This window comes from Aquarana catesbeiana, linkage group LG07 (genome assembly GCF_042186555.1).
Source record: "Aquarana catesbeiana isolate 2022-GZ linkage group LG07, ASM4218655v1, whole genome shotgun sequence".
Taxonomy (NCBI): domain Eukaryota; kingdom Metazoa; phylum Chordata; class Amphibia; order Anura; family Ranidae; genus Aquarana; species Aquarana catesbeiana.
In genome coordinates this window covers 78,251,782-78,395,960 of record NC_133330.1, presented here as the reverse complement: position 1 = coordinate 78,395,960, position 144,179 = coordinate 78,251,782, and the positions used below count along the sequence as shown (strand labels likewise).

General features: G+C 42.2%; 1 protein-coding gene across 3 annotated transcripts; it reads left to right on the top strand.

Annotated features, from left to right (window-relative positions):
* Window positions 1-36,609: 36,609 nt before the first annotated feature.
* PPARG (peroxisome proliferator activated receptor gamma) lies at window positions 36,610-139,470 on the top strand. Of its 3 annotated transcripts, none has more exons than XM_073592357.1 (8): window positions 36,610-36,933; window positions 50,778-50,932; window positions 89,330-89,579; window positions 92,866-93,035; window positions 103,365-103,503; window positions 125,569-125,768; window positions 127,542-127,995; window positions 138,755-139,470. In XM_073592357.1, the coding sequence occupies exons 3-8, from the start codon at window positions 89,345-89,347 to the stop codon at window positions 139,000-139,002; spliced, it is 1,446 nt and encodes a 481-aa protein (XP_073448458.1). In that variant the 5' UTR covers window positions 36,610-36,933; window positions 50,778-50,932; window positions 89,330-89,344; the 3' UTR covers window positions 139,003-139,470. The 3 variants fall into 3 exon arrangements, with proteins under 3 accessions (XP_073448458.1, XP_073448459.1, XP_073448457.1); XM_073592356.1 differs by having other exon boundaries at window positions 36,611-36,933; window positions 50,778-50,936; XM_073592358.1 differs by lacking the exon at window positions 50,778-50,932.
* Window positions 139,471-144,179: the final 4,709 nt, after the last annotated feature.

Here is a 144,179-nt window from a genome sequence, read left to right as displayed (position 1 = left end):
CCCCCACATCATTTTTTTTTTTACATTTTGGTTCGGGGTTCCCCTGTGGGGAATTCCCATGCTGTTTTTATCAATGAACTTCTATGTGTATTGTCGGACCGGCAATGCATTAATAGCCGCGAGTGGTTTTAAATTACTTTTTTTCCTTTGAAATGTCATTTTGCTGTCAGACTGTTCTAAACACGGGAAATATGCGCCCCTTTACAGGCATACTATAGACACCCCCCAGGTACGAAATTTAAAGGGATATTACACTTTTATTGTTTCACTTTAAGCATTATTAAAATCACTGCTCCCGAAAAAATGGCCGTTTTTAAAACTTTTTTTTGCATTGATCCATGTCCCCTGGGGCAGGACCCAGGTCCCCAAACACTTTTTATGACAATATCATGAATATAAGCCTTTAAAATTAGCACTTTTGATTTCTCCCATAGACTTTTAAAGGGTGTTCCGCGGCATTCGAATTTGCCGCGAACACCCCAAATTGTTCGCTGTTCGGCGAACTTGCGAACAGCTGATGTTCGAGTCGAACATGAATTCGACTCGAACTCGAAGCTCATCCCTGCATATATATACGGGAGTGGTCATGTTTATAAATGTGTGTGTGTATATATATAAAGTTTTAGGCAGTTGTGAAAAATTGCTGTAAATTAAAAATACTTTCAGAGCTAGAAGTGTTAATAGTTTATTTTTATATAAAACAAGTAAAAATTCGCGCTGAACTGAAAAAAGCAAGCGGCCAGCAAAGTTCGTAGATAACAAACAAAAAGTCACATGCATAAAAATTATTGTGGCGCTGAAAAGTTCAAAAATGAAATTGAAGAGTGGGAGGAATCCAATCACCAAATATATTGTGCAGATGTAGAAAGAGTCACTCGTCACCACGTGGTAATGTAGTCTGCTTACCAGAAGGTGTTAAGGATTAGGCATAGATGATAAATTCTCAATAGCATCCAGCAAATCCAGCCACTGGAACCCCTCATTAGACCACAACATCCGTGGGATTTCCTTCACATATAAACATCTCCCAATGGTCACTTCAGAATTAGGCAATCAGGCATGTAGTCATCATATATCCGAGGACCCATAGTGAAGCTTGTAATGATAGATAAAAAAACTTTTATTGTAGTAACTTACAGTTGAAGCTTAAAACAGCATGCATCAATGATAGGAACAAACAGCTACAGCAATCAGCGTAGGCAGGCTGACATCCGTACGCTTTTCCTTTAAAGCAGCATTAGTTCTTCTAGGTAGGGATGGGCTGTCTGTTCGGATCGAACATGAGTTCGACTCGAACATTGGCTGTTCGCCCTTTCGCCAAATAGCGAACAATTAGGGGTGTTTGCGGCAAATTCGAAAGCCGCAGAACACCCTTTAAAAGTCTTTGGGAGAAAATAAAAGTGCTAATTTTAAAGGTTAATATGCAAGCTATTATCATAAAAAGTGTTTGGGGGCCTGGGTCCTGCCCCAGGGGACATGTATCAATGCAAAAAAAAGTTTTAAAAACGGCCGTTTTTTCGGGAGCAGTGATTTTAATAATGCTTAAAGTGAAACAATAAAAGTGAAATATTCCTTTAAATTTCGTAAATGGGAGGTGTCTCTAGTATGCCTGTAAAGTGGCACATGTGTTTACAACAGTCCGAGAGCAAAATTACATTTCTAAAGGAAAAAAAAGTCATTTAAAAGTACTCGCGGCTATTAATGAATTGTCGGGTCTCTGCAATACACATAAAAGTCATTGAAAAAAACGGCCTGGGATTCCCCCACAGTCCATTACCAGGCCCTTTGGGTCTGGTTTGAATATTAAGGGGAACCCAAGCCAAAATTAAAAAAAAAATGTGTAGGGGTCCCCCCAGATTCCATACCAGGCCCTTCAGGTCTAGTATGGATATTAAGGGGAACCCTGCACCAAAATTTTTTTAAAAATGGCGTGGGGTCCCCCTAAAAATCCATACCAGACCCTTATCCAAGCATGCAACCTGGCAGGCCACAGGAAAAGGGGGGGGACAAGAGAGTGCCCCCCCCTCCTGAACTGTACCAGGCCACATGCCCTCAACATGGGGAGGATGTTCCCATGTTGATGGGGACAAGGGCCTGATCCCCACAACCCTTGCCCGTTGCTTGTGGGGGTCTGCGGGCGGGGGGCTTATCGGAATCTGGAAGCCCAATCTAACAAGGGGACCCCCAGATCGTGGCCCCTCCCGTGTGAATTGGTAATGGGGTACAAATGTACCCCTACCATTTCACAAAAAAAGTGTCAAAAATGTTAAAAAAGACAATAGCTATTTTTTTGACAATTTCTTTTTTTAATGTCTTCTTCTTTCCCCGCTTCTTCTTCCATCTTCTTCTTCTTCCCCGCTTTGTCCTCCAGACGATCTGCCTCAATGGGAGGTTCTCACTGTGTGACACTTCTGTTCTGTTGACAGTTCTTATATAAGTGAGGGTGAGGGTTATTACGTAAACGGGTGACCCCACCCGCCTCTGACAACACGGGGAAAGCCATAGGGAATTCCCCATGTGTCAGAGGGGGAAGAAGCCACGGAGGATGATGCCGGACAAGAACACCGGAGGAAAAAGCAGAGGACCGCAGGAAGAAGCAGAGGAAGAAACGGGGGAAGAACAAGATGGAGGAAGAAAACCAAAGGAAGACCAGAAGAAGATGGAAGAAGAAGTGGGGAAAGAAGAAGACATTAATAAAGGAATTGTCAAAAACCAGCTATTGTCTTTTTTAACATTTTTGACACTTTTTTTGTGAAAGGGTACGGGTACATTTGTACCCCATTACCAATTCACACGGGGGTGGGATCTGGGGGTCCCCTTGTTAAAGGTGGCTTCCAGATTCCAATAAACTCCCCGCCCGCAGACCCCCACAACCACCGGGCAAGGGTTGTGGGGATGAGGCCCTTGTCCCCATCAACATCCTCCTCATGTTGAGGGCATGTGGCCTGGTACGGTTCAAGGGGGGGGCGCTCTCTCATCCCCCCCTCTTTTCCTGTGGCCTGCCAGGTTGCGTGCTCAGATAAGGGTCTGGTATGGATTTTTAGGGGGATCCCCATGCCATTTTTTTTTTATTTTGGCGCGGGGTTCCCCTTCAAATCCATACCAGACCTGAAGGGTCTGGTATGGATTTTGAGGGGGACCCCCACTCCATTTTTTAAAAAATTTTGGTGCGGGGTTCCCCTTAATATCCATACCAGACCTGAAGGGCCTGGTATGGAATTTGGGGGGATCCCCACGCATTTTTTTTTTAAATTTTGGTTCAGGGTTCCCCTTAATATTCATACCACACCCAAAGGGCCTGGTAATGGACTGGGGGGATCCCATGCCATTTTTTTAATGACTTCTTTTATCTGTATTGCCGGGACCGACAATTCATTATAGCCGCGGGTACTTTTGAATGACTTTTTTTCCTTTAGAAATGTCATTTTGTGCAGGGACTGTTCTAAACACGGGACAAGCCTGCTGTGCCTGCAAGCATGTTTAGAACTGCGCAAGATCAAGGAGAGCACTGCGCATGCGCAAGCGGCTCTTGCACTCGTTTAAATGTGTTTGTTCACTGCGCGGCCAAAATCTTAGTAAATGTCAAGCAACGTAAATGCAATTACATGGGTTGAACAGGCGCACACAGGTCATGTTAGCATGCTATGTTGCGAATATGTGACATGCACCTTGTTAAAATTATGTAAAAAGACTGTCACTCCTCTAGCTCCTCCTAAAAGTGCATTTAACCTTCCCCCAAATGATTTCCTTGGGCTACCTTTTCCTTTTAAAGGGGAATTCCACACTCCATTCTACAATGCTTTTGTCTCCCCCTTCCAATGCATATGATTTCTTTCGGCTAACTTTTGCTTTTAAAGAGGAACTCCACACTCCATTCCATTCTCCAAAGGCTGGGAGCTGCCTTCACCAATACAAACCACATCCTTTTTCAGTGCATACAACAGGGCCAGCTAGGAAAGGGGCGAGAAGAGCGATAGCCCAAACCCCTCCTGAACCATACAAGGCCACATCCACTCAGCATAGCTGGCTGCCTTGGGGGCATATTGGGCTCAGCAAGGACCCTGTACACACTAGTTTAAAGGGGCTTTCCACATTCCATAAAGCCCCCTGCCTGCAGCCCATTACAGGCAGAGTAAGCTCCCCCCCCCCCCCAAAGTTACTAGCGTTTCATCAATTTTGCATTTTTAAAGGCAATTCTCCTTGTTTTGTTTTTGGGGTTGCCCAAATTGGTGACATTGATATATGTCCCTTAGGGTGGGCCCTGGGCCCCAATACCCATTTTAAGGCCAATAACTAGATGATAAGCCAGCCAAGTGGGGACTAGCAAAATTAACAAGTCAGTTCCAATAGACTGCAATGGTATATGTTGTATACCTTTTGCCCATGTTAGGCTCTTTGTTTGCCCCCCTGGACCGGGGGGTGTTTGTCCCATCTGTAATTTTGTAGCATGCTGGATGATATGCTTAATTTTGGACAGGGGGTGGCTTATTTTGTGCTAGCTGCATTTGGGTTGGTCTGGGCATGCTCAGGGACTTTGCTTTTTTTAAAAATTCTTTTTGTGTGTGAACAGCACTTGGATGTTTCTGGGCATGCTCAAAGAGTGTGTTTTTTGGTTTAGTAATTTAAGGACATCCTTAACAGGTGTACCCACTTTGAAGTTCTGTCTCTACATTGGGTGAACTTGCATTTTGTGTGTTTCATGGACTGTGCATGTGGTTTCAATTGCCTCATTAGCACGCAAACCTTTGTTATATAAAGCTTGCAGATAGCATTCTTTACCTTGGCCTGAAAAGTGTCAAGATTGTGTGTGTGTGGGGCCGGCAAGAGAGTACATTTGGGTGTCCTTATAGAGTTTGTAACACGTGTATTTTCTATTTGTATTTTGTTTCTTATGTCTTTGCAAAACAGCTGTGTTTTAGGGCAAGTTTTTTTTACTTTGTTTTATTGTATTTTTTTGGGGGGGGGTGGGGGGGATTTAACCCAGAATTTTTTTTAGATGTTGTCAATGTGTGTCGTTTGTAGGTTGTTTCACTTTGATTTAATTGTCCGTGCTGCATTATTTTTCAAAATCTTCTTAAGATGTTGTGACAAATTAATAGATGTCCATTTGTGGTCGCACTCCTGTTAATTTCCTTTGCAAAATATTCAGACTTCAAAACCATATTCTGTTAGTGTCTCAAATTAACATACATGTGTTTTTTGCTTTCCTTGCTCTTGTCCAAGTCCTGTTTTGTTGACCAATAACATTTATAGACAATTTTTTTGTTTTATGTGTTTAAAGAAAGAAAGAAAGAAAGAAAGAAAGAAAGAAAGAAAGAAAGAAAGAAAGATGCAGATAAAGATACTCCAAACACCTGAGGTTAGCGCTTCAATCTTCCGGCACCATAGTTGTTATGGTGTCAGGGTGATTGAAGCGCATTATTTCTATTATTACATTGTAATATGAAATTAAATCATTCAACTCACCATAATGCAGAATCAGTGGAAGCCCTGAGCGTGTCACCTGCCACCAGATGCCAGCAGAGTCCGTCCTTGCATCAGGTGACTCCCCAGCAGAGTCCATCCTTGCATCAGGTGCCTCCCCAGCAGAGTCCGTCCTTGCATCAGGTGCCTCCCCAGCAGAGTCTGTCCTTGCATCAGGTGCCTCCCCAGCACTCCGTCCTTGCATCAGGTGCCTCCCCAGCAGAGTCCGTCCTTGCATCAGGTGCAACACGCACTACACTGATTACTACAATACGCACTACACTACACTGTTCACTACACCACCCATTACACTGATTACCATAACACCACCCATTACACTGATTACCACAACACCCACTACTCTGATTACCACTACGCTAATTACTACAACACGCCCTGCACTAAATTACCACAGCACCCACTACACTGATTACCACTATACAACACTGATTACTACACTACACTGATTACTACTACACTATCCACTACACAGCAATACCCAGCAGAGCCGTGTCCAGAAGATGTTAAAATATAAAAAGGACACCACGCTACGGTCAGAGAAAAATATAATAATAAAGCTTCTCCCCTAAAGTGTTATAAATAACAAACTTTGTAATGTGGGGGGGGGGTGTATGGTGATAAGAGGGCGCTATAAAGTAAAGTGCAAATGTGCAATGATCATAGAACCTGTAATGGATTAGATAACAGTAATTCAATGATATAATATTGTACCACTTTGAAAGCAATATATATAAACCATACAATTGTGCTATCAACGACCTGCAATAAAGTGCATGTGCTCAATACTGATATAAATCAGTGATACAGTAATAAGCAGTAACCACTATGCAGCAATAATGGATTACAGCACAGTGTGTATAGTCAGAGCAGACTATAGATGTACCAACATGTCACTTGTTACAAATAAAAAGGGATGGCAATCAGTGGGAGATGTTTTTGCTGTGCAGTGACCACTGTCATCTGTCCCCTTTCATATGATGAATGCAGCTCATGTCAACAAGCATTCATGGTGTGCCTTGTGCTTTCATCCATATAACTTCACATAAATAACTGGATGTAGTAGTGGCTTTGTAGCAGTAAACTGTATGGGTCCTTTTATTTGGATACATTGCCATAGCATGGTAAAATGCTTTCATTCTGAAAACCACCCCAACGCACAGGGCTCATTCACACAGGTAAAGAGCCTCATACAGCATGAAGACACTTCATTTTTTTGTACCAGTACTGAGCTTCGTGCGGGTGGCCTATTTATATGTGAATGGACAGACAGTTGTATGGACTCACCTGCACAGCCGAATTTGAAAGGTACACAGGGACAGGCACACATCCCCCAATGCGCGGGCTCTGCAATGTACTCACCCGGCAGCACATGCACCCAATGTACATAAAAAAAAATTTTGTCTGACACATGGGGCGGCAGTGACGGCGGCGGATGATCACATCCTTGTGTTCAGTGGAGAACGGGGAGGGGCCGCCAATCTCGGCAGCCAATAGGCTTCAGTGTACAATAGAATTTTCTATTTGTACACTGAAGAGAGAAGCCGATTGGCTGCCCCTCTCCTCTGCACTGAACACAAGGGGAAACAACACTTGTGGCGGCGGCGGCGGCCATGTTTGTGTTTTAGCAAAAACATTCCCGATTTTCTCGGGACAAAAGCAAAACCCCGGGAAAATTATCGGAACAAGCTTGAATCGGGACGAGGGTCCCAAATTCAGGATTGACCCGGGAAAATCGGGACTGTTGGCAACTATGCTGGTGATTTTATCATCCAATCATGTAGAAGCAAAGATGCTGTTTTTTTATTTTCCTTGCATGTCCCCCTCGGATCTCCAGCAACTGCACCTCCAAGTGCACTTGTAGTGCAAAGTGGATTTGCTTTTAGTAAATAAACCCCAAAGTCCAAGATACCTGCTAATTTGGGGTGTACAGAGCAAAATGCTAGAGTGTAATTTACCTAATGGGGAAACTATTTAGATTGACCTGTGTGTCGCCAAAGAAAGACATTGGTAGGGTTTTACCCTCACTTCCTGTTTAGCTATGTGACAGGAAGTAAATAAATTTGGAGAAAGTGGAAAAATTTGGGAGGTGTGCAGACTACCACAAAAACTGGCAAGACTTCTAATCCCTCTGCACTCTATCCCCAAGCAAAAATAAGAAAGGATTTCATTTAGTTTAACTTTGCAAAGACACATTCCTAAGTTCAACTGTGATGCATGTCAATGACCCATTTAGACCTTGTTTAATATAAAACACCAGTTGCCTTTCACTATAAACATTTGTTAGTCCAGTCATGGAAATCTGCATCTGCTCTACTATTAATTTAAATCAAAATATGGATCCCCGTAGCTAGATGCACGACCGCTGTCTATACGAGATGCACGAGTGCTGTGTGTGTGTAGGTATGTGCCCCTGGTGCATATCTGGCTCCCGGAAGCAGCGGACAGCACACAGGAATGACATCACGTCCCTACAGGAAGTTGCTTGTACCGCTGCTAATTTCTTCCCACCACCATGCCCCACTCACTGTTCTCTGAGGAAGAGATGATCCTTATTTGCAAATGAAGAAAACAATTTTTTTTTTAAACATGGGGTGGTGTTTGTGTGGGTCCCTAAAACACATTCAGACATATTAGGGCCAATTTAGACAGTATCCGATTTACCTACCAGCATGTTTTTAGAGTGTGGGAGTACCTGGAGGAAGTCCACGCAGGCACAGGGAGAACATGCAAACTCCAGGCAGATGGTGTCGCAGGATTCGAACCAGCAACCCTTTTTGCTGCTAGGTGAAAGTGCTAACCACTATACTACTGTGCTGCCCGAATATATATCTATAGATGTAGGTTCTTGTGTCCACCAGCAGAGAAAAGTTGGGTAGATGCCACACTCCCAATTCTGGAGGCATAATAATGGTCTAGCACAGGGGTCTTCAAACTACGGCCCTCCAGTTGTTCAGGCACTACAATTCCCATCATGCCTAGTCATGTCTGTGAATGTCAGAGTTTTACAATGCCTCATGGGATGTGTAGTTCCACAACAGCTGGAGAGCTGTAGTTTGAAGATTCCTGATCACTCTAGTATGTCTTGAAAAAAGGTGGTTTCTCATGTGCCTTGTATAATGCATACCAATAGGAAAATACAAGTGGGTCATGACACGTCTTCATTCCAAATTTGGCACTTAAGATGGTCATGCACTATGCAATCTGATTGGCCAATCTCTGTCCAACTCGATATTTAGGCAAAATAGGTAATAGGAAGACTTGAACAATTAATTCAAATTATAGGAAATCAACCAGGCTCTTGCACTTGATCTATTTTTTTAAGATCTAACTGATTGCAGTGTATGTCACCTTTAAAGATCAAGATCGAAAAATATTAATTTATTGGGTTTAGAAACACTTCTCTATTCTGTGTAATGTATTGAAATATTTTGGTAAAAATCGAAAAAAAACTAATTTCAAAGATATATTAGAAGTAATAGGAATGAGATTAGCATCAAAAGGGTTAATTCACTGAGAACACCTACTAATTGCCTCACAAGACACATCCAATGAGATGAAATTACCCAAATGTATTGGGCGTGCGCTATTATCAATAAGAAAACTGCAGTTACCCTAGCACCAGTTTACATATTTATTATCGTGTTGCGCGTCTGACCTCAACCCAATAGAACACCTTTGGGATGTATTAGAGTGGACACTGTGAGCCAGGCCTTCTCGTCTACATCAGTGCCTGACCTTACAAATGGGCTTCTCGAAGAATGATCAAACATTCCCATAGACACACCCCTAAACCTTCCCAAAAGTGTTGAATCTGTTATAGCTCCAAAGGGTGGGCCAACTTAATACTGAACCCTACAGAATAAGACTGGAATGCCATTAAAGTTCATGTGCATGTAAAGGCAGGTGTCCCAAAATGTTTAGTAATATAGTGTATGTGAGAACTGCACTGCTGACTAAGAGTAGACAAGGTGATTTTTTAAATCATTAAATTATGTTATTATGATACACTCTTTTTGTGTTATAACATGTGCTACTTGAAAGGTTTTCATGTGTATACCTAGCACATTGGCTTAACTGCAGCAGCTGATATCTTCCTATTTATTGCATCACGGGATTTGCCTTATTTAAAAAAAAATATATATATATTATACTCTACGGCACGAAGTAACATGTTGAGATTTATGGACAATAATACTAACAGTAGTTTGTGTGTTACTGTGTGTCACAGTGTTGGGGATAGGATCTAAAAATTTGCAACATTGATGCACAACATTTTAAGCACCTAGGAGAATAGAGAAATGAGACAGATCGCTGCTCAAGGGTAGTAATATAATCCGCTGGGTCCTAGCTCCGGCTCGCAACCGTGAACATGTAGACCAAGTGAGAAAAATTAGCTGCACACCAACATCCGACCAACAGGTTTATTGAATGACTGCCACCAGGACTAAAACAACAGACCAAGGGGTGACGATGTTTTACACATACATTGTGCTTCTTCAAAACCCCCTGTTTGACACAGGATCGGGATCTAAGGATCAGGGACAGGATCAATGGATTTTGCACCTAAGGAACTATACCCGATCAGTACAGTATACCTACTTTTGGACTTTGCGTCCTCAGTACCTGTAAAGTAGAAGAAAAAAAATGCCACGATTCGAGTAGTAATGTATACCTACTTTTGCCCCACCCTGAATATAAAATTGTCTGCCTAAGCCTATCCAATATGTATTAGAGGTAAACAAGCCAGGGTGAAAATGACTTTTCCAGCAATAAGTGCCGATTCACACAGGGGCAACACGACTTCAGCGCGTCTTTGCAAGGCGAATTCAACGCAGCTTCAGCGCGACTTCAAGTCGCCTCCAGGACAGGCGACTTTGGCTGTGGCCAATCACAGAATAATCAGCTCCCTGGGAGGGGTTTTCCTGGGTAAACTAATTTCTTTTCCTGTAAAGTCGCTTCAGTATAGATGGAGATCGGACTTGGAGGCGACTTTCATTGAATTCTATGGGTACAGGTTGCCTAGAAGTCAGATTGAAGTAGTGCAGGAACCTTTTTTGAAGCCGGAGCGACTTCAGTAGTGTACATTAAGACGCTCTCATTGACCATAATGCATTTCCCAAAGTCAAGCGACTTGGGGCGACTTGAGGGCTGACAAGTCGGATCCCAAGTCGTTGTAGTGTGTACCGACCCTTAAGCTACAATAGACTTCCTTCACAAATGTTTAGCACATCTTGGATAAGTATCTTTATTTTTGCCATGTGACTGTATTTTTTTTTCAAATCTCATTGAACTCAACTGAAAATGACTATCACTTTTTTATGAAAATAAGAAACCTTATCCTGGTATGTTAGCTCAGTGAACTGAGCCTAATGTGTGTCAAGTTTCATTAAAAAAAATGAGAGACAGAGGTAAAATTGTAATGTCCTTGCTCCCGACTGACAGAAAGATGTAGATGAGTACACTGTATCACAAGACAGGGAACATCACAAGACTGACCGGCTGGATGCATGCAATGTATAATAAACTACTGTTAGGTTAAATCATTTATCCGCTATAGAAAAATGGGATGATTTACTAAGATGGAAAGCTTGCTGGCAGTGCATGTCAGTTAGGTTTTGCTCAGCTCCACTGGCAGTACGATTCTACCTTTTGAAGTAATACAGTCCTACATTACATGTGCACGTGGAGTGGTTTTAGTGGCAACGTTTTCAGATGATGTGGATGATTAATTAAAGGCAAACTATAATCGTTTTAGGTGAGTACAGTGGAACCTTGGATTACGAGCATAATCTGTTCCACGAGAATGCTTGTAATCCAAAGTACTCGCATATCAAAGCGAGTTTCCCCATAGAAGTCAATGGAAAAGAAGATAATTCGTTCCGCATTGACTTCTATTGCATGCAATACCGCATGTGGCCAGAGGTGGGGGGCGTTGGAGAGCCTCGGAAATACTGAGGGACAGCTCTGCTGAACTCGGAAAGCCTCGGAAAGGCTCGGAAATACTTGGACGGAGTATTTCCGAGTGTTTCTGAGTATTTCCAAGTGATTCCGAGTATTTCCGAACGGCTCCGAGTGTCACTGGCGCCCCAGCACCTCTTGCCAAACGCGGTACTGCACATCTCATTAGCTTAAATTCTGCTTGTTTTGGAAGACAACACTCGCAAACTGAGTTTGCTGAAAAGTTTTATCCCTATTGTGTGGTCACCAGTACGGTACTTGTACATTGAAATCATATCCCCTCTCAAGTGTCTCTTCTCTAGAGAAAATAAGTTCAGTGCTCGTAACCTTTCCTCATAAATAAGGTCCTCCAGTCCCTCTATTAGCTTTGTTGACCTTCTCTGGACTCTGTCTAGTTCCAACACATCCTTCCTGAGGACTGGTGCCCAGAACTGGACGGCATACTCCAGGTACAGCTGGACCAGAGTCTTGTAGAGTGAGAGAATTATCGCTTTATCTCTGGAGTTAATCCCCTTTTTAATGCATGCCAACATCCTGTTGGCTTTGCTTGCAGCAGCTTGGCATTGCAATCCATTGCTGAGATCTACAAGGACCCCCAGGTCCTTTTCCATCCTAGATTCCCCCAGAGGTTCTCCCCCTAGTGAGTAGATTGCCTTCATATTTTTGCCACCCTAATGCATTATTTTACATCTTTTTACATTAAACCTCATTTGCCATGTAGTTGCCCACCCCATTCATTTTTTCAGATCTTCTTGCAAGGTTTCCACATGCTGCGGAGAAAATATTGCCCTGCTTATGTTAGTATTGTCTGCAAATACTGAGATTGAGCAGTTTACCCCATCCTCCAGGTCGTTTATTAATAAATTAAATAGGATTGGTCCCAGCACAGAACCCTGGGGGACTCTGCTTTCCACACCGGAATGTGTGAATGGACACACAGAGCAGTGGCTCGGGAGCAAGCCTGCTTGGGTGCCCCCCATTGCAAGCTGCTGGCTCTGGGGGGCACTCGACAGAAGGGAAAAAAAACCATTGCACAGAACAGGTACGTATAACATGTTTGTTATTTTTTTTTTTAATTGCCTTTAATATCACTTAAAAGCCCCTTTTACACAGGTGTCATCTGTTCAGTTTAGTTCACTTCAGTTTACATCCATTTTACAACAGGTTTTACTTCCCTCCAGTGTTCAACCATGACTCAGCCCTACTGTAAGTGGGAAATTCCCAGTGACAGCAAAATGTTAACAAAGGTACCGATATAAAAAATGCATTTACCAAAACAGAGTGCCCCCCCCCCAATCCATTCTAGGCCCTTCGACTTTTTTATACAGCTTTTGACATATTTGAAGTGCCCAATGCTGTGGAGCGTGGAGACCTGGTGGATCACTTTAGCGGAGATTTGTCAATATATGTGTGTATATGTTATATTTCTGGTGAGTGCATAAAGGGTGGAGGCTTGAACTTGTGTTCATCTTCACGTGGTGCAACATCCTATTCAACTTTAGGAGATTTTCTACTATTTGCATTTATATGGTATATTTCTAGTGAGTGCATAAAGGGTTGTGGATTAGTGTCACCTTTTTTCCTTATGTGGTGGAGTATTTTATCCAGCTTTGGAGGATCATCAAACTCATAACATTTATTGGACTTTTTGATGGATTTCTTTGTCAATGTTAAAGCACTGTATATTTTAAGCGCTGCACTTTTAGCTGTTTTATTTTCACAAGGTATGAATAGTTACCTTGAAGGCCAGCTGCTTTAATTTCTAAGCGCTCACTTTTTTTTTCTTTTTGTTTATATGCAATAAAATAAATGTTTGCTTTTGGGATTAATAACCATTGATAGACTCACCAGCATTGAATGTCTGGTAAAATGTATATTGCCTCTTACAATTATAATAAAAATGAACTCTGCGAATGGCTTAACATTTACACAGCGGTCATAAATAATCGGTGGAATGTGTCCAGTATGTGTATATCCTACTATCATCAGCTTCATCTAGTGGCACAATGCTGTATTTTACTGATTGCAGTATTTCAAGAAAAGACTGCTTTATGGCCACTAGATGGAGCTGAAAATCATAATCAATACACATATTAGACACATAACTGGGGTTATTCGCAGTGGCTGCTCCAATGCTAATTCACTCACACAGAAAATGTTTAATAAAGAGACCCCTAATGCCCTGTACACACGGTCGGATTTTCCGACAGAAAATGTGTGATAGGACCTTGTTGTCGGAAATTCCGACCGTGTGTGGGCTCCATCACACATTTTCCATCGGAATTTCCAACACACAAAGTTTGAGAGCAGGCTATAAAATTTTCCAACAACAAAATCCGTTGTTGGAAATTTTGATTGTGTGTACACAAATCCGACGCACAATGTGCCACGCATGCTCAGAATAAATTAAAAGATGAAAGCTATTGGCTACTGCCCCGTTAATAGTCCCGACGTACGTGTTTTACATCACCGCATTTAGAACGATCGGATTTTCCGACAACTTTGTGTGACCGTGTGTATGCAAGATAAGTTTGAGCCAACATCCGTCGGAAAAAATCCATGGATTTTGTTGTCAGAATGTCCGATCAATGTCTGATCGTGTGTACGGGGCATAACAGTCCCTGAGACAAAACTAGTATGTTTGTGTGCCTCCCCTTCTCCTGTACTGCACCTGGCTCTGAGTCATGCAAAAACAGATTAAAACCAGCATTCCTTGCATCATTATTCTGTTGTTGGGTTTGTAGGTGAAACCTACTTACATACTGAGGCAGATCTCATCAGGTACACTTTATTATTACTACTATATTTTATAGCATAATCATACAAATGTGGGTCAGTGGGTCTCTACCCTGAAATCCTGTACATGTGCAGTCCTCCTAAGGCACTTCTGCTCACAAGAAAAGAAGAATACATGTAAGCTTTTAAAAATTAGATCATTGTTCAGAAGTAAGGTTGAACTTCTATAACATTTTGAAAAGTGACTTGTTCTAAAAAAAACTTCTCCATTTAGCCAAAGAGAATGTGTGTAGCCAGAAGGACAAATGAGTCAAAAGCTGGCCAAATATCTCAATATTTTAACACACGATGCTATTACACCTCCATTTCCTGTCGCATCATGGCAGCATACACTTTGGGTTGTGACTCCGCCCCTCACAACCTGATAGGACCACATAGCTATAAATTGCAGAGATGGCCCCCGCCCCAGTATTCTCTTATTTTTCCTCACCTGAAGGACCGAAGATGTCAGAAGAACCCTCTTACCGAATTCGCCCCAGCCAGGTTCTAGCCTCTCCTGGGTGGAAGTCCTTGCCTGTACATCCTCTAAACGAGCTAGATGGAAGGAACCCCACTCTGGTGATCTCAGGGGTATGTGCGGCTCCAGTATAAGCCTTAAATAGGCTTAGTTGTGTGCAGCGGTCTCCATTTGCCTTTTCCATCCTGTGGTGTGGCTTGCTGGGCGTTGTGGTTAATCTGTGTCTCCCCTGGTACGTACGGGCGTCTCGGCACTTCCGTGCATGCGCAGTGCACGCTCTCAGGGCGTCCTGGCATCTTTGCCAGGTTTCAAGATGGCGCCAAGCTCGGCTCGGCGCTACTGCGCATGCGCGGGCGGGACGTGACCCCGGCGGCCATGGCGGTTCATTTAAAAAGGCTCAGACTGTCATTTTCTGGTGCCTCCTGTTACCTGAAGATATCTGACTATATTATCAGCTCTGCTTCACTCCTGGCGCTCCCCCCTCGGGGTAAGTGTTTCTCCCTCTCTACTGGTACCCTTGATTGTCTGTTTGCTTGCTTATACCTGCCTGTATCCCTCCAGGTGTATCACAGTTTTCCTTTCCATGGAGACCACTGCCCCAGCAGATCACCATCAGCCCAATAGGTAAGGGGGGGGGGATGTTCATGGTAAGTAGTGAAGATTGAAAAAGAGAGCAAGATCCTGCTAATGCTGCCTAATTGGTCAGCCCTACCAGGTCATCAAGGTCGTCAAAATCAAGGCGAAGAGAGACCTCAGGAGAAGCTGCTCCAGTCATAGGCGAAGTGGCTCACACAGCAGAAGTCGCTCAGCCCACAGGGGAAGCCGTAGGAGGAGCCGTTCCTACTCTAGGCATAGACATTCCCATTACAGAAGATCCCCTGCTCGTAGGCGTCAGTCTCCTGCACACCCTTCCTGTCCAGTGGGGAATGCTTGCTGGGTATGCGGGGCCACAGCCCTACCAGACAGATTGGCCTGCCGCAGATGTATGGATGAAGCCACCAGGGAGAAAGAGCTGGTCACTATAGAACCTACCGGAGTCCCTGCTCTGCATGTCTCAACTCCAGATGTGGAGGCTACAGCCCAAAGCGCCTCACCATCTCATCCCAGCACGTCAAGGGAACAAGAATTCCCGTCAGACGATGAAGAGCTGGAGGCGTCAGCTGGGTTTGATTTCTCGCTCATAGGACCCTTTGCAAAGTCGGTCAAAGAAGCGATTAACTGGGAGGAACCCGAGGAGGTACAGCAGAAACAGAGAAAGTATTTCCCGAACCTCAAGAAAGTGCCTGAAGCCTTTCCATTTATAGAGGAGCTAGATGGGCTTATTAAAGAGGAATGGCAGAATCCGGAGAAGAAAATTAGTCTTTCCAACAGACTTGCTAAGTTGTACCCTCTGAAAGAGCCCAAGGTGTCTCCCTTGGTTTCCCCTCCAGTGGTAGACGCTTCTTTGATGCGCCTAGCCAGGCACGTGACGCTCCCCATTGAGGACGCAGTGACGTTCAGGGATGTATTGGACAGGAAGGTGGATACAGACCTTAAGAGGGCCTACATCTTCGCAGGAGGGGCCTGCAGACCAGCAGCGGCACTGGCCGCCATCGGAAGAGCTATTTCGGGTTGGTCATCAAACACCGCAAAACTTGTTGCCGAGGGCGCAGATCAAGACCAGATCATTAAAGCCCTACAAGACACCAATTACCCAAAACAATATTTTATTCATACCTCCAAATCAAACACTTCTTTTCTACCAAAAACCCCACACTATCTTTAGATAAACCTACCCAATTCGAAATGCTATGTGCTACAGGCCCTCATGAACCCCAACTGATATCCACCATTTATAGAATACTCCATGAGGCCAACCCCCTAAAAATAGATACGCATTATTATATGAAAAAATGGTCACAGATTCTCCAACATGACATATCTCTCCTAGACTGGGACAAGATTTGGATCTCCATCTCCAAGAGCTCCAGATGTATTTCCCACAAAGAAATAGGTTACAAAGTACTTATGTTTTGGTATAAAACTCCAGAAAGACTACATGCGGCGGATCCGTCCATATCCCAAATATGCTGGAGATGTAATAAGAAAGTAGGCTCCCATTTTCATATCTTTTGGGAATGCTCTTTGGTTACGCAACTTTGGGAGCAGATCCAAAAGTTATTAGAGAAACTGGTGGGAATCCTCGTTCCCCTGGATCCCATATATTATCTACTTGGTCTTCCCTATCAAGGTCTTCACAAAACAAAACAGAAACTGATGTCATACGTATTACTAGCAGCTAAAAAAACTATCCCCAAACTTTGGCTATCCACTTCCCCTCCCACCCTACCACATACTCTAACCATCTTAATGGATATGCGTAGAATGGAACATCTAACTGCCATTGTTGAAGGTTCCATACAGAAATTTTCTATCATCTGGCAACCTTGGGACGACTATGATGACAATAGTACGACAAATGAAACAGGATGAAATGATAGACGTCTATGGCAATAAACATTTTATATCTCTTGGGCTAACACACACCTTACCCCTCTGTTTGTGCAAATTCTCCTCAACAAGATTTCCTTTTCCTATAGGACAAGTAATGTAATCACAGTAGATTCGCCTAATTAATAACCAAAGGTTCTTATCACTTGTTATTCCTAACCTTACAGTTGTAGTGTAAGATATCCTATGGTTCCTGATAAGGTCATGCACTCTCGATAGACAGTATTGAAGCCTCATGTTTTCCTTTTTTTTCTGAATGTGACAACGATGTTATTATAAATGTCATGAAAAATGTTAAATAAACAATTTAAAAAAAAAAAAAAAAAAAAGCCCTACAAGAACTCAGCCTTGCAGGGGACTTTGTGGCGGAAGCCTCCGTAGATACCATCAGGTCCGCTTCAAGATCCATGTTAGCCACTGTAATGGCCAGGAGGGCGCTATGGCTTAAGCCCTGGTCGGCCGACCCTGCCTCAAAATCCAACTGGTGCCGGATTCCATATGACGGGGTAAACCTCTTTGGTGCAAAGCTGGATACAGCGATTTCCAAAGTGACAGGCGGGAAGTCAGGTCTTATCCCTTCAGACAGGAGACCGAAACAACAAAGAGCGCCTCCCTCCCTATGGGCCTGGGAAGGAGTACAGGAGAACTTGGAAGAACCCTCCTTCCTAAAATTCCAAAAAGCCAAAACTCCTGCCTCCAATGAGCAGAAACCTTTTTGAAGGTACGCCTGCCCAACCAGCGATAGTGGGTGCCAGGCTCACAAGATTCAAGTTGGTTTGGGCGGAATTGATAAAAGACCCATGGACAGTATCCACCATCCGCGTCGGGCACAGGTGGTCATTCAAAAACCGCCCCCCAAGGGGTCACTTCTGTGCAACCAAGCTCCCTCCGTCCAGAGAAAAAAGTCTGTCCCTGGTACAGTATATACAGGATCTGCTACGGAAGCAAGCAATAGCGGAGGTCTCACCATCTCAAAGAGGGCAGGGTTTCTATTCCCCACTCTTCCTAGTAAAAAAGAAGTCAGGGGATTTTCATCCTGTCCTGGACCTAAAAAACCTCAACCGGTCAATCCAGGTAGAAACGTTCAGGATGGAAAGCCTACAATCAATCCTCCAAGCGATAAATTGGGGGGATTGAATGCTTTCGATCGATCTTCAGGACGCATACCTGCATATCCCGATCCATGCAGAGTTCCAGAGCTTCCTTCGTTTCACTATAGACAACTGGCACTTCCAGTTTCGAAGTCTCCCATTCGGGATCTCCACCGCACCCAGGACATTCACAAAGGTTCTATTGCCCGTGATAGCCCACCTGAGAGAGAGAGGATTGAGGGTCCATCATTACCTGGACGACATCCTGTCCAGGTAAGTCGCTCATCCAGCATCGAGAAATCCTGGTCTCCACCTTACAGTCCCTAGGGTGGCTGATAAACTGGGAGAAGAGCAGTATCCATCCCACTCAGAGAATGGTCTTTTTGGGGGCCGAGCTAGACACAAGGGAGAACACGGTAGAGCTTCCAAGGGAGAAGATTCCTCCCCTAATTCAGAAGGTGAAGAAGGCCATCTCGGCCAAGAGGCTACCGGTCAGAGCATGCCTCAGCATCCTGGGCTCCTTAGCATCTACCATTCCGATGGTCCAGTGGGCGCAATGGAACTCGAGGCCTTTCCAAATTTCCTTTCTGCGCCAGTGGAACGGTATCTCAATGTCCCAGTCGATCTACATCTCTCAGGAAGGGAAGCAATCATTGCTGTGGTGGACACGACCTCGCAACTTGAGAAGGTGCAAACACATAATCACTCCTCACCAGGAGACGGTGACCTCAGATGCCAGTCTGCAGGGGTGGGGAGCCCACTATCAGGACTACGCAGCTCAAGGGCGCTGGCCGTTCAGGATACAGGATTCAGTGTCGAATGTGTTGGAGATGAGAGCAGCATTTCAGGCCCTCCTGTCCTTCAGCTCCCTCTTGAGGGGGAAGCATGTCCTTCTGAGGATGGACAACAAAGTTGCGGTTGCCTATATCAACAGGCAGGGGGGCACTAGAAGCAGGTCCATGATGCAGGAGGTCCGTCCTGTCCTAGAATGGGCACAGCTGAACCTGTTAAGTTTAAGGGCAGTTTATGTACCAGGAGTCCAGAATGTGTTTGCCGGCTCGCTGAGCAGGAATTTCACCTCCAACCACGAGTGGTCTCTGAGCCCACAGGCTCTCATATCCCGGACTTGGGGTTCACCAGAGATAGACCTGGCTGCAACACCGGAGAATGCGAAATGCCAGAGATTCCTATCAAGGATACCATTCCCTTCGGCAAAGGGGACGGATTGTCTCCTGCATCCCTGGAATTTTCATCTAGGATACATCTTCCCTCCAACTCCACTCATAGCGAGGTTTCTCCTGAGACTCAAGGAGTCATCAGCACTGGTGGTGGCAGTGATTCCCTTCTGGCCAAGGAGGCCATGGTTTACCACCCTGATGCAGCTGAATACGGCAGATCCCCTGCCTCTTCCGTTGTCATCGGACCTGCTCTCCCAGGGTCATCTTCTTCACCCGAACCCAGAGAAGCTACATTTGATGGCCTGGAGACTGAAAGGGCTAGGTACCTAGAGCAAGGCTGTTCCCAGAGGGTGGTGGATACCCTACTCCAGGCCAGGAGGCCTACTACAAATAACACGTACAGGCGTGTCTGGGAGAAGTTTATCGCCTTCTCTCAACAGCAAGGTTGGGATTCATCCTCACCGTCGGTGTCACAGGTCCTGGAGTTCCTTCAACTATGCCTAGAGAAAGGCCTTAGGTCCAGTACCTTAAAGGTTCAAGTCTCGGCCCTGTCCCTAATGAGAACATATCCTTATGGGATCTGACGCTGAAAGTCTCATTTCTGATAGCCATAACATCAGCTAAGAGGGTGTCAGAGATGCAAGCTTTAATGGTCAGTGATCCATATCTGGTTGTCTTGCCAGACAGATTAGTCTTAAGACCTTCGGACCGGTTCATCCCCAAGGTATCCTCATCCTTTCACTTCAACCAGGAGATTAACCTTCCAGCACTCAGTACGGAACAGGGCGATCCTCACCCACTGGATGTCAAGGGTAATGTCCTGGAATATCTTTCAACTACTAGATCCATCAGGAAAACGGAAAGTCTCCTAATCATTCCGCATGGATTCAGGAAAGGTCAAGCGGCATCCTTACGCACCATTGCGTCATGGCTGGTGAAGACCATCAAAAAGGCCTATTCATTGAGTAGTCATCAAGTATCTGAGGGCTTAAGGGCACACTCGACCAGGGCAGTGGCAACCTCCTGGGCGGCATATTGTAGAGTCTCGGCGGAGACAATTTGCAGAGAGGCCACCTGGTCTTCCAGGAACACCTTTATGTCCCATTACAAGGTGGATTCCGCCTGCTTATCCACAGTGGATTTCGGAAGATCCGTTATCCAGGCCAATTCTTCTATTCTTTGTTAATAAACTTAGTTTGAATTCCCACCCAGTCTTTGCGAGTTACTCCCCAAAGTGTATGCTGCCATGATGCGACAGGAAAACGGAAAATTGTATACTCACCTTTCCGTAATTTTCCTTTCCTGTCGTATCTTCATGGCAGCATACAATCTCCCACCCTTCTAAGGTGATATATACGGAGAATACTGGGGCGGGGGCCATCTCTACAATTTATAGCTATGTGGTCCCATCAGGTTGTGAGGGGCGGAGTCACAACCCAAAGTGTATGCTGCCATGAAGATACGACAGGAAAGGAAAATTACGGAAAGGTGAGTATACAATTTTCCGTTTTATTTTAACACTGACCATGTGAATTTCTTTTTCTGAATCGAGATTTTTTTTTTTAATTTGTGGTATTTGTGGAATACAGAACAAAGCATACAAAGAAAAAGAAAAAGGAACAAAATAAAAGTAAAGGACAAACCATTCCATACAGAGACCATGAGTATTCAGAACAAGCTATATTAAATCTGGACAAAGCAAATAGGTTGTGATACATGACAAACTACAAGGTATAGAGTACTGGTGACCAAAGCTACACATAAACACAATTCTGGGCACAAGAAAACACAGAAACATTGTTAAATAGCTAGTGATGGATGAGACTAGAGAAGGAGAGGACAACCCCTATGCTTGTATGTAGGCTATTCTCTATCTAAAATGGCATTAACAGAGGCACAACATTGTGAAAAAGTAGGAGGACCAGGAGAAAGTCAGTGTGGTGCAACAAGCTCACAAGAAAGATAGAATAAGCGTATTATCAATAGTTTGGCTGTAGGTGGAATTGTGTCCTTGGGAAATATGCTCAAAAGGGCAGTTTTAGGGTTGAACACTAATTGCATGGAGCATAAATCTTGAATAGTTTGGAAAACTTAGAACACCTTCATAACATATGTACCAAATGTACCAACTCAGTCCCAAGAATATACATTCTGGGGAGTATAGTATACTAAAAAATTACAACTGCATTAGTCTGTGAGATGGAGATATACAGTAGATACGTCAGGTAGCATCTGTTATGGCCTGTACAGCTTGCCAAACTTTATGTACCACTGTAAAAGGAAGATGGCACTGTTTGATGTGGAAGTGTCCAGCTTGCAGTAAACTGATAATGGGATCTGGCAACATTTGAGAGAATATCCTCTGAATGGGATCATGTAGGTTTAAAGTTTACCATCCAGTAAGATGCTGGAGTTGTGAAGTTAGGAAGTATAATTATGGATTAGGGACTGCCAATCCCCCCCCCCCATCTTGAAGCACTTATAATCTAATCCTGGGCCATTGGTGAGTGTCACTATTAGAATACAATGGCCCTGTCACGATACTACTTACAGTGAGCCCACAGGCGAGCAGGTGACACGGGATCCCCCAGGGCATGGAGTCTAAGGACCAGCCAATATTCTGCCAGGGACCCCCTCACGAGGGTTTGGGCTTAGCTGTGTGCTGACCCCAGGTCACGACCCTCGGGTTCACCCCGCTCGCTAGAGAAGTACCAGAAGACACTGTCAGACAAGAATGGATGGATGAAGCAAAGGAGAGCTGGATAGCGAGCCAAGGTCAGGGCGGGCTGCAGACAATGTAACAAGAACAAGCCGAGTCGGTACACAAGTGATCAGTTCACGAGAGGTCAGGTTAAGGCAGGTTACACGAAGGAAGCTCAGAAACAAATGTTGCTCAAGCAACCAGAACTAGCCTTAGAGGGATTTAAATAGAGAAGCACATGATGTTGCTGGACAGGAAGTAGCAGGAAGGAATCATATATTAAGCAACAGGTGAGGCTGGCGACCCATAGCTGCAGAGTGTAGCAGAGCTGAACACAAGCTAGTGGAACAACAGGTGCCAGGTGGCCTACAGCAGTAAAGGTGAGACACAGATCAGCTCCGCAACTGATCTGTGACAGGCCCGATGGGGGTAATTCCTCAATCCACCTCGTTTGTGTGAATGAAGGAACCTGTCTGTATTTTTTTCCAGTCCATTAGTTAGTTTTTTCCCTCTCTCAGCTATTTAGGTAAATTTGCATTAAAAAAATCTACTCATATATTTTCTTTATTTAGAGGTTGTATTTTGCAGTTTATTTGGGATAGTTCCATTTATTTCATTCAATATTTGTTTTTGTGTCCTTTTCTATTTCTGACGGACCGCCTGGCACCCCTTTTGGTTGCTTCCCCCAAAATACAGCTCCCTCCACTCTGGAACCATTAATCTGGTATTATAGCTGAGAATTGCACCCAAGGACTAGACGACACTAGCTTAGGTGCAAACTGGAACTCTTTATTATAAACTTACATAGAATTTATACCACACAAAGTCAGATTGTCCTAAACAATGTAAATCCTAAACAGTAATATCATAAGTACATCTAATAGTAATCTAATGAACAGCTAACATAACATTAACAGTAATCTAATCAACAGCTAGCAACTAACAGCTAACGATGATCCAATTAACAGTAAGCTAATCCACGGCCAAGCACCCAAACTTTGATTAGTCTGGGAGTGCCCCCCCCCCCCCGACAATCTGGCAACAAGCCCACAGATACACAAAGTACATTACATATGCTGTCTGTCAGGTGTTTGGCTTTCACTTGTGTAATCTGTCCACTACAAAAGTCATCATAAGACAAAACTCATACAATGCTCCAGCAGTCTGAAAAAGCGGAATTAATTTATCTTCATAGATTTCTTGAGGGATATTGTTTATAAATATTTCTGTTCCAAGTGGAGGAGCTTCTCCAACCCAGTCTTAAGAGGGCAACCATATTTCCTCTGACCATTAACCTGTACAAGATTAATATTACACCCTTCTGTCCACTCCAGAAGGGAGGCTTTATTGTCTTTATTCAGAGAATTATTCCAAGCCTCGCTCTCAGCATTCATCGTCTTGTTGTCCATTATTAGAGAATGATCTGCGCTCTCCATGGGATCAGAGGCTGAACTGAGCTCTTTTCCATGCTCTGAATGGGAGAAGCAGACAATGTCCCTGGTCTCCTCCATGGGCCATAATCAATAGGTAGGAGGCTAGCTCCTAGTCCCCTCGAAAAGCCCCTGTCCCGGTTGTGTCTGTCACACTATCTAAGGGCATTTTTGGCACAAAACAGATCCACAATTGCTAAAAAGAGCTTCTGTAATCCATAAGAGCAATTTAATGCACATTGCACCATTAAAAACAACCAAAAATAATTTTCATTTCACCTTCCTCACCAACTCCAAAGCATTTTATTAGAATGGCTGGTTCAACTATGCCTGGTTGCTCTGTTTCAAATGTTGCTTCATGCAAAAGACATACATCCCCATGCAAGACCGCCATGAATATATCTATATTTTCACTATTAAAGCACAATGCTATACCTACAGTTTTCCACATTATTATTAACTAGGGATGAGCAAGTGTTCAAATTTGTCTTAAAAGTTTAGTAAAATTTCAAAACATATTGCAAAAAACACTTCAAAACCACAACCCCTCATTCCTCTTCCATCGCCATACCCAATTTTTATTCCAAAATATTCCAAATATAGACTTTAGGTATGTGTTTGGTACAAATTGGCTAGCAATAGATAGAAACAACTCTGCAGTGTGCACATGCATGAGGAAACACCTGGCTCCTCACCACATAGATGTGAGCAGCAAAAGAATCGCCCTCCTCCTTATTATTCACTTTCCTTCTTTCCCCCTTCTCCACAGCATTCTCCTGCTGCATCCACTGCAACATCTGCATTCTCTAGTGACATGGAGGAAAGGGGTATCAGAGGCTTAAGATACTCCTCATCAAGTGGAAAAGAAGATCATGAGGCAAATCTGAGGAGGGTCAAGCAAATGCTTGAACCTCTACAGAATTCCCTGATGGCTGAAGCAATGTCACCTATACCCCCTCTTCTCACTATCCTCATACTCCAACTTCTTGAAACCAATCCCCCCCCCCCATAAAGCCCCAAAGCATACACAATGTTCCAGGCTACGCAGCACAATGTTGCCACCATTACTATCTCCTGCCACCTCCCCTGGCCTATTCCTGTGCTGCAGCACTGTAAAACATGCCAAACACTGTTCTGGGGGGTAAAACCTACAGCCATAGGCTACTCACTTTTCCAGAAATCCTCCTTCAAGGTCAAACATATCAGACAGGCAGTCTGGAGCGGTTCTGGGGAGCTTTTTTTTTTTTTACCCCACTAGTAGTGAATCATGTAGGAGGCAGTGAAGTGGTTAAAAAGGCATTATGTTGCTCCTCCCTGGACCAGAGCAGCCACTTTAATTAAAGGCCTCATGCGCACAGAGCTTAAAAATGCCTTTGTTACAGCAATTTTGTCAACGTTTAGAACACCTCTATATAAGCCTATGGGGTTGATTTACTAAAGGCAAATAGACTGTGCACTTTACAAAGTCCACTTTACAAGAGCAGTTGCTCCATAGCTTAGTAAATGAGGTAAATGTTCACTTTGCAAAGAATACCCAATCACATGCAAGGAAAATTTAAAAAAAAGCGTTTTTGCTTGCACATGATTGGATGATGAACGCTATTAGTATTTCAGTAATAGTAAATCAACCCCTATGTGTCCATGCACACATAGGTGTTTACAGACATATTAGAAGAGGAGCATTTACAATCCCACCAAAGGTGGAAAAAAAATCCCACCAAAGGTGTGTTCTGGAGAAGCGCTAAAGAGCAGAAAAACGCAAAACGCATCTAACATTTGAACGTTAGTGCATTCCAATTTTCAAACCATTAGAATGCATTAACGTTCAAACATTAGACGTGCCTAAATGCACCTAAATGAGCCTAAATGCATGTGCAGTACACAACTTTTACAATGGTTTTTAAGCAGCTGTTTCCTGCCAGGAGCTCTGGCATTCAGAGGAGCTTAAACAGATTCCCTGTGTGCATAAGGCCTAAGGCAGCCCATAGGTGAGTCAGTTTTTTTCATTCGACCAACAAGCTGAACTAAAAAAAAAACGGACTCGATTTCCCCATCCACACACTTGAGGTGGATGGGAGAATCGTCCCCACTGAGCTATTGTATTCTGACATCTGGGAGACTTCCCTCACATCAGAATACGTTGATCAGCGCTGCCGGCTACAGCTAGAGCTAGAGACAGGAAACTCAAACATTTTATTAAACCTCACCTATTCCTATAAGGATAAAATAAAAAAAATGAAAAAAAAACAGGTGGGACTATCCCAGTACTCTAAAAGGATTTATACAACATGTCTTTACATTAAAAAGTATACCATTTTATTAAAGATAAATAAAACATTTTGGTCATGAACATCATAAAGCCTGAACACATTATATTCCACCCAGTATTAAAAGAGATGTATGTGAGTTTTTTTTCTTGAATCATACTTCCCTAGGTAGATGCAGCATTGGTCCGATGCTGAATCTGTCCTCCGTCAGCTCTAACACTGAGAACTGAGCGATCAAACACAGCAGACCGCTCAGTTCTCACTGCCGAAACAGATAACTGGTGACTGTCATTCACCGTTCTCTGCTCTGTCCCCCCCTCACTGGAGCACTGGGCTGCAGAGGGGGCAGGACCAGCTGGCTCAGGCTAGCCGAGTGCCTGAGTCGGGTGCGTGTCCAGGCATGTGGGCGGACCCTGACCATATGGTTCACAGGAGAAGTACAGCAAAACAAGCTTTGGCTGTACGTCTTCTTTTAACAATTTTCCTCCACCAGTCCCCAAAAGTGATGTCAGTTAACAATTGATCATTGACCATCAGGCTACATGTAGCACCCTGGTGTTTAGGCAGGGTTGCTAGTAAATTTAGTTTGTCAGGCAGTAATTGCCCTGGTTAATTGTTAGTAGATCCACTGATTCCTCGCTAGTTCTTGACTTGCTGCACCTTCTCTCTTCTGTCGCTAGGTGGCGTTATGCTGGTGACATTAGATAAACAAGGGCTTAGCAAGGTCAGGTTATGAATGGATGGGGTGTCTCAGCCAATTGCTGGGGGTTTCGTTAGCCCCTTGGCCTGCTGGGAGAGCCTATTTATTTGGGTGGAGTCAGGTGATCGGGGTTCTGTGCCACCTAGACGGCTGTCTGGGTGGATGTGTGTTATGCTGCCCCAGGCTGCTAGGCCGGAAGCCTGAGGCCTATCCCAGGGACATCTGGCTGCTAGGCTGTCTGAGGGCCTATCCAGAAGCAGGAGAAGCAGCACATGGTTGGGACTGCAGGATTGGAGTCCAACCGAGAGTAACAGTTCAGCTGAACGGGGAACCAGTTGTGGTCGGAGGTAGAGGGGAAGCTGTCGCCACTAAGGGACCATCCTCCTTGTTACCGGAGACCACTGTGAGTAAGCTAGAGCCAGTACCAGAGCGGTCTTCTCCCCAGCCGGAGACGGTGAAGAAGTGGGAAAACCAGCGGGACAGCAGAGGTGATGCTTGAGGAGCATCAGTGATTGCCAAGCTAGGAAACTAGCGGGTCAGCAGGAGTGACGCTTGAGGAGTATCTGTGAGGGCCAAGCCAGGGACCCAGTAGGGAAGCATAGGTGACGCTTGAGAAAGATACCGAGTTATGGAAGTGGAAGAGCTCCCGGGATCCAGTGGCGATTGGGTCTAAGAGTCTAGTGAGAGACTGGGAAGTCGTTGAGTGAAGACCTATAGTGAGAGACTGTAGAGTGCAAGGAGAACTATTTGTGTTACCAATAGTTAAATACAACTACCGTTAGTGACTGTTACACAAAATTTGTTGCCATAGGAGACAGCGGTCCTACCTATACAGAAGTGGTGTCCGGCTGGAGGCCTTCCACTGTATAGCTGTCTACCTATAGAAGTCTCGGAGTCTGCCAATTGTCTTTGCATCTACTTAAGGGTGTCCTGGCCCTAACCCTCTCTCCCACAGTTCTTGTTCAAGAGACAGTAAATCTCTTTGCATTCAAAAAGTGTCTAGCGACCATCACTTCAGTTTGTATTACACCCACCATGCCTTCTAACCCACTCTACAGAGAAGGATGTCAGCTCTCCCTGAATCTGGAGGTCACCATTAGGCCTCCAGAGGTCCGGAACCTTGCTACATTTGGTGCCCAACGTGGGGCAAAGGCATTGATCCTGCAGCAGTCGCCCATAGCAACCGGCTACAGCTACATCGGGATTTCACCTGGCTCTGTGGGAAAGTGGCAAGTAACATCTTTACTTCGTATAGACTGTGTTATTGTGCATTCCATCAAGAACCAACATGTCTCATTGCTCATGGGAGAGTATCAGCCTGTTTTTTTGAGATTTTACGCCAGCGATGCAAGGGTTAAAATGGACTCCATTAAAGTTGTAGCGTGCCATAAAAGGAAAAGAAAGTATGTGCACCAATCCTAAGGCGGGGGGAGGAGCATCCGCTCTGCAGAGAAGGATAAGGAAGTGCTGCCACATGTATCCGATTGTTGGGTGGAAAAGATGGTGCAGCTTGGAGATACCCTGTCGGATTGGAAGATGTATTTTCCCGGTGTTGGCCCTGGTCTGAGCGCGTCTAAGGGCATCCTGAATGACACTGGAGTGCGGTATACACCTAAGGGTAGTCTTACCCTGTATACGGCTGGAGGCTATGAAGCCTTGGGACTGATTTGCAGGAAGTGTTCCGGCTTGGCAATGCACCTGCAGCCTTAGATCATCTGTGGACGCTGCGGGGAACCCCTGCTTGAGGTAGTCTCACCAGCCCAACCTTCGCGAACACTACAAGCAGATTGGGACAAGAATGTCTCTGTACCGGCTGGGAATGGCATTGAGAGTCCCCCTGCTATCACCCGGCTTGTGCGAGAAGCTGCTCCTCTCGTCTCTGTGGCTGCTCCAGGATGCAACGCACCAGTTATCCCTCGAGGCCATGGACAGGCCCACCTGCCTTTGTCAATGATAGAACCACTGGGGCAAAAGACGCCGGAGTTAGGTAAGCCTGAAATGGTTGAAAGTAGTGCACCAGTGGGGGTGGTAATACCTGTGGCCAGTAGGGGAGACAATATTGTTGCAACAAATGCTGCTTGTTCCAAGCACAAGCTACTTCCGGCCGAAGAGTGCTCCACTATCCCTGATTTGGATGTCTGATCCGATCGGCTCCCTGAACTGTTTTCAGACAATTTGTTATGGACTAGAAAATGGGGTGATAGTGAAGAGGAGCAATTATGTGACCTGGAGGAGGATGAAATTCCTTCTGGGCCAGCTGCAAGTGTTACGATTGAACTGTCTGCCATTACAGCTCCAACTGTAGGTATCGCTAAATCCTTTGAGGAGGATCGCTGGGCAAGATGGATCCCTAAAGTTGTTCCAACCAAACCAACCCATGTGACTAAGTTTGATTGCAAACCCAATTTCATTGTTGGATATCCAGTCCAACGCGCACCGGATGCACAAGCACGGAGTTGGCCCACCCTTTGGAGCTATAACATCTTCAACTCTTCTGGGAAGGCTGTCCACCATGTTTAGGAGTGTATCTATGGGAATGTTTGACCATTCTTCCAGAAGCGCATTTGTGAGGTCAGGCACTGATGTTGGACAGGAAGGCCTGGCTCGCAGTCTCTGCTCTAATTCATCCCAAATGTGTTCTATCGGGTTTAGGTCAGGACTCTGTGCAGGCCAATCAAGTTCCTCCACCCCAAACTAGCTCATCCATGTCTTTACGGACCTTGCTTTGTGCACTGGTCCAAATCATTTGGTGGAGGGGGGATTATGTTGTAGGGTTGTTTTTCAGGGATTGGACTTGGCCCCTTAGTTCCAATGAAGGGAACTCTTATGCCCTGTACACACGGTCGGATTTTCCGACGGAAAAAGGGCGATCGGGTTGTGTTGTCGGAAATTCCGATTGTGTGTGGGCTCCATCGGACTTTTTCCGTCGGAATTTCCCACACACAAAGTTTGAGAGCAGGCTATAAAATTTTCCGACAACAAAATGCGATCGGTTAAATTCCGATCGTGTGTACACAAATCCGGCACACAAAGTGCCACACATGCTCAGAATAAATTAAGAGACGAAAGCTATTGGCTACTGCCCCGTTTATAGTCCCGACGTACGTGCTTTACGCCACCACATTCAGAACTATTGGATTTTCCGACAACTTTGTGCGACCGTGTGTATGCAAGACAAGTTTCCAACATCCGTTGAAAAAAATCCATGGATTTTAATGTCCAATCGTGTGTAGAGGGCATTAAGGTGTCAACATACCAAGACATTTTGGACAATTTCATGCTCCCAACTTTGTGGGAACAGTTTGGGGATGGCCCCTTACTGTTCCATCATTACTGCGCACCAGTGCACAAAGCAAGGTCCATAAAGACTTGTAAGAATGGTCAAACATTCCCATAGACACACTCCTAAACCTTGTGGACAGGCTTCCCAGAAGAGTTGAAGCTGTTATACTGTTATAGCTGCAAAGGGTGGGCCAACTCAATATTGAACCCTATGGACTAAGACTGGGATGCCATTAAAGTTCATATGTGTGTAAAGGCAGTCATCCCAATACTTTTGGTAATATAGTGTAGATGAAAGCATATGTAGTCAACACACCAGAGATCCATAGAATAGTCCAAGAGTACTTGAATTTACTATTATGGGATCACTTTGATACATTTTTTAACTATTATATGGATCCATGGCAACATGTGCTATCTCCATCTCTACTTTTCACTTTGGTCATCTCTTCTATCTGCCCAGTAAGGCTCGCCCACAAAGAACACATCCATTAGGAGTTCACACTGACTTCTAAAAGTTCCTAAGTATAGTGACTAGGTTAAAACTAAGACAAAAAACAGAAAGGGATTTTTGTTATGGTCGTAAAAACAGAGCTTATCAAGACAAATATGTTCATAAAAGATATTATATTGTGGTATAAAGCAGTGCAGCTAACTTCTGGATAAAACCTACACTGCCTTAACACTCTCCTTCAATAGTCAATGCATTGGAAGTAATTGCACTGGGTGAAATAAATTTCATGACCAGTGAAAGAATGCATACTGTATATTCACTTGTTTCTTAAAGTGAACATGTACTTGCAGTACCATGCTGACAAAGCCACATATACATTTAAAGAGGAGCTTCAAACTTTAAAAAACAAAATTACAATAAAACCACCTTTCAAAATGTTTAGTAATGCCAATCTACAATCAGATAGTTATAGATCGTTGCAGGCATTTTATTCTCCCTAGTCTTCTCGGGGTGGCCAGGCCATAGCTGGAACTTTTTTTTTTAGTTTAGCCCAGTGACGGCTGGTGCTCAAAGTTTTTTGGGGGGCACAAAAAATTTTTGAAAAAAAATCATCAATTGCAGCCACTGTGCCATGAAACGCTGCCATTGTGCCATCAAATGCTGCCACTGTGCCCCCAAATGCAGCCACTGTGCCATCAAACGCTGCCACTGTGCCCATCAAACCCTGCTACTGTGCCATCAAACGCTGCCACTGTGCCATCAAACGCTGCCACTGTACCAATTAAACCCTGCCACTGTGCCCATTAAATGCTGCCACTGTGCCCATTAAACGCTGCCACTGTGCCATCAAACGCTGCCACTGTGCCCAAACGCAGCCGCTGTGCCAAACGCTGCCACTGTGCCCATCAAACGCTGCCACTGTGCTCATCAAATGCTGTCGCTTTGCCATCAAATGCTGCCAGTTTGCCCATCAAATGCTGCCAGTGTGCCCATCATATGCTGCCAGTGTGCCCATTAAATGCTGCCAGTGTGCCCTTGAATGCCCCCGGTGGGACCCCCGTCCGCTCACCATCTGCCCAGCACTTACCCTGTCTTGGTGGGGCAGCGGGAGACGGCGACGAGCAGGGTCCTCCATGCGACTCCTGCCACCTCCATCTCCCTTCCTCTCCTCCTGATAGGCGTCCAATAGCGGTGCCTGTCGTTTCAGCCAATCAGGTGACAGGTAACAGACCTGAGCACCTGATGGGCTGAGAGATGGTTTAGTGTTAGGAACGCGAATAGTCATTCGCTTTTCTAACACAGCTGAGTGATCTGCGAGCGCCCAGCATGGTGCTCGCAGATCACCTTTTTTGAAGCATATTAGAGCCTATGTCTCTAATCAGGTGCTTCAAAAACACCCCCTGCCGCTGTAATTAAGGCGCCCTGTGCCCAAAAAGGGGCTGGGTGCTTGAATAGGCGGTGGCAGCGGCGGCCATAAATAGATTCATACAATGCATGAATCTATCTATTGGTGATAGAGAGGTTGCTGGAGAGAGGGGGTGGCGCCTGTGCGCCCTTAATGGACGGACCGCCACTGGTTCAGCCAGTGGGCTAAACAAAAAAATTGATAGAGATAGACAAATCCTCCCCTCTGAGCTGCCCGTTGACTGCAGCTGCTGATTGAGAAACATTTTCCATCATTCCTATTCGAATGAAGTCGATCATTAGAGCAACTTCTGTCGATCTGTTGATTGGAAGTAGACATACTTGGATCCAAATTCAGGCGGTCCCTGCTGAACTAGCTGAATTTTGATAGATCTATGGCCAGCTTTACTCACCATCCTCAGATATAGGCTTAGGCACCTTAACTCATTTTCCCACAGTTCCTTGCTTTCCTGGACATGCCCAGGGAGTAAAATTCTTCAGCTTCCCTCCCTTAGCCCGATGGGTCAGATGCAGCAGGGAAAGTGATCTGCAGCCAGGTGAGAGGTTCTCCACTGTCAGAACTGGTGTACAGCCAGGCCACAGCCCAATAGCACCCAGCTTCTGTGGGGTGGGGGGGGGGGTCTGTTGTTATAGAAGACAATGCTATGCAACCACGTATTACCCTGATTGACCCACAGAGACATTGCTGTGAAGAGTCCATGTTTGTGCAACTTTCATAATCCATTTTGTACTATTCTGCAGCGTATGTATCAGTGTTACCAACCGTCAGTATTTTTACTGGCAGCCAGTAAAAAAATGGGCACTTTTCTCCTGCCAGTAAATGCCAGTAACAGGAAGACTTTACCAGTAAAAAACATATCTGTGATGCTTGGCTCGCAACTGCGCATGCAGTACTTATGATATCGAAAATAAAATAAGAAATATGATTTTTGCCTTAATATCTAGCTTAACCACTTCAGCCCCGAAAGATTTGGCTGCTTAATGACCAGGCCTTTTTTTGCTATAAGGCACTGCGTCGCTTTAACTGACAATTGCGCGGTCGTGCGACTTTGTACCCAGACAAAATTGATGTCCTTTTTTTCCCACAAATAGAGGTTTCTTTTGGTGGTATTTGATCACCTCTGCGGTTTTTATTTTTTGCACTATAAACAAAAGAAGAGCGACAATTTTGAAAAAAACACAATTATCTTTTACTTTTTTTGCTATAATAAATATCCCAATTTAAAAAAAAAATAATAATTTTTTCCTCAGTTTAGGCCGATATGTATTCTTCTACATATTTTTGGTAAAAAAAAAAAAAAAATCGCAATAAGCGTATATTGATCGGTTTGAGCAAAAGTGTCTACAAAATAGGATATAGATTTATGGCATTTTTTATTATTATTATTTTTTTTTTTTACTAGTAATGGCGGTGATCAATGATTTTTATCGGGATTGCGGCGGACAAATTGGACACTTTTGACACATTTTTGGGACCATTGACAATTATACAGCAATCAGTGCTATAAAAATGCACTGATTATTGTATAAATGTCACTGGCAGGGAAGGGGTTAACACTAGGGGGCGATCAAGGGGTTAACTGTGTTCCCTAGGTGTGTTCTAACTGTGGGAGGGATGGGACTGACTAGGGGAGGAGAGAGATCGGTGTTCATACTTAGTATGAACACACAATCTGTCTCCTCTCCCCTGAGAGAACCAGGATCTGTTTGTTTACACACACAGATCCCGGTTCTCACTCTGTCACGAGCGATCGCGAGTGCCCGCCAGGCACTCGCATCGGCTTCGGGCACGCGCTGCGGGCGTGTGCCTCCTACATCGTCTTAAAGGGCCGATGTATAACTACGGCGGCTCGCCCAGGGGAGCCATCCTGCCACAGTATATCTGCGGCGGCCGGTTGTGAAACGGTTAAAGTGATATTAAATTCTTTTTTTTTTGTTTAAAAATAACAAACATGTTATACTTACCTGCTCTGTGTAGTGGTTTTGCACAGGGCAGCCCCAATCCTCCTCTTTTTGGGGCTCTCGCCAGCGCTCCTGGCCCCTCCCTTCTGCCAAGTGCCCCTACAGCAAGCAGCTTGCTATGGGGGCATCCAAGCCGAGCCGCTGCTCTGTGTGTCCATTCAGACACAGAGCCATGGCTCAGCCCCACCCCCTCTCTCTCCTCATTGGTTCATTGACTTTGATTGACAGCAGCGGGAGAGAATAGAATGCATTAAGATAAAAAAACCTTTTGCCTTTAGAACCATTGCTAATCCCTTTAAGTCACATTGCTAATTGCATATTGTACTTGTTTGTAGCCTAATTACTAAAATTTGCACTTAAAACTGTAATTTTGCAACTTTTGGAAATGCCAGTAAAAACTTGGCTGTGCCAACAAATTTTGGGTGTTGTGTCAGTAAATTCTAATCTGGTAGGTTGGAAACACTGGCATGCATTCAGATCCTGTTTTGCATTATTGTTTCTAACTTTTCACCTGTTTAGTACACTGCAAGTCATTTATACTACCCTGTTTCCCTGAAAATAAGACCTAGCGTGATTGTCAGTGATGGCTGCAATATAAGCCCTACCCCCCAAATAAGCCCTACCGTGTTTCCCCGAAAATGAGCCCTACCCTGAAAATAAGACCTACAATGACTTTAACTAGGGCTTATTTGGGGGGTAGGGCTTATATTGCAGCCATCACTGACAATCACGCTAGGTCTTATTTTCGGGGAATTCTAACTGTAGAGGGAGGGGACCGATCAGTGTTCCTCTGTACTGGGAACACAGATCGGTCTCCTCTCCCCTGACAGGACGTGGATCTGTGTTTACACACACAGAGCCACATCCCGGCTCTGTTACCGGCAATCTTGGGTGCACGGCGGACATTGCGGCCGCCCGGCATGTGCACGGGCTCCCGAGTGACGCGACGGGCGCGCGCCCCCTAGACGGCCAGGAAGTCCAGGACATCATATGACGCCCGCCCAGGATGGGAGATAAAGTTAAAGTGTTTCTAATTTTTTTTAATTAAAATAATACCCTGGTATACTTACCTGCTCTGTGTAGTGGTATTGCACAGAGTGACCCCCCACGTCCTCTTCTGGGTCCCTTGTTGGCGATCTTGGCTTCTCCTCTTCTCAGTGCACCTCCATAGGAAGCCACTTGTTGTGGGGCAGACATGCAGGTGCATTCCCAATCCTGGCTGTGTGCATGCATAGACACACATAGCATGCCTTGGCCTTACAACCTCTCTCTACTCACAGGGTTTGATTAATGGCAGTGGGAGCCATTGGCAGGTATTTTGTGGCCCTTAAAGAGGAAGTAAGCCCTGATGGGTTTTACTTCCTATTTTGCTCCCTGCAAAGCCTGCAAATTAAAAGCATAATGGGCTAGTATGCATCACATACTAGCCCATTATGTGACACTTACCTGCAAACAAATTCATCTCTGTCCCCTGTGCAGGCTGCGTCCATCCTTGCCCCTCTTCCTTCCTGGGGCCGCAGACTCCGGCTCTGTGACTGGCCGAAGCCACGTCATGTCACTCCGGCGCGCACGGGAGCCGTCAGTAACGGCACACGCTGGGGGAAGAAATGGCACGTAGGTCCGTTTCTTCACAGTGCATTCACCGATTACATCATGGGAGGACTACAAGTGAAATATCTCCTAAACAGTGCACGTTTAGGAGATATTTTCTCTACCTATAGGTAAGCCTTATTCTAGGCTTACCTATAGTTAAATTACAGGAGGGACGGTTTACAACCACTGTGTTTGTAAAGTCTCATTTTTTTCCTATAAAAATAGCAAACATGTATGTTATACCTACCTGCTCTGTGTAATGGATTTGCACAGATCAGCCCGGATCCTCCTCTTCGGTGTTCCTGGCCCCTCTCTCCTGTCGAGTCCCCCCCCCACCCCAAAGCAAGCTGTGAGTCTGCATGAGACTCTAGGGTCCCTTTCACACTGGGGTGGTTTGCAGGCGTTATTGCGCTAATAATAGCGCCTGCAAACCAACCTGAAAGTGCCGCTGCTTTGTCTCCAGTGTGAAAGCCCCGAGGGCTTTCACACTGGAGCGGTGCGCTAGCAGGACGGGAAAAAAAGTCCTGCTAGCAGCATCTTCGGAGCGGTGAAGGAGCGGAGTGTATACCGCTCCTTCACCGCTCCTGCCCATTGAAATCAATAGGACAGCGCGGCTATACTGCCGGCAAAGCACCTCTGTAGAGGTGCTTTGCGGTGGTTTTTAACCATTTCTCGACCTAGCGGTAGCGGCCGAAGACCGGCAGTAAAGCGCCGCTTACAATAGCGGCGCTTTACCGCCGATGCCGCCCCTGCCCCAGTGTGAAAGGGGCCTAATGCTTTTCTATGGAGTGTTTCAGCAATCACTATGCTGAGCTACAGTTGAAGGAGGGCGATCAATTTGTAGCAGAGCACAATCCAATTCTGTAGCAAATCGCAAGCGTCTCTAACAATGTAACCAATAGCAAAAAATGCCTTTTTTATCGAATTGTAGCAGCAATTATTCTCTGCAAAGAAATCGCCCATCGCTCAACATGTAAATTAATAATTCTCTTAGATTGTAAGCTCTTCTGAGCATGGCCCTCTTAATGTATTTTTTTGTATTATAACTCTATTGTCTCCCTTTTATATTGTAAAGTGCTGCGTAAACTGTTGGTGTATAATCCCTGTATAATAATAATAATAATAATTCTGTTTAATATGTATTGCCTATCTGATCTTCTACCAGCCCAGGAATCCTAGTGTCCAGCAGGTGGCAGTGTGACCCACAATCTGGTTCCATTGACAATAAATGATTGGACTCTGATTGATACATTGTATCAGTGAGAAGAGTGATCAGTGCTGCTCAGTGGGGATGATGGTGTCACGATTACTCTTTGCCACTCACACTGTGAAGGAGGAGGAGGAGGAGAGAGGGAGGATATGAGGAGGGAGAGGGCAGTGACAAGGCTCCTGACACAACATTACAGACACAGTGATGAGACACACAGAGACTTGAGTGGCCTCACTTCCATCTGACAGCTGTCACTGCAGCTTTAAAGGGACACTATCACCCCAAAGCCTGGGTCCTCCTTCCTATGGCACATCACTGAGAGCTGCAAGCCTGAACACTTCTCATCAGATTACTTCTCATCATAATACTTTTCATCAGAATACTTCTCATCAGAATACTTCTCATCAGAATACTTCTCATCAGAACACTTCTCATCATACTGTCACCCTGTACAGGTCAGTGAGAGCAGCAAGTGGGATCTCTGCAGAAACTTTCTGTCCATACTTTCTGAATACCTAAGCGGTCATGGTGATGATGTTACTAGGAGATTGCACTAAACTGGACTGTCAGATCATCCTTTACCAGCAACTGTGAGCTCTGCCAGGAATGGATTGTTTGTTATTTACTTCACCATACTGCATAGTTGTTGGTAAATAGATCTAATTTGGCAGATCAAAATCTGATTATGTGTGTCCAGCTTTAAGGTGGCAATCGATTTACATGCAAGCATTTTGTCATTGAGCGATGCACACCCGTTTTTTGCGATGGGCTGAAAATATTGATCAAAAATACGATCTTTTGGCTATACATGCAACTGATCACTTAATTGATCTGAATTGCAACTGGTTGTCCTGAAAACGCAGATATTAGGCAATCAATGAAATTCTGCCATAGCCATTCGACTTATCAGAGTTGAAATTGATTGAGGGTTTACAATTGGATGCAGCATCTTTTGGTTTACAATCTTTATTTGATTTAATCACTTTAGTCGCATTGAATGAGTGATTGTATGATCATATCAATATGTGTGTGGCCACCTTTAAACAACTGCCAAGTATGGTGTATTGAGCAGGCAGATTACTAGTCAGTATATTGCATGCAGGAAAGTTTAGACTAGTAGGCATGTATTATTTAGTATATGATGTACATCCTTAGACCGATCACTATATGATGTACATTATTAGACTGGTCAGAATATGATGTACATTTTTGGACTGGACAGTATACCTTTTTTTTTGGGCTGGAAAGTATGTGGCATACATTTTTAGACTGGTCAATATATGATGAACATTTTAAGACTGGGCAGTATATGGTACACACTTTTACCTTGGTTATTTTGTGATGTAAATTATTAGACTGGACAGTATATGACATACATTTTAAGACTGGGCAATATATGATGTACATTATAAGACTGGACAGCACATGGTACACACTTTTACACTGATTATTATATGATGTACATTATAAGACTGGACAGCACATGGTACACACTTTTACACTGATTATTATATGATGTACATTTTAACGCTGGGCAGTATATGATTTACATTTTAGGACTGGACAATATTTCATACACACTTTTACACTGGTTATTACAGTATATGATGTACATTATTAGACTGGTCAGTATATGATGTATAATTTTAGACTGGACAGTATATGACATACATTTTAAGACTGGGCAGTATATGATGTACATTATAAGACTGAACAGAATATGATATATACTTTTACACTGGTTATTGTATGATGTACATTCTTAAACTGGTCAGTATATGATGTACATTATTAGACTGGACAGTATATAATGTAAATTTTAAGACTGGACTGTATGTGATGTACATTTTAAGACTGGACTGTATGTGATGTACATTTTAAGACTGGACAGTATGTGATGTACATTTTAAGACTGGACAGTATGTGATATACTTTTTTAAACTGATCATTATATGATGTACATTTTTAGACTAGACAGTATACAAAATGTTATACTTTCTTAGACTCAAAAATATAGGAAGCACATGATGTATGATTTTAGGCTAGTCAGTCTATAACATGCCAGACATTTTAGACATGTGCAATATATTGTACAATCTCAGTATAAGATCTGCATAAGATAAGATTAGCATAGATGGCACAGGGGACTTTGGCCTGGGCTGCATGCAGTGTACAAACTAGAAATAGCAGCCCTTATGTACATTGATGCGGATGTTAGAGGTTGACTTTATGGGCCTGATTGACCAAAGCTGAGCTCTCCCTTCCAGTGCAGGTAACCAAAGTTCACTTTCACTTACCAGTAACACAAGACTTGTATGCTTTGGGGGGGAAGTCCATGCCCAGGTGAAATCTCTTGGCTCTAGCTCACCGGTTGCTGTTGATTGCACAGAATCCGAGACTGAGCTCTGTAGACAGGTTAGAACCTTGGATGGTACTCATTGGAAGATCCACTTAGATATTAACCCAAGGCAGTAGGCTAGGTTCAAACTGGACTATGTGCGAAAAATTTGGACCTGTGATATTTTAGCCTGAAACACAATCTCTAGGATACAAGAAGACTTACTATATAGCATAGCTAGACTGAAGTTCAGTGTTTGATGTAGTAGAGCCGGCAGCCAAATCAATTAAATTGGTGATGTATTAGAACCGAGGATGTAGACTAGTTACTGCGCTATGTACTATATGTAGATTAGGGTCTTCAGCTGCATAATGATATTGTATGTCAAATTTTATGGTTTACTACAAACTATTGCTTTTTTTAACTGTTGCGTAATATAATGGGTCTTATTTAAGGCATAGCAGCCCGCAAAGTGCTTTTACACATTTTAATTTATAGATCAGAATGGCGTTAACTGAAATTTTATTGTTGCACTGTGATTAGTGATTACTACTCTTTAATAAGCCTGAAAATGTATTAGTAGATATTTATGAGGCTAAATAAGGTATTAAAAAATCTAGTTTACTTATCTGTGAATAATAAATAATAATCTTAAAACTTTAATAGGATTACTGTTTTTAAATTGCATTATAATTGTAACTTTTAATTGAAATCACGATGGTAGCGCAGAATGCTGCAACTCTGTTACAAAATCTGACACAAGAATTAAAAGCCTTTTTGTGGCTGTCGTCACAGATCACACTCTTGACATGAGTCAGCAAGACTTTCTTTGCAGAGCTTTCATTTGTCAGGTCACATGATGTGCCGTGATTTGGGAAGTAAGTGGTGTTGGGGAACCCACTTTTGCATCGTATGTGCAGTGTCAGACAGTCTGCTCTCAGGACACCGTAAGGTCCCATCACGAGATGTTGCAATAAAATATCGTCGGGCAGGAAATAAACGACGCACTGGGTTCACTGACTTGTTAACCTGTAAAAATGTTGTAATATGTGAAAAGCAAGTGGTTTATTCATCCACCACAAGCTTCATGTGTAATTTGTAAAATTTGGATTAAACACAGAAGTCTGTGAAGCTTCCAATTGTCAAAGTCCATTTTGTGGAGCTTGGAGGACAGTGTGTGTTGACTTAATGCAGGGGTCGCCAAACCTTCAAAACAAAGGGCCAGTTTACTGTCCTTCAGACTTTAGGGGGGCCGGAATGTGGCCAGTGGGATTAGAACATTTTTCTGGCATCAGTGTGGGAGTACATAGTGCCCTATCTTTGGTATTAGGAGGAGGAATAGTGCCCCATTGATGGTGTCAGTGGGAGAAATGGCACCCCATTATTGATGCCAGTAGCAAGAATTTTGCCCCATTTTTGGTGTCAGAGGGCAGAATAGTGTCTCATATCAGGGGGATGAATAGTGCCCCAAGGGCCGGATAAAGGCAACCAAAGGGCCACATCTGGCCCACGGACCGCAGTTTGGAGACCCCTGGCTTAATGGATCCCAATGGGTAGACAGGGGCTGTGTAATGCAAGTGAATAGTGTTAATAGTCACCGGTGGCACCCAATACACCAGCATTCAGATAGTTACAAGTAAGATCTCAAGATCTAGTACACACAATCAGAAAATTGGACGAAAAATACCACTTTCGATGCGATCGTAACATAATCTGATTGTTAGTATACAGCTTTTGAGAGCCGATCACAACAGTTTATGCAACATTATCCAAAAAAAATTTTCTCGTACAATACCAGAATGTATGATATTCGGTAAGGCCTGGTTCACACCTATGCATTTTTTAGTGCGTTTTCAGTTTTTCAGAAAAGCACTACAGTTCATTCAACATGGTTTCGGGGTCACGTTCACATCTGTGCATTTTATGGAAAGGGCCAGGGACTTTTTTCATTTTTTTTTGGTTCCATAGACTTCAAGGGATCAAAAATGTGTATTGAAAAAAGCAAAATGGACCCGGAATATGCAAACTGCAACCTACATAGGTGTGAACCAGGCCTTAATCAGTAAAGTATTTGTGCAAAAAAATTTGGAAGACCTTCTCAGAAATGACAGAATACATTACAATACAATACAACACATTACATCACTTCCAAAGTTGTATTCTGTCGTACCAGAGTTTTCGTAATGTAAATAACCCTTTTCATTTTCGATATGAGACTAACATGCAAAAAAAGAAACACGCGATCGTACCTAATTGTTTATGTTCAGTTATTAACCCCTACACTCCTTTATGACACTACCTTAAGAATGCCTAAATCATCAGCTGATTGATCCATCAGGGAACGCATACATACAAGATTAGCAAGAGACTCGAGCAGTTCAACGATCTCATTTAATAGTTGTCTCTTGTAGGAGAGTGATAATCAGCACTTGTAAGGGGCTTTTATTATTTTTGGGATTTAAGATGTGGTGGTCTACGGAGGTCAAAGGGGTTCAACCGCAAGATGCAGCTGGATGCAGGTCCATGGGGCAACTTGTGGTGTCCACCGGAGAAGAAAGGTGGGAGGTGGGAGACTACTTATAATGTACGAAGTGACTCAACTATATTGAAAAAGAAAACAAAATGACTTGCGTCTGCTTAGGTTGCAGTAATCCTGTCCCCACACAGGATTTTAAAGGTCGTTGTCAATACCATGGGGTCCCCATCCTGGACCCTCTACGAAATTCCCAGGAAGGTGCTGAACTGGATGAGTTAGAAGAGGTCTAAAAAAGTCAGTCGGTGGCCCAAACGGCAAAGGCGCCCATTGTTGTGCGTCTAAAGATGCATAAGAGTCATCTGGTTTATCGAAAATCAAATTGCTTTATTTTCATTATTATTCATTTCTATAGCACCATCATCTGCCAAGGTGCTCTACAAAGTGTTTCAAACAAGTACACACATAACAAAAACAGATATGATGGGATTATTGTCCGAGCTGGGCTTACACTCTTATGCCCCGTACACATGATCTGACTTTTCGCCAACAAAACCGTGGATTTTTGTTCGAAGGATGTTGGCTCCAACTTGTCTTACATACACACGGTCACACAAATGTTGGCTAACAATTACAGACGTAGTGATATACAAGATGTACGTGATATCTCCATTATGTTACTAGTTTTACAAGACCGAACGCTTCCGGCTTGTACTTGATTTCGAGCATGCGTGAACTTTTGTGCAGCGAACTTGTGTACACACGATCGGAAAGTCCGACAACAACATTTTGTTGGCGGAAAATTTGAGAACCTGCTAGCCAACATTTGTTGGCGGAAAGTCCAACAACAATTGTCTGATAGAGCATACACACGGTCGGACTTTCAGCCAACAAGCTCACATCCAACAATTGTTGGCGGAAAATCCGATCGTGTGTATGGGGCATTAGGGTATATGGATAGGAAATAAGTAAGAGAACAAGGATGCATTTAAACAGTTGAAGAGTGCATGTGGAAGGGGAGAAAGCACCTAAGAAGTCCAGGGGTTGGTAAATCCCTTTGGCCACACGTTGATCATTCCCAGATTGTGTCAGTAATCCATGAACAGAACAAGGTTAAGAAAAACGTTTTAATTCCTGACGCTCAAAAATCCGCTCATGTTTGGCCACTGTTATTGTAGGAAATACTTGTTGGCAGTCATATTAACATACATGACCTATGCTGCCAAAACAAAATCATGTAAAATCAGGAGTTTTGTATATATTTCCTTTCTTTAGCTGCGGATGTCTTGAAATTGAGACGTTCTCGAGTGGTTGCAATGTCACATTCTTTTCTGTACTGAATGATTAGGATGTCGAGCAGGTTTTTTCCTTGACAGTCAGGTTCGTGTTTATTCTAGAAGTAGAGAGTGAGCAAACAGGTGCACCGGCTTAGATCCATTTATACTGGTGTCTAGGAATAGGGAGCGGGAGCACAATTAAATCATGAGAGTACACACAAGCTAAGTGCAGGTTCTTTGTGTCACTGGGGTTGACACCTTCATTTTTTGTAATATTAGAATAATGCCTTCAAATACTGTACATTAATCTAGTAATGCATCACAAGGAGTGATAAGGATAAAAGAGTAAAATACAGCAACCCATAATAATCAGATTTTACTTTAATGGATCAGCCCTCTTTAAAGATGATTGATTTATATTTGTCAATATCAGGTGACTTAATATAGATGCACATTTATTGTTTTAACATGATGCCTCAAAGATAACATGATGACATGATGAGCTGATATTAACCACTTCAGCCCCGGAAGGATTTCCCCCCTCCCTTCCTGACCACAGCACTTTTTGCGATACGGCACTGCGTCGCTTTAACTGACAATTGCGCTGTCATGCGGCGCTGCACCCAAACAAAATTGACGTCCTTTTTTTCCCACAAACAGAGCTTTCTTTTGGTGGTATTTGATCACCTCTGCGGTTTTTATTTTTTGCACTATAAACCAAAAAAAGCGTCAATTTTGAAAAAAAAAAAGCAATATTTTTTACTTTTTACTATAATAAATATCCCCAAAAAATATATAAAAAACAAATTTCTTTCTCAGTTTAGGCCGATATGTATTCTACATATTTTTGGTAAAAAAAATCGCAATAAGCGTATATTGATTGGTTTGTGCAAAAGTTATAGTGTCTACAAAATAGGGGGTAGATTTATGGCATTTTTATTATTAATTTTTTTTTATTAGTAATGGCGGCGATCTGCGATTTTTATCATGACTGTGACATTATGGCGGACACATCGGACACTTTTGACACTATTTTGGGACCATTTTCATTTATACAGCGATGCTGTATGCTATAGTGAGTGCACTGATTACTGTGTAAATGACGCTGGCAGGGAAGGGGTTAAACACTAGGGGGTGATCAAGGGGTTAACTGTGTCCTAGGGAGTGATTCTAACTGGGGGGGGGGATTGTCTCACTAGAACATGACAGAGATCACTGCTCCTGATGACAGGGAGCAGTAGATCTCTGTAATGTGGCTAGGCAGAACAGGGAAATGCCTTGTTTACATCTGCCACTCCATGACACGATCACGGGCTTCCGGCAAACATCGAGTCCGCAGAACCCGCGGGCATGCTCACGGAGTACGCGGCGTGCACGTGCCCACTATGCCACGAATTAAAGGGGACATACCTGTTTGCCCAGCCCATACCCATTTGCCCAGCCTTGCCATTGTGCCGATGTATATCGTCGTGCGCTGGTCGGCAAGGGGTTAAAGTGATTCAAAAAATATCGTTATTCTCCAAAAATAATCCATACACATCCACTACTTGATGGCCCTATAATCTATTTGTAATAAAATACTGTGTTTTCTGCCATTTTGCAATGTTCTTCATGAGCTCCTCAACCTTTATATTTCCCTCTCACTTCCATTTGTTTGGAACAAGCAAACAAACCTTTCATGTTGCCCCCCCCCCCCCCCCCCCCAGCCTGCCTAAATACTTACCTGAGCCTGAACTCAGTCCAGCATTGTATCCGAGAGCCGCTTTAGTAACGCTTTATACTAGAGATTATTGTTACTTTAAGGCCTGGTTCACACTGATGTGATTTTGGATGCGTTCCAGAACACACTGAATTACATGACAAGTAAAATAACATGCGTTTCTATGGAGGCCGTTTGCATATATGTAGTACAAATGCCCTGTGATTTGAAGTCCTGTGCATGTTTGGTCTGATGCGGTGCAATTTGGAGACCCATATAGTTTAATGGAAGCTGCATGGAAAAAGCATAGGTGTTCAAATGCAATGTGATTCCAGTGCATTTTCTAAGACTCTGTGTTGTATTTCTCAAGTCGTTTCCAGAGAGAAAGAGAGAGAGAGAGAGAAAGAGAGAATTGCATTGCATTCGCATTGAAATTGCAGCTGAACGTGCATGAAGTCACACTGCCTGTGATCCTTCAAAGCGCACTACAAAACTCACTGAAATCGTATCGCATCAGTGTGAACATAGCCTTAGGGCTACGTACAGAAAATGCAGCTTTGTAAAATTGTAATTCATTTAATTGTCAAACCTATGGGCCGTTTGAGCCCCCATGGAAGCCTTGTCAAAAAAACCCACACCCTGCCTCATTGCTAGGATGTGAAAAATATTGGACGCTCGCTCCCAGCACTTAAGGAGACTAAATGGTTTCTACGTCGTAGCAACAAGGCAGGATGCAAGGAATTTTAATCGAAAGTTTTTCCACCAGGCTTCCAAGGGGGGCCCAAATGACTTATGGGTATGACAATAAAATAATGAACATTTTACAAAGCTGCACTGTTTTTAATATCTACTGGGACCCCTTGACTGAATTTTTTTCTGTAAAAGATGAATTTAGCCTTTAAGTGCAATATGCAATGCCTTAGCAATGTTAATCTATATTTAAACAGGAACTTGTAATATGATTGGGTGCATTGCGTTTGTGCACTTTCCTAATTCCTGGCGCAATGATAAATAAGCCCAAATTTAATCTCATCTTATAGGTAGTGATGATATAGATAAAAAATATAAATTAGATTACTAATATACTAATATGCAGACTGCATGTGGGCATGCTAAACAAAAGTTTTTTTGTTGTGGATCTTGAGATGCACTGTGCACAGAACCATACTCCGTGTGGATTATAGTTTGAGTTTACCAGTTTAATGTCTATACCAGGGGTCTCCAAACTTTCTAGGCAAAGGGCCTGTTTACTGCCCTTCAGGCTTTAGGGGGGCCGGAGGGTGGCCAGTGGGAGTAGAAAATTCCCCTGGCATCAGTGCCCCATCATTGGTTTTGATGGAAGGAATAGTGCCCCATTGTTGATATCAATGAGAAGAATAGTGTCTCATTGATGGTGTTAGTAGGTGGAACAGTGCTCCATCATTGGTGAAGTAGTGCTCCAAGGGCCAGATAAAGGCAAGCAGAGGGCCACATCCGGCCCCCGGGCCGCAGTTTGGAGACCACTGGTCTATACAGACGTATGAGTGTTAATTTATTGGTGGTCCTGGGGGAAGCCATGGCTCCAGAAGATGCATATAGAGTCAGACTATCCACAAGACATCCTAGTCCAGGGATCCAAGGTACAACCTTCATTCTCCAGCAGAAAACCCACGGGAAAAAATAATTGACAAGGAATAATGCACTTGTAGACTGTTAGTGTCTGATGGGGTGAGCCACACCAGTACAGACAATGTAAATGGGGTCTTTGTGTCAACTGTAATCCTTATTAGTGTCAATCAAAGGCATGTGGGGGAATAAAGGTGCTACCTTGCAGGGGGGTCCTATACTCTCTTAACTTGACTCTGGATGAATATATGTAATGAACCCAAAGAATTTGTCAGTAGATGAGTTTGAAGGTCCATTTGTAGTAGGTCCCATTGGAGTATCAGATTTATATGTCCACGAATACCTGTAAAAACCATCATGTAGCCATCTTCATCTGGAAAAAAATCTAGAATACAAAACTTTTGTATACGTGCAGGAATGTTCCTCAAGACTGTGTTGTAATCCGAGAGGGTGTGTGGTTTGACTTCTCCACTCTATGGGAATAAGACCACCTGAACAGACCTGTCCAAAATAATCTTAACTTCAAACATCGGAATGTATACATATTTGTTTATCCTTCTTCTCTGTAGAGATTCAATGTAACACTTTATTTAGGAGTAAACATTGTTGTATTGCAAGAACAATGTGAGGTACATAATATCAAGGATTTCTGCACACCTTTTCATCCCTCTGATTCCTCCTGAATTGAATTGTATTGTAACTGTACTGTCTGCCCTCATGTTGTAAAGTGCTGCACAAACTGTTGGTGCTATATAAATCCTGTATAATAATAATAATATCCTATGGCAACTGTTTTCTGCCGAGCAATGTTTGGTGCATGTTAGTATTTGATCGTTGGACAGGGCTATGAAAAGCTATCCAGGTAGACAAATTGAGACCTCCTTGTAATGGCTGCAGAAAGTAAGGAGGTTTAACAAGATGATGTAAGAAGCTCAGGTAATATAGCTTAGGCTGGGCATACACTGAGAGGTTTTTTTTTTTTTTCGTTCAAGCTACAGATTCCAACTAAAGCTGGCCATAGACGGTAGAATTTCAAATGAAAATTCTTGGGAAAAGAATGTTCTAATGCCACGTACACACGATCGGAAATTCGGCCAGCAAAAGACCGATGAGAGCTTTTGGTTGGAAAATGCGACCGTGTGTATGCTTCATCGGACTTTTGCTGGACGAATTCCCGCCAGCAAAAGATTGAGAGCAGGTTCTCAATTTTTCGGTCGGAAAAAGTTTTGATCAGAAATTCCGATCGTGTGTACCAATTCCGACACGCAAAATTCCTACGCATGCTCGGAAACAATTTGACACATGCTCGGAAGCATTGAACTTCATTTTCTCGGCTCATCGTAGTGTTGTACGTCACCGCACTCTTGCCGGTCGAAAGTTCATCGAATTTTTGTGTGACCGTGTGTATGCAAGCCAATCTTGAGCAGAATTCCGTCGGAAAAACCATCCAAGATAAGCTTTTTTTAATTTTTAAAAATCCGCTCGCGTGTATGGGGCATCAAAGTGTGTTTGCTTTTCTAATCATTAGTGGGGTCAAATCGACATTCGTTTTCAAATGCAGTAATGAGAAAATTCGAACGAGCAGAATGGAAAATGTTTCTTAAACTCTTCTAATGACGGCTGGGCGGCGTGGCTCTCGTTCCTGGGTGGACGTCATATGACAGCCCTCCAGAACGTCCGCTCTCGCACGCCCCCGGGGGCGTGCAGCACGGCAATCACGGCCGCACCGTGTTGTTAGGACACGATGCGACCCCGATTTGTGTAAAGAGCGGCAGCCACAGCTCTTTAACCATGTGATCGGCTGTGTCCAATCACAGATCATTAGTGTCCTGATTACAATTAAGTGCCAGCAATGGCAGCAATGCCACTGCCAGAAATCAGTGCCCACAATTGGCACCAATCTGTGCCCACAAGTGCCAGCAATCAGTGCCCACAAGTGCCAGCAATCAGTGGCCATCAGTGATGCCAGTCAGTGCTGGCTCTCAGTGCTGCCCATCAATGCTCATCACTGCTGCCCATCAATGCCACGCATCAATGCCTATCAGTGCCCATCAGTGCCACCCATCAGTGCCGCCTATCCGTAAACACAGAGATGCCGGTAATCGGCACTCCTCGCCTCACACTGACAGAGAGTCAGAGAGCTCCTCCCCTCACACTCCTCGCCTCAAACTGAGAGCCGATCAGCGGCATCTCCTCACAGAGGACATCTAGTGATGTAATCAGGGCACTGATTATTAGTGCCCTGATTACAATTAAGTGCCAGCAATGCCACTGCCAGCAATCAGTGCCCACAATTGGCACCAATCAGTGCCCACAAGTGCCAGCAATCAGTGGCCATCAGTGATGCCAGTCAGTGCTGGCTCTCAGTGCTGCCCATCACTGGTGCCCATCAATGCTCATCACTGCTGCCCATCAATGCCACCCATCAATGCCCATCAGTGCCCATCAGTTCCGCCCATCAGTGCCATCTATCCGTGCCGCCTAGCTGTGCCCACCAGTGCCACCTATCTGTGTCCAGTGCCCACCAGTGCCACCCATCAGTGCCGCCTATCAGTGCTCATCAGTGCCACATATCAGTGCCCATAAGTGCAGCATATTCGTGCCTCCTCATCAGTGCCACCTAATCAGTGCCCATAAGTGCCGCCTCATCAGTGCTGCCTCATCAGCGCCCATCAGTGAAGGAGAAAAATTACTTATTTACAAAATTTACTGACAGAAACTAAGAAAAACTTTTTTTTTTTCGAAATTTTTGGTCTTTTTTTTTTCAAAGAAAAAATAAAAAACATAGGAGTGATTAAATACCACCAAAAGAAAGCTCTATTTATGTGAATAAAATGATAAAAATGTTACATGGTTACAGTGTAGCATGACCGCGCAATTGTCATTCAAAGTGTGACAGCGCTGAAAGCTGAAAAATGGCCTGGGCAGGAAGGGGAAGTGCCCTGTATTGAGGTGGTTAAATAAATACATTTCTAACAGTGTATGTGGTTTTCGATTGGTAAAGTCCATTCGTTCCAAAATCAAATGTTACAAGCAAACAAAATCTTTTGAACATCAACAAATGTTCTGAGAATGTTCTGAAAATTTTGTGCAAGTTTTCCTAAGACTTTTCCTAAGAATTTCTATCTATCTGTGGCCATCTTGACACACTATACAGTTCATACCGATGAATCCCTCTGTTGGGCTATAATATTCTTCAGAATACCTGAACAACGCATGCTTCTGCTTTAATACAGCCACTCTTCAGCTGGCAAGGTTCCTGTCTGATTTCTTCGATTTTTCAGTCCAAGGACATTGGGTGGTAGCAGGCTAGCAAGGCCATACACATAGCGTATTTTGTCTGGTTCATCAGGAAAAAGCCAAAATGAGTTAAGTGTATGGCCAGCCTAAACGTGGATTGCCTGTTGTGGATGGACTGCACCATGAAGAAAAGCTCAATATACGGCAAATGTTGGCTAAAAAATATTAGCAAAGTCCATAATAGGGAATTGTGTTCAAACTAAACTCCAGGCAGATATCAAAAGCACAAATAATTAGGTTTTGTATTCATTTTTACATCTACGGGCTTGTGCACACGGACACAATCGAGCGTACATTGCCAGAATTCAGCATATTTTGTGTCCAGAACTGCTTTTCTGTCCCTGTGTGCATATAAACACTTAGATGTGCACTTACAGGCATACAGCCATGGTATCTGTCAGCCTGTCATTCATTTGTAAAGGCTGCTGGTCAAGGCTTAACGCCAACATCTTTGAGTCCTGGGTGCAGAAATAGGCGAAATTCTTTTTTTAATGCAAATAATTACCGTATTTATCGGTGTAGAACACGCACCCCAATTTTAGGAGGGAAGTTTAAGGAAAAAACTTACTTTTTAAATAAAGAACTTTGAAGCAAAATTAGGGGCACAGCTCATCAATGCACCCTGCTCAGTGCCCATTTGCAGCCTCTAAATTGCCCACAAATGCAGTTTGTTCAGTGCCCATCTGCAGCCTATAAATTGCCCATCAATGCAGCCTGTTCAGTGCCCATCTGCAGCCTATAAATTGACCAACAATTCACCCTGCTCAATGCCCATCTGCAGCCTCTAAATTGCCCATCAATGCACCCTGCTCAGTGCCCATCTGCAGCCTCTAAATTGCCCATCAATGCACCCTGTTCAGTGCCCATCTGCAGCCTCTAAATTGCCCATCAGTGCACCCTGTTCAGTGCCCATCTGCAGCCTCTAAATTGCCCATCAATGCACCCTGCTCAGTGCCCATCTGCAGCTTCTAAATTGCCCATCAATGCACCCTGTTCAGTGCCCATCTGCAGCCTCTAAATTGCCCATCAATGCAGCCTGTTCAGTGCCCATCTGCAGCCTCACCTTTCCCATCATTGCAGCCTCGCCAGTGTTGGATTATCCCTGCTGTCTCCGAGGGAAGAGGAGTGCCGAGCGCCGCTGAATTACACAGAGCCGCGATCTCCTGTGTACCCGGCGCTCCGTCACTCACAGCCACACCTCCTGGCCCTGCTCATATTATAGACAAAACAGGAGGCGTGGCTGTGCGTGACGGAGTGCCGGGTATACAGGAGATCGCGGCTCTATGTACGGTATTTCAGCGACACTCGCTCCTCTTCCCTCAGAGACAGCAGGGATCGTGTATAACACTCTCCCATGATTTTCCCCTGATTTTAAGGGGAAAAAAGTGCGTGTTATACACCGATAAATACAGTACTTACCTAAAATTGACTTTGTATCACCCTCTTGCAGTCCCTGTATAACAGAACTCTGGCTAGGGGAAGAAGGATTGGTATAGGGGGCCAATGAGTTTTGCTGCAGTTCAAGAAATCTGCTGATAGTAGATGAGAGCAGAGTGACAAATAGATGAGCTGATCAGTCTGCTGTTTCTCTTTCTGACCATTCACAGGGTTGGGAGAAGGCCTGTTGGTGTTATTCAACTGCAACAGAGAAAAATCAGGTCCCCTTCCCCTCAAGGATCTCAAAATTGGATGGACAGAGGTAAAAACTGCCAAAGGATTTGCCTGGAGTTCAACTTTAAACTATAATACTGCGTTGGACCAGGTTGGTAAGTGTGAGATTGTTTCTTCTGGATTGCTTGGAAAAAAGAATAGGATTGTTCTTTTGTTTTATGTAGTTGGAAAGAAAACTAAACCCCATTAGTGATGCAGCGTCTGCAAGGTCCCTCTCTGATGCCCACATCTTGTCCTAGGCTTCTTCTGGGTTTGGTGTCTTTGGCCATCTTATTTGGCTGGGCCAGGATAACATTACTCTTGCGCATGCGCACAAGCGTTCATTCCCCCCAGCGGTGACGTGTGCCGAGGATGTACAATGAGCTGTGTATGTAGCCATCTTGTGAGGAGGAAGGTTAAAGAGACTTTATTGCAGAAGAGACATAGTGGGCTTGAATTACTAAAACTGGAGAGTGCAAAATCTGGTGCAGCTCTGCATAGAAACCAATCAGCTTCCAGTTTTTTTTTTTTTGTCAAAGCTTAATAGAACACGCCAAAGTTAGAAGTTGATTGGCTACTATGCACAGCTGCACCAGATTTTGCACTCCAGTTTTAATAAGTCAACCCCACAAGTACTTAAGGTACATATTTTATTCTTCTAGCTCTGCTTTCTTTAATGCAGAAAGTACACATATGCCTGTGTGAATTAGTCCTTAACCACTTCAGCTCCGGAAGGTTTTACCCCCTTCCTGACCAGGCCATTTTTGTGCACTATGGCACTGCACTTTAACTGACAATTGCGCGGTTGTGCGACACTGTACCCAAATAAAATGTATGTCCTTTTTTTCCCACAAATAGAGCTTTCTTTTGGTGGTATTTGATCACCTCTGCGGTTTTTATTTTTTTGCGCTATAAACAAAAAAAGACCGACGATTAAAAAAAAAAAAAGCAATATTTTTTACTTTTTGCTATAATATATATCCCCCAAAAATATATAAAAAAAAACAAATTTCTTCCTCAGTTTAGGCCGATATGTATTCTGGTTTTTGGTAAAAAAAAAATCCCAATAAGTGTATATTGATTGGTTTGCATAAAAGTTATAGCGTCTACAAACTATGGGATATTTTTATGGGCTTTTTAATTTTTTTTATTGTTTTTACTAGTAATATCGGCGATCAGCAATTTTTAGCGGAACTGCGACATTGTGGCGGCCAGTGACACCAATACTGTCATCAGTGCTAAAAAAAAGGTACTGCCCCTGTATAAATGACACTGGCAGAAAAGGGGTTAACATCAGGGGCGCTCAAGGGCTTAAGTGTGCTCCTAGGGAATGCTTTCTAACTGTGGGGGGACAGATACACTGGAGGAAAAGAGAGATCCGTGTTTCTGATTAGCAGAAACACAAGTTCTCTCTTTTACTCCCTTGTTTACATAGGCAGACCATTCTGCCTGTCCTCCGAACGATCAGCGAGTCCAGGCGGCCATCGCAGCTGCCAGACCCGCTGATTGGCTCCCGCTGTGTCCAATCACATAATAGCAAATTAAAAAAAAATAATATAGTATATACAATTGTTACACGAGTCATATTGTAAAGGAATAGCATTAAAATTACCTTTCCATTTCAATATGCAAAGCTGTCATTTTCTGTGAAATGCAATGCAATATGGCAACCAAGGCATTCTGTAACCCCCCCCCCCCCCAGAAATGTTATTTTGTGCTTGTGTGATTGGCTTACTGATATACCCAGAAGTCTGCATTAAGCTACAAGACAGATTTTGGGCATCCCCCGCAACAAAAATGTAATTTTGTTGCAAAACTCCCATAGGCAAATCACCTCTAATACCGCGTACAGACGAGCGGACTTTTTGACCGGACTGGTCCGACGGATTATCCGACGGACTTTCGGCAGACTTCCAACGGACTTTCCCAACAAACAGACTTGCCTACACACGATCACACCAAAGTCCGACGGATTCGTACGTGATGACGTACGAACGGACTAAAATAAGGAAGTTGATAGCCAGTAGCCAATATCTGCCCTAGCGTCGGTTTTCGTCCGTCGGACTAGCATACAGATGAGCGGACTTTTTGATAGGAACTGAGTTCGGCGGAGTTCCGATGTAAAAAGATTTGAAACATGTTCCAAATCTAAAGTCCGTCAGATTTTCGACCGAAAAAGTCAGCTGCAGGTCCGATGAAGCACACACATGGTCTAATTGTCCGCCGGACTCGGTCCATCGGACCAGTCCGGTCGAAAAGTCTGCTCGTGTGTACGCGGCATTAGGCTGGCTGGCCATAGATTATACAATTTTCTTGTTCAACTTTCCTTCAGATTTACCAAAGCCATATAATATGAGGTCAAACCTAAACACTTTCAATGTGTATGCAATCAGGCAGGCCCTTGCACTACATAGTTGAAGGTAAATCTGAAGAAAATTGAATAAGAAAATTGTATGGTGTATGGCCAGCTTAAGAGGATGCAGACCCTGCCACTTTCCTTATTAGGACCCTGCAAGTGCAGCAGCTGATTGGTAACTATAAAATCACTACCATTAGACTCACTTTGCACATGAACACAGAGAAACAAAAAGCAATTTCTTCAGAGCAGAAACAGGTAGGAATCTGCAACAAAGTTTGTTAAAATACCTGCAATGTACACAGATCACCCAAAGGGGAATGTTTTTTTCTCAACAATACTGGACTTACTCTTTAAGGGTTTCTACAAATGCATGCAGAATGCAGGAAAGCACTTAGCACTTGCGTTAACATAGGAGGAATTTTCCTATTCTCTGAATGCTCTCTCTGCAGGCAAGCAATGAATTTATATGGCCAATTGCAGCCCCGTTCAGGCCAATGCAATATAAAGCAGGCAAGTATGAGCTGGCATAGCACAAAGTTTGTATTTGGCTGTGGTCTATATCACACATGAAGGTCGCTGTTTCATGCCCGCCTGTAGGAGCCCCTTCTGTCAATAAATAATTAGCATTTAGAATATAGCTATTTTAGACAAGTCGTGGGACCACATGGTAATGGCTTGTGATTGCAATTTAGTGCGTGTTACATTCAAAGTGTGTTTTTTCCTCTTGTGTCATATTAAGGCATAGAGATTCTGGATAAAGTACAAATCAAATCTTCCTGTTACAGTCAAGCATATCTAATGAGTTTATAAAGATGCAAGAAATCAGTAGCTCACATGGGTTTAGTGGAACTTAATATCTGAAAAGATCATGTGCCAGTTCTATATCTTTGCAGAAACGATCTTATTTGAAAGAGCAATGCACCTAGAGACTACATCTGGTCAGCGGCGGCCAGTCAATAAGGGGCGCAGGGACGCCTCCCCCCCTAATCTCCATTGAGCCCAGGTGCATAGATTTCTATGAGTTTTTTTTTTAATTTTTGAAGCACATGATTGGAGCCTGAGGCTCTATTTGGCTTCAAAAAGGTTGGGCTCGGGGCACAGAACACTGCACCCAGAGTCCACCCCCTTGTGACATCAGCAAATCAACATTCACTGTTGTCTTCCTGCTTCACCTCCTGGCCAATGAGGACAGGAAGCGGGTTTTAGGACCGGATTGGCCAGGAGGGGAAGCTGCCGAAGCCGGGGAAGCCACCCGCAACCTGGATAGGGCAAGTAAGGACCTGGTGGGGTGGGGGGGTTTGTTTGCCCCCTATCAAAAAATGGAGCACCAGCCGCCAATGCATCTCGTCTTACCATATATCCACTGGTAAGCTACTTTATCTGACAGTGCAGGACGGACAAAGTAGCTTAATATGCATATCTAGTGGTGGGTGGGGCTAATAACATACAATATACATGCACACTGCATACAACATACATGCAATACATAATCAAGACTAACAAACAACAAGTACGTAATTACTTCATTTCTTCTTTAAATATAGTTGCACACCTCTTCATTTCGAATATTCACAACCAAGCATTTAGCCCCTTGGTGACACCTTCAGTTCCCTGTGCTCCTGCTCTTGCCAGCAGAAAAGCCTGGGGGTGTCAGTGACGTTTGTTTCCATAGTGGGGATAGTTCACCCTCGCCTGGTCCACTTTGCTTCTACATGGGCACAGCTCCTCTTTCTCCTCTCCACCGCTCATCCTCTCCTGGCAGCTGGTAAATGCAGGACCCAGCGTTTGTGACTCCGAAAAATGAAATTTCACAAGATGCACATTCGAGATGTAACCATTCCAGGGATGGCCTGGCAATTGGAGCAAAATTCCGGTATTGCCAGGTAAAATCCGGTCAATTCCCAGGTATGAAAATTTGGGATTCATAAACAGAGAACAATTGCATATCAATTTGTCCATCGTGTATAGGAAAAACGTTTGCACAACACAAACACTAATTCTCTCAAAATCTCATGGGAATCATACAAGGTCATGATTTGGGGCCAAAACACATGACTCAACCCCAAGACGTTCATGGACTTTTTTTTTCTTTTCAAGCGATGCTCATATATAAACTGGCACCATTGAATATATAGAAAATCTTAGTGTTGAGCGTTAAAGTACTTCAACACTTTAGATTGCTCACATGTGAACGGGGCATTTTGGAAATTGGTCAGAATAAAAAATTGAGGCAACCAATCAAATTCCATTAATCATTTCTAGGGAATGAAAGGGACTATATTTATAGTAGCAATAGGCAAATGCACTTGTCCTTGAGATGTTCAAAAATGTAACACTTATGCTGTGTGTACACGAGCGGACTTCTCGTCGGACTGAACTCCGAAGGACTTTTTCGACAGAGTTCCGACAAAATGGACTTGCTTACACACGATCCCACCAAAGTCCGATCATTTCAAACGTGATGACGTACGACCGGACTAGAAAAGGAAGTTCAATAGCCAGTAGCCAATAGCTGCCCTTGCGTTGTTTTTGGTCCATTGGACTAGCATACAGACGAACGTTTTTTTCGATAGTAATCAAGTCCGTCAGAAAAATTTGAAACATGTTCTATTTCTAAAGCCCGTCTGATTTTTCAACAGCAAAGGTCCGATGAAGCCCACACACGATCGGAATGTCCGACGGATTTGTTCCGTCTGACCTTTTCTGGTGGAAAGTCCGGTCGTGTGTACACGGCATAACTGGTCCTGAGGTGTTTTTAACTGGCCCAGCTTACAACATTACGGAATAAACAAAATGTAATTTGGAATAATGCTCTTACACAGCTCTTATCATCCACACTCATAGAATATTTTTCATTCAGTTTAAGCTAGAAAATAAAATATATATAATATTTTCACTTTTACTAGTTAGACCACTCCTTATCTTTCCAACCTCTTTCTTACAAACCAATACACCGCCCCCATTCCTTGATGATCCAGAAGTTTGAACCCATGAGTGATAGTTTCTAAAAATTGGAAGTAACAATCAACTACACAACATGAAAAAATGACATTAGAAATATATTTTTTTCAGCTTTATTAAATACTTCTGAAACTATCATGCACATTTTCGTATTTTTTTTTAAAGAAAATTCTTCTTGGACTGAAAAATCCTGTTATACTAGTTGAGAGATCGATCTATGTTTATAGTCACCGGTGAAAGCCTAACAAAAAACAAGTATCTTTATGAATTTAAAAAAAAGGTATTTTATGTGAGCTGATAGGTGCAAGATCTACAATTGTTGGGATGTTATTCTGTAAAGAGCCAGGGAAGTTAATTGTTACAGAAAACTGCGAACGTTGTGCCAAAAAAGACAAGCAAAGGGCAGAGGACTAGTCACTAGTATTGGCTGCAGTCTCTCTGCAGCTGGTCAATTTCCACATTACTGTCTTACCATGCTGTCTTCTACACTTTGTTGCTCTGTGGAGGAGGCCATCTTTGTGCTTCCTCATGTCAGAGCTGCCCCTTTGATGACTAGTAATCTGATGACTGGCAGGAAAACATTCAAGAAATATCAGTTGAGGTGTATGATGCATAGATCAACATAATGCATGAAACAGAAGCAGGGAGGTTCACTGCAGCTCCTCAGGTACAGCTTCCTCTCCAGCAAGGAGAACAGTTAGCAGTACAGTAGTGAAATAAAAAATTCTCACTCCAAATTCGGCAGTCAGAGGCATTGGTGCCTTAGATTCATGCAGCAGATATACAGTTGTGAATTTCTAGAAGAGTACCTAAGCTCAGTCACATGTCAGAAAGTGCTCTGCTGTTTTTTTAAGAGGAATTCAAGACAAAAGGTAAATTTTTCAAGGCATTGTTTAGAGACAATAACATTAAGTCATATTTTTTTACAATGGATATCATAACAGATCAGTGCCACTCCAAGCTCCAGGTTTACACTATGTATTCAGGTGCTGGCAGAGATAGAGCACATCTAGCTCCAAAATGTATTATGACATACAGGTACTGCCGCACACTGTATTCAACTCCAATGTAAGGTTAAAGGAAGACAGGCTTCAGCTCAGATCCCAGCCCATCAGTCATGCCCTTTCAACATGTTTTACCCACATTAAGCTTAATCGTAGAGGTGACTTCTACATTTAAGCTCAATGTGGGTGAAACATGTCAAAGGGGCATGACCAATGGGCTGGGATCTGAGCTGAAGCCTGTCTTTCATTAACCTTACATTGGTGTGCGGCGGCACCTGCATGTCCCTTACAATTGATGCTGCTGTAACATTTTTGTTTACTGCCAAATTAGCTGGTCTTCTGAGTGCTGGCCCTGATATCTAGTCCTAGGGTGGCACCTTCCCATTGCAGGGTCCCACGGAGCCTCACTAAAACCAACGTTTTGTGCATGCTCTTATGATTGGCATGCCTGTGGAAAAAAGCATAGAGATTACCGAGATGAGAAAAAACACAATAGAACCGCCTTTGGCCCACCTCCAGGTGACAGCAGCTATTGGTCCTCAGAACAGCAAAACCATCCAAATGATTGTGCATGCAAGTGCATTTGTACAAGGCATAATGGGACATGTAGTCCCAATTGAAATATTGTAATAAAGGGAAATTATGTTATAAGTGCCCTGGCAGAAAGTTCAGAGAAATGATGCACAAGAAGAGGGAGGATGTGGTTACAGAATGACAAAAAAGTGAGTGTTTATGAAGCCTTCATAGGAACTTTTTACTATACAGTACTATGCAAATTAACTCTGATGTGTTTGTGTTACATAAAAAAGGAGGCTGTAGTACTACTCTAGGTCTACTTTAATCAGAAGAGAACATTGTGGTCTTCAGATAATCTCTGGATTGCGTTAGCGTTTTGCTTTATTTAAATGTATTTTTAGCGTTATTATTGTACATAAAGGAATTTGTTTGCTTTGTAGCTAATAATTTGTCAAATGATACCATGTTGTATTAAAAACCACAAAAATGCTCAACTTAAAATGTCTGTACAAGAGGTTAAAAAAAAATCTAATTTAAAACCTGCAAAAAACGAGTGAAGTGTGAATGCAGCCCAAGGCAAATTTTCTCTCCTTCCTTGTAGGGTGGGGCAGTGGTGCTCCCCCTTATTGTGAATGAGTGAAGAATACCTGGCCTCCATATAGGCAGTACCATGCTTGAGAACTGATTAGTAGGAGTACGAAAACTGTGCAACTTTATTACTGGAGTTAAATCACTAAAGGAATAAATAATGTCCACTTACCTTCAAGAACAAAGTACAGTTAAACCTTGGATTGCGAGCATGATAGGTTCCGGAAACATGCTTGCAATCCAAAGCACTCGTATATAAAAGTGAATTGTCCCATAAGAAATAATGGAAACTCAGATGATTCGTTCCACAACCATTTATTCATTTAAGTCCTTCAGTTTATAGTCCATATAAAAAGATTTTAGCAATGTGATAGGTTGTGAAACCATAAAATGTCCATCCACAAATGGAGGCCTTCACAAGGGGATTAGAAGCAAACTCCAGCAGGAGCTACAGAGTATAAAAGAGAAGAGAGGTGCCGGCGAAGTTTAGCAATATGGTTACAATTAATAAAGGTACAACATTTAACAACTCACATGGTTGATGATTAAAAGAGACACATCTAAGTATGCAGGCATCTGGGGTAAAGCTGTCCACATAGACCATCCTCCACACCGCCGTCTCTCACCGCTGTCAGTCTGAAATTGTGATCGGGAAGACTACCCTGCAGTAGAGTGATCTGAAAGTGAGGCTTGAAGTGATCGTGGAGCGCAGCGTGCAAGGGATGATATTGATGGCAGTGTGGAGGATGCCTGCATACTTAGATGTGCCTGTTTTAATCATCAACCATGTGAGTTGCTAAATGTTGTACCTTCATTAAATGTAACCATATTGCTACACTTTGAGGCGCCACTCTTCTCTATTACACTCAGTTGTGACATGACGCTACTTGTATATCAAGATATCACGCATCAAATCAGAATGTATAAACAAAAATTAGCTTGTCTTGCAAAACACTCTCAAGTTACTCTCAATCCAAGGTTTTCCTGTAATGTTATGTTACCTTTAAATAAATACTCAATTATGTGCGGTGGAATTTATATTACAAAGCAGTATTGATGATTAAAGTTGACTTTTGACTGTTTTAGTAAATCGCCCAATCTTTTTCTTTTACCAAATCAACACTGTCACCTTGACCATCTTTTTGTAAAAGGAAATCCTCTGACCCCTCTACACTCCACCCTTCTTGTGTTCCCTTGCACCTCCTTGCTCCTTGGCAGCTGGCAATGAGATCAACTGTGTTGGCAACCTTGAAGAGTGGTGACGTTGCTTCCGCAGCCATGTGACCATACTTCCGAATGCTGAAGCCCCGTACACACGATCAGAATATCATACAAAAATACCACATTCGAAGTGATCAATGATAATCTGATCATTAGTGCACAGCTTTTGTCTTAAATTTTAGACATTAATGGCTGTGTGTTGAGTTATTTTGAGGGGACAGCAAATTTACACTGTTATACAAGCTGTACAATCGCTACTTTACATAGCAAAGTGTCATTTCTTCAGTGTTGTCACATGAAAAGATATAATAAAATATTTACAAAAATGTGAGGGCACACTTACTTTTGTGAGATACTGTACATGAGGTTATAATGTAAAACTTTTTAATTAAAGTGGTTGCAAACCCTTGTGTTTTTTCACCATAATGCATCCTATGCATTAAGGTGAAAAAACTTCTGTCAATGACCGGCCCCCCAGCCCCCCCATTCTACTTACCTGAGCCCCTTCATTCCCTCAGCGGAGACGCGCTCTCCCTCTCTGCACAGGGTCCTGGCTCTTGATTGGATAGATTGATAGCAGCGCAGGCATTGGCGCCCGCTGCTGTCAATCACATCCAATGACGCGGGCGCCGGGGGGGGGGGGGCGAGGCCGAGTCCGGCATTCGTGTCTATGGTCGCAAATGCCGGACTCGGGAACTCACCCGCACGGTAACCCCCAGGGAGAGTGCTTCTCCTAGGGGGTTATCTGATGCGAGGAGGAGCCGCGAGAGCCGCTGAGGTACCCCAGAAGAGGAGGATCGGGACCACTCTGTGCAAAACTAGCTGCACAGTGGAGGTATGACATGTTTGTTATTTTAAAAAAATAAAATACGAAGATTTACAATCACTTTAAATCTGTCTCTTATAAAGTTGCAGAATGCAAGCAGTTTAAGGTGGTATAAGTACCGGAAGCCGAAATATCCATTTTGCATCAATTGAAGCAATTTTTTTTTTTTTTTTAGTACATTTTGTTTTAAAGGATTGAAAAACTGATCAATCAATTTATACCAGTAGAATGCATGGGAACGAAAGAGTGATTTACAGACTGTAATATATAAATATACCACCTGAAAACTTTTCATTGCTATCTCCCTTTCCACTTCTCCTAAGCACAATTCCTTTGTACATAGCTTCAGGCACTGAAAGATTGTGCTTTATTGTATGAGGATTTTAGGATTACTGCCACCGAACCACTAGATATAGGAAAAACATACTTCTTAATTTTATAAGTATAATACCTAATTTTCTTTATATTTGTTTTTACTTACATGGACTTCTTTAAATTGTGATTACTTTCATCTTTCAAATTTGTAAGCCATAGAATTTTTTTTTTTTTTTTCCATTTTAACAAACTTCTATTCTTTTATTCCTATACTCATAATGTGGTTTTGTTTGTATAGATTGTAATACTTAAGCATTTTAATAGATAATCTCTTGCTACATCAAATTTTAAATATTTTATCTGCCACTTTGGATGAATAATTAAATATTTAATCAACATAGCTTACAGCAAGGAATACAAATTAACACAAGATTAAACCTGTTGACTGATTATGCTTATAAACCACAAAGTGAATTAGTCATTAACATCTGCCTAGATTATAATGCCTTGCTCATCATTTGTGGATTGCGATAGATTGAGCAAACTCCAGAATCTCGGATGCTTCTCTTTACGAATACTTTCTGTGGGAAGTTACATCAACTACATCGCATCCACGTTATTAAAAGGAAGTTATCCATGACACATTCTAGTGTGTAGGTGTTTGTCTGGTTTTAAGGGCTTAAAATTAATTGGGTAAAAGGTTGCGAGAGGTTGATTATAGGTCATATGAAGATACATTGCGAAATGGGAGTGAGTGAGATTCCTATGCCATGTTAATTGAGATTAGCAAATATGGGCTCAATTATAAATAGTTACATTGTGGTTGAATAATGTGGGTTGTTTTGTGTGGGCTCCATCGGACATTTTCCATCGGATTTTCCGACACACAAAGTTGGAGAGCAGGAGATAAAATTTTCCGACAACAAAATCCATTGTCGGAAATTCCGATCGTGTGTACACAAATCCGACGGACAAAGTGCCACGCATGCTCAGAATAAATAAAGAGATGAAAGCTATTGGCCACTGCCCCGTTTATAGTCCAGACGTACGTGTTTTACGTCACCGCGTTCAGAAAGATCGGATTTTCCGACAACTTTGTGTGACCGTGTGTATGCAAGACAAGTTTGAGCCAACATCTGTCGGAAAAAATCCTAGGATTTTGTTGTCAGAATGTCCGAACAAAGTCCGACCGTGTGTACGGGGCATTACTGTCTCCTACAGCTTGTCTGTAATCTTAGCATATCCACAGGCTTTGACCATCATTTCCTGCACTCTTTGACAGTCCCTTTTTGCATTGTGTATCCTAAACAATATTATAATAAACATTATGTGTGACTTTGATCAAATCAGAGGCCACAGTTGAGCCGCCCTAGACCATTGTAAATTGATAAGCACTGCTGTACAGAGTGGTGTGGAGCACATGCCTTACATTATGGAGTACGAAGTAGAGAGATATGGAGTATGTGTCATATAGAGCAGTGTACCGTACTCAACCTACAGTGCAAATTATTATGTTGCAGGGAACGGTTCCTGTGGCAAAATGAAGGTGAACAAGAAGAATAGAAGGAATGGTAACCTGGAGCACTGCTGACAAGGAAATCCTGAGCAGTTCCCTAATTTGCCACCCCTTACCCCCCAGACAGGCTCTCTGAGACAGCTGAACATAAGACATAGGTCTCTCCAGTCCACCCTATGTGTGTATTATTTGAAGTTTTCTATTCTACGAGTATACATGTCCCTGTTTATTGTGCTATTGTGCTCATTGAGGAAGACATCTAGAAGTTTTTAATTTGTCAATACTCCCAGCTGATATCACTTCCTAAGGAAGGGAGTTCCACACTTTTGCTGCTCTAAGCGTAAAAAAAAAGCCTCCACAATTTTAGATTAAATCTCCTTTCCTCTAACTTTAAATTTAGTCTATTTAGCCCTAAAGGAAAAAAAACATAAATTGTGTCTGTGTCAGTGACCTAAGAATAATCAAGTCAATATTGATTAACTTGTAGATAGTAGGTTCTTATCAATATAAATGAAGCACCAGAAGAGGCAACAGAGTTCAAGAGAGTGAAGCAGCAGAATGACATTCATATTACTGTACCAATGAAAACCTATTGGCGTGCAATCACTGGGGGAAGCCGGTGGTAAAAGAGGGACAGTCCAGGACAGTGCAATATGTCCTGTGCAATATAATGGACAAGAGAATGGGAATAAAATGTGCCAGAGGAGAGGAAAGTACTGGGAAATGAACACAGGGCAGAGAGTAGACTGTGTAATAGAGTCCAATCCAAGAGTTTGCTTATGCTCCTTTGAGCTAATGTCATCACTAGCAAAATCCTATAGCAGTGATAAAAGAACTTACACACTGGCTTTATACTACGTAGGATAGGTAGGTCATTCAACATATCATCTTTCCTCAGTTCATGAACTGGAACTATGTATAAACAGAAAAAAAGGAGAGAAAAGCACCACTACCTAAGTGTAGCATTTATTAAAACATATTGATAAAATGAAAAACAATAAATGTGCACTCATGTTTAAAAGACATTAAAAGCGTATCAATAGGTCTCCAGCTGGTGGCAACCTTCCAGGTGGTCAATGGTGAGCAAGTCCCTCCACATGGATTTGCTGTAAGGTGCTTAGAACCAGGAAGTTGACCAGGGAACACCAGGAAGAGCAGCAGACTTAGTGCGTATATCACATGGATAAGAGCCACTGTGGACAGCAAGGAAGTGTAGCATGCCCAGAAAATGGGCGTAATGATGTCATGTGTGATAATGTGGTTATGCATTTCAGGGTGTGGCTCCCTTTGTCAAACCCCCTTTTGTTTTATCAGTTGCACCAGTGCCCCCCTTTTTTGTGCCTGGGTACATTTAGGGTACACATCTCTTTCATGAACTGGAACTGTATAGGACAAACCTGAGTTTTCCCATATCAGCAGCTTTAATCCTGACCACCAAAAGATGTTCAATGAGATTGGCAAATTTACTGAAAATTGAGCTACCTTGACTCCAATTGGTAAAATCAAGGCACATGTGAATTCAAATACTGTAGGTTGGCTCATCTCTGGATCTTACATTCATTTATTAAAAAAAAAATCTTCAAAGAGTTCCAGAACACAACATTTTATTAGCACAGAACAGTAAAACAAACTGTGAAAACTAAAAGATGTCTTTGCAAAAATGTGGTCTGGTGGGTTTCATTCATATATTTTGAGCCTGAATCAAACTGACTTTCTATGGCTCAACTACAATGCTTCCTTTGATCTATAGTCTGTCTACATTCTATTTTTTTCAGTATAGTCTATATGTAATGCTTTAATGTTGTCCCACCATGTTTCCCTTTTTATCATTCATACAATTTTGTTTTATTTTATTCATTAAGGCCTGGTTCATACCTATGCATTTTTTAGTGCTTTTCAGTTTTGTAGAAACACATGACAGTCCATTTAACATGGTTTCCTATGGATGTAGTTCACATCTGTGCATTTTATGGAAAGGGCCAGGGATTTTTTTCCTGTTTTTTGGTTCCATAGACTTCAATGGATCAAAAACATGTATTGAAAAACGCAAAATGCACCTGGATTATGCAACCTGCAACCTGCATAGGTGTGAATTAGGACTTAGGCTCGATTCACATCTATGCATGTTGCTTTTCAAAAACGCAAAACGCATCAAAAACGCTGCAAAAACGCTGCAAAAACGCTGCACTTGTGTTTTTGATGCTGGTCCATTGAAGTCTATTACATGAAAAACGCTGCATTTTGCATGAAAAAAAGTCCCTGACCCTTTCCAAAAATGCAGATGTACAAAAAGGCATTGATGTGAACATGTTCCATAGGAACCCATGTTAAAAAATTCCCATGCATTTCTGCAAAATGCATCAAAAAACGCGCTAGTGTGAATGGAGCCTAAGGCTCCATTCACACAAATGCGTTTTTTGATGCATTTTGTATTTTTCAGAAATGCAGGAAAATTTTTTAACATCGGTTCCTATGGAACATGCTCACATCAATGCATTTTTGTGCCTCTGCATTTTTGGGAAGGGTCTGGGACTTTTTTTGCATGTAATAGACTTCAATGGACCCGCATCCAAAACGCAAGTACCGCGTTTTTACTGCGATTTTGCGTTTTTTATGTGTACATTAACTGTATATAACTGGTTGCTATGGAGGGGGTAGGGAAGCCAGCCGCCACGTCCTTAACAACCGATGAGCCATCAGCTGTCAGCAGGCTAACCCGATGAATGTAAAAAAAAAATTGCTGGCTAAAAGAAAATTGTGACAAAAAAACTGCGTGGGGTCCCCCCTCAGGTCCATACCAGGCCCTTGGGTCCCTTGGGTCCCCCCCAAAATCCATACCAGACCCTTATCCGAGCATGCAGCCCGACAAGTCAGGAAAGGGAGGGGACAAGCGAGCACCCCCCCTCCTGAACCATACCAGGCCACATGCCCTCAACATGAGGGGGTGGGTGCTTTGGGGCGGGGGGCTCTGCGCCCCCCACCCCAAAGCACCTTGCCCTTATGTTGATGGGGACAAGGGCCTCTTCCCGACAACCCTTGGTCGGTGGTTGTCAGGGTCTACGGGCGGGGGGCTTATTGGAAACCGGAAGCCCCCCTTTAACAAGGGCCCCCCCAGATCCCGGCCCCCCCACCTCTTATGTGAATGAGTATGGGGTACATTGTACCCCTACCCATTCCAAAAAAAAAAGTAGTGTAGTGTGAAAAAATACAAAAGACAGTTTTTGACAAGTCTTTTATTAAAAATTATCTTCTTCCTCGCTTCTTCCTCTGGTCTTCCCCCATCTTCTCCCGCATCTTCCTCCTCCGGGCTTCTCCTTCTCCCGCTGCTTCTTCTTCCACTCTTCTTCTTTCTCCTGTCTTCTTTGTCCAGTATTCTTCTTCCTCTGCCGCCACCAACCCTCCTCTGGTGCTGAGTCCCGCTTCCACTGACGACCCTCCTCCGATGCTGCTTCCCGCTGATCTGTCCGCGCTGATATCAACCATATCTTAGATAACAATGGGTGCGTGGCCATCGTATGATGTCACCCAGAGGCCCCACCCCCTGTGATGTCACGGACCCATCATGCCCTGGGCGGTGACGTCACAAGGGGCTCGGCCTCCAGATGACGTCATCCGATGGCCACGCCCCCTTCGTTATCTAAGACATGCTTGACATCATAGGAGGGTCGGCGGCGACAGAGAAAGGAGAACACCAGACGAAGAAGACAGGAGAAAGAAGAAGAGCAGGAGAAGATGGAGGAAGACCGGAGGGAGAAGCAGGGAAGAAGATTATTTTTAATAAAAGACTTATCAAAATCTACTGTATTTTTTCACACCACACTACTTTTTTTGGGGGGAATGGGCAGGGGTACAATGTACCCCATACTCATTCATGGGGGGGGGCTGGGACCTGGGGACCCCCTTGTTAAAGGGGGCTTCCAGATTCTGATAAGCCCCCCGCCTGCAGACCACTGAGCAAGGGTTGTCGGGAAGAGGCCCTTGTCCCCATTAACATGAACATGGGGGCAAGGTGCTTTTGGGTGGCACCCACCCCCCCATTTTGAGGGCATGCGGCCTGGTATGGTTCGGGGGGGGGGGCTCGCTCTTCCCCTCCCTTTCCTGACCTGCTGGGCTGCTTGCTCAGGAAAGGGTCTGGTATGGATTTTGGGGGTCCCAACACCATTTAAAAAAAAAGAATTGGCTTAGGGAGGTCCCCTCTGATTCCATACTAGACCCAAGGGCCTGGTATGGACCTGGGGGGGACCCCATGGTGTTTTTTTTTCACGATTTTTTTTTTTTTTTTAGCCGACAATTCTTTTTTTTTTACATTCAGCAGGGAAGTCCACTGACAGCTGACGACTCATCGGTTTGTTAAGGACACGGTGGCTGGCTGCCCGGCCCCCTCCATAGCAACCAGCTATATACAGTATAAAAAAAACTCAAATCACGACAAAATCGCGGTAAAATCATGGTAAAAACATGTGTCCAAAAATGTGGCAAGCATTTGGCCTAATGACTATTATTTCCTGCTATGAGTGTCTATAAAAAATCACATAGCTGAAAATAACTAATGTTATGGTAAATAATGCTTAGCCAGTTAAGCCTGTTACTCTTGGTGTGAATTGGACCCAAAGCTCTGTATTGTGATATTGCTAATATTTATTAGCATATCATATATAATGGATCCCACCTAATGATACAGTGCCTTGAAAACGTATTCATACCCCTTGAAATTTTCCACATTTTGGCACGTTACAACCAAAAATATAAATGTATTTCATTGGGATGTTATGTGATAGACCAACACAAAGTGGCACATAACTGTGAAGTGGAAGGAAAATGAGAAATGGTTTTTCAAATTTTTTACAAATAAAGATGTGAAAAGTGTGGCGTGCATTTGTATTCAGCCTCAATGAGTCAATACTTCGAAAAACCACCTTTCAATGCAATTACAGCTGCAAGTCTTTTTGGGGATGTCTCTACCCACTTTGCACATCTAGAGAGTGAAATTTTTGCCCATTCTTTGCTAAATAGATCAAGCTCTGTCAGATTGGATGGAGAGCGTCTGTGAAAAAGCAATTTTCTTGTCTTGCCACAGATTCTCGATTGTATTTAGGTCTGGACTTTGACTAGTCCATTCTAACACATGAATATGCTTTCATCTAAACCATTCCATTGTAGCTCTGGCTGTATGTTTAGGGTCGTTGTCCTGCTGGAAGGTGAAGCTCTGCCCCAGTCTCAAGTCATTTGCAGACTTTCTTCTAAGATTGCCCTGTATTTGGCTCCATCCATCTTTCCATCAACTGTGACCAGCTTCCCTGTCCCTGCTGAAGAAAAGCATCCCCACAACATAATGCTGCCACCGCCATGTTTCACGGTGGGGATAGTGTGTTCAGGGTGATGTGCAGTGTTCGTTTTCTGCCACACATAGCGTTTTTCTTTTAGACTAAAAAGTAAAATTTTTGTTCCATCTGACCAGAGCACCTTCTTTCACATGTTTGCTGTGCCCCTCACATGGCTTCTCACAAACTGCAAACAGACTTCTTATGGCTTTCTTTCAACAATGGCTTTCTTCTTGACACTCTTTAATAAAGACCAGATTTGTGGCGTGCACAACTAATAGTTGTCCTGTGGACAGATTCTCCCACCTGAGCTGTGGATCTTTACAGCTCCTCCAGCATCCCCCTGTCAGAATTCAATAGCTCAGTGGGGGAGATTGCTGTACTAACATAGGGTTATTAGTACAACTTCTCCTACCAGAGCTGACAGTTTTTTTTTCGTTCAACTCGCTGGGGTGAACAAAAAAAACTGATAGTGTTTACTAGGCTTTACTCTTTTATGTTAACACTGGGACCAACACAATGTTCTGCTTCCTAAGGTATACCCTTCTTTGCTGTCACACTTCATATACAGTAGCAATTCCATTTTTAACAAGATTCTCAAATCTACTTTTTCTTACATAGATTAAAGGTTAAAGTAATTCTGACAAAAGAAAATGGTGGGAGGACTAGGGGTTGGGGTGCAATTGTTGTCTTTTCTGAATCTCTTTCTGAAAATGCTCATTGTCTACTACTAATACTGACTCTGATAATAGACAATTCAGACAAAGTTCCGTTTCAATTTAGAAATCCTTATCCTTAGACTTGTTTTGTGTCAATGACTTAAGTATTTAAACAAAAGGGTCAGCCTGACAGCCAGACAACTAGCAATTTAAGAAGGAAAGCAGTGAACACTTTTTGTGTTACTCTCCTTTAAAATTATTTTTTATTGCATATCCAGTGAGGTCTTAACTGCTCTGCTTTGACATGTTCTTTGGTGTCTCATACTTTGAAATATTTCCTAATTCCCGTTCACATAGGTGGTGTCCATTCAGCTTAAGCGTGGGTTCCTAGACTGAACCTCTGCTGAGTTAGATCAGAACGGTACAGATGTAACATTTGTGATATCCATGTCTGTTCTGAATGTTCATCCATGGAAAAAATGGACCCAAGTAATCCCTACGGTTGTGTTGTGTCTACTTGTGTCTGCATATATGTGCCCTCTTTCAGGCCATTCAGTAAAAGCGGACCTGAATGCAGACTTTTCCTGGTCACTGTAATGGATCTGAATGGACCAGGAGGTGGGCAGATGTAGATGGAGACAAGTCCACTTACATTTGTACGCCCATACGGCTGTTTTGTCATCCGTTTTAATTTTTGCAATCAAGGGTCAAAAAACGGACACTCAGACCAGCCATATGAAAGGGTCCTAAGTCTTCAATACTAGCCTTTTAAGTCCATGTCAGTTCAGGAGCCCCACAATGCCTGTTTTCTTACAGATATAAATGTTTAACCTCCTGCTATCTTGATTGCTGTTACCTTTTAAAAATCAACAATGTATTCCAAAGATTACCTGTTGTACTATGCCTTTGGCTCATCTGTTCTTAGAATTGAGCTAAACTCTAACTCAAAATGCTTACATGGTTGTCCATCTGTACCACACTTAACAATAGGAAATACTGGAGAAAATCAACAGTTTTTATAGTAATCTGATAGAGGTGCCTGAAATGTATATGTTATTATTATTAAGACATGTATTTTGAATGGGAACAGGATCCTCTGAGAATTTAGAAACAATGATCAGTATTGCTTATGGAATACTGAATTTGGACTAGGAGTTTGTGTGTGGCCATGGCACAGAGTACTGCTGAGTCCAGAAGCAGAGTTTAGCTAAATTTGAATGCTGCAGTCTAGCTGTCCATATGAATGAGCCCTAAATAGTCATCCAGCAGCCAGCCTCCGATGGTGGTAATAAACGCAGCTGACTGCTGGGAGATACCCTCTGATGGATACCAGGATTTGACCATTTCCCCCTATGAACTACCGTGCCACTAGGAGGTGCCTTGGCTGTGTTATACAGTATGTTCCAGACAACAACATGCAACAGTTAATAAATTAGATGTACACAGTTTAGTCTCCAAAAGTGGGGTAACTGAATCAAGTGATTGCCAACACTATCCAGGGCTGGTAGTTGTGGCTTGAGAATGATAATGTAAGCTTAAGATTTAAAAGGGGAGTACAAATATTTCAGTTATATGTTGAGTCTGGTAGGCTGAATACAGTAATGTGCTGGATTTTTATACTTAGCGGGAAGCTAGCAGTTAGATCAACATACCATTGTCCTTGGCTCTATTCCCATTCAAGTTGGAGTTTTGGATGTTCACACTAGGGATGAGCTTCGAGTTCGAGTCGAACTCATGTTTTACTCGAACATTGGCTGTTCGCAAGTTCGCCGAACAGCGAACAATTTGGGGTGTTCGCGGCAAATTCGAATGCCGCGGAACACCCTTTAAAAGTCTATGGGAGAAATCAAAAGTGCTAATTTTAAAGGCTTATATGCAAGTTATTGTCATAAAAAGTGTTTGGGGACCTGGGTCCTGCCCCAGGGGACATGGATCAATGCAAAAAAAAGTTTTAAAAAAGGCCGTTTTTTCAGGAGCAGTGATTTTAATAATGCTTAAAGTCAAACAATAAAAGTGTAATATCCCTTTAAATTTCATAGCTGGGGGGTGTCTATAGTATGCCTGTAAAGGGGCGCATGTTTCCTGTGTTTAGAACAGTCTGACAGCAAAATGACATTTGGAAGGAAAAAAGCCATTTAAAACTGCTCGCGGCTATTGCATTGCCGGTCCGACAATACACATAGAAGTTCATTGATAAAAACGGCATGGGAATTCCCCACAGGGGAACCCCGAACCAAAATTTAAAAAAAAAATTACGTGGGGGTCCCCTAAAATTCCATACCAGGCCCTTCAGGTCTGGTATGGATATTAAGGGGGACCCCTGCCAAAATTGTTTTAAAAAAATGATGTGGGGGTCCCCCTAAATTCCATACCAGACCCTTGAGGTCTGGTATGGATTTTAAGGGGAACCCCGCGCCAAAAAAAAACGGCATGGGGTCCCCCCAAAAATCCATACCAGGCCCTTATCCGAGCAATTTAAAGGGATATTACACTTTTATTGTTTGACTTTAAGCATTATTAAAATCACTGCTCCTGAAAAAACGGCCGTTTTTAAAACTTTTTTTTGCATTGATCCATGTCCCCTGGGGCAAGACCCAGGTCCCCAAACACTTTTTATGACAATAACTTGCATATAAGCCTTTAAAATTAGCACTTTTGATTATTCATGTTCGTGTCCCATAGACTTTAACGGCGTTCGCGTGTTCGAACTAACTTTTTTCCTGTTCGCATGTTCTGGTGCGAACCGAACAGGGGGGTGTTCGGCTCATCCCTAGTTCACACCCACATTTCATTGTTCTCATTCTTACTGCATCCTCAATAAAATAAAATATACTGTAAATCCAACAGGGAGAGTGTGACCTGTTTGTAATGGCCATATCTGGTGCTCAGCCTTTAAAACTTAAGCGATTTCGATTTTGCCCTAAAAAAATGGAACAATCTTTTTACTTGGGCTCTACTAAAATATAAGATGTTGACTTGGGGGATCTTTTCTATGTCTGGCCTTTGTTTGTATGTACATATGTTAATACAGCATAAAACAAATATTTCTATATATTCTCAGCTTTTTATGAAATTAATTTTATTTTGGTGCAACACTTTTTTATTACTTTCTGCAGAAATCTAGTTTGTCATTGTGTGTGTGTATGTGTGTGTGTGTGTACATATGCACCCCTCACATTTTTGTAAATATTTTATTATATCTTTTCATGTGACAACACTGAAGAAATTACACTGTAATTGAGTGTACAGCTTGTATAACAGTGTAAATTTGCTGTCCCCTCAAAATAACTCAACACACAGCCATTAATGTCTAATTACAACAAAAGTGAGTACACCCCTAAGTGAAAATGTCCAAATTGGGCCCAATTAGCCATTTTCCCTCCCCGGTGTCATGCGATTTGTTAGTGTTACAAGGTCTCAGGTGTGAATAGGGAGCAGGTGTGTTAAATTTGGTGTTATCGCTCGCACATTCTCATACTGGTCACTGGAAGTTCAACGTTTCACCTCATGGCAAAGAACTCTCTGAGGATCTGAAAAAAAGAATTGTTGCTCTGGCCTAGGCTATAAGAAGATTGCCAAGACCCTGAAACTGAACTGCAGCACGGTGGCCAAGACCATACAGTGGTTTAACAGGACATAACAGGACAGGTTCCACTCAGAACAGGCCTCGCCATGGTTGACCAAAGAAGTTGAGTGCACATGCTCAGCGTCATATCCAGAGGTTGTTTTTGGGAAATAGACGAGTGTATGAGTGCTGCCAGCATTGCTGCAGAGGTTGAAGGGGTGGGGGGGGGGATCAGCCTGTCAGTGCTCAGACCATACGCCGCACACTGCATCAAATTAGTCGGCATGGCTGTTTTCCCAAAAGGAAGCCTCTTCTAAGGATGATGCAAAAGAAAGCCTGCAAACAGTTTGCTGAAGACAAGCAGACAAAGGACATGGATTACTGGAACCATGTCCTGTGGTCTGATGAGACCAAGATAAACTTATTTGGGTCAGATGGTGTCAAGCGTGTGTGGCGGCAACCAGGTGAGGAGTACAAAGACAAGTGTGTTTTGCCTAGAGTGAAGCATGGTGGTGGGAGTGTCATGGTCTGGGGCTGCATGAGTGCTGCCGGCACTGGGGAGCTACAGTTCACTGAGGGAACCATGAATGCCAACATGCACTGTGACATACTGAAGCAGAGCATGATCCCCTCCCTTCGGAAACTGGGTCACAGGGCAGTATTCCAACATGATAACGACCCCAAACACACCCCCAAGACGACCACTGCCTTGCTAAAGAAGCAAAGGGGGTAAAGGTGATGTACTGGCAAAGCATGTCTCCAGACCTAAACCCTATTGAGCATCTGTGGGGCATCCTCAACGGAAGATGAAGGAGCGCAAGGTATTTAACATCCACCAGCTCTGTGATGTCATCATGGAGGAGTGGAAGAGGATTCCAGTGGCAACCTGTGAAACTCTGGTGAACTCCATTCCCAAAAGGGTTAAGGCAGTGCTGGAAAATAATGGCGGCCACACAAAATATTGACACTTTGGGCCCGATTTGGACATTTTCACTTAGGGGTATACTCAGTTTTGTTGCCAGCAGTTTAGACATTAATGGTTGTGTGTTGAGTTATTTTGAGGGGACAGAAAATTTACACTGTTATACAAGCTGTACACTCACTACTTTACATTGTAGCAAAGTGTCATTTCTTCAGTGTTGTCACATGAAAAGATAGAATAAAATATTTACACAAATGTGAGGGGTAGACTCACTTTTGTGAGATGCTGTGTGTGTGTGTGTATATATGTATATATGTATATATATATATATATATATATATATATATACATTTATGTATTTATGTTTTAAATTGCTATGCTTAAAAATCTTGTTAACTCGGCTCTGGTAGAAAGAATTCAAGACTCTGCCAAATACAGTCAGTCATCAGAAACCTGCCCAAGCTGGAGTTAATTTTTAACTAAATTAAAAGATTCTATAAAAAGAGAACACGAATACAAAGCATATTAACTTCTAACAAGGAAAAAAATGCCATGATAAAGATATGTAACTGGTTAGTGCTGAAGATTTTATGGTTGAGGAACTGGATTATAGGTGTGTCCTGGGCAGCAAATCACAAACCAGTGAAATTGTAATGGGCCATAGAGATCATTATCAAGTCCAATACAAGTTCACACGCAAAATACAGTCCTGCCCTATGCAAACAGTGTGTGTGTGTATAATCAGAGCTCAGACTTCCAGCTTCACACCTTTCTGGGGAACCCCGAACAAAGATTTTTTTTCTTAAAGCGATAAATATATAATGCAAACAGAAAGACTTAAGCAAGTTACACAGATTAGACAGTGGACAGATCATATATACGCAATCCAATAGCCAGCCTATCATTTTCAAATGATCTGGGTATATACAGTACATGCATACCTGTGCTTGTTTGACACCCCAGTGCCAACATGCACCAATCTTATTTTGAGGTGCCAAGACTAGTTGGTCATAAGATGTGAAAAGAGGTCTGTTATGTAAGCATGTTCTGACCACCTGGAGGGATGACTATGAGCCTTAAATTCCCTAAACATGTACGCTTGGCATAAATGTAAATGTTAAGCTGAAAAGAGGAGAGAAGAGCAAGAAGTAAGCCGCCAGGACCACTTGGAATAATATAGTTTCAATAAGGCCTTTAGAACATTTCCAATATATCTGCTAAGGATGATGAACTGGAAATCATCACCAAGTCTAGCTTATGTCACCTGATAATCATGTTTTGGTAATAAATACCCGATCCTGAAAAATTCATCCATGATTGTAATGTCTATAGGCATCTGCAGACACCTCTGGTCAGTGAATTTCTGCGAAGTCAGTCAAACTCTTTTGTTCTCCTGAGATTTGTCCAGCGCCAGGGGTGTCTGATACAGTATGTGCATAATCATCCATGAATGGTCAGTATAGCTCTACAGGTTCAATATGATCAGTGCTAAAGCAGTCAGCTAAAAATATCAACTTAGCCAATCTTCTAGCAATAGCAATGGTTAATTGACAAGATCATACAAAATCAGTAATCAGGGTACAGAGTCACTTCTTATATTTTGGGGACTTCAGCCACAAGATTTTCCTGCCATAGTTCCTATCTACCCTAGGGGTTTTCGTGCATTGTCCCACCTTGGAGTATTCCATCTCTTTTTGTTGTATCTTTCAAAACCTGAAATGTTATTTTTGGGTAGATTGACTCTGTAATCCTCAATCTAGTCCAATACATTAACCTAACTTGTAACTGCAACCCTATCTGCCCTAAGCCTACACCTAATTTTAATTCCTAATCACTAATCATGGCCTTAGAAGGTCTTTATCTTAAAGCCAATATTATGTGTTGTGCCACAGATTTCTTATGGCAAAACATACCTATGCTGTAACATAGCAATAATTATTTTAGCATCAACATACAATATGCCAAGGAATCATTGGGCTGATTTGTTAATTGGTGCAGGATCTATGTTGTAGCCTGTGAGCCAGGGGTGTGCAACCTTTTGAAGAGCGCTGACTCCTTAAGTGATTTGGTAACCAGTCGCAGGCCACAATAAAATGAAATGGTCAGAATTTCAACTTATTTTTATTTTGAATGGCATAATGAAGATTTTAAACAACAATCAGGATCATCGTTTTCCGTAGGACCAATCCCCGTTGGATGTTTACCCACTGTTTAATTACAATCACAAAAATCTAATTTTTATTAAGCAGAGCACCATTAATCCCACTCTCGTGCTCAGGTATGACCAACCAAAAAATCTCAGAACCAGTGTTGCAGCCTTTATTAGGGTCTTTGCAGTCATCCAATTGGCAAAACAAGGACTGTGGACAATCTAAACAAAAAACAGACCAGGGAAGTTCATTCCCTAGTAGTGCAAAAAAGTCTTTATTAAGCAAAGATAAAATGACACATAATGCACTCACATGCTCCCGAAATGACACCAAGCAAATCAAACAATTGTGAGAATCCACCTTCAGAAAACTTGTATGGATGTCACTAGATGTAATCCACTTGGCTAAAGGCTCCTTTCCCCATGTCTGTGTGTTAGGAAAGAAAGAGAAGAGCGGTAGGCGGGCAAAATAGCGGCCTGTGTAAGACAGCCACCGGGATTACGGAGGATCAACAATGATTCAGTAGAGTGGCGTGCACGTGAAGGAGGCTGTGCAGGTTGCCATAGGTTTGAGGTTAGATGGCTCTGGGAGCCAAATGTGACCTGCGCAGCCGTCTAATGTGGCCAACAATTTGAACATGCCTGCTATAAGCTAATGGGGTTGATTTAATAAGGGAGTAGAGATTATTTACTGAGCAAATGTTCTCTGCAAACTAAACATCTACTGAGCTTTGTAATTAAGATGAAGCTGTGTTCCTTATATTTTTTTTGCTTGCACATGATTGGATGGTTGACGTAAACATGATATTGACTAAGCTGACTTTGCTAAGTGAATGGACTGTACCCGTTAGTCATTTGACCCAACTGGCTTCAATCCTACACCACAGTTTCTGCTTCAATCCTACACCACATTTTCTGCAACAACTACAAGTTACTTGCCATGGTGACCTCCACATAAATGACAGCAAGGTGGAATGTGTCCCAGAGGAGCATAGGTGTAGGATGCCCTCCAGTATCATTGTCTGTGTTCATGGTCTTTAAGATAAGGGACCCTATAATGCAACGTTCAGTATCATAATGCTTTTTCAGAATAACAGTATTTTTTTTGTGCAATTTTCTATTTTTATCCTCAGGAACCACTTTACTCCAGGGACGTACAGGTCCTGTAAACTGTCCCCTTTCTCACAGAGAAATAAAAGCTAAAATAGCCTATCTGATGTTGTCCCCTGGCCAGAATCCTCCATTTTAAGCTTCCTGATGTGATTTGTAAGTCCATTTATGTCCCAGTTCAAGGACACTGCTTCTCAGTGAAAACACATGACAACAGAAAGTGTCCAGCTGTGTGGAAATTGTAGGATGATACAGCGCTGTATCATCGCCTTTATAAAAAGAATTCGATTTGGCCTAAAATTGTTCAATTGATTGTTTACTTACATTGAGCTTAGCAATGTTCTTCAATGATTAACCACTTCAGCTTCAGAAGGTTTTACCCCCTTCCTGACCAGGCCATTTTTTGCGTTGCTTTAACTGACAATTGCGTGGTCGTGTGAAACTGTACCAAAATAAAATCAATGTCCTTTTTTCCCCACAAATAGAGCTTTCTTTTGGTGGTATTTGATCACATCTGCGTTTTTTATTTTTTTGGCGCTATAAACAAAAAAGACTGACAATTTTGAAAAAAAAAAAAAAACAATATTTTTTACTTTCTGCTATAAAACACATCAAATAACAAAAAATGTAAAATTTCTTCATCAGTTTAGACCAATATGTATTCTGCTACATGTTTTTGGTAAAAAAAAAAATCCCAATAAACGTATATTGATTGGTTTGCACAAAAGTTATCACGTCTACAAACTATGGGATAGATTGGACTTTTTATTTTTTTTTAATGTTTTTACTAGTAATGATGGCGGCGGCACTTTCACTCTATAAATGACACTAGCAGGGAAGGGGTTAACATCAGGGATGATCAAAGGGTTAACTGTGTTCCCTGGGAGTGTTTTCTAACTGTGTGGGGGATGGCTTAACATAAGAAAGACAGAGATCCGTGTTCCTGCTTAGCAGAAACACAAGATCCCTGTCTTTCTTACCGGCAGAACGGCGATCTGCCTTGTTTACCTAGGCAGATCGCCGTTCTGCCTCAATACGAACAATCGCCAGGTTTCTGCTGATTCACAATCACAGCGGAAGCGTGTTTCTGGTGGTGCATGACCCAGACCCAGAAGAAGGTATCACCTACAGGTACGTGATTTTACGCTCAAGGGCCATCCTGCTGCAGTAAATGAACATGGGGCGGTCCTTAAGCGGTTAAAGCAATAGTAAAATGGATTAAAAAAAAATCTGGGCCCCCTGCAGGTTAATGCCATAATGTGCTAGTATGCACCACACATTATGACAGACTTACCTTTCCTTCTTGGTTCATGCTCTCCAGCCATTTGAATGGCTAGGCTACCATGATGTCACTCCTGCACATGCTTATGGGAGTTAATATCATGGCACGGTGCTCTCTGGAATCAGTGCACGCTCAGTGTGCTGTAAATGCAGAGTGTACTGCGCATGAACCAGTGATGTCATCAGCTGGAGCCAATGTGACTATCTCCTGGACAGCACAAGTTTAGGAGATATTAACTGTACAGGTAAGCCTTATTACAAGCTTACCTGTAGGGAAAGTTTAAAATTACAGTTTATTACCATTTTAATAAACAGCAATTAAAGGACCAGTCCGTTGAAAAGTGATGTTCTAGTAAACGGTAGAGTCATCCCTTGCCTTCTTGTTGTGGATACTGCCATATCTAAAGTTCTCTGCTGTTCATTTAGTAGTTTTGTGGGCGCTTTAGCCGGTGTCCTTGCATTGAGCCTGCATGTATCTACACAACTCAGCGCATCTGGTGTAACCAAGAGGGATGAGCCGAACACCCCCCCGGTTCAGTTCGCACCAGAACATACCAAACAGGTAAAAAATTTGGCAGAACACACGAACACCGTTAAAGTCTATGGGACACGAAGATGAATAATCCAAAGTGCTAATTTTAAAGGCTTGTATGCAAGTTATTGTCATAAAAAAGTGTTTGGGGACCCGGGTCCTGCCCCAGGGGACATGGATCAATGCAAACATTTTTTTTAAAAACGTCCGTTTTTTCGGGAGCAGTGATGTTTTTAATGCCTAAAGTGAAACAATAGAAATGAAATATTCCTTTAAATATTGTCCCTGGGGGGATGTCTATAGTATGCCTGTAAAGTGGCGCATTTTTTCCGTGTTTAGAACAATACCACAGCAAAATGAAATTTCTAAAGGAAAAATTGTCATTTAAAACTGATCGCGGCTGTAATGAATTGTCGGGTCTCGGCAATAAAGATAAAACTCATTGGAAAAAAGAGCATGGGATCCCCTCCCAGGCCATTACCAGGCCCTTGGGTCTGGTATGAATATTAAGGGGAACCCCAAACCAAAATGTTAAAAAAAAATTGCGTGGGGGTCCCCCTAAAATTCATACCAGGCCCTTTGGGTCTGATATGGAAATTAAGGGGAACCCAGACCATTCATTTCAGGGGCTGCCTTACACATGACAAATGTGGCTAAGAAGAAGTTTTGTTTTGTTTTGTTTTTTTAAATTTTGAGCTTTGCGCGTTTATTAGCTGCGTGTTTTGCCACTTTTGCCTTACACTTTTTCACACCACTTGCCTCATTAGTGGTGCCATTAACAATAAAGCTAGGCTCATACTGATCCGACTTTCAGTGCGATTATGTGATGCAACTTGGACGCGGTTTGCATATTTTATGGAGCCAGAATAGTAGCACAGGACCCTTTTCTAAAATCGTGCTATGCTGCATTAATGTGAAGGGGCACCATTGAAAACAATGCAACTTCCATTGTTGTGCGATTTTGTGTGACTGAAGTCACATCTGAAATCGTAGTAGTGTGAACCAGGCCTTATTGGAGTCTGCAAGTGCGTAGTTTGTGAACATATACAACATTGTGCAATTTTACGCATTTGATACTGTAAGTGTAAATGCATGTTACCTATGTTGGTGTGCTGCGGTGATGTTCATTCTGAATGGCACTTTTTCAATGTGCCTGCATTGCAAGGCAACACACTGTTAAAACACTGTGACTTAGTACACTCAGCTAGTAAAAATGCAGCTATTGCAATGTTTGGTCTCTTGTGGTGCGTTTTATGCAAACCATGTTCTGTATTCAATGGATCTTAACATGCAAGATAACAAATATGTGTTAACTGCACTGCAACTGACCTAGCTGATGTGAATAGGCCTTTAAGAATAGTGGAACACGTTTCTCTACTGGGGAAGCAGGTTACAGGATAACAAGGCAGAAGCATAACTGGGAGACAGGGACAGAGCATTGTGACCTTGCAAGAGGAAGTGCCTTCATAAGGACCCTAATGGCAGGATCACTTACCAAATCCTCTTATTCTGACAGCTGCATCGAAGTCTGTTTCTTATCTATCTATTTGTCTATCTATTTGTCTACCCATCTATTTATCTATCTTCAGTTTCTGTGATTATAGTGGATATACCCATTCTCTGATATGTTTTAATTTGAGGATTATGACCCGTTGTTGCCATATTCCTTCACATTAAGGAAGTTCATCTTCTCCCACTGGGACAATTACGTGGAAGCCGAATACTAAAATAAGTAAAGTGAGTGAAAGGTTACATCCGAATATACTGCACACATCAAGCTTCTCATTTGCTGGGAATAATGTCTGAAAACATGTTATTGAGCTGGGGTTGCAGAAAACTGCAGACAAGGCATCCTATTTTCAGGTTAACATTTAAAGGGTAACTCCACTTTCATGGGAGAAAAAATAGCAAATAAAAAAAATAATAATATAGCGTATACAATTACAATTGCTACACAAGTCATACTGTGATTGTCATTTCCTGCTCACTGATTTTCCCATAAATCTACACTAAAATATAAGACAGATTTTGGGCATCCCTCTGCAGCTAAAATGTCATTTTTGGCAAGATACTCCAAAAGGGAAATCACATCTAAAGGGAAGCAGGCCCTTCAACTTTCCTCATTAGAGTCCTGCAGGTGCAGCAGCTGATTGATAGTTTTAAAGTCATTCCCATTCACATGGACACAGAAAAACAAACAGATATTTCTTCACAATAACAAAAGGTAGGAATCTGAAACAAAGTTTGGTAAAATCCTTGCAATGTACACAGATCACCCAGAGGGGAATGTTTCTTTCTCAACAAAAGTGGAGTTACTCTTTAACCGCTTGCCGACCAGTGCATGACGATATACGTCGGCACAACGGCACGGCTGCGCAAATGGGCGTACAGGTACGTCCGCTTTAAGATGCGGCACTGGGAGAAGCGCTCTCCCGGGGGGTTTCCTTGCGGGCGCGCTCCCGAGTCCTGCATTTGGCGTCCATAGCCGCCAAGTGCAGGATTCAGCCCTGCCCCCCGGCGTCCACGTCATTGGATTTGATTGACAGCAGTGCGAGCCAATGGCTGCGCTGCTATCAATCTATCCAATGAAGAGCCAAGTAGACCGGGCCGAAATCCAGCGCATTCTCGACGCGGGACTTTCGGGGGCTCAGGTAAGTAAACGGGGGGGGGGCTGGGTGGCCAGTAAGCATCAGATGTTTTTTCACCTTACTGCATAGGATGCAGTAAGGTGAAAAAACAAGAACCTTTACAACCCCTTTAAGATAAATCTAAAGGAAAATCATACAAGATTTTTATGTATGGTCAGCCTTATTAGACTACACATACATGTCACTACCTGTGAAATAACTATCAAGGCCCTGATCACTTACACCTGTTTCCCAAGCCTTGTACAAACTGTGCCTCGGCACAGAATTACAGAGCTGACCTGTTATCGCTAGCTACAAATAACCTGCACTCTTTCAGTCAACTATGTGTACTTTGGACAGAGATCAATAAACCAATAAACGGCCACTTGTTGTATGCGTGTTACTTGAAATACAGACCCGCTCAGCTGATGTAGTTGCTGATAAAAATTTTTTAAAAAAAGCTTGTTTTCCAGTGTTTTCCTAAATCAGTAAGGCTTTTGCCGCTCACAGCTATAGTTATATAAAAAAGGGACCTTTCAGCATTCCCACAATGCACTTCTATAATGTCTAAAAAAAGTTGTTATACTTCTTCAAAGATGAAGTTTAGGCATGACAATTTTTGCATAGTTACATTGGCCCAGCTTAGACCATTGTAAGTATGTATGTTCAATACCTGTAGGATCTCAGTGGAAGTTGGAAATCACTGTACTAGGCACCACTACTACAGTAATCTCTCTCTTTTTTCTTGGTCGCATACTAAGCGGTTAACCTGCTGCACTGTGGATGAAAAGGGTCACTTGCTTGGCTTGTGTGCCATTCAGGAAAAACTTTGCATATTCTCAAACAAGGTGTAGAGGCGGGATGATCTCCACCTTATTCTGTTGGAGAACACTTTGTTTTTTTAATGGCACCTGTGCCAAGAAAGAGACCCCCTCTGTTCAGAAAGCAGCTGGGCAGCCTCTCGGTACAGGACCTGGAAGCTAGACCACCGGATCCTTCAGTTCTATGAGCACACCCCAGAAGACCCCTGAGTTCTCACCCCCAAGTAGTAGTCTGCCCCATACCTGCTTTAGGCTTTATGGCAATGGACCCGTTTCCAGAGGACATCATGTTTTTGAGGTTAGAAAAGGAAAAGTTCACATAATGAATGCCTTTTAACTATTTACTGAATGCAGATAATCACATATATACCACCTCCAGAACCTTTCAATGACTATAATGCCCATGACTCTTTATATCTCAGCCCTACTTCCCAAAATGCCCCACACTCGCAGAGGCAGTGCTGCCAATTCATAGACTCATACCCCACTATGGGTTTGAGGACCTTTAGTGGTTTTCTAGGTGACTACACTTTCTACTCAATTCAAGGGCTCTCTAAACCTACTCTCATTACTAGCTATGGTAACAACTAATGGTCAAAACAGGGAACTACGCTGGGCACTCTACCCAACACTGAGAAATGCCATATAAACAAAAGCAATAAACAATAAAAGCCTGTATAAGCCTAACAAAGGGACTAAATAATTCCCGTCTCATGTCTATGCAAATACCAGTCTGTATGTCTACCTGGTATTTTTGAGGGTGGTGGAAGATCAGCTAATGTTTGCAAATATTTTTTGTCAGTAAATTATTAATTCCGCTTGATATTATCAGTAAACAATAAATCACAACTTTGCTGCTGGAGCTCACGGGAAGCTCCTATGGCATCCTAAGTGTTTCCTTTTTAATCACAGTGTTGAAGTGATCCATGATTTCAAGCCCAGCAACTGATCAATATGCCCCCTGGGCTTTACAATGGATCATGGCTGTCATTGACAGCCGAAATTTCCAGTGCAAACGCTCATTGGAACCTCTCCCAGTTGCTGAGAACGGGTCTCCTTTTAAAGAGATAATAAACTCTATGAACCTGTTGTTTTTAATTGACTCCCTGCAAGTTTGTGCCATAATGTGATAGTGTGCACCACATACTAGCACATTGTGACTGACATGTTTTTCAAACAGAGCTGCGCTGCCATGGCGGTTCCATCTTCGTTTGGTCTTCCTTTCAGGTTCATGTTTTCTGGCCATTTGACCAAGCTCCGATGACGTCAGTCTCAATAGAAACACCTGTTCCAGTGACAACTCAAATTGGAGATTTCCCCTTCTTTACTTGTGCATCTCTCAGAGAGGAAGTGAGGAGAAATCTCCCCAACAAGACAGACAGCAAAAAATAACCTTATGGGAATTTAGCTCTTAGAAACTCTAAATCTAAAACTATATATACTTTAAGGGTGAGATTAAGCAAGCTGGCCTTACTGAAACTTTTCTTCAACAGAGACACCAAGACTGATCTATACAGGAAGCCAGGTACAGCATTTTTTTCAGGATTGGCAAATATTAAACATTTTTGGGTACCAAAGGGTGCTGAAGGGCAGTTAATCAGTTAGGTTTGTGATTAGAGGATAGATTCACTTTAAATTGTATGGCCAGCCACATTTTTTTTCGTTTTGTATAGAGTGGGAAATGCCAAGAACTCCAGTTCCATTTTTACCACTATATGTGGCTCCCATAGAAAGATTTCCCCTCATTTCTTGTGCTGGTGACAATGGCTGCACCAGCCTAGAAGTGAGAGTAAATCTCTTATAGAAACAAAAATATATAGATTGGCAAAGAAGAAGAAGACTGAGGCCCCTGTCTACAGCCACAGATAGCAATAAAAACCCAACCGGGATTCTAATCCTTCTCTTTCTAATGATTCTGAAACTTCAAATCACATATTTTTCTGTTGGTGGCAATTTATTTTTTAGAATGCTGGAATAGTTCCCACTCAGTTAATGATATTATTTGATCTCAGTGGGTGAAAGGCCAATTTGCTATCATTGGAGTGACCAGTGCAGTAGGCATCTGGATTATATTCATCTGAATTATAACTCATACCAGTTATGCTGTTGTGATGACAGATACCAGTGGTTACGAAGCCTAAAATTAGACTTGTTAACTTTCCAAGGAGGACAGAGTTTAAGAGGATGACCTGACCATAGCGGTCTAACAGCTAATTAAGAATTTAATGTCCAGTAATGTTGCCTGATTAAGTGCTCAATTATTTACGGGAACCCTTATTTCAAAGAGAACAGACCATCAGAAAGAATTGAATGTCCTGTTTTAATATAAATATAATATAAATATCAAATGTTAAAAATGAGATAATTTTCGCAAATATATATAGAAGCTCTTACAAAGCAAAAGCATTAACCATTTGATTAGGGAAGTTCTCAGAAGTAACAACATAAGCCACGTACACACGAGCGGAATGTCCGACAGAAAAAGTCAGACGAAAGCTTTTCATCATCTATTCCGATCGAATGTAGGACTCATCGGACTTTTTTTTCGAAAATTCTGACGGACCTAGAAATGAAACACGTTTCTAAATATTTCCAACGGAACCAATTCCTATCGGGAAAAACGATCGTTTGTATGCTGTTCCGTCGGACCAAAAACAACGAATGCTCTGAAGCAAGTACGAGAAGCTATTGGCTACTGGCTATTGAACTTCCTTTTTCTAGTCCCGTCATAAGTGTTGTACGTCACCGCGTTCTTGACGGTCAGACTTTGGTCAGACTTTGGGTTGACCGTGTGTAGGCAAGACCGCTTGAATGGAATTCCGTGGGAGTTCCGTCGGAGAAACCCTCGGTGTTTATGCCAATGGCAAAACCGGTTGTGTGTATGCAGCAATACATGTCTTTTTTCTTATAAAGGCTCTTGATGTGTCCATTGTATTCATTGAGTAATAGTATAGTTAGCAAAGTAACTAACTGTAGCTGCAGTATACGGGATGTTTTATTTTAAATGTGGTCTACCTTTTAAGGGCCCAGTTAAAGTGCAATGTGCTGTTTTTTAGTTCATTAACATTGCTACCTTCACATTGTACACCAGCGGCTGTGTGGTAGTGCATGCTACTGATATGAACAAGCCCTTAGACAGCATTCCTTAAGACAGAGAGGCATTTCTGGACACAGGAGAGTTTGTGTACAGGACAGGAAGTGAAGGGAAATCTCTCCAATGGGACAAGGTTTGCAAAGTTTTAACCATTCTCTATTCTATACAGAGTAAAAAAAGAAAAAAGTATTTTTGGCTGGAACAAAGATGGAGGCTTAGATGCTTTGTTGAGTTGACCATTACTACTAAAATAGAAAGTGATTGTGGCCCTCACCCTGGGTTATATGTTACCCTGGGTTATATGTTTTTGTTTTTACTGGCCTGAGGTACATGCCTTTATTAATACGCTATTTCTGATTGTATTCTATCTAACGTTGGATACATAATTTGTACTATACCACTTGTGTTGATGGCTTTGAGGATATACCCCCATTGCTCTTTTATATTCATTTACAACAAAAATATATTTGTCTCTAAAATAGAAAGTGAAATGAAATGTAACATTTTACAGTTGTCTGCAAAACAGGAATAGAGGGGAGATCTTCTAATGTGGACATCTGTTTCAGTGGTAACTGTCAACGTTGGGATTTCCTTTCACTTTGGGAAGATTTACTTTTTGTAGTACCTCTTAAACATGAAGTGGAGTAAAATTGACCAGATAGGGACAGATGCAACCTGAGAGAAGAACTAACACTTGCCCACATGGTCCAAGGATTCAGTATTGTCTGGAGTTGGGCACTAATGGAGGTGGGTGAGGGGTGACTTTAAATTAGTAAGGTTAAAAAGATGTGCAGGGACAGTAAAGTGCACTTTTTAGGGCACAACTGGGAAAGGAAGAATGACAACAGATGGGCCCTTGAAGGGTTGGAGTAGTTGATAGAAGAGGTCAAAGGCAGTAGAGGGAAACTAGTTTACAGGGATTTGAGATGTCAACTCAAAGTTCCTTGACCTGTATAAACACTCTAAATCTGCATTCCATAACAGTAAGTTGTACCATCCATATACAAATTAAAAATATAGATTCAGGATTATTCTGTATCTGTCCTGAAATGATTTGTATTTTTTTTCTTCTTTTTGGTAGCAGATTTGTTCTGATCTTTGACTTCTTGTCACATGTTGCATCATAGCAGGGAATGGCAATGAACAAGGCCATGGTGTTTTCTTTTAACTTGCTTGTCATGATGTTTTTTTCTAACTTGCTTGTTATGTGCGTATTACCCAGTATTAGACTGCTATGTGACTTATGAAAATGAAGGAGTTTTATGTGTAAAGTAAACTTTATTTGATAAAAGATAAAAAAATGAGGATAACAATTTCTGATAGGGCTATTGTAATTAAGGAAGGTCTCACAGTTTATAGAATACTGCCCTTGCGTATTCTATGTAATGTTTACTATACAATAAAATCAGAAAATCAGTGTATTAAAGACCCTGCACTACAGACATTGTAGCAAAGGACGGATGCAGATAAGTAAAAGCACCCATAACATCTTTCCTCTTGGTTCCTTTCCAATGGAGAACTGGGCAGAGTAAGGCTCATGCACTGCATCTCAAAGAAGCAGCTCCTACAGGCTTTTGAGCTTTTTTGAGCTCTCATTTTTTTTTCTGCCTGGAAACTCCCCTCCATGTTAGCCAATGTGTCCATGAACACTACGACTTTTTCAGGAGTGTACAGTCATATGCTCTTAAATATAAAGACATAAATACAAAGAATAGAGCCGGCAACTCCAAACGTCCTTGTTGCTTCTTTATTGGTGCATAAAAGAAAGTGAGTAAAAATGTACAGGGGCTCACGTGTTTCGGCTTACAAGCCTTGATCACCGCACAGAACATATACTGTATACTGTTTGGCAAACCACACCTTCCAATTAATTTTCTCATTAAAACTGCAATTAAGAAACATCCAAGAATGTGAGGTGTAGCACTTGGCAATACAAACATGGAGAATTCTTTCTAGCAATGTGTATAGATAATGTGTGAGTATGTGTGTGTATATTATATATATATATATATATATACACACACAGTATTTCACAAAAGTGAAAAAGTGAGTACACCCCTCACATTTTTTATTATATTTTTTATGTGACAACACTGAAGAAATGACACTTTGCTACAATGTAAAGTAGTGAGTGTACAGCTTGTATAACAGTGTAAATTTGCTGTCCCCTCAAAATAACTCAACACACAGCCATTAATGTCTAAATGCTAGCCAAGCAGAAGCTGGCATTTCCAGCCTCAAAGTTTCGCTCAGAAAAGGATAACATTGTTTGCATACATGATCATGGTCTAGAAGCACCTTTGCTTGATTTGCATGCACAAAAAGAGATTAAGTTATCATCAGTTGGGTGGGGTAAAAATAAAATTGTTTCTGTAAAATGTCTCTTTGGTGTTAGCAAACCGTAACAAGTATTATTACTAAAAAAAGGGATTTTAGCTTTGGAACATACAGCCAAGTAGACAAATGCTTATCAAAACACTTTAATAGATTTATTTAAACACATTTGTGGGCACATCAGGTAATAAATATATGGTGTAGCAGATGCTAATTGGGAGGAAGGAAGGAGCAATGTATAATAAAGAAGGTTGTAGACTGTGTTGTCACAGTTTATATTCTCCCTTTGCAAACAAGGTTTCTAGGATACATCCTCAATTTTACTGATATCATTGGATACTATTGTATCTTGTAAATCCTCAGTGTTCATGATATACAGATAGTTATAGGTATTTAATCCCTAGACTGGGCTACTGTATTAGACCTGATACTTGCAAGGTCTCTCTTAGAGCTGGTTCACTCAGGGGGAGCTTCAGCGCGGCTTGCAAAATGACTTCTGTATAGAAGTCAATGCAAGCCGATCCGAAGTCACCCCAAAGTAGTACAGGAACCTTTTTCTAAGTCGGAGCGACTTGAGTCTCTCCTATTAGAACGGTTCCACAGTACAGAATAGAGCGCGACTTGTCAGGCGGCTAAGTTACTTGACAAGTCACCCCTGTGTGAACCGGGTCTTATATTTCTCTGAAACGTCAACGATGAGATCTCTGAATTGTTACATTCAGCCTAAGAGCTCATGCAGACGGTCAGATTCCCATTTTACCAAATATTGATTTGATTTGGATCTCTCTTCTTTTCATTTACTTTCCATTTTGTTAATTAATACAATTAAACTATTAACACTTCTATTTCTGAAAGCATGCTTACTTTACAGAATTTTTTTCACACCTGCCTAAAACTTTTGCATAGCGCTGCACTTCCTGTCTTGGGGTGTCTCCACTTCATTGGACAGCAGCATTGTCACTAGCAGATTTAGATGCATTTGACTAACAAATAAAAGCTAGACAGATGACATGTTTTAAGCAGTTACAGCAACAGTTTTTTTTATTTATTTTTTGGGGGATAAAGATTTTGCATAAATGAATAAAAGCTGATCATTGTAAGCACCCCTGTCAGTGTTAATGGTTGTCTCAACCCTCTGAACAAAAGGAAAGCAAAAGGAGGAGAGAGAAGCACCAAGCCAATCCTTTAAACAGCTTAGGAATGTATTCAGTATATAGGTATAAAACAACACTAAAAACTTGCGTGAAAAATGTTGGAGCACTTGCAGAGTGCTAGAGAGGGTGGGAGCTTCCACGTGCAGTGTCACAGGAGCACAGGAGGATCGCCGGGAAGTCTCTATTGAGGGATCCAGGGGCGCCATGGGTTAGCCACAGCTCAGTAATCCTCGTGGAGACATCAGCTGTGTGTCTGAGACCCTCTCTAGCACTCTGCAAGTGCTCCAACATTTTTAACGCAAGTTTTTAGTGTTGTTTTATACCTATATACTGAAAAAATTCCTAAGCTGTTTAAAGGATTGACTTGGCGCTTCTCTCTCCTCCTTTTGCTTTCCTCTTGTTCACAGTGATCGGGTTCCCCAGCCCACGCCTGAAGCAGCCTTGCTCCCTTTATAGCCCCCATTTAATTTTAAACTTTAATCTTTTTCATCAGATGGTTTAGCGCTGAACATTATACCAATATTGTGTATGTGTCTCAACCCTCTAACTGCCAATTTTGCTGGACAGTTTGGTCTGTTAAAGGAAGCTGAAAAATAACAGACTTACTGACCAGATCACAGGTGAAAATAAAGAAAAAAAAGCCTAGAAATTAAACTAATGCAGTCACCACATGCAAAGATTAGTAAACTGCAATATATAACATTTTTTGGGGGGGTTTAATGCCGCTTTAAGTATCTAAAGTGCTAACGGGTTAACTGCCTAATGTTTCCTGCGGCCATCAGGGGATTAGTCTAAGCAGGACTAAACCCTTCTATCCTTTTAAGTCAAGGAAGCTGCCATCTTAGCCTCAGTTTGATCTGCAACTGCCATGGTGCTGCACATGTGATCAGTTATGACTCCAGCCATTTTTTGATTTGACAGTTTGGCTGAAAGCACAAGCAAATGTGACAGTTAGCATTCCCGGCATGCCAGGAGTGTAATTGTTTTTCTTTTTAAGTGTTTCTAAACCCACAACAGTAAAATCAGTCTGTATATGCAGTAAAGCATGCTTGTTATACTCATTGCAGAACCCAAGGGGTTAATCCTCTGCATTGTGTAAAAAGGCTGTTTGATCTTGTATGCACAGATCCTCCCCTTCTTGCATTGTTTCCAAAACATGTCTGGATAAGACAGAGTTACTGGAGTCAGGCTGCACATGCTCAGTTTGGTGTGTATTGCTAGAGAGTTTTTTTTCCTTGGGAGAGTGCATGTGATCAGCACAGGGCCGATCAGCACTGTCCAGGCAGAGGGTCAGGAGTCCTGCATCCTGATAGGTCAGCCAGCGCAGTATGAAAACTCCTCCTAAAAACTTTAACCAGACACCGATAGAAGTCACAAGAATATACTGCCAATGAGAAAAGTATTTAGCTGTTTATATTTACTAAAATAATTGCATTTCCACATTCTTTGTACTGTGGGAGACCAGATATAGTGAATGCAGGGTCCTGGGTTTAGTAACACTTTAACTGTTAAATTGATGGGTTTAGTTCTAGCTTAAAACAAATTATAAGCCAAAACAAAATCCAAGTTTACTAAAAATTAACTTTTGTTGTGCTTTTTAAATTTACTAACAGTATATCTATATTATCTTGCAGGAAACCGCATCAACCATGGTGGACACAGAAATGCCATTTTGGAGCATGAATTTTGGGATGAACACAATGGACTTGTCCTGCATTGAAGACCACTCCCAGGGCTTTGACATTAAGCCATTTGGCACAGTGGATTTTACAAGTATCTCAGCTCCCCACTATGAAGACATTCTAGAAGATAAACCTTTCCCGTGTCGAAATGACCAGATGGACACTGATTATAAGTATGACCTGAAACTCCAAGACTGCCAAAGTACGCTGACTTTTTCCATTTTCATCACAGTTTTCTGGAGTGTTGTCTAGATACAATGAAGAGCCTCCACCTAATACGTCAGGGCAATTGATAAAGCAAGAATTACTAGACCTAATAGAATAGGAAGGCATTATCCTTCTTTGCCTCTTTCAGACAATGGCTCAATCTTTTCAGGGTTGGCAGTTATCTGTGTGTAAAGATGTAACATAGATAATCACATGGTATAGAATTTATTCTAAAGTTGAATCCACAAAACTTGTGTGTGTCTGGACTAAATAAAAAAAATTGTCATACATCTCTGCAATGCACGCATATTGCCCCATGTTACATCAATTTTAAAAGCTGCAAGTTTAGAAAAACACATGTTGATCTGCTAGATACCTACTGAACTGCTGCGCTCGAAATGCAAACAGTGTTGTCAGTCCTGCCTGGTTCTCCCATGCTGGACTACAAAACAGACACTTTTTTTTAATCTCCATAACATAAAGAAGAGGTGGTCTATAGTCCAGCTCACACATAGATTTTAATCAGATTTTTTTTTAAACTGTGTCTCATCTCCAGTAGAAATTGTGTTGCAGACCTGTGCAAAACTGTCTCAGTTGACTGGCCAGGATTGCTAACACATAGACTTATGCCGCGTACCCACGACCGGACTTTCCGTCGGAATGAACTCTGACAGTCTTTTGGACGGAGTTCCGACAGAGTTCCACGGAAACTGACTTGCCTACACACAATCACAAAAAAGTCCGATCGTTTAGAACACAATGACGTACGACGGGACTAGAAAAAGGAAGTTCAATAGCCAGTAGCCAGTGGCTGCCCTTGCGTCATTTTTGGTCCATCGGAAAAGCATACAGACGAGCGGCTTTCCCAATAGGTACTGATTCCATCTGAAAGATTTGAAACATGTTCTATTTCTAGGTCCATCAGAATTTTAGAAAGAAAAAGTCCGATGAAGCCCACACACGATCGGAATGTCCAATGGAATGATTCCATTGGACCTTTTCTGCCGGAAAGTCCGGTTGTGTATACGCGGCATTAGCCAACTGAGATGAAGCCAGGTTTGGTGTTAATTTTCTTGATACATATTCCCCTCTATATGTCCTGTTTTAAAATGAAATTAGATTTTTACAAATGGAATCTACTTAAATGTTTTCACCTCTATAAGTTTGCCTTTACTGTTTCTCTCCTTGTGTTAAAGTTACATGGTTACATAGGGTTTTTTTCTCCAAGAATAGGTGTAGGAACTTCCCCTTTCTGATTCACCCCTATTTCCTCCCCCTAACCACCTGTGAGCATGTTCCTTGGCTCCCCCCTCTACCCACCTCCCAGTACTACCCCTTTTAGAGGTTACAGAACCAAGTATCACTTTGTGGTGCTAAGTAATTCGTATTGAATTTGTTAATGATAACAAGAAAAGCAGTAAATTAGTTCCTCTGCAGCCAGCATCAATAGACCCCCCTCCTCCAGCAACAATGGATCCACCCATCAACAATGGATCCACCTGCAACAAAATACCCCCTCCCCCCGCAGCTATAGACTCTCAGCAGCAACAACAGATCTCCCGACAGCCAGCATCAATAGACACTCTAGCAGTCAGCAGTAATAGATAATACTCCCTCAACAGTAGTAGACCCCTCCCAGCAACAGTTGTCCCCCCACAGCAACATAAGGTCCACCCCCAGCAACAATAGACCCCCCCAACAATTAAAGACCTCCCCAGCAGCAATATACCCCCCCCCCCAAAAAAAAATATACCCCCTCCAGCAAAATAGATCCCCCAGCGGTCAGTATCAATAGACCCTCCAGCACAACCCAGCACCCTTTGCCATTGCTTGCATTCAGTGCTGGAGGTGCTGGAACTGCATTCCACCATATTCCTGCTGAAAAAAAACCCTGGGTTTAAATAAGACACAGGTCCATCCAGTTCAACCAATAAAAAAAAAAACAAATAGAAAATATCCATGTACAGAACCCTATACCCACTGTTGATCAAGAGGAAGGCACAAAAATCCTTATGCATCAAGGTTCAACTTGCTTCAGTGAGGGAAAAGAAAATCCTTCCTGATCCCCTACTGGATCAATAATCTCCGGTATTATACAACTGCAGTGTAAAAGCTTTTATTGATAAGGTACCCCCCCATCCACTGATACTTACCTTCCCCAAGCTCCCCCAACACTCTGTTCATACGCAGGATCACTGGGTCTCCTGAGTCCACATCGATCCTTGCACATGGTTAAAGCTGAATAGCAGGTATTGTCATAATAGCATACTTACATTGGTTCAGCTTGAACCAATGTAAGTATGCATATTTAATACCTGAGGGCCAGGTCTGGAGGCTGACATTCACTGTAGTGGCTGCTGCTATTACCATGTTCACTGCGATATTCCAGGTCCTATGCCAAGCAGCTGCCCCACTGCACACTGATCACAAAGGGTCACTTGATTGGCTTGTCACCTTTTGCAGATGGCCTTGTATTTCTTTCAGTGAATGCAAGGCATTCTCTAATTGGACGAGGTGAAGATCATGACGTCAACTTGTCCAACCAGAGAAGGCCTTGTATTCATTAAAAAAAATAGAAAACATTCTGTAAATGGTGGCAGTGCCAAGCCTGTGACCCCCTGTGGTCAATATGCAGTAAGGAATCTGCTCGGCACAGGACCTGGAGGATCACAGTGATCACTGTAGTAACATAAACCACTAGATTGATTGTCAGCTTCCATATCGGTACCGTCCCTCAATTATGAAATATGCATACTTACTTTGGTCAGTGTAAGTAAGCAATTAAGATCATACCTGGAGTTCAGTTTTTATGATTGTCTACCCTACCTCCTGTGACAGTGTTCGGCCTTGGCGATTGGTCACCCAGTCCTCAGAACTGCATCTTAGGGAGGGAAGAAGGTGTAATTCTGGGTAGTTCCCAGAACTCCTACAGACAGAGTGTTGGGGAAGTATAGGAAAACAAAGTATAAGCGGAGAGAGGGTGAGCTTTTTAAGAGAACCTGTCATTTTGCCCATTCTCCTTACCAAGTCTTTAAATTTGTTATTTTCAGCTTTATAAAATGCTTAGTCTGTAAGTGCAAGGAGTAGTACTTATAATGATGAAAATACAGTAACCCATCACAGAAAAACACAGGTTTCAGTTTCCTGAAATCAGAACAGTAATGAATGATTTGTGATTTCTTGCTACTGCTTGCCACGCTTGTCCTCTGTCTAGCTGTATAAACATGAGAAAATAATTTTATTGACAAATTTGTGGTCCAATCATTCTTTTTTTAACCCAGACATGATCAAATTGGAGCCCCCCTCTCCGCCTTACTACTCAGACCAGACCCAGTCATTCAGTAAACCACCAGATGAAACTTCCAATTCCTTCATTGCCATAGAATGTCGAGTTTGTGGAGACAAGGCCTCAGGGTTCCATTATGGTGTCCATGCATGTGAAGGCTGTAAGGTAACATAAATACTACATTGTGGCAGAAATAACATCCGGTGTAAACTTTATATAGTGTGTTTAGGTCAATAGGCATGAAATTTGTGTAGGAAAACATTTAAGCTTAGCACACACGGGCCGAATGTTGGGTGACATCAGCTGGTTTGATAAAAACCGTCCGACATGGCAGCCGGTCCGACGGACAGCTTCTGTTGGGCAAGCATGCTGGAAAACTAGCAGCTGAACAGCTCTCGATTAGCGCTCTCAGCCAATGACTGAGAGCGCTGACTGAGAGCGCTCACCAAAGTGTTCTGACGGGGGGCTGCCCCCCTGTCAGAACACAATAGTACAGCAGGGGAGATCGCTGTACTAATATTGGATTGTTAGTAAACCAGCTCCGACCGAAGCTGTCAGTTTTTTTTTTTTTTGTTCAACCCAGCCAAAACAAATTAGTGCTGTGTACTAAGCTTTAGACTTAATATATGACTAACAGAAAATAACTTTATTTACACGTTGCACCTAAACATTACTTACTAAAATTAGTAATTGTGGTAAGCTGCCATGCCAATCTACTTTTACTAGTCTTGCTGGAACATAATAATTGGTTAGTCCAATTAAATATAATATAATATTTCTTACTTTACCGGTGGAGTCTGGTGCACTTAACCACTGACTAATTTTTTATATGTACCCTCTATCCTTCTTCTACAAACCCAATTTAAAAAAAAACTGGGAAGCTGTGTAAAATCTACATAAAAACAGAATGAAATGATTTGAAAATCTCATAAACCCATATGTTATTGATAATAGAAAATAGAAAACATATCAAATGTTTAAACTGAGAAAATGTTCAATTTAAAAAAAAAGGTAATTTTTAAATTGATGGCAGCAACACATCTCAAAAAAGTTGGGACTGGGCAAAAAAAAGCTGGCAAAGTAAGTAGTACTAACAAGGAAGAGCTGGAATAACATTTAGCAACTAATTAGGTTAATTGGCAACAGATCAGTAACATGATTGGGTATAAAAAGAAGGTTTTAAAGAGTTTTCAGAATAATGTTAATCATCATTTAACAGTATATAATATCAAAAGATTCTGAGAATTCAGAGAAATTTCTATTCGCAAGACTATATCAGACATGCCAAACTCAAATGACAGGGCCGCTAGGTTTACCGAGGGCTACATCTGCTTTAAGGCCCATTCATGCATGCCAAACAATGCATTGTAGCATGCAGGCTAGGGTCCATTCTGTGCTGGTGGTCAAAGTATTATTTCATACATCTATTAATTGGAGCAGATTTGAAGTGTGGTGCCCAAAACTGACATTATGTAAGCTCTGGTGCATTGTTGAAGAATGCAGCATGTCTGCACCACACATCACATCAGCGTTGTGGTGTGAATGGGGCTCATGTTTCCCTGTGGTGCTGGTATTGATCCAGTTTTGGAAAAATGCCAAGCACCATGCATGGTGCGAACAGACCCTAATTCCAGAAAAATGTTATATTATTTGGCAATTAATGTTACAGTAATTGCAACTTACAAACTATTATCCAATTGAAAGAGGCATAAAACATTTTCTGAATTATTAGGCTGCAAAATTATATGAGGAAATGTAAGTTTTATGAGTTGGAGCCTAATACAAAAGTGGAACTAAACCCAACAATTTAACAGCTATAAAAAGCAGCTACGATTCTGGGATGCTGGGAATGCTGTCACCTTTGCTTGTGCTTTCAGCCAACCTGTGAAACCATCAAATGGCCGGTGTCATAACTGATCACACGTGCAGCACCATGGCAGTTGCAGATCAAACCAAGTCTAAGAGGGCAGTTTTCTTGGCTGAAAAGGAGAGGAGGGTTTAGTTCCACTTTAGTTGGATCAGCCATAACTGGATGAGGGCCTCTGAGAAGGAATGAGATGGCAAGTTTGATGTGTCTGATGGCTTCAGCAGGTGGCATAAACCTAGGAATTTGGTGTGGAGATATCACCAGTGGAATTCCCAATAGTTCTTAGAAGTGTGTGATTCAAACTTTTTTCAATTTGCTCCCAGAAAAAAAAATCAGATTAGATTGGACTGACCCAATTTGAACCAAACATCAGATCTTTTACAGATTTAGACATATATAACCAGATCTGCATGGTCCAAAAGCTCCCTCTTTGCACAAGAACAGGAGAAGTGGTCATACGATGAGTATGTATCATGTGAACAGACCGGACTGGTTGTTAGGGGAGGTGCTTTGAGTATTTATCTCACCTTCTCTAACTGCCGGTTCATCTTAGCGTGACAAATTTCAGGTGATTTCTCAGGTTTCACATAACTCTAGGCTGTTTTGTGGTAATGAATGAGCTGTAAATCTCATCATAATTGTAGAGTTTAGAGTTAACCTTGCAAAAAAAACCTGAGCAGTCCAAATTAAAGCTGAACTCCAGGATCACCCTTTTTGCGCCAAAAAATTGCCTTCCCAGTGAACAAATGAATTACAAAATAATCAATAACCCCTTGTCTAGCCCGGTATATTTATAAATGTTCTTGTAGTCAAGGGGTTTAAGCAAGCTCATGGTTGTTGCTTGGTATTGTCTTTTTCAGACTACTTTTGGCTGTCGTGTAAAGGTGATCCGGGTGGCTATGGAGCTGCCCAATCACTTTTACAGGACAGTGCATGCCCTGGCACCCCCTCCCCCTCCGGTGCCACCCATGGTGTTTCCTGGTTGCCCTTGCCTCTCCAGCCCGGGACCTACAGTAGGCAAACGGCTTCAGAATGCTGAGCAGGAGAAGCATTTGATCTCCACCAGAGCCAAAGACGACAAGGATTTTTTACTTCTAGTTTAAGAGCTGTCATTCACCACTGTAGCAGTTGATTAAGCATGATCTGTGCTTGAATAGCAGCAATGGAGGACAGGAGAGACATCTCCTGTAGCCATCTCTGTATCTATTGATAGCTTTGCCATGTGGTTTTCATGGAATGGTCTAATTCTACATTTCTTCTCTATATGCTCAGTTTGAATCACCTGGGTTTATTTATTTACTTTAAGGCTACAGTCAGATATAAAAGATACCAATTAATGCATCTATTCATTTATTAATACAGTAAAACCTCGGATTGAGAGTAACGTGGTTTACGAGCTACTCGCAATACGAGCTGTTTTAAAAAAAAAATCCTGACGAGCAAGATTCAAGTCTCTGGGGTGTGCAGTATCGCATTTGGCCAGAGGTGGGGGGGGCACCGGAAACGCTCGGAGACACTCGGTTCCCGAGCGGACTCTGAGCGTCTCCGAGTGTTTCTGAGTGTCTCCCCTACCTCTGGCCACATGCGGTACTGCATACACTAGCAGTGACACTGGAACTAATTATCTGAGTTTCCATTGATTCTAATGGGGAAACTTGCTTTGAAATACGAGTGCTTTGGATTACAAGTATGCTTCTGGAACTAATTATGCTCATAATCCAAGGTACTACTGTGCATCATTAAATGTGTTTTACAATGCAAGCCGCATCTGAATATGACTTGGTATCAACCTCTTGCAGTCCCTGTACAGCCGAGCTCAGATTGGAAGAGGGAGGAGCAGGACAAAGAGCCAATCAGTTGTACTGCGGTGCTCATGTGCTTACAAGTAACATGCTCGTAGGAGAAGTGGGCAGAGTGATAGGGAAATGATCTCATTAGTCTGTTGCTTCCTCTTTCATTGTCCATTCAAAGGCTGGGAGGGGAACATGACCTTAAAGTAGACCCCTGTCAGGATGCACTGGGTACTGTATCCTTGAGCTTCTCCCACCCTCCACATAAAAGCTTGTCAATAATTTTTTTTATGTTTGTGCAATTTTTTCGTTTTTCTGCCCACCCCACCCTGGCCTTGGCGAGAAAGGCGTCACATATCCCAGGATGCTCTACTTTCATTCATAGAGGCCAGAGGAGGGCCAGCCTGCCATGCATCATCAGGGAACTGGGCTGCCTGAGCCAGAAAGATGGCGGCGCAGGACACAGGCTGTGACAGCAGGGTAGTGGGTCACAGCAGGACAATGCTGGATCTGCTGGGCAGGTGAGTATCTGAATTGGGGACAACGCTGTAGTACAGGTAAGAGAGGGGAAAAACGGAGGAGGGGGCTGAAGTTCCTCTTTAACTATTAAAGAAATACTAAACCCCAAACTAAAAATGTAATATATTTTAGCTTAGCAATCATTAGATGTGGTGGCTGCATTAGTTTTATTTTTTTAGGCTTCTTTCCTCAATTTTCACCTGATTTGGCCAGTAACACACCTCCTGTATTAGAGTGTCTCCACTCTAGATGAAGGAGCACATGGGCACCTCTGGACAGCAGCATTATCAGTCTGGGGGAATGGGAGTGTTAGATGCACTAGCAAATTTATATACACTAATAGAAATGGGCCGAACATCGTCTGTTCGGTTCGCACCAGAACTCCCGAACTTCAAACCCCATTGAAGTCTATGGGACCTGAACTTGAAAAATAAAAAATCCTAATTTTGAAGGCTTATATGCAAATTATTGGCCATAACAAGAGAATGGGGGCCCGGGCACTACCTGGCTGTGGGGCATGTACCATTGCAAAAAAAAACTTTAAAAAAGATCGTTTTTAAAGGAGCAGTGATTTTAATGGTGCTTAAAGTGAACCAAAAAAAGGGAAAAAATCCTTTAAATATAGTGCCGGGGGGGCCCTTGGTCTTCCTTAAAAGTGGCGCATCTGTACCATGTATAGAACCTGCTGCAGCAAAACTGACATTTATAAAGAAAAAAAAATGACATTTAAATAAATACAATACCATTTTTGGCAATTTAAAAATGTGAAAAAAACAGCGTGGGGTCCCTCCTCCCAATCCATACCAGGCTCTTCGGGTCTGGTATGAATTTTAAGGGAAACCGCACACCAAAACTGAAAAAAAAACGGCGTCGGGTTCCCCCTAAAATCCATACCAGACCCTTATCTGAGCATGCAGCCTGGCAAATCAGGAAAGGGGTGCGAGCGGCTCAATATTAAAGCTGAAGGGCATGGTATGGCTTAGGGGGCCCCCATTATGGTTTTTGTTTTCAGATTTTTCTATTGCCAGCAAATGTTTTTTTTTTCATTCAGCTGTCAGCGGGGAAGCCCATTGACAGCTGATGATTCATCCGTTATTAACCACTTTAGCCCCGGACCATTTGGCTGGCCAAAGACCAGAACGATTCGGCACTGCGTCACTTTAACTGACAATTGCGCGGTCGTGCGACGTTGCTCCCAAACAAAATTGATGTCTTTTTTTTCCCACAAATAGAGCTTTCTTTTGGTGGTATTTGATCACCTCTGTGGTTTTTATTTTTTGGGCTATAAACAAAAAAAGACTGACAATTTTGAAAAAAACGCATTTTTTTTAACTTTTTGCTATAGTATATATCCCCAAAAAATATATAAAAAAAACATTTTTTTCCTCAGTTTAGGCCGATATATATTCTTCTACATATTATTGGTAAAAAAATTGCAATAAGCGTTTATTGATTGGTTTGTGCAAAAGTTATAGCGTCTACAAAATAGGGGATAGTTTTATGGCATTTTTATAATTTTTTTTTTTTTTTACTAGTAATATGGCGGCGATCTGCGATTTTTATCGTGACTGCGACATTATGGCGGACACATCGGACAATTTTGACACATTTTTGGGACCATTGTCATTTTTACAGCGATCGGTGCTATAAAATTGCACTGATTACTGTAAAAATTACACTGGCAGTGAAGGGGTTAAGCGCTAGCTGGCTAGGAAGGGGTTAAGTGTGTCCTTTGGAGTGATTCTAACTGTGGGGGGGGCGTGGCTATGAGTGACACTTCATTGATCACAGCTTCCAATCACAGGGAACTGTAATTAGTGACAGTGTCACTAGGCAGAACGGGGAGATGCTTGTTTACATTAGCATCTCCCCGTTCTTCCTCTCCGTGAGACGATCGCAATGGCACAGTGGCAAATTCAAAGGGACGTACAGGTACGCCCATTTGCGCAGCCGTGCCATTCTGATGACGTAAATGCACAGGCGGCAGTCGGCAAGCGGTTAAGGACACCACAGCCGGATTCCCGGCCCGCTCCTTAACAACCAGCTATTCACTATATCCCGATTGGGCAAAGCTTTGCCCAATCAGGGCTTAGAATGCACTGTGCAGTGTGACTATCCCACCTCGCAAATAAGCAGTTACAGCAACAGTTTTGTTCCTTTTTGGATAAAAGTTTTGGTTTACTGTAAATAAATAAAATCTGATCATTGTAAGCACCCCTTGGCAGTGGTAAATCGCTTGTCTCAACCCTCTAACTGCTATATCTGCAGGACAGCTTGTTCTATTGAAAAACAACAGACTTACTGGCCAGATCACCAGGTGAAAATAAAGGAAAGAAAGCCTAAAAAAGAAAACTAATGCAGCCGTCACATCTAAGAATTGGTAAGCTGCAATATAATAAATGTTTGCGTTTGGGTTTAATATTGCTTTAAGTGTTGCAGCAGAAAAAAAATGAAGTCTTCTGCTCTTCCAGACAGGGATGTGCTGCGTGGCAGAGCTTTATAAATCTCAGGACTGGATGCACAAAAATATACATTTGTCAATTGTTTCGAGAAAGCAGAAAATGGGAGTAGCAGGAATCGGAAGTAATACAGATACACACGTATCAGAAATGTAAACTGCTGAAATGTTACCTCCCTATAATAACAAAGTGTATGTCTGGGTGCTCCTATGACCTCCTGTAATTCACAGTACTTTTGGGGTGGAAGCATTGAGGATATTAGCAATAGTTCACTTTGCCAAATCATTTCTTTTTGGAGGACAGAGAAGAGTCAGTTTATCATAAAATAAACTGATTGGAGACATTTTATACTTCAACGAACACTGAAATTGTAGGCTAGCATAAAGTATATCATTCTTTATATTAACAGATACTTATTCCTCTGTAATTTCATTCAATTTTTGTAATAAATATATTTTATAATCATTTAGAAGTCGATCATTTTTCTTTTTTAGTGCGGAGAGTTTATCTGTGTTTGTGAGTGAATTATCAGGTCACTACACAGGCAGCAGAATAAAAAGGTTTCACAAATAAAACCGTAGTCCCTATAGACCTCGCTACGACTCTATAATTTATGATCACTAAACCAGAGCCAGCGAATAAAATATTCTGAGCAATGGTCTTTCAGCTGAGTAAAAAAATAAAAAGAATAAAAAAAAAGAAGAACATTTGGAATTTTAAACACTTACAGACCGGAAGATCTTCCCCCTTAATGACCAGGCCATTTCTTGCGATATGGCACTGCGTCGCTTTAACCGACAATTGCGGAGTCGTGCGATGCTGTACCCAAACAAAATTTTTCTCCCACAAATAGAGCTTTCCTTTGGCGGTATTTGATCACCTTTGCGGTTTTTATTTTTTGTGCTATGAAAATATTTTTTACTTTTTGCTATAATAAATATCCCCCGATTTAAAAAAAAAAAACACATTTCTTCATCAGTTTAGGCCGACATGTATTCTTCTACATATTTTTGGTAAAAAAAAATAGCAATAAGTGTATATTGATTGGTTTGCGCAAAACCAGCGGCTACAAAATAGGGGATAGACTTATGACATTTTTATTATTTTTATTTTTTTTTTTACTAGTAATGGCGGCGATCTGCGACTTTTAGCGGGACTGCAACATTGCGGCGGACAGATCGGATACTTTTGACATTTAAAAAAAAATAAAAATGCACTGATTACTGTGTAAATGTCACTGGCAGGGAAGGGGTTAACACTAGGGGGGCGATCAAGGGGTTAAATGTGTTCCCTGGGAGGTGTTTCTAACTGTGGGGGGATGGAACTGACTGGAGGAGGAGAGAGATCACTGTTACTAGTCACTAGGAACCGCAGATCTGTCTCTCCTCCCCTCTCAGAACGGGGATCTGTCTGTTTACATTGACAGATCCCCGTTCTGGCTCTTGATCCCACCAGCCACGAGCATCGAGTCCCCTGCCATGCAGCGTGCGCACCTGCTGTGGCTCTTAAAGGAGCCGACGTACACCTACGGCGATTTGCGGGAACGAGCCGACCTGCCGCAGTATAATGACGGCGGATGGTCGGCAAGTGGTTAAAGCCAAACTCTATGCAAACAGCTGAATACACAGATGAAATGCAAACATGGAGGCTGTTTTAACTGCCAAAGGATTTGTATTTCTGTCCAGCCAGTCCTGAAATTTACACAGCTCTGTCACACAGCTCAGCAAGTCAGGAGACCTAATTTTTTTATTAAGCAGTTCAGTAACACTTACAGGTCTCCTCTCCACCCCTCCTTATGATTGGACAGCGAAATGACAAGCAGCAGACTGTTAAAGTGGAACTATAAGACATATTATTATGCAGGCTGCAAGTCTTTGATGCAGGGGCCAGTTTCGCCATCCACAATGCCTTTAAATGGGATCTAAACTGCCTCTGAAAAACCGATCCACTGCTAATCACTTTTTTAGAGGGGAGGTAGAGCCTGCCACGTGTTTTAAAACCTTTAGTCCAAGAGGAAAAAAATTGATTCTAATACTTCTAATGCCGCGTACACACGGACGGACTTTACGGCAGACTTTGCCCGGCAGAGTTTTCAACGGACTTTACGACGGACTTTCTGAATGAACGGACTTGCCTACACACAATCCACCAAAGTCCGTCGAATTCGTACGTGATGACGTACGACCGGACTAAAACAAGGAAGTTCATAGCCAGTAGCCAATAGCTGCCCTAGCGTAGTTTTTTGTCCGTCGAACTAGCATACAGACGAGCGGACTTTTCGACCGGACTCGAGTTCGACGGATTGATTTAAAACATGTTTCATTTCTAGGTCCATCCAACTTTTGAGCAAACAAAGTCCGCTCGAGCCCACACACGCTCGAATTGTCCGACGAAATCCCGTCCGCCGGGCAAAGTCTGCCGTAAAGTCCGACCGTGTGTACGCGGCATTAGAAAGTGTTAGCTGCATTTATTATTAGCGGCGTTTTACCGTCGGTATTCGGCCGCTAGCGGGGCGGTTTTACCCCCCGCTAGCGGCCGAGAAAGGGTTAAATACCACCGCAAAGCGCCTCTGCAGAGGCGCTTTGCCGGCGGTATAGCCGCGCCGTCCCATTGATTTCAATGGGCAGGAGCGGTAAAGGAGCGGTATACACACCGCTCCGAAGATGCTGCTGGCAGGACTTTTTTTACCGTCCTGCCAGCGCACCACTCCAGTGTGAAAGCCCTCGGGGCTTTCACACTGGATACATAGCAGCGGCACTTTCAGGTCGGTTTGCAGGCGCTATTATTAGCGCAATAGCGCCTGCAAACCGCCCCAGTGTGCAAGGGCTCTTATGTAAAGTCCAAGTGAATCTACTAGTCAATGCTGCTGTCCAAAGGTAGCTATGTTGTTGCTCCATTGATAGAGTAGTGGGCTAAGTGTATCCAACCTAAGGCTAGGTTCACATCTGTGTGGGTGGTGCAGCTGCGGGACCCGCACAAATACCAGAAGCCACAACCACCCACACAGGAGAAATGCATGAAAATTTCCTAGCTCTGAGGAAGGGGGTGCGCCCCCGAAACGCGTTAGCTGTACCCCGTGTTCTGTGCATGTCCATGCATTGTTTTTATGGCCTTTTGTCATTTGCATTTTGTGAGTACCCACTTTTATATATAACATTTTTATTATTAAATTATCTTTGGTAATGCACTAGGGTGTGCGCCTTCCATTTCTGTTTTTCTAGGAGAAATGCAGGACCCTGGCACGCCGCCCCCCCCCACTGGAAATCACCCCCACGTACTGGGAACCTTGGTTCCCGTGCGGGCTGCAATTTCACAAATAGTGCAGAGACTTCTTTCCTGCGTGTCACGGGGCACAGCAGCCCATTCAAATAAATGGGCTCTTGTGCCCACACAAACTGCACCCTGCACGGCCACACAGGTGTGAACCTCGTCTAACACAGGAAGCGTGTTACTGATGGATCACCAGGTGAAAATAAAGGGGAAAAAAGCCTAAAAAAATTGCAGTCACCACATCTAGGGTTTGGTAAGCTGCAATATATTATATTTTTGTTTTGGGTTTCGATACAATTTAAACCTACCTCTCTGCTCTCTCCTCCTATCTGCATGCTCTTTGCACTGCAGCACAACTGATTGGCTCATCGTGCTGCCTCTACTTTCCATACCCTGATCTCTGTTGTACGGACTGATCCCAAGTCAATTCAAGTCCTTTAAAGGTGTAGGAGCTATTTTTTTAACTGATGATATGATATGGAATTAAGACCTTTTAGAATATTTGTTTGTTGTTCATAGATCCTTATGTTTGAGAATACATGTTTTGAATACAATTTTTGGTTTTCTGATAATGTTCTGTTCTTTATAGGGATTCTTCCGGAGAACAATCAGGTTGAAGTTAATTTATGAACGATGTGAACTCAATTGTCGCATTCATAAGAAAAGTCGCAACAAATGTCAGTATTGCAGGTTTCAGAAATGTCTGGCTGTTGGGATGTCTCATAATGGTGAGTAGAAGAATGTCCACAATTCATTACCATATCCACAAAAACGTCATCCCACCATAGTGCATTGGATTAACATATTATCAGCTTCTAGTGACGACCAACCAATGAGAGCCTATCTCCTAATGGTTGTTTTAGGTTACGGTGTAGAATTCCCATCTGTTCTATGCTATACTGTCCTTATATAGTATATAAAAAAGTGATTATTAATGCCCTTATATAAAGTCCTTATATACTGGCCCTAAGAGCTTGTTCACATGGGCAATTCAGCTGTTGGGGGAGCAACATCTCTCTGACCTGACCAATCAGGGAGTGACTCCATAGAGGCCAGTAAGTGGATCACTTGTGTGACGTGGCCCTAAGGCCAGTGTTTATAAGACAAAGAGCCAGGTAAACTGTATAATGGCATAGCAACCATCACCTCTCTTGATTCCTCAAAACTGTTAAAAGCTGACATCATTGGTATGGGTTACTGAGAATCATTACTTATTAATATTTGTATTGTCTTATAAATACCCTATTTACATTGCCACTGGGCACTCACATGACCTCCTGGTGCTCTCCTTCCCCAATCTAAGCTCTACAGCCAGAGGGGCTGAGATTCTCTGCGGACATCAGCTGGGAGGAAAGGAGGAGAGCAGCGGGAGGTCACGTGAGCACCCAGCAGTGCTGCAAATAAGGTATTTTGCCGAATAATTTTCTACGCATTAAGGTGAAAAACCATCTGTAGTGCAGCAGCCCCCCAGAGCCCCCCTTTTACTTACCTGAACCCAGCGACAAGAATGATCCCAGCAGCTCCAGCCACTGTCTCGGGTCTTCATTGAATAGATTGATAGCAGCAGGATCCATTGGCTCCTGCTGCTGTCAATCAAATCCAGTGACATGGGGGGCGGGGCCGAGTCCTGCTGTTTGTGTCAATGGACGTAGCAGCAGGACTCAGGAGGGGGCCACGCACGAGTGCTCCTATGGAATTCCGCTCTATGTGGGGGCACTCGAGAAGAGGAGGAGCCAGGAGCATCGCTGGGGGCACCCAGAAGAGGAGGATCGGGGCCACTCTGTGCAAAACCCTTGCACAGAGGAGGTAACTATAATATGTTCGTCATTTAAAAAAAAAAAAAAAAAACTTTTACAACCCCTTTAACTTATTCAACATTTGGAAGTATACCAATACAGGATATTTCTGCATAGATTTTCATTCAAATTTAGTGAAAATGGATTTTTAGCGTTCAGTTGAAAATGACTACCAGGGATAATATTCAAGTACAAACCACCAAATAACTCACTGCCATGTGTTGTCAGTGATGCATTGGCAAGAAGTCTGGTTTTGGGTGTGTTGGGGGGTATTGGTAGCCCATTAAATGTGCAGTATAACACTTGTTCACATGCATACAATAGCAAACTGTAGTGCACCAAAAAGATAAAAGGTGCAAAGGGGCCTTAAACCCCTTTACAACAGCACTACACATGCATGAGGTGGGAGGGCATGTGGGCCTTAACGCCCAACCGCCACATATATGGAGCACTGTCTTGTCCTTAGGTGTGCTCCATCTGCGCCTTTAAAACTGTGACTGAGATGTCAATAACAGCTCACAATCAACCACCGACGATCGGGAGCGGGTAGGATGGGCAGCCAATCACAGTATCAAATGACCCAGAACTCCTCCTACCGTCTTGGGTGTCACTGCTTATTTAGGACTTGTTCACACTATGCGTGGTGACCTGCATTCTTCCACACTGGAGAAACAATTGTTTTGTGTGTACCCCGTTCACATTGCAACATTGGTGTGATGTGCAGTGCAATGCGGAAATGTGGGAAAGCACGGCATTTCTGTATTTACATGCACTGCACTGGATGGCACCGCATGTTACCACACTGCATCACAACACACTGCTGCTTTATTTCACATAAAGTTGAAAAAAATAAAAATATAATGAGCAACGCGATGTACTGCCAGAGCCAGTTATGGGAAATTTGGGGGGAGGGGGGACCTGGCCTGGTCGGAGCTGAGTTTACCTGTCTATATTATGGTGTACACACGCCGTGTCCATGGTGCGATGATACTATGACCTGCCAAGCAGTGCCGGAACAATGTCATCCAGCGCCCAGGGCAAAGATGCCAAACTGCACCCCCAACCCCTCCACGAGGTGCAAGTTTAGGGATTCTACGCCCAGCAGTCACTCTCTTGTCAATATCACTGTCACTATTCCTGTCAGCCTTTTAACAGAAGAAAGGCACACCTATCCCTACAGTAAATCATTGCTCCCAGGGCAGCCGCCCCTCCTGCCCACCCCTTGTCCCAGCCTTGCTGCCAAGAGTGACCCATTGAAGTGAACAGCAACAACCACGCAATTGCAGCATGGTAGTGCCTCATTTAGTGGGTCAAAACAGGTAGTGAGGAGGTGACATATCGCCTCCTCACTACCTGACAAATGCCTCAGATAACAGGAATTTGTAAGCTCTTCATATCTTTTCAGCATTATGTAATGAAGCCTGAACTGCGAATCCAGTAAAGCTGCAGGTATTTTATTTTTACCTAAGCTGTTATGGCCAGGCGTCGTTGGGAATTTTCTTCTTCGTCACTTTCAGGACTTTTTACAAAGTACTGGTTCCTCGTGCAGCACAGATGGCGTGACAGAGATTGTTTAGTGTAAAAGCAGGCCCATTAAGAAAGCATGAACACCAGAAAGGCCTGCTCAGGAAGGGGGAGTCTTGCTTGAATTACCTCATTCCTTCACCTCATTACTCCACACTGACATGAAGCCAAACAGGCCCGGCAGGTTGAGTGGACAGTGATTTTAAAGCATCAGGCGAAAAATACAGCAAATACCTTCAGGGCCCAACCAGGTCATAGCAATACAAACCTTTTAGCATTTTACAGCTTTAAATATGAGAGAAAAAAAAAAACATTTTTCAGGCCTTTTAAGGCCTTTTCAGCCATTGAGCATGTGGTTAATGTTTGTTTAGATGCCTTTTTAATATGTATGTGCTTTGGTTTGTTCACATATTGTGCAAAGTTAGAGAGGCAGAATAAAAACACGTTTTTCTTGATGTAGGTGCAGGGGCTGACAAAAGTGAATTATATAGTTACCAGTACTTTCAATGCTTTAGGGCCCTTGCTAACTGTTGTGTTTTGCTGTGTTTTTACGTTACTAAAAACACAAGAGAAATGTTGCTCTGCGGGTGTGGTGCGTTTTGAAAAGTCCCACTTGCTGCATCTTTGGTGTGCTTTTCAAAACCGCACCAAAAATGCATTTGCGTTTTTGTTTTTTGACTCCTATGTCCATGTTTCACAGGTGCATGCTGGGAGTCAAGTAATCCGAAAACACACCATAAAGCATTAAAAAAAGCCACACATAAAAAACATAAATGCATTAAAAATTCCATTTTTTTTCAACGGAGCAGTAGGTCACACATGATTCATTTTTTTTTCATTTAACCAGCAGGATGAATGAAAAAAAAATGTAATTGATTCCCCCATCCACACATTCAATGTGGATGGGAAAATCCCTCCCGATGAGCAATTGCCCTTTGCTGTCGGGGAGCCTTCCCTTCCCCGCTGAGCAATTGCATTCTGCTGGCGGGGAGCCTTCCCCACCAGCAAAATACAGTGATCGGTGTTGCAGGCTCTCACCAGCGTCATTCAGGAAAAACTCGACAGGCTAGCCCATACATGGATCGAAATTCGACTGGTGCCTGCTAAACCTCCCAAATTTTGATCAATGTATAGCTGGCTTATCTAAGTTGGGCCCCTTTCACACTAGCGGGCCGATCAGGTCCACCTGTCCATTTTTTGAGGCAGACCCGATCGGACCTTTCAGTCTCCTCTATTGAGCAGTAACTGTCAACAGACATGTGTCCGTTTACACCCATCTACATCTGATCTGCTAAAAACAGACGGAGGGTGATCCATTAATCCTCCATCTGGTGGATCGGATTGGTTGGCAGTCAGGTGTAAATTGGGTCCGTTTACATCTGACTGTCCATAGAGGAGAGCTGGCTGTGTCTGTCTGCTCTGCATAAGTGGAGCAAACATGGACCAGCCATCTGCCTGATCAGCAGGGATCAGCTGACAGATCCCCCACTGAGCAAGTGGACTCCAACGGAGCCTGCCCCGTGTAGAAGGGGCCCCATGGATTTTTATGGGGGAGTACCAATTTTTATCATACCCGATCCCACTTCCGCAATCCTCGGCTGGGCGGGAAGGACGTCTCTTGCCCCGCTACCTCCCCTACCACAGTCTCCTGAGACATGTCATATGTCCCAGGAGGCTGCTGGACCATTCACAAAGCTCTGTGCTCAGGAAGCCACAGCCAGCTCCCATATCCAAGATGGCTGTGCCGGCAACCTGCAAGAACTAGCTGCAGGAACACAACGCTGGGCCCCAGGCACATGTAAATACCTGATTTTTGGAAATCAGCAACTACAGTATTAGAAAAAACTTTTAAAAAAAACACAAAACAGCTGAAGTACCTTTTTACCTGTCTAAAGTGGAACTTACAGTAATTGTCTGCATGAATAAATTCTGGACATTTCAGAATACTCAGTCAGCAATAGTTGGCTGCAGGCAGATCAAAGCACTTCCTCAGTCTTCCCTCACAGAGTGATCAGACTCCAGCATTGTAAGGGCCTATTCACATTGTTTGCAATGGGCTGTGCTAGGCTGCCTTGCCCCCAAGTGCAGTCCCAATGCAAAGACATGGCAAATTGCCTTGTTTCTTACCGTGTCAGTTCACACTACAGCACTGCTGTGGTGTGCGCAAAAAAATAGTACTGCATGTAATACATTTTTCAGCACAGCGGGTTGTGATGCAATTCACTGCATGGCAATGCCGCTTTGGCGAATAGAACACAATAAAATGTCACATTTCACTAAAGTTTTGGCAAGAAAAAAGAAGCAATGTAAACCGTTTCATGCACCAGGACACTAAAACCTCTTTCACACTGGGGCCCTCCGTGTGTTAGCGGTAAAGCATTGCTCATTTTAGCGGCGCTTTAGCGCTGTTTAATCAGCATTTTTCGCCTGCTAGCGGGTCGCTTTTAACCCCCGCTAGCGGACGAAGAAGGGGTTAAAAACTCCTGTGTTGCGGCGCTTCGGAATCGCTGCCCATTCATTTTAATGGGCAGGGTGTTTTTGGAGCGCTGTATACAGCACTCCCAAACTGCCCCAAAGATTCTGCTTGCAGGACTTTTTCTAACGTCCCGCAAGTGCACCGCCCCAGTGTGAAAGCACTCAGGCTTTCACATTCAGGCGGCATGGGAGGCAGTTTTCAGGCACTTTACAGGCACTATTTCTAGCGCTAAAACACCTGAAAACTGCCTCAGTGTGAAAGGGGGTCTAACTGTGCCTTTTACTTTTCCCCCTTGTTCAGAAAGAGCAGTGCACATTAGTTGTGCTCATATGCAATGCTCTATGAACACTACAAATCCCATAGTCCATAGTCTCTTGGCCCCAAGAGAAAGTGGCAAAATTCCTTCATACAGTGGGACCATGGAGAACGAACGTAGCCACCTTTTAACAGGAAGTTGGATCACAGCAACAAAAATAAAAAGAAATTTGATTCGCAGGAGGCTGAGAGCAATAGAATTGACTTTTTTGAGTTAGAGGATTAATCACCTTTGGGAACATGACACGTTTTACCTCTTTTTAGGTGGAACATGTCACATGCTCCCACTGCTGCAGCTGCTGCCTGATCCCTCCCCCCCCCCCACCGCGTGACAGCAGTATGGGGAGAAGTTCTCTGTAATAGCTGTCACTTTTTGAAATCAGTGCGGCCGTGTGGGGCCCTGCAAACACAGCCAAGTCATTCATTCACACAGCTCTGTGTGTCTGTGTATGAATGAACTACAAGCCCCAACATCCTGCTTGTACTTTTTAATGAGCTACCATAGCCCTGTGCATTCATTGATTCCTCCTGTCAGTGTATCTGCTTTCCCATATAGGATGTATAGGCACATAGATACACTGACAGATCTGCTGATTGCTGGTGCAATGCTTTACAGGCTACAAAAAAAAAAAAAAATGCACATTTTTTTTACCTGCAAAAAAAAAGTGCATTTACTATTAATTTTTATTTTTTTAAGTGAACTTAACCGCTTGCCGACCAGCCGCCATCATTTTACTGCGGCAGGTCGGTACAATCCCGCGAACCGTCGTAGCTATACATCGGCTCACGGGACCGGGATAGCAGACGCGCAGCGGGGGTGCCGATGCTCGTGGCCGATGGACGCGATGACCGTCAGCCACGAGCGATCGTGAGCACGAGGGACAGAAAACGGAAGTGTGTGTGTGTAAACACATAAATCCCTGTTCTGTTCTGAGAGGAGTGACAGATCGTGTGTTCCTATTAGCTAGGAACCACGATCCATCACTTCTGCTAGTCAGTCCCCTCCCCCTTCAGTTAGAATCTCCTCCCAGGGAACACAGTTAACCCCTTGATCACCCACTAGTGTTAACCCCTTGCCTGCCAGTGACATTTTTACAATAATCGATGCATTTTTATAGCACTGATCGCTGTATAAATGCCAATGGTCCCAAAAATGTGTCAAAATTGTCCAATGTGTCCGCCATAATGTCGCAGTCACGATAAAAATCACAAATCACCGCCATTACTAGTAAAAAAAAAAATAATAAAAATGCTATAAATCTATCCCCTATTTTGTAGATGCTATAACTTTTGCGCAAACCAATCAATATACGCTTATTGCGATTTTTTTTTTTTTTTTACAAAAAATATGTAGAAAAATACATATCAGCCTAAACTGAGAAAAAAAAAAGCTTTTTTTTTTAAAAAAATGGGGATATTTATTATAGCAAAAAGTACAAAATATTGTTTTTTTCAAAATTGTTGCTCTTTTTTTGTTTATAGCGCAAAAAAGAAAAAACGCAGAAATGATCAAATACCACCAAAAGAAAGCTCTATTTGTGGGAAAAAAAGGACATCCAATTTTGTTTGGATACAGCGTCGCAGGACCGCGCAATTGTCAGTTAAAGCGAAGCAGTGCCGAATCGCAAAAAAATGGCCTGGTCATTGAGCAGCCAAATCTTCCGGGGCTGATGTGATTCCCTCACTTTAGAGGGATTTCCTCTCACTTCCTGTTTTGGCTATGGGACAGGAAGTGAAGGGAAATCTCTCCAGTGGGACACAGATGGCAAAAAACTGACAGGGGTTATCCCCCCCCCCCTTACTCGATCCAAAATGAAAAATAAAAGTTTTACTTTTAGTTACACTTCAAGCTTTGATGTCTTGTAATCGATGACCTTTCATGGCAATTCTACCCAATTTATTGGTGTTTTCTAAAAGAAAACCAGGCAAACTGTTGTGTTATTTTTTTCAGTTGTCTGGACAGTGATTGTCATTCCTGCACAGTAAACACTCAGGGCTTTAACCACAAAAGGAAAGCTTGCTGAGCATGAAGCAATCTGCAGCCCTTCATTAGTCAATCTGGAGTTGTTTGACTGTGTGTTAAAAACCCAGAAAGAAAAGACTTACATCACAATAGTCACGTGTTACTGTAACCAGCATTTTACATAAGGTGACTGAATAACAGTACTGAAGTCAAGAGCTAATATTTACCACTACAGCCCCGGAAGGATTTACCCCCTTCCTGACAAGAGCACTTTTTGCGATTCGGCACTGCGTCGCTTTAACTGTGACGTTGCACCTAAACAAAATTGACGTCCTTTTTTCCCCACAAATAGAGCTTTCTTTTGGTGGTATTTGATCACCTTTGCGGTTTTTATTTTTTGCGCTATAAACAAAAAAAGAGCGACAATTTTGAAAAATAAGCAATATTTTGTACTTTTTGCTATAATAAATATCCCCTAAAAAAATATTTTAAAAAACACATTTTTTTACTCAGTTTAGGCCGATATGTATTCTTCTACATATTTTTGGTAAAAAAAATCGCAATAAGTGTATATTGATTGGTTTGCGCAAAAGTTATAGCATCTACAAAATAGGGGATAGATTGATAGATTTATAGCATTTTTATTATTATTTTTTTTTTATTAGTAATGGCGGCGATCTGTGATTTTTTTCGTGACTGCGACATTATGGCGGACACATCGGACACTTTTGACACCATTTTGGGACCATTGTCATTTATACAGCGATCAGTGCTATAAAAATGCACTGATTACTGTATAAATGACACTGGCAGGGAAGGGGTTAAACACTAGGGGGCGATCAAGGGGTTAAGTGTGTCCTAGGGAGGTGTTCTAACTGTGGGGGGATGGGCTTCCACTAACACGACAGCGATCACGGCTCCCTGTCATGTCACTAGGCAGAACGGGGAAATTCCTTGTTTACAAAAGCATCTCCCCGTTCTTCCGGTCTGTGACACGATCGCGTGCCCCCGGCGGACACGGGTCCCGCGGGCACGGTCACGGAGCACACGGTGGGCACGCATGTGCGCACACAATGCCGCGATTTAAAGAGGGCGTACCTGTACGCCCATTTACCCAGCCATGCCATTGTGTTAACGTACATGATCATGCGCTGGTCGGCTAGAGGTTAAAGGATATGTAAACCCAACATCTCATATTCCTGATATGTACCTGCCATGCCATGTGCTGTGCCATGTACTTGTATGAAATAGTATCCTGTTCTCTTTATATTGTTTCCTTTGTGTGAAATCCCTGGTGTTCCTGTCAGCTCCCCCTGTTTTCCTAATAATAACAATCGCGTTAGACATGAGAGTACAGTGTGGTCGGTTTTCTGGCTGTGCTGGGAACTCAGCCTGCTCTCCTCCATAATCAGACTTGTGCTGACATGCCCACCCCCCCCACACACAGAGCCATCCACTGGGAAGACAAGTGTGCTGCTGTTTCTCCTCCCCCTGAGCTCCTTAGGCAGCTGAGAACAGAGTATAAGTGATCACTTAAATAAAAGGAAAATTGCTATTTATAATAATTTTTCTATGTATACACTAATGTTTTGCTTTTCATTTCATTACTTCTCTTCCTCTCACTCTCCAAATGGAAACCAAATATGGAAGTATGGGGGATGCTATTGTAAACCTCTCTTTAGGAATATAGTAGTTCTCTAGCTGTAATCTTAATCTATTGACTTGGAACAAGTATTTAGATAAAATATTCAAAGAAGCAGGAGAAGTTGGGAGGGAATTATCACGGTGCTTGCAAATAATAATGCAAACCATATATATATAAAAGTTAAAGTTTAATAGAAACAAAATTAAAAACCAAACAAAGCTGTTTGTTGAGTAATATTTAACATTTCATTGTGATGGTGGTCATGTGGCGAAAGTTCATGTTGAACAGGGATCTCATGTTCGTATATTAACCCGACATGTTTCACCTAATGGCTTCATCAGTACAAATCAACCAATGACTACGTGAGACTGTACAAAAAATATAGAAAATATAACATAAACAAAATATATCAAATATAAACATACATCAATGCATATAACAAACAAAATTACATCATTTGCCAATGTCCACCCCAAAAAAGGGAGCTTACCACCTCAAAATTCCCAGAGAGGGCAATTGCCAGGAAAGGGACCACCAAAAGGGGGAAGGCACTACGTGGCCACAGAGGACACACAATGACCAGGCTAAAAAGCGGAACAGAAAACGGAAAAAAGGGGACGTAAAGCCCAAATGCTTGCAATATTAGTCATTTGAAAAAAGATAAGAAGTTGTGACTTCATTTTTACCTTCCTGATCTGCATGGTAATAGTACTGAAGCCAGAAAGCAAGACACATTATCAGGAATTCGGCCATGGCAGCCTCCATTTTTATTTCAGTAAATATTTCCTCCAACATCTGATGAGATAAGTTATCAGCTACTCAGGAAGTGTATTGTTTTCAATAGGTCAGCCTACTCCGAGGGGTTGACTAACTGCAGGGATTAAGACTATAGCAAAGCGAAAGTTAACTTTAGTTTAGTGAATAAAGTGAAGCTGTGTCCACTTTAAGTATCCAATCACATGCAGGAAACGTTAAAAAAAAACAGGATTGTGGCTTGGACATTACTACTTCATTAAAGTGGTTGTAAAGGCTATGCATAAAGGTAAAAAACCTGTGTGCATCAGAGTCCCCAGCCACCCCTCCCCTCCCCAAATACTTACCTGAGCCCCATCTTGATCAAGTGATGTGCACAGAAGCTTTGGCTCTCACAGGTCTCTCCCTCATTGGCTGAGACAGCAGCGGTAGCCTTTGGCTCCTACTACTGTCAATCACAGCCAGCGAACAAATGAGAATAGAGCAGGGGCGGGGAGGAGTACACAGAGCAGCAACTTGGGGGCGAGCCCGCACGGGTGCCCCCATAGCAAGCTGCTTGCTATGGGGGCACTAGGCAGGAGCCTAGTGCCCCCTATTGCACAGAGCAGGTAAGTATGTCATGTTTGTCATTTAAAAAATAAAAACAAACCTTTAATATCACTTTACCGCTTCACTGATTTCACTAAGCTAAGTGAACAGACTCTCTCTCTCTCTTAGTAAATCAACCCTGTAGACTTGGATTAGGAAGGAAGAAGAAGAGCCTGTGTATGTAATAACCAATTACTGCTGCCCCCATGTACAAATATAATTACAATTTATAGTTAGTTTCTGTTCCTAATCAGTTTCTTTAAAACTGCATTAGGACAACACCAGAAAGACTGCTTGCAGAATGTTACAGAAACAACTCGCCAGTGCTGAAATTATCAATAAACATCCATTTAAACTTTTATTCAAAGAGCAAATGTGGCTGCGAAAAATGAGATCCTCTCTGCTCTTTGAAGACAGTCCTGCTTTTTCCTTTTGAAAACACATGTACAGGCCAGAAATCCCTGAGCGCCAGATGTAATCTAACCACAACTTCTGTAAACTCTGGGTAAGCAATTCCCTGGATCTGTAAACAGAAATGTATCTGTGCTAGGAGGAGGATGAAGTGGCTGGCACTTAGGGCAACGTTTTTTGAAACCATACTTACTGTTTAATGGGAACCCATACTTAGACTATAGACATTCAAACATTTATATAGTCTTAGTAAGCAGTAAATTATCTTTAAACCAAGCCCTCACTGACCTATAGAGCTGCATGCCTTGTGGAGCAATTCATTCTTAAAGTTCAGAGCAGAAGCACTAAATTTGTTCAGATGGTTCTCTCAGCTGCTCAGCTCAACCTGCACCCCATCAGGCAGTGACTCCTAGTCTTCCAGCCTTCTAATATCTCATGTAAACACAGAAGAGGTGCAATGGGAGAAGACAGCAAGGGGAGCTGTGCTGCTGACAGATGGAATGGAATGAGATCAGTGCTTCTGTTGTGAAATATGAGGGTTGGTGCTTGAAGCTAGAGAGGTCAGTGAGGGCTCGGTTAAAGCTCATTGTGTTAGTCTCTGAAAAGTTACCTGCGGTGGACTGCTTTTCAGAGAGTGGTACAGGAGTGGTACTGCCACCTCCTGAATGCATGTTTCTTTTTTTTTTTTGAGAGCCGAATGGGGTTTTTGAATACTGCACCACAATTGCAAGCCTAGTGTTTGGCTTGCGGTTGCGGCACGGTCCTGTGCACTTCAATGGGTCACGTTTGGCCACAGCACTGCCTGCTGAACACAGTAGGGGTATCATTTTGCGGTGGCCTGATGCTTTGCGATGCATTTGTACAACTTAATCTGGCTGCTGTGTTATTTAAGGTCTGGGTTACATCTGTACGGTGTGCTCAACTGCCTATTTTTACCTCCCTGGACTGCATGTGTTAAAGGGTTTGTTAACCCATATATATATAAAATTATGCCAGCCCCTCTATTAGAGGCTGGCATAGCACACTGTGGGGTTGATTTACTTAAGGGAAATCCACTTTGCACTACAAGTGCACTGCAAGTGCACTTGGAAGTGCAGTCGCTTTAGACCGGAGCGGAAGATCTGAAATGAGGGGAAGCTCTGCTGATTTCTATCATCCAATCATGTGCAAGCAAAAATGCTGTTTTTTATTTTCCTTGCATGTCCCCCTCAGATCTACAGCGACTGCACTTCCAAGTGCACTTGTAGTGCAAAGTGGATTTGCCTTTAGTAAATAAATCCCCTAGTTTGTAGTTTTAAAAAACGAGTGTTGTAAATACCTAATTTCAACTTTCTTCAGGCCGGTCACATCACTCATGGCCGCTTTACAGCTCTGATCTATTGCTTCTGAGGGAGGGGCCATGATCTCCCTCTGACGTCCGCCGGGGAGGTCACGTGGCCGCTCATCTCCTCCGCAGAAGCCGTGAGAAGCGGCCGTGAGTCACGTGACCGGGCTGAAGATAGCTGTAATTAGGTATGTACACTCCTTGTTTTTTAAAACTACAGACATAATGGGGGTTATTTACGAAAGGCAAATCCACTTTACACTACAAGTGCAAAGTGCACTTGAAATTGCACTGAAAGTGCACTTGGAAGTGCAGTCGCTGTAAATCTGAGGGGTAGATCTGAAATGAGGGGAAGCTCTGCTGATTTTATTATCCAATCATGTAAGCTAAAATGCTGTTTTTTATTCTCCTTGCATGTCCCCCTCGGATCTACAGCGACTGCACTTCCAAGTGCACTTTCAGTGCAATTTCAAGTGCACTTTGCACTTGTAGTTTGCACTTGTAGTTCAAAGTGGATTTACCTTTTGTAAATAACCCCCAGTGTGCTATGTGCTAATTTTATTCTACAAGAATAGCGGCCGGGGGGGCCAGCAGGAGACAGACACAGAGGGGGATGACAGGCAGGAAGGAGGGGGGAGAGAGGAGAGCAGAGGGGACAGTGTATGACGGAGGGACGCACTTTGACCATGGTGATCAGGGCGGAGCTACCCTGGTTACGATCGTCTATTTAGAGAGGGCATACAGGAAGTGACAAGTTCAGTTTTTTTTTTTTTACATTTTAGAGGGGGCAGATTACACAGCACAAGCACTGTGTAACCTGCTTTAAGGGGCCAGAATTTCCATATTTTTTTCATGGGGGGGGTTACCAAACGGCCCCTACTGCTTGTTATGAATATATGCCTAGCCTGACCACTGGTTCACTAAACTCCAATAAAAAAAAATGTTTTTTTAAATACTGTACATCTGCAGGTATCTATCGTTACAGTTATAGGAAAAATATTTACCTTTCTATACTCATGTTTGATCTAAAAAATTCCCAGATGTAATGACACAAATAGTAGATAAAATACTATCGGCATGTGTCCTGCTGTCTGCACAGACCCATATCACCTTCATTTCTAAAGAACATTCTTTTCATGACCTTTTAGCCAGGTGTAACTTTTAAAATATATATACTACAGTAACTGATGAAATAATAATTTTTGAATTGTTTGATATTGCAGCTTGCATACATTGATTGCATTTATCTCTTTATTTTTTTTATTTTTGTATAACTTTTTTATTTGTAGTCTAAGTTTAATTTTAAAAAAAAATCAATATCTTGCCAATTTCTTAGATAAGTACTTTACACAATATGGTTAAAGAATGCAGATTGATTTTGCTTTTCCAGTTAACAAAATAGGTGTGGACACTTAAGAAACAATATTTCAAGCACTGATATTGCTTGTTTGCTTTTGCTGCTCATTTAACTGATGAAATCACCAGAAGGCTAATCACTGTGACCAATTCATAAAGAGCGTGCTGATAATTTAGCACTAATTTGCTGTTAATGTGTTTCCTTAACATCCCTGTAGATCAGTATTCTACATTTTTTTTTTTTTTAGTATTTTTGATTCTGACAGTAAGGTTATACTTATACATTTGTGGATGACAGCTTCACTGATTCGCTGTGTTTTCATTGTCAAATGACCATTCATTAGATTAATTATATTTGTGAAACATTCACTGTACACATTTATTCTTCCCCATTCATCTGAGGCTACTAAGCCATGGCTCACCAAACATCAGGATTTCCATATTTATAATGTGATCAGTGTTACATTTTCTAATACTAATCACTCTTTTAACTTAAAGTGGTTATAAAGCCTCAAGGTTTTTTATCTTCATGCTTTTGTGCTGCAGGATCCCCCCAGCCTCCCCTCTGAGCTCAATCCGATAGAGTGATATGCACAAGAGCAGCGGCTCTCGCTGCTGTCTCCTTCCTCATTGGGCAGATTGGTAGCAGTGGGAGCCATTGGCTGTCATTCAAATGCTGTGATGAAGGAGCAGGGGGCAGGCCAAGTCAACAGAGGCAGACAGGGCGGGTCGAGACCGAGCCCAAACAGATGCCCCCATGGCAAGCTGCTTACACAGGGGGGTACTGGCCAAAGAGGTGGGGCCTGGAGCATTGGCGGGGGACCACAGGAGTGGATGCTGTTGCACAGAGCAGGTGTGTGTATAACATGTTTATTATTTTAATAAAAAGAAAAAAAATGAAGGTTTAATGTTACTATAAACCAGTGCCATCCCATAACACAGGGCGCACAAGTGCCGTCCCCCCTATTCATGCGTCCGGCCCCCTAATCTACATGCAGGGCGCCAGGCACATGGATTCCAATGGGATTTTTGTTTTTTTAAAGCATGTGATTAGAGCCAGAGGCTCTAATGGGCTTCAAAAAAGGGTGGGCTTGGGGCATAGAGCACACCCAGTTGTGTGTTGTGTATTCCTACCTAATTCTCCTCCCAGCCAATTAGGAAGCGGGTCCTGAGACCCATCACCCAATTGGCCGAAAGGAGAAGCGATCCTATTGGCTGTCTAGGAGGAGGAGGGAGGAGACGCACGGCGGAAACTGCTGTGATGCCGAGGAGGAGGAGACACAGGGGAAGCCGCCGCCCGTTGCCCTGAGGAAACGCTGCCCACAACCTAGGATGGGGTAAGTGTGGGACTGGTGACTGACCGACCAACCGGGATAGGGGTGTGGGGCTAGGGGCTGCTCTAAACTGTATCTAAACCCAAAACCAAAAATTTAGCTTACCAGTACATGGTAATACATACTCCTACATAATCCTGCAAATAACATGCTTTTCTGGGTGGAAACATCTTTCCTCCACTGTATCTATGGAGGGAGCCATGATTTTTCCCCTAGGCTGCTCTCCTGGTGTAAACTACAAAACAGTCTGTATCTCTTAATTTCCATTACGCGGGGGACAGGGCAATTGGCAATTTGCAAAACTATTTTCTGTAGTTGCTGAAAATGGTCTTAGCCTCATAACGAAAGCATACAACACATGTAAGGACCATGAACGGAAATATGAAATTTTTGCTCTCAGCTTTAGATATCCTTTAAACAGAATTCCAAAGTATTAAAAAAAGAAACATCATTTAAAGGCTTATGCCCCGAACACTAGATCGTATTTTCCGACAACAAATGTTGGATGTGAGCTTGTTGGCTGAAAGTCCGACCGTGTGTATGCTCCATCGAACATTTATTGTTGGACTTTCCACCAACAAATGTTGCCTAGCAGGTTCTCAAATTTTCCGCCAACAAAACTTTGTTGTCGGAATTTCCGATTGTGTGTACACAAGTCTGATGCACAAAAGTTCACGTATGCTCGGAATCAAGCAGAAGGACCCGTACTGGCTATTGAACTTCCTTTTTCTCGGCTCGTCGTACGTCTTGTACGTCACCACGTTCCCACGTTCGTAATTGTTGGCCAACATTTGTGTGACCATGTGTATGCAAGACAAGTTTGAGCCAACATCCTACGAACAAAATTCCACAGCCAATTTTGTTGGTGGATCGTGTGTACAGGGCATAAGCCCGCCTTTTGCAGATCCACTCTTGCAGACTATTCTTCCAGCCCTTTATCCATATTGAGATACAGACTTTCAGTTAGAGAGCTGGAAGAAGGGTCAATGGACTAGAAGAGCAGCAATCACTATACTTGTGTTCCATTGAGAACTACAAGTCCATCTTTTGTGATGGAGCCCCACACAGATGCATCAATTTCAAATCTGACAACTGATGAGGGGAAGAAGAACCCCTGGATGCTGTCAGAGGGGGATCCATTTTGGGGGTGGTGGGGGGTCCACTTGGAATCATGTTACACCCTAAATACGGCTGTAACATGTAACATGGTCCTAAAGTTGAAGTTAGACACTCTTTAGGATTCTGACAATCCTCCACAGAGCAACTGTCGGTGCAGATAACAAATTGATGTACCTGTGTGGAGGTACACTGAGGGCAGAGTGAGCTCCTTCCTGACACTGCAGATGTCACACAGACAGGGCATCAGCAGAGGATTTTTTAAGCTGTGTGAAACTTGATGGGGATTTATCGATAATAGTTTGGGTCAGGTCTGCTCCCTTTTTGAGATGATGACAGAAGGCAGTGGGCAGATCCATAAATAATAGACAACCTGATATTGGCTATAGAATCCAACCAATGCCTGCTGTCAATCACAAGGAGAGAGTAAACCTGATAGGGAACTTATGTCTCTGCTTCCCCATCAGGCTCTGCCCACTGTCACCATCACTGGTTGGTTGGCGTGGCGGTTGTGAAGCCGTAACAACTAGTGACAGGTGGAAAGGGAAGGAGTTGGTGACAGCAGATGTGCCACCTGCTACACAGAGTACAGAGACTGGCACCCTGCCTGTCCCTGTATGCCAACTTACAATTGGTCTTAATTACCCCTACTTTTGTTATTTCTGAAAGGGAAGTCACTATTTTTTAATTTGATGCGGTAATTAAAAAATATTAAGAACTACCTGAATCTGCCACATGTATCAGTAAAGCTACCAAAACAGGTGGCAGACATTTTTTAATCTTGCGCAGGCCATTTTAAAGAGCCATACCCCCAGAAAAGGCTAATGATGCTATGGCTTTATTGAATTTTCCAAGTATTTGAAAATTTGCAGCAGCTAGACTGAAGTGGATAGATCCTCTAATTATCTAAATGGGAATATGTGTATATTAATATTTCAGCCAGCGCTTGAATTAAGTACCAAAGGATTTTTTACAAATTCACTTGTTCCAGTAATATATCAGATGCTTGCTAATAATTAGTTCATGCTCCTATTCCAGAAGCCTATATTCCAAACAAAACATTACAAAAATTCATACTATAAAGGCAAAGTCAGTGGAACTATGTGCTCAGACCTTCAGTGATTAGAAAATGCCAGGGTTCATTGTAGATGATAACAAATATTGCACAGTAATGAACATGTCATTGAGTTCATTACGCTATAATGATTATTCACCACTAGGGGGCTCACAGTAAATTGTTTGGCAAAATCCCTTAGGAAGTCGGTTCTGGGGTTTTATTGGACGGCTGTCCTGGTGGGTGTTTATTAATATTTGGTTTCAGTTTCAGAAGTAATTTGCAATATGTGACTTACTTATATAAATTGAAAATGCTAGGAAGCATGTGATCTGATGAGAAAAACAATTAGAATTTAGCTCTTTTGTGCATTTTCTACTAATACATATAATGGTGATTGTGCTGAACTGAAACAAGTAAAACGCAAGAAATTCCAATAAAAATGTAAATCTGAATTATCCCAAATTAGCTGTTAGCTATTTTACCTATAAGTTAGTAGTTTATAATAATAAACTAATATTAATAATAATAAAAACTTTAATAATAGTTAATAATTTAATTACAGTATAATAGAAATTACTAAAAATGAAATTATCCAAATGTAATCGATTCATGTCGAATTTTTGTATTTTCCAATTTTCATTCTTTTGGATTTTCGTTCTTTCTGACAGCTCATTTTCATATGCATTCATCAAAAGAGTCTTTTGTTCATGCGGAAGCATGAACGAAAATGCCGAATTGCATCCGAAAACAAATTAGTAACGAAACTAATTGCACATGTCTAGTTAGTAACACTAGATTAGATTTTATGGTGGCCTTTCTTAAAGCTATATTTACAATTATGGTTCGCGGATGAGCTGCAAGGCAGCTGGATGGGGCGAACACATGCCTTGCTTTGTGGCGCATCAAAAATGATCCCTCTGTCCCATTAAGCAAGCACAATTGCCGCCAAATGCAAAATATTCAAGCGAATGATGCTGCGTGGCAACCAAAAGCCAAACTCTAGGCTCGCAGTTGTGGTGTAGTAAAAGCCCATTCCACTGTCAAAAAACACATTCAGGAGGTGGCGGCATCTCCTCTTGAATGCCTGTCAGCCATGCCTGCACCACTCTCTAAAAAGCAGTCCACCACCAATCACTCTTTAAAGAATGAGGCAGGTGTTAACAAGCCCTAAATATTTCAGAATTTCTCAAGAAACAACATTTTAATGGGTTATTCCCCTCAAAACTATGATTTTAGTATTTTCTAACTGACGTCTTAAACCACTTGAAAGTCCTGGGGACTATATAGGTGAGATGTATTCTCTAAAGTCTTAGGTCTGCACACCTACTATGACTGTTACAGGTGGGACCCATACTCTATGTTGAATCACATATAATATAATATATATATTATATATATATATATATATATATATATATATATATATATATATATATATATAATATATATATCACATATAATATATATATTGCATTATCGAGGAAGAAACAGACATGACAACCAAGGGGTGATGGATACAGATCTTTTCCTGTGAGCAGGAGTCATTGAATGAGCTCAGTGGCACAGGTTTGACAGCAATCTGAGGCAACCCAACCTGAGAAATACCAATGTACAGTAAATAAGTAAAAACGAGACATGCAGCCATCTCAAGAGTCCAAAGTCCTTAAATAACAACACGAGAATTGAAAAAACAAAAGGATGCCCACGAGTTTCATGGGCCATTGATCCCCTTTCTGCAGGGCTACAAGAAAAATCCATGCATAAAATAATAATAATAAATGTGGATAACATTAACTAAAAATGGATATCAGTTTTTAGCTTCGTATTGGGTATTTTACACCCCCTAGTGGGCATTCTGCTAAACCAGTGTTTCTCAACTCCAGTCCTCAAGGCGCCCCAACAGGTCATGTTTTCAGGCTCTCCATTATTTTGCACAGGTGATTTGATCAGTTTCACTGCCTTAGTATTTACCACAGTCATTTTATCTGAGGGAAATCCTGAAAACATGACCTGTTGGGGCACCTTGAGGACTGGAGTTGAGTGACGCTGTGCTAAACTACTAACCTTACATATCTGAATGATTTTTTTTTCTTTGACACTTTTTAGTTATTTTCTTCGTATTTATTATATTAATATTATTTATTATTTTATGTTTACATTTAACTTGTAGCCTTGATGAAGGAGGATAGTTGGCCCCCGAAAATTGTTGACTGCCTTTTTGTTTTCCTTTTGATACTTGTTTCATCATTAAAGAACTTTGGACTGTAGCTCTTTTTTTTACTTCTTTACTCTGAAACAGAAATGGTGGGACATACAAAGGATATCAAGAACATGCAATACACTTAAAGTGGACAGGAAGACAGTTAACAATGATGTCAAGAAAAGCTCACTGTTGGAGCATCAAAGATTTATAGGAAATCTGCGAAGGACCCAGCCTGCCAGGCTCCACCTGTTACAACAATATAACTTTTAAGTGAATTGGCTTTTTAACCTACAAGGGCAACCCTTGTCAACTACGGTTCTGGGGAAACCCTAGGGTTCCTCAAGATGTTGCTAGGGGTTCCTTGAGCAATAAGCAATTTCTGCCTTTTAGATAAGTAACCACTTGCGACAATGATCTTTTTTTATCTGTAAGGGAAGATTCTTCCCACTGACCTCAACTATAAAGAGCATTCTTCCCAATGATCATCACACTAATTTATCATGAGCTGTAGGTATAGTATATATTAGTAGGGGTTCCCTGAGACCAGAGCATTATTTCAAGGGTTCCTCCATGTTAAAAAAAGGCTGTACTAAGATGTGACTCCTCCAATATCCAGCAAAACCTGAAAAAGACTGTGATGTGCTCATAATTTAGAATATTCAGAAGGCTGATGGATAGACTATAGAAATCAAATGATTTGTTTTTCTTAAAGGCCAGAGCTAACAACCTATTTTTGCAATTTTCTGTTAAGGGCAGATGTGGAAAGTGCCCTTGTTCACGAGACCCATGTAAGAGTCTCTGCTGGCAGCGGTCCTAAGTTTTAGGAAAATAGGCTTGTTTTCCACTGTGGGTATTGCAAAATAAACAACACATGCTCAAATGACCAATAAATCATAAGATACTTCTTGAAATCGCTTTTCCTCAGACTGGCAATTTATGATGTTGCTGAGGGTAATGTTTCCTGTTGCCTAACTACAGCAGTGAGCATTGTTCAGATTTATTTTATGTTTATTTTAGCTCAAGCAAACAATTTAATTAGATTTTTTTTGTCCCAATCCTGAAATCTATTGGTTATTGTATTATTACAAATCTGTTGGAAAAGTTGGATTTCTGAAATTCAGCAGAGAGCTATAAGGGAACCTGTTATGAGAAAATATGAAGGTTGTCCTTTCTTTCATTAAATTGCCTGGTTGTCATGCTGATGCTCGTTCTTCAGTAATGTAAGTTACTGACTTAAAGTTCAACTCCTCTAAATTTGAAAATTGTCCCTTGCAGAGGGGCTGCTCCCACACTGCAAGGGTTACCTGCTTGTTTAGTCTAGGGGAGAGGAGAAGCACTTTACCTTACTTGATCTTCTGCTCTACCAGCAGATGGTGGTCCCCCATGCTCAGGTGATGGACTGTCCCCTTGGCATCATCACATCAAATGTAGGGTTTTGAACCCTGTGTTGGTCTTGATGATGACAGGATATTAGACTGCCAGAGCACGAGGGAGAAGACTCTGTGGGGACCATTCTAGCAGCATGGAGGAGCGGAGCATCAGGCATGTAGGTCTTCTTTTCTTTGTGACCTAGACCTAAACAAGGAATCCATCCTTGCAGTGCAGGTGCAGCCCCACTGCAAGGGAAATTTTTAAGTTTCCCGGTGTTGGATTTTAAAACAAGTGGGCAGATCAGAACGTCTCGCTTTTTCCTGACTTTCTTGATCAATTTACTGAAGTTCATTGTTTAAGAAAATATATAAGCTTCAGCATAACTGCCAAGCAGATAAGATTTTTAGAAGGAGGTCAGTAATCTAACAGTTTGAAACAAAAAGAAAAACTTTGCCCTCGATAGACAATTTGTTTTTTGAAATACAGAGAAATTATCAATTTGGTTTATAGGACTTAATTTGCAAACATATAAGGAAATCCTCCATGTTATGCTGAAATAATCCAGGTGTAGATATGAAGTATTAATTTCAGAATGTACATTTCAATTCACTGTCATGGGATAGGTTTAGCTTAAAGGTTAAGTTAAGGTGCTTTTTCCATGCATGAGCAAAGCACAAGTTCACTTGAAGGCTCTATTCACACTTTTGTATTGTGGTACAATGCGTGTTGCTGAAATGCATGGCAAAGCATTTGCCCTATGACATGTGCCAAGCACCACAACACGCAATAAAAAAAAAAGAATCAGTGCATTTTTTTGTCTGTTGAAGTGCATTGACAGCCCACTCTTAATGGATAGGTTGCCTGCTAATACACCGCTAAAGTGCAAAGAGGCCCATATAGGACATTTGGTTGCATCTGAATTGCTTTCCTTTTCTATACAAGTCAACATAAATTGCAAAAGTAGCTTAAAGCATCTCAGAAGCAACTTAAAGCAGCTTAGCTATAACCTAAAGAAACTCTAGAGTAGCTCATGGGAACTTAGAAGCAGCCTAAAGCAAGTCAAAAGCATACTGAATTCAACTTGCATCTGAGTCTGAAACCCTTGTACTCAAGCACCCTAAGATGTTAAAACGTTCTTTACTGTCTACTTTGCCAGTTCACAATTGATCTTGTTACTTTTTGTGATAGGCTATATAACATTCCAACCAGCACAAATATCTCAGTCATTTGGTTCCCTTATGGTCTGAGGTTTTAAATGTTTCACAACCTACAATTTTATATATCATATTCTTGTACAAAGTGCTGACTTGTACCTATTATCTGCTGCTTGACGCAATCATAAAACTTAAAGACAGAATCTATCAAAGTGTGTCTAGCTTGCAGTGCTCATTAAACATGCCTCTTGTTTATGGCATGCAATATTCCCCAAAATGACAAGCTTTCGTATCCACTGGGCTGCATTTACTGCATATTTTATGACAGCTCATTCGTGTTTTATCACACCATGGCGACTCCTTTCATAATAATTTCGGCCCCAGTAACACAAAAATTCTGTTTGCAGCTATCAGGTTTGGACGGATGCCTCAGGCTGAGAAGGAGAAGCTCTTGGCTGAGATTTCCAGTGACATCGACCAGCTGAATCCGGAGTGCGCCGATCAACGGGTTTTGGCCAAGCACTTGTATGACTCATATCTCAAGTCCTTCCCTTTAACAAAAGCCAAGGCAAGGGCCATCTTGACAGGAAGGGCAACGGACAAATCAGTGAGTGGGCGTTATGTGTATAAATCATTAACTGGGATTACATTTAAAACAATTGTATTTTCTGCTTGCATTATATATAGGTCTATGGAAGGTCAACTTCCTTTTGTAAGTGCTGCACACATCTTGGCAAATCCAGATTCATAAAGTCATCAGCAAGGGGTGACTATAGAGAGGAAAATGTTATGTAAAAAAAAACAAAAATAAGTAATAAATTATTGCAATATCTAATAACATCCAGTGTTTAATATTGGCAGAATGCCTAAGTTTACTTGCTTTACTACAAAAAAGCTGCTATTTCAACCAAGCTAATTTTCTGACAATTTGAGTGTGCCTGTTGACTGTTATCACAGTCTGTACCTTGTATTATCTGACTGTTTTACATTGGAATAGTATTAAAATGAACTAATAGAACTCGCCCTGGATCAATAGGGCTTACAGTATGTTAGCATTATCTTAATACATAAATAATGTCAGTACAAATAACCTAACTGGCAAATAGAAAACACTCTTCAAATGTATCAAAAGCCAAAGATTGTTTTAAATAGAGTTAGGAAGTTCTAGAAACTTGAGGTTCTTCAATGCTGGCTGCAACCCCATTGGAGAGATTTGCCCTCTCTATTTCTCAGGATGCCAACTGTCCCGGGGACAGAAAGTGATGAGAAATAAAATAAATACTCGGCTTTTGAGAGATTTCCATGCACTTCCTTTTGCGTTTTCAAAACATGAGGTGAAGGGACATCTTACCAATGGGAAATAGCAGCATGTTTGGCTATAGATACACTTTAAAGTTACGTTTATTTTAAGATAAATATTAAAATGAACCTTTAAACAAAATATGGGGATGGCCATTTTGGACCTTTTTTGGAAATGACTAGGTATGAAGATAAGAAAAACCAGAAGTATCTGCATAGTAGGTTAGTGACCCAAGGTATTGAACTAAAAGGTAGTTGACTGGCTGGTATACTAACATTTTGCTTCAGAACTTTGAATCACTGGTCAGTTGTGCAGATTAGGCCTTCTGACTCTTATTTGCCTTTCGGATTTGCTAGTTTGTTCTGTTTAAAATACTTAAACTGGCTATACACTATACAGAGCTGATAGGCAAATCTTCTGCTGTGGTTATTGTATTCTGACAGATGGTCAGAATACCTGAACAGCAGGAAACAATCTTACACCCGACTCTAAGAATGTCGGGGCCGTGAGGGCTATCAACTAACTGAATTTTGTCCGGTTCATCAAGAAACTTGAACAGTGTATGGCCAGCTTACAGCTATCGGGTCAGTATATTACCAGAAAATCGACATATTTTTTTTAATGGTAGCCTCATATTTTTGTTTCCTCGACCGCTTGTTTAGTGTAGTGTGGTACAAATGTAGGGAGTACACATTTTGAGTTATTATGTAGAGACTCAGCCTAACTGCTAAACAACTGCTGAGATAAAATATCAGCCGAGGAAGGGGCATATTGTTCTTAGTGAGTTGACCAAATCATAGTCTTACATTTTGAGAAGAGCAGTAAAGGACAACTACTGTGTAGACCTGCACAGGAAGCATGGCCTGAACATGTAACAAGCTAACATGGCTACCTTCACGTACCTTTTTACATATGCATTTACAAACCGGTATATTTAAAAAATGTAAAAAACATAGATTCCCTTTTAGAGGACTTTTACTAGTGGTTTTTAGTTATTAGCAGTGAGGGAAGTTATGTAAATAGTGTGTAAGTCTATATTGTAAAAGTATGTATTTTAATAGCATGTATCTCTTTCCTTAGCCTGTGGTAATCTATGATATGAATTCTCTGATGATGGGAGAGGATCAAATCAAATGCCAATACTCCATGTCACCCTATTTGGAGCAAAACAAGGAAGTTGCCATTCGCATTTTTCAGAGGTGTCAGTCTCGTTCTGTGGAAGCTGTGCGGGAGATCACTGAATTTGCCAAAAACATCCCAGGATTTGTGAGCCTGGACCTGAATGACCAAGTAACTCTCTTGAAGTATGGTGTCCATGAGATCATATTTACAATGCTGGCCTCTCTCATGAATAAAGATGGCGTTCTCATTGCTGATGGACAAGGCTTCATGACACGGGAGTTTCTCAAGAGCTTGAGGAAACCTTTTTCTGGGTTTATGGAACCCAAGTTTGAATTTGCCATTAGGTTTAATGCACTAGAACTGGACGACAGCGATCTAGCCATCTTCATAGCTGTCATCATACTTAGTGGAGGTAAGATGTTCTCTGTGCTGAACGCCAAATTAGTTGTATTTCTAATGGAGGCAAAACTGTTTTTATTTATTTGTTTGCAATGATGCTGTATTCAAATGATCAATGTATGTGATAAGAGATAACTCTTTTAAAGGGGTTTCCATTTTAAATAGACATCTCCCATCGGCTTCATAAGTCAGTATATAGTGGCCATTCTCAACAAGGGTTCTGTGGCACCTTAGGATTCTTTTAGAGGTTGCTGGGACCTCCATCCTAATGGTGCCTGCGTACTGTTAAGGCCAATGTCTCTTGGCAGAAACAACTGCATGGCACCAGTGGGGCCTCCCATTTTGTCTCTGAGATAGGTTAACACTAACAGTAAGGGATGGATTCTTCCCATTGACCTTTAATGGAAGAGGCATTATTCACACTGACCACCAGTGTGAATAATGCCACTTGCAGGCATTTCTCCACAGACCATCTTTGTAGGGAGTCACCACACTGATCAACAAAGTAAGGGGGTCTGTGTTTGTACCTTTCAGGCCATTATTTGCATTTGATTTACTTTAATTTTGATGAAAATACTTTTGTCACTTTGAACAGAAACAGTATACACATTGGGCATCAAATACTCTAGGTATGCCACCTTCTTAATTTTTTTGTTGATTATAAGTATATCTATTTTTTCCTGCTAAAGAGCTGTAGATGCCATGAGCTGTAGATAGAATCCTTTTTTCTGGGGTTCCCTGAGACCTAAAACGTATTTAAAGGGTTCCTTCAGGGTAAAGGTTGAGAAATACCTATATAGAGAGTAAGGAGCCAACTACAGTAAACCATAGTAATCAGCCAGTTTTTATTTTACTGTTGTAGGACAGTTTTGAGATGCTTGGCAGTTTGTTGCTAAAACTAATTACATTTGCATATCATCATTGTCCTATTTACTCTAAAATGTAAAGTATAGCAACCCATAGCAATAAGCCTAAAAGTGACCCCCCTCCCAGAGTATTTATATATGCCAACGGCATTAGCATTTACTCTCTTTTGAATTTTGTGCATTTAGGACTCCATTGGGGTGATTGGATAGCACTAGTGTCATTATGAGGGAACTGTAAAATGGAGGACTCGTCAGATTTGAGAAGTTACTTTTAGTGAAAATAAATACTTCTGGTTTCTGGAGCTTTCTTTGGTTGTCAATGCTGATCTTCTGAAAATGCATCACAAATTTTAAAAAATGTGCTGACAATAATAAATAAGATGGTTGCCTATCTGGTGCAAGAGTCTCTTCAGCAGCACACAATTGGGATGAATTCCAGCCTGGTGGTTTCTTAAATGTGGCCAGTGTTGGGGCACTTTGAATTTTTGGGGATCAGAATGCAGCAGATATCAAATCAGTCCCAACCTCAAGAAGCAAAAAACTCTAATAAAAAACTAAAATATTATTTTTTCCCAGAGATCGCAGCTCTGCAATTCAGTTCCCATAGTGGGTTGTGGAAGACATTATTGGCTCAGTAGGCAATCTTGTTGCTTCCCCTTGGACATTCCATCAGCCTTTTAAAGTGTATCTAGACACAAGAATGTAATATATTGTATCCTATTGATCCTGGCTGTATTTGTTTTCTTTTTTTTGGCTTTCTTTTGTTTCTTCATTGTCACCTGGTGATCCATCCAGTAGCACGCTTCCTGTCCTAGGGTGACAGTGCTTAATCAATACATTGTATCTGTGAAGTGGCAATGTTATCGCCCTAGGACGGCAAATGTCTTAGAACTGCAAAACATCTCTTCTCACCTTTATAATGTGTATTTGTGTGTGTGTGTGTGTGTGTGTGTGTGTGGGGGGTTACACAGGAAGTTACAAGCTCGTACTCATGGGATTTCTGGCAGGATCAACAAGTATAAGGAAAAAAGGGGGGGAAGGGGGCGAGAGAAAACCCCCTAAAAAAGAAGGTCCGCTCAAGAACAAACTGTTGTGAACCTAAATAACTTTATTGTGTCATAATACTTAATAGAACAAGGGGGGGCAGTGTGCTACCTTGTCATTCCATGCAGAGGCAGTGATATTTGAATACCTAAATGTAACTGTATACCTAGGCAGTTTGGATTTACTCTGTATACAACTATTATATGCAATTTTATTTTATTTGCATTAATTATCTCCACCTTATGCATGGATGACAATACATAATATGTGAGCTGTAATTTAACTGAAATGACAGCCTGTTCCTCCCCTTTATTTCATTTGTTTCATCCCTTTTGTTGATTCAGTCAACAAATGGTATGGGTGATATTAGGGGCACAATACTATAAATTAAGTAGGCTATTTTAAGCCGGTCATTGAACCCCCCCTATATACGTTTCTCCCCTCCCTCTCTCCAGAACCTAAATTGGATGAACTCAAGGTGTCCCTCCCCCCCCCTTTTTTTCTTCAGGATCAACAAGTATTTTTCTGAACTTGCAGAAAATGTACATACAGTATCTCACAAAAGTGAGTACACCCTTCACATTTTTGTAAATATTTTATTATATCTTTTCATGTGACAACACTGAAGAAATGACACTTTGCTACAATGTAAACTAGTAAGTGTGCAGCTTGTATAACAGTGTAAATTTGCTGTCCCCTCAAAATAACTCAACACACAGCCATTAATGTCTAAACCGCTGGCAACAAAAGTGAGTACACCCTAAATGAAAATTGGGCCCAAAGTGTCAATATTTTGTGTGGCCACCATTATTTTCCAGCACTGCCTTAACCCTCTTGGGCATCACAGGTTGTCACTGGAGTCCTCTTCCACTCCTCCATGATGACATCACGGAGCTGGTGGATGTTAGAGACCTTGCGCTCCTCCACCTTCCATTTGAGGATGCCCCACAGATGCTCAATATGGTTTATGTCTGGAGACATGCTTTGCCAGTCCATCACCTTTACCCTCAGCTTCTTTAGCAAGGCAGTGGTCGTCTTGGAGGTGTGTTTGGGGTCGTTATCATGTTAGAATACTGCTCTGCGGCCCAGTCTCCGAAGAGAGGGGATCATGCTCTGATTCAGTATGTCACAGTACATGTTGGCTTTCATGGTTCCCTCAATAAACTATAAGCTCCCCAGTGCCGGCAGCACTTATGCAGCCCCAGATCATGACACTGCCACCACCATGCTTGACTGTAGGCAAGACACACTTGTCTTTGTACTCCTCACCTGGTTCCCGCCACACATGCTTGACACCATCTGAACCAAATAAGTTTATCTTGGTCTTATCAGACCACAGGACACGGTTCCAGTAATCCATATACTTAATCTGCTTGTCTTCAGCAAACTGTTTGTGGGCTTTCTTGTGCATCATCTTTAGTAGAGGCTTCCTTCTGGGATGACAGACAAGCAGTCCCCCCACCCCTTCAACCTCTGCAGCAATGCTGGCAGCACTCATATGTCTATTTCCGAAAGAGAACCTCTGCATATGAACCTGAGCAAGTGCTCTCAACTTCTTTGGTCGACCATGGTGAGGCCTGTTCTGAGTGGAACCTGTCCTGTTAAACCGCTATTCGGGCTTGGCCACCATGCTGCAGCTCAGTGTCAGGGTCTTGGCAATCTTCTTATAGCGTAGGCCATCTTTCAGTAGAGCAACAATTCTTTTTTTCAGATCCTCATAGAGTTCTTTGCCATGAGGTGCCATGTTAAACTTCCAGTATGAGAGAGTGAGAGCGATAACACCAAGTTTAACACACCTGCTCCCCATTCACACCTGAGACCTTGTAAAACTAAGGAGTCACATGACACCAGGGAGGGAAAATGGCCAATTGGGCCCAATTTGGACATTTTTACTTAGGGGTGTACTCACTTTTATTGCCAACGGTTTAGACATTAATGGCTGTGTGTTGAGTTATTTTGAGGGGACAGCAAATTTACACTGTTATACAAGCTGTGCACTCACTACTTTATATTGTAGCAAAGTGTAATTTCTTCAGTGTTGTCACATGAAAAGATATAATAAAATATTTACAAAAAAATGTAAGGGGTGTACTCACTTTTGTGAGATACTGTAGGCTGAAAAAGAAAGCAATCGCAGCCACAACATGTAAGTATTGGTCAGCTGCAATAGTTTACATTTTTGTTCTTGGGTCAGTGACTTAGAAAGTACTGAAACCAGAGATTCTCCATGACAGCCAGGCAACTATGATTTTCAGAAGGTCAGCAAAGGCCCATGTTCTTTTCAATTGATGAATTTTCCTTAGAAAGGATAACAAATTTGGCCTTATTTTGTCAAGAGATGTGTTTATTAAGAAACTGTATACACAAAGAGCTTAAGATGCATAGAATCACATGAACACAGAAGGCTGGTTAGCCATTAATAACATGATTATTATAGCATATTAGCAAACTTTCATCCAGGACTAAATTACTTGACAAGGAATAACTGGGTTATATAAGTGAAAAGGCTCCTGCAAGAATATCCAAGTGTCCATTTCTTTTATACAATGACAGGAACATCATGCATAAACAGTAGACAGACATGCATTCTCGATACAACCTCCAAACAGTCTCTGTTGTACTCTGTTGACTTTATTGATGTATACACTTGCATTGCCCACATATCTATGAATTGGGTAGACACCTTTATCTTATAATTGTCTTGGGAGAATAAAGTCAGCCATAGATGGTTTGAATTTCGACCGGTTCAGCAGGAATCGGCTGAGATTCGAACCATGTATGGATGTATGGACAAGTTGAATGTATCAAGTTGATCGATCGATCAATTTGGGTACAACCAGCCTGCTGGATTTTACATGCGATCATTGCTACCAGCTGGTATAGCCACTAGCAATGATCACTGTCTTCACTCCCGCCGATCCATTGTAAGCCGCCCCCCCCCCCGGTAGAATACAATGGATTGGCGGGAGGGATTCCCCCGTCGACACTGTCTGTGTTAATGGGGCAAACATGTGAATTTCTTTGCTCCGTGTATGGCCTGCCTAACATAGATCAGCTCTGTTCAGTCTTTCCCCTAGAATGATTGGGTCTAACATGTCTACTGTTGTCAGTAGGTAACTGGAACTCCCACTCCATTTGAAGGTTTAGCACCTCTGTCAAGCTTGTATTGCTGCCTGTGTCCCCATTGAGATTTACTCTATCTGTTTGTCCTAGGGGCCACTGTATCTGGTGCATAAAGTAAGGTGAAAAACAAACTATTACAGTTGTCATTGTAATAGGATGCAAGGGCATATTTCCCAGTAGGGACACATATTGAAAGTTGGAGATTCTCCTTGCTTTCCAGATAGCAACTACTTTTTCTTGTGGTCTGGGATGTGATAGTACATATCTCAGTTATGGTAACAGATAAATAATACCCACTCCATCTAGGGCTGGAGTTCTACTGTAATGATTGTTGCTTGATAAAGTCAAAACTGGCAGGATCAAGTGACCATCATCTAACCTGTATGGCTTTTTTCAGGCTTTTTTCCCTTTACCTGCTGATCTTGCCGATCTGTGCTCTGGTGACAATACTCACTCACCATACTGTATCTTTGAGGAGCAATGTTGCCACTGTAGGGCAGGGCTACAGAACACCTCCCTTCTCCTCTTCTCTATAACATAGCAGGAAGTGTTCTGTAGTTCACCAAACAAACTGGGAACAATGTAGCTGATAAGATTGTAGCAGAGCCATGGAGCACAGCAAGGTATCAGCTTACTATTTTAATTGGCAGGATCAACAGATGTTTTTTCAAATATTGAACAGATACAACAAGATATATGCAAACATTTTCAACAGTATATTTAACAGACCAAAAGGGACCAAATAAGAAAAGTTTACATACACTCTACCAGACACAGGTGAAAAGATATTCTAGCTGCTTCTCTTCTTTCCTGGTGCTTTGGCTTTGTTGCTAGTACTAGGCAGGACTTGTTCCATTGCGCTCAGCTACATTTAGATTTTTTAAGAGTTGGCATCATCGTTAGGCAGAGAAAGCAGATTGGTTAAAGTGTAACTGTCCAGTAAACGTGAGATTAAAGCCATGTCATCTGAGGATAAGTTTACTGTGCTAATTTCTTTATAGTTGTAGACTATATAAATGCAGCAGGTTCAAACCAGGTCTAGATATAGATCTGCAATAAACTCTATCTTGTTCAGTACTATATAATACAATCTTGTATTGTATCACATTAATCTCATACATGTATATATTTTGTTTGTTAAAGCCTTTAGATTTTAAAGCGAATCTGTCATAAATGCACACATGACACCCTCTTAAATGGAACCCATAATTCTGTGACTCCTGAGCAGCTTGCTACCTTCAGTGAATTCACATTGTTCTATGTGCACGCATGGTATTGCATATGTCTTGGTGTCAATGAGCTCATATAGTTTGTCCTTCATTTTCACGCTAAAGTCCCAAGCACACTGGGCATTTAGCCCCGATGTATGGAGCTCTAGCCTTTAGCTGTGAGCAGAGGGCACAGGTCCGCTGCAGGCAGCCTGCCAAACTCTATTACAAGGCTAAAGCTGCTGTGACAGGACAGGGCGTGACGATGTACCCAACAAGAGGAATGTTTAGGTCGGTAGGTGCCAAGGGCCGAATGTCCAGAGTGCAAGAAATCTGCATTCTGGGAAATGGTCCTTGGGCTCATACTGTCCTAAATGTACTACAAGTACTGAGTACCGCTAGGTGCGCCATCCAGTCCTGTCCAGCTCCAGTAGCTGCCAGACATTAGTAAGAACCTCTGTCAGCCAAGAATTCCATCTTTCTAGTTTGGGGAATAGTCATTGTATTATATATCAGGGAGGATGATCTCCCCAGCAGGAAGACCAACAAATAAAAAAAACTGGCAAACACATGACAATGCACGAAAAAGGATTTCCATGATTTTTTTAAAAGGCTCTATCAACACCAGCGCATTTCTCTTCCATGCATCTCCTCTATTCCTTTTCTGGTAACAAAATTTTGGATTTCCTATCACTTTCTGTCCCGGGGCAATCACGATGGATGATCTCCCTAGCAGGAAGACTGACAGGAAGAAAAAAAAACTTGGCCAACACATGACAATGCATGGAAGAGGATTTACAATATTTTTTATAAGGCTCTATCAACACCTGGGCATTTCTCTTCCATGCGTCTTGGAAGAAAGTAGAGGTGATTTTGTTTTTGGTGCAACAAAATGCATTTTTGCCCATATAAAAACAAAAAAGATAAAAATAAAGTAAAAATACACTACAGATGCACACGTGTGAACCTAGGCTAAACAAGAGGCTTTGTCTTTAAATACACTTTAATTACTTTCCCAGTGACAACAGTAATGCGCGTACACACGGTCGGACTTTTTCTTCTACAAAAGTCCGAAGGACGCCGACGAACCAAATCCGGCGGACAATCCGATCGTGTGTGGGCTTCCCCGGACTTTCGGCTGACTTTTCCAGCCACAAATCTGACGGACTTTAGATTCGGAACATGTTTCAAATCTTTATGTCATAACTCCGCCGGACCCAGAAATCCGCTCGTCTGTATGCTAGTGCAAATCGACGCTAGGGCAGCTATTGGCTACTGGCTATCAACTTCCTTATTTTAGTCCGATGTACGTCATCACGTACAAATCTGTCCTACTTTTGTGTGATCGTATGTAGGCAAGTGCGTTCGTTAGAAAGTCCGCCGCAAGTCCGCCAAAAGTCTGTCGAAAGTCTGTCAGACGGGCTGTCTGACTTTTGTAGCCGAAAAGTCCGACCGTGTGTACGCGGCATAACACATATAGCAATAAAAAGTAGATGGAGACTGCAACTCTTTTATAAGTGTTACTGTCACCACCTATGTTTTAGGAAAGCCAACTGGTATCAACAGGTATTTTTGCACTCAATAAACAGCTATAACAAAACATATCAAAATTATTTTATTTAGTTTTTTTTAGTTATTCAAAGTTGTATGTATGGTATTTTTAGCTAAACAAAAGATAGCTCATGGTTATGGTTTAAATACAATTTTAGGCTTTTTGTGGATGTGGGTGATGGGAAGACTATTTAACTATGGCCACTAGTCATCTTTTTCATTAAGGACAAGCAAACTGTGCTTCATTGGTAAAGTTTACTGAACTGAAGAATTTAGAAGATGTTTGCTAACAATGACCTCAATGAGTATCCCAGGTCTAAAACATGAAATGGGAATGCAGGCATGCCACGTCCAATTGTATTAAGTTTTGTCAGTTCTGTAAAGACTCATTAATCAATATAGCAGTGGCTGATATATTAATATTTATGTAATGTGAAAGAAGTTGCTGCTACAACTAAACCAATTTTTTATCATCAACATCAACTGTATTATTTTTTTAAAGGAAATTTTTTATTGGTTTTCCATAAACAAGAAGAATCACGTGTACTGCATAAAGGACATATAACAATTAGTATACCATTGCAATACATTCAAATACCAGCCAGTCATATATATAATGGCATACCATTCTATCGTAAAAGCCAAATGACCATATATATTGCGCCATCTTAATTTTCCGCAGTATTCATGTCTACATTTATAAGTTATTAATCAATTGGTATGGTAGACTGTCATTCCAACCATATGCAAAAACTGAACAAAAAGGTCTGGATGGCTGCACTCCAATGAAAAACGATTTCTTTATTGTTATAATAAATCCATGCAGCAAGGATAAAACCACAGACGCGTTTCACACCGTTATAACAGGTGTTTATTCATGAGTTATGATATAGCACCTGCTATAACGGTGTGAAACGCGTCAGTGGTTTGATCCTTGTTGCATGGATTTATTATAACAATAAAGAAATCGTTTTTCATTGGAGTGCAGCCATATGGACCTTTTTGTTCAATTTTTGCATATGGTTGCATATCGAGCCGCACCCACACCTGGAGAGGGGAGAGATCATTAGGAAGTAGACACCTGGACCGGGTTCTTCTTTTTGTTTCTGTCATTCCAACCAGGGGGACCAAAGTTTTTTTCTTTTTAATTTCTGGGGGCATCCTTGAGCTTGTGCATTCATTTATGCATAGGGATAGTTTGGTTAACTAGTCTAAGCCATTGAGTTAGAGTGGAAGGAACCTATGACTTCCACTGGATTGCTATGTTTCCTAGCATAAAAAAATAGAAATCGTAGAAGAAGCTTTTTATAATTAGATAAGTCAGAGTCCTCTTAATACCCCAATAAACATCTAGAGGTGTTACATATATTGGGCAGCTGGCGGCTGGAATTTATAAAGTCAGTGGCTGTAGACCAGAAGGTACACATGACTGGGCATTCCCAAACCATATAATAGAACGTGCCATTGTCAGATGGACATTTGGAGCAAAAAGGAGAGGAAAGTAACTAAGATATATGGGGGACTGTATTTTTAAATGAATGCTCCAATCTTGAGGCAAACTGAAAAGGCAGAAAAAGAACTGAAAATCGAAATTTCACAAACTTATTTGTGTGTAGTTATACAATGCTTTTCTATGTCATTCTACATACACCTTAGTAAAATATAATCTGTTAAAGTGGTTGTAAACCCCGCTTGGTCATTTTTACCTACAGGTAAGTCTATAATAAGGCTTACCTGTAGGCAAAATGAATATCTCCTAAACGCGCACCGTTTAGGAGCTATTCACCCTGCATTTAGCCAGTGACTTTACTGGCACATGTGCTCTGAAGGTCCGGCATACCTTGACGAAACTTTTAGAGCTTTGTCCCAGAACAGAGGGCTCCCGCGTGCATGCGCAGGAATGACGTCATCGCGGCTCTGTGCCAATCACATAGCTGGAGCTTGCGAACCCGGAAGAATTATGTCAGCCCTCTCAGCGATGACTTTACAGCACTAGAGGGCTTTGTTCCAAGGTGAGTATTTTATAATGTGCTAGTATGCGATGTTTACTAGCACATTATGCCATTGCCTTGCAGGTTTTTTTTTTTTTAAACATCCATGGTTTACAACCGCTTTAAGATATGTTTACAGCATCAGGCAGCTATTGTATGGTAGATTAGACATGTTACTTACAGATCCTAAAACTATGAGCATATAACATTAACAGCTGGCAGAGATGCCATAAATTACCATACACTACCTATCTCTGTCGATCCCTGCAAACACTATAAAAGCAACATTATACAATAAATGGGTTGCTAAGATTTTCTTGCTGGGCTAACTAAAGATAGGAACATATGGATGATATACCAAATAGCTCTTTCTCTATTGCTTGTAATTAGCTTTTGCTTCTTAGGCTTCTAACACAGCACTGGGCTTGGACTGCCAGTCTGGCAACACTGGCATTGGCTTGAAATATTTTTAAAGTAGCACTCAAAAACACCAAGATAAAAATTAAAAGCCCATTGAAAGAAAAAATAACAAAGACAGCTATTGATTGTTGCAATAGTCACCTTCAATCTTGAGATTCATCCCATAGTACTTTTTTCTGGCACTAGATGTCTTCAGCCTGGTGGTCAGCATTATTCATTCTGGACCCTCCCCAGCCTGTGACTGGACAGTGAAAGAAGAAGCAGCACAATGATGAGCTTATTTCTGTGTTATGCTACTTTCTCTTCAGCATGCTTCCTGACAGCACATGATTTGATTGGCTCCCTGTACTGCTTCCTCCTTTCCCATGCCAGCCTTGCTATGAAGAGACTGCAAGAGGCTGATACATGGTGAAATTCTGGTACATACACTGGGTGAAAAAAAAATATTTATTGATACTGTAATTACAGAGCTGCATTCATTTGTGTCTTTCATATCTGCTTACAGTTCAGCCATAATGGGAGATTTTGAAATTGTTGTTCTTCAATTCTCTATGTTTATTTTTTTCCAGATCGTCCTGGATTGTTAAATGTGAAGCCCATAGAAGACATTCAGGATACAATGCTACAAGCGCTGGAGCTACAGCTTAAGATAAACCACCCAGACTCCTCCCAGCTCTTTGCTAAACTTCTCCAAAAGATGACGGACCTTAGACAAGTTGTGACAGAGCATGTTCAGCATTTGCAGGTTATAAGGAAAACAGAGGCCGAGATGAGCCTTCATCCACTATTGCAAGAAATCTACAAGGACTTGTACTGAACATCTGACAATACCTTCATGACTTCATTCAGCGATTATCGCTAACATCTGCAATGGCTCTACAAAATTTTGTGTAGATTCTTCACTCAAACTTATTCTAGAGTTAAGAGACCTTGTAGAAATATGATTAACATCTAAAGAGAGCAACAAGGTCTTCCATGGAATCAACCTTCGAATCTGCAAGAGAAGCACAAGGACTTGTAATGATCTCCTTCTTCCACATGAGATCTACAAAGACTTGTACCCACCCACATCTACAAGAGGCCTGCCAGTACCTGTATGGAACTAACCTTTTTTCTAATTATGTATTTTTACAATTTGCACTATTTTTATGAGGGAAAACAGTAAAAACATTACTGTGACAAAGCCTTAAAAGACACAAAGCTTTCATATAACTGGTCTATTTTATGCAACTGGTTTATAAAACATATGTACAATTACCTTTTAATATTAAAATGTGTTATAAAAGGATATGTGTGGTGGATTGATATTAATTTGTGACACTATACTTTATATGGTAAATGGCACAGAATATAATTTCCCTGAATTGTTCTCCACATTCTTTCATTATCATTTTTTACAATGGTAGACATTTTTTATTTTTACAGATTACCAAGATTTTGTCATTGCATAGATACATAATACAGAATGCTAATATCAAAACATTACCAGCAGCACTCAGCCACCCAATAGCCTTTAAAATTACCAATGTGAAGAAAGACTTTTAGTTGGCAGTGGCACTCCTTCTGCAAAATTGTCCAAATATATCATATATTGGCAAAGTGAGTCTAAAGGAAAAACATTTCTATTGATTTTGGTTAGAGTAGGGAGGGGGTTAGAATCTCTGACTTTGCTTGCATTGATTTATGAAAGACCATTTTTGCAAGACCAAGCTTTTAGTATTCTTTGAGGAGGTAAGCTGTAATTTGGATAAAGGAAGCCTTTGGATGTAGTGTATCTAAATTTAACTATGGAATTTGATACAGTACCCCATTAACACTTAATTTACAAATTGAGGTTCTTTGGCATTGATGATATTGTATGTACTTGGCTAGAAAACTGGTTGCAGGGGCGAGTCCAGAGGGTGGTGATTAATGGCATATTTTTCTGAATGGTCTAGAGTTGTGAGCGGCATGTCCCAGGGCTCTGTCCTGGGACCAGTACTGTTTAACTTGTTTATAAACCATTTCGAGTTGGGAATAAATAGTTCCATCTCAGTGTTTGCTGATGATGCAAAGCTAAGCAGGGCAATAACTTCACAACAGGGTATAGCAACTTTACTTACATTTGTAATTAGGGTTGCCACCTTTTCTTCAAGTGAAACCCAAACACTTTAGCGGCGCACGTCAATTTTTTTTTATAGTATAAATTATACATATATTTTGCTATTAAAAAACATTTCTAATCATATGACGTTAATAACAAGAGTCCCCCTTTACATCAGAGTCCACAGAGTTCCCCTTTTACATGTGAACTCGCAGAGTTCCCTTTCACTGTAAGGGGAACTCTGCAGACTCTGATGTAAGGGAGAACTCTGGGGCCTCTAACATAAGGGATCCTCTGGGAACCCTGATTTAAGGGGGGAACTCTGATGTACGGAGAAGACTCTGATGTAAGGGGAAACACTGTGGCCTCTGGTGTAAAGGGGAAACCTGATGTAAGGGGTGCTCTGAGAACCCTGATTTGCCTTAGTGTACTTACTCAGAGGCATGCGAGAGAAGGGGGAGACTTCAGTCACAGACAGGGATGAATGGTGAGCTCACTCACCCATTGGCAGTCAGCACCTCTCATCCAGGTGTATCTGAGGCTGCTAGATTCAACTTTACGGCCCCAACTTTCCTTTTCTGAGGCACAGCGCCGGGGATTGGAGTGTGGGCAGATACAGAGGGGTAGGGGTGGGGGGAAGAGGTGCAAAGCAAGCCCTCTCTCCTCTCCCATCTGTGTGTATTTGGGGGGGGGGGGGGGTTGTTAGTACTGGCTTTGGGCAGCGTGAAAGAGTTTAACAGACACTTTCAGCGTAGACAACTGCAGCCAGCAACCCTGCTGGGAAGCCATAGTCTAGTCTAAATAATGTGTCCGGGTTTCAGGCAGGCTGAAACCCGGATGCATGATTCCAAACCTGAACTGTCCGGGTGAATCCTGGACAGGTGGCAGCCCTATTTGTAATATGGCAGATGAGGTTTAACCCTTTCGTTGTCAGATCCGTACATTGTATGGACCTGACAGCGGGGGTTTCACACACAATCCGATGGCTGCAGCCACTGGGATTGTGTGTAAAACTAACAAGCAGACTCCTGCCTGTCAAGTGGAAGCATTTGGACGGCTGCGCTGCCGTCTGATTGCTTCTACACCCCCCCAGTAACGCCACAACCCTGTCATGTATTCTGGGCTCCACTTGCCTATCTGTGGGCCCTGGACCGACACAGCGGATGCCAGCGGGTAAAGTGGAGGGAGGAAAGCGAACACATGTCTGCTTTCCTCCTCTTCTTGTGGGTGACCCAGAAATCAACGCGTATGACGCCACCTCCAGGTCACCCTGTCACTTTCCCTGGCTAGCATTGCAATACATCCAGTGGAGCCCAGAGAAGATATGCAGCATCTCTGAGCCCAGGTTCACACTGACAGCAGGAATGAAATCGTGCGAGTTCAGCTGAACTCGCACAATTTCATTCCCACGTGTCAGTCCTGACTTCGGGGGAGATTCCAGAGATATCTGTGTAGGTTGCTTCACAGATGTCTATACAAATCGGACCCCGAAGTTGCCAAAAGTAGTACAGAAACTACTTTTGGGAATCTTTCCCGCGCCTCCGAATCAGACGGTGCCCTTGCCGGCAGTTGCCGCCAATTAGGCATGCGATTTGACCTGTCAAATTGCATGTCAAATCTCTCCAATGTGAATCTAGGCTTAGAGACAGAGAGAGCCTGTCACCAAAAAAAGAAAAAAAAGTAAACAAAAAAATGTTTTTTAATTGCAAAAAAATAAAGTTACACTCAGGAACACAATCCCCCCCCCCCCCCAAACAACATTTTAAGGCCCAACCCCAACATATACGCACGTATGAATGTAAATGCATGTGTTGGGGGAGCCTACGCATGAATGCGTTGATTGTAATACACGTTACATATTGCCGCGCTCGCTGAAGTGAGAGCAATAATTCTAGCCCAAGACCTCCTCTATAACACTAAACTTGTGACTTATAGGGGGTTTTTGAAACATCACCTATAGAAAATATAGGGTACTGAAGTTTGTTGCCATTTCATGGGCCAACACAAATTTAGGGTTTGGCATGTTGCAGTTGTCTGCCCTAAAATTTATTTTAGTGTGTTTTTTACTGAAATGTGCAAGTTTCCTAGGCCTTTGCTGTAATATCTTGTTACATAAAAAATTGGTCATACCACTATTTTATTCTCTAAGGTTGCTGCTTTCGGAAAATATATAATGTTTGGGGGTTTTGTGTAATCTTCATGCCTAAAAAGATTTTTTAAACGTGGGGGAAATACAATGCAAAAACTGCTCTGACAGCAAAAAGGTTGATATTGAAAAAATATAAAGTAATGCACTTGGTAGCTAAAAATATGAATTCAAGTTACTTGCAAGGGGGAGAACTTTTGGAGGAATCAAGGATGGAAAAGGACCTGAAGGTCCTAGCAGATCAAGACTTAGCAATAGCACGCAATTCCAAGCTGCAGCAAGCAAGGCTAGCAGACTATTAGCATGCAATAAACGGAAATTTACTCAAGAGATAAAAATATAATTCTACCACTTTACAAAACTCTCAATCAGCCACACCTTGAATATGTCATACAGTTTTTATCACCAATCTTCAGGAAGGATGTCCTTGAACTGGAGAGAGTCCAGAGAAGGGCAACAAAGCTAATAAAGGGACTGGAGAACCTCAGTTAGGAGAACGACTCCAAAAATTAAACTTATTCTCCCTGAAGAAGGAGATTAAGAGGGAATAAGATTGCAATATGCACATTTTAATTGGTGACTATAGTAATGCAAGAAAACCATTTAATCTAAGGTCTCTAAAGAAGACAAGTCACCATACAATGAAGCTGGAGTAGAAACAGTTCAATGTTAACTGTGTAAAAGGCTCCTTACTGTTAGAGTAGTGAGGATGTGGATTTCTCTTCCACAGTTGGTGGTGTCAACAAGGAGCATAGATAAATTGAAAACATTTTTTTAGATGTGTTTCTTAGTAAACACAATGTAGAGACATATGGAAAATGGTAGTGACATGAACACACACACAGGCATGATGAACTGAATGAACCAGTGTCTTTGTTTAACCTTACCAACTATATAACTATGCAATAGATTTATTTGCTACACTATATGGCCAACAGTTTGTGGACACTCGACCAATGACATCACACTAGTATAAATTTGTTGCACATTCTATTCCAAAACCATGAGTGTTAATATGGAATTTTGCCCCCCCCCCATCCCCTTTCCCTTTGTGGCTAAAACACCTTTAAGGAAGGCTTTTCACATAATTTTGGGACTGTGTCTTTCAAGAATTTGTGGCCATTTAGTCAAAACAGCATTTATGGGGTCAGGTACTAATGTTGGGTGAGAAAATTTGGCTTTTAGTAGGGTTGAGGTCAGGTCTCTATGCAGGCCACTCAAGTTTCCACACACTAAGCTTGCCAAATGATGTCTTCATGAATCTGGCTTTGTGTACAGGGCCACAGTCATGCCGGAACAGAAAGGACCTTTCTCAAACAGTTGCCACATGGTTAGAAGCACACAACTGTATAAAATATCTTTGTTGTTGCATTACCACTATGTCATGAATCTGCAGTAATGTTTCATGCCCTGACTGTCTGCTTACCTCTCTGGTCTGTGTATCAGCTTTAGGGACCATGATCTCACACCTGTGTATTTAAGTAATCTTCTCTCAGCATGGCTCCACCCCAGCCTTTAACAGGAAACACTATTTTACCCCGCGCACTGAAAGCCAACCTTGCCCGAGCAACAATTGTGTGAAGGCTTTCTTGGGTGATTCTTGCCGTGTGCTCTACGGTTGATTCCTGTGTACCTACTTAGGCTTGTTCTCCTGACCATCCCTGTCTGCTTGTTGCCCGAACCTTCGGCTTGTCCTCCTGACTATTCCTTGTTGCCCTGGACTGCTGCTTCCTCTCCATCCACCAGAGCCAGCCGAGAGCGTGAG

Bases quoted from the DNA above. Each gene is read 5' to 3' on its own strand.
- PPARG (XM_073592358.1), top strand. From the start codon at position 89,345: ATGGTGGACACAGAAATGCCATTTTGGAGCATGAATTTTGGGATGAAC. The intron at 103,504-125,568 runs GTGAGTAGAAGA...TTCTGTTTGCAG, and splicing joins TGTTGGGATGTCTCATAATG to CTATCAGGTTTGGACGGATG. The intron at 127,996-138,754 runs GTAAGATGTTCT...ATTTTTTTCCAG, and splicing joins TGTCATCATACTTAGTGGAG to ATCGTCCTGGATTGTTAAAT.